The 144,179-nt window shown below is 38.2% G+C and overlaps 1 protein-coding gene across 3 annotated transcripts; it reads left to right on the forward strand.

Moving 5' to 3' along the window:
• The first annotated feature begins 2,996 nt into the window (after positions 1 to 2,996).
• Positions 2,997 to 121,142, forward strand: ELMOD1 (ELMO domain containing 1). Of its 3 annotated transcripts, none has more exons than XM_036258662.1 (11): positions 2,997 to 3,160; positions 42,800 to 42,901; positions 61,245 to 61,390; positions 61,528 to 61,556; positions 62,417 to 62,514; positions 66,183 to 66,312; positions 78,823 to 78,956; positions 88,510 to 88,578; positions 92,802 to 92,852; positions 94,561 to 94,694; positions 119,750 to 121,142. In XM_036258662.1, the coding sequence occupies exons 2-11, from the start codon at positions 42,885 to 42,887 to the stop codon at positions 119,920 to 119,922; spliced, it is 981 nt and encodes a 326-aa protein (XP_036114555.1). In that variant the 5' UTR covers positions 2,997 to 3,160; positions 42,800 to 42,884; the 3' UTR covers positions 119,923 to 121,142. The 3 variants fall into 3 exon arrangements, with proteins under 3 accessions (XP_036114555.1, XP_036114556.1, XP_036114557.1); XM_036258663.1 differs by lacking the exon at positions 2,997 to 3,160 and adding an exon at positions 3,675 to 3,727; XM_036258664.1 differs by lacking the exons at positions 2,997 to 3,160; positions 42,800 to 42,901 and adding an exon at positions 56,168 to 56,189.
• The last annotated feature ends 23,037 nt before the right edge of the window (positions 121,143 to 144,179 follow it).

Here is a 144,179-nt window from a genome sequence, read left to right on the forward strand (position 1 = left end):
GCCAGATGTTCATTGTTAAAAGCATGGTGGGTGGGAAAGAAGAGTAGAAATGAAGATCATGGCTGGAGATTGGAGGAAGCAATAGTGACACTGACATAGATGACACATTGTGGCTTCAGCCAAAACAAATTTGTGATGAATGCTTGCTAAGATTTTCTTCCACAATGCTCTGTGGGTCCTGACGTGTAGAAATCTGTGGATTTGTGACTGGAGGGAAATTAGTAGACTAGGAAAGGACAAATCCTAGGGTTAGTAGGAAGACCAATTAGAAAATAACTATGGTCTGAGAAAGCAGAAAGGCTTGAGAAACTGCATTCATTCATTCATTTCACAATCTTTTATTGAGAATTTATTGCTTACTGGTTGTCTGCTAGGTTCTATAATACAAGGATAAGTGAGACTCTGCCCTGGAGTTATACATTAAACAGTGGCCAGGTTGTCACTAATTGTTAGGGAATGCTTGTATACAAATATGCCTTGGAAAAGTAGGTTCCAAGTGGTACCAGTTCTGTCTCATAATCAGGCAATAAGAGAAACAGAGAAAAACACTTAAGCTATTCAGACAGTAGGTAGATCCAAACAATCAAATGATGTACAACAGAGAATAATTATTGACAAAAACAGAGACCAAAGGTAGTAAGTGGGTGAGGGAGTAGTACATGATTCTGGAAGAGATGTTTGGGATGCAGGAGATCTGGGAGTCCAGGTTGAATTTGGCCATTGGAGAAATGCCAACCCTTGAGGTAAAAGAAAAGTTATAATTTGATATGGGGATTAAATTCTAGGGCCTTCACCCATCAGCTTCCATTCTTCATATGGATTGCAGGTACCTACCTAGAAGAGTTAACTGAGGGAGTGTGATGAAAGGATTAAAAATCCTTGGTTCAGCAACAAACTGACAGAGACCCAAGTTCATACAGTTTGGTTGGTCTAGGACCAATATTAATATTTTTATTGATGTATTTGGAAGGATAAATCAAGATAGGATAAATTAACTTGGTGAATAACACAAAGACCAAAAAGAAACAACTGACTTATGTTCTTGGTGATTATTTATTGTTTAGGTGTTTATTGCCTATCTTCTTCAAACTAGATTTTAAATTCCATGAGGGCAAGGACCTTGTCTGTCTTGTTCCTTGTTGTTTTCCCATCTCTTGGAACAGTACCTGCACATAATAGCTGCTGAGTAAATTGCTTATATTGTGTAAACAATGGCAATAGATTGTAACAAAGACTGACAGCAGTATGAGCCAGTGCTACAGCAGCAAAGCATTAACTCTGCATTGGGGTTTGGGGAGGCCTTCAGAAAGAAGGTGACATTTTAGTTTGGAGAGTGGGTACGATTTTGTGAGGTGGAATGGAAAGAGAAGAGTGTTCCAGAAATGATATAACACCATAAATAAAGGCAATGTATTATGAAGAGCATGGTATATTTGGCAGATAGTGAAAAGTTTATTTTTTGAACATTGATACTTTTAAAATGTGGACAGTATTAGTGGAAAGCAAGTTTCCTTCCATACAAGCATACTTTACTTTATGTTACAGTTGTGAAACAAGGACCATGGGGGAATGCAATAAATTCAATTGCTTTTAAAAGACATATGGAGTGAAATTCTTTTGTCGTGAGGATAAAATTGCCCATAGAGAATCTTTCCTGAAAAGCTTTTTCCTCCAAAGAGGACTGGTATATGGCTTTGGTCTAGCTTTTTCTAAGAGATTTATTTAAAGAAGTATGAAGAAACTGGTGAGTTGAAAGAAAAAGTAATGGTGGCCAATGCTTTTAACAATGATAAAAAATTAGATCAAGTGTTTAAGTTTATTTAATGTGAGGAGAGAACACAATCAATGTTCATCATTTAAGAATTATCACTAACCCAACCTTTCATTAAAACAGAATAGTAGAGGTGGAACCAGCAGAGACTTTTATTTGGTGAACATGTTCTGTGTAACAGGTACTTTGCAGACTTTGCCTCACTTAATTCTTACCATCTCCCAGAGAGACTGATGACCACCTCCATTTTACAGAAGAGGAAACAGAGGTACAGAATGGCTAGGTAACCTACATGGGTGGTAAATGACACTGACATCATGGTTGACTTCTAAGTTCATCCTCTTTCCCTGACCCTATGCTGCAAACGTTCTTCATTGAACATAATATACAATACCAAAGAAAGGAAGGCACAATTCACAGTGTGTGTGTGTGTGTGTGTGTGTGTGTGTGTGTGTTCTGGGCCAGGCAATATTTCCCAAATAGCTTCAGCCACGCTGTCTATAATTCATCCATTACAATTAACCCCTGGGTTAAGGTATTGTTTCTGAAGCCCTGGTTGAAATGCAGATATGTGACCTGGGAGGACTGACATGATCTCTCAATTACACCTAATTAAAGTGCTGGCTCTTTGAGAACTTGACCTGACTGGTCCAGGAATCGGGCAAGGCCCTGCGGGAACAGGAAAACAGATGACAGGTGGGTGTCGGTTGGGGGAATCACTCTGTGAGTCTGCAAAGGCTGGGGCTACACTAAAAACAAACTTTGACTTTCGTATAATTCTCTGGGGAGGGAGCGAAGAAGACACCTTGTCCTCTCATTCCAGGACTCTTCTGGAATCCCACTGACAAGTCTCTTGAGGTTCACTATATTCAGTCCCCCTCGTCGGGGGTGGGGCGGTCAACCCAAGAGCAAATAAACTGGACTGCTGCGAACTCTCCTCTCTATGCCCACAGTGACCGGTCCGCAGATTTAACCCTTTATACCCAGACTCCGGTGCAGGGACTGCGATCCCTTCCGCACCGGGCCCGCCACCCCGACTCAGGGACTGGGCATGCTCAGTCGCCACCCGCGTTGTGCTCCCAGGGAAACCTCTGCAAACCCTCCCCCGGCTTTCGGCTTCGGTAGTCGCCACTCACCCGGCAGTCTTCCCGGGTGTATCACAGCTTGCTCCCCTCCACGCGACCCAGATTCCAGCCCCGCCCCCGCCCCTCCCGCGCCCGCAGCCAGTGCGGCAGCCGCGGCCAGCCCTGGCCGTCCTCCGCACTGGGGACTGACCGTGTCGACCGCCGTTGCGGAGCGCGCAGACCGAGCGCCTGGGGAAGGCGGAGATGGAGACGTGACTGCCATGAACCAGGACCTGCTGAGTTTTCTGCTGCCTTCGGAATCCAGGTAGCAGAGCCTGGGACCGACCCTGGAGTAGCTGAGGGTCGAGGGGAAAATGTCCTTGGGGTGGAGAGAGGAGAGGACGCGAGGCACCGTGCTAGCTGCGCTGCGTTTGGGGCGCAGCAGAAATGTATGGTTGCGGACAGAGAGGGGATTTGAATGAAAGTGCACACTCTCTCAGAGCAGGGGCTTCGGGGTCACCTAGGACTGTAATTCCTCCCACCCAGTCTCTAAATTTAACACCCGCGGAGCTGCAGGTTGGCGCCAGAAGATGTTTGTATCTTGCCCCCCCCCCACCCCCCCGCAGGTCACCTAGCAACTGAACGCCCAGGGCTCTGAAGGAGGCATTCCCGGAACAGGCCAAAATGGGAGGAAGGGAGGCCTGGTCCGGGCCCTAGAGTTCCCCTGCCCCGCGGCCCTTGGGGCAGTGCGGGGCTGAGGGTTGGCGAGCCGCAGGGCTAGGGGTCATCCGCGCTGCCAACACGGAGGTGCTGCCTGGGAGCCAGAGCGCGGTTCCTCCACTAACTGCTGGGAAATTCCTCACTAATTCGAGCATCTCTCTTTCCTGGGCAGGTAGTATTGAACAGGCTGACGGGGAAGCGACTGCTGTTAAGAGCTGATAAAAGCAGAGTAGTGGAGTGTGGTGGTGGGATGTGGTGTTGTGAGCGCCTTTTTGTCCAAGTGTGGATGGGGGCTGCTCCTACTCACTGTGTTTCTCTGTTCAACCTCTAAGTGGCGAGTCCGGTAACACGCCTTATGAATATTTCAGGAAAGATCTCGCAGGCTCGCTAGCTTCAGATCAAGTTTAATGAATATGTTTGTCAGCCTTTCTCTTTTACAGACAGGTGGAAGCCGCGTGCTTTGAGCTTTCCAAATTTCATCCCTTTCCCATACCAACTAGGCAAAGGCGCTACTAACCCTCTGTGAGCTTTAAGTTGGAAACGTAAATTGAGTCTGTCATTTGGAGAGACCAATTTTGGGCAGGCATCCAGACATTGTTCTGCATCTCTGCAGTGTGTGCGGTAGCCTGACAACCGTCCTTAACTGGAGCTGCCAATATGGTGGAAAGCAAGTAGTGTGCTTGTGTTGGGATAAACCTCTTAATTCATTATCAATTTAGGGCACCAGGTAGTTACAACGGACTTAGTTATTGTCTCCCTAGAAGTCAGCTCTGAAACTAGTCTAGTTGAAATTTGAGGAAGGCACACTCTTGTATCCCTCTGCTTTGGGAGGCATTTCTTTCTCAATTCTTTCATGGGAATGAGAAATAGTGTGTTTTCAGTAATCACTGTCAAGAACACTGAAAGAAGAACGCATTAATATAGGGAACTTTCGGGATTGGGACAAGCTGTAGGGCATGTGTCCTTTCACTTTGGGTATAATTTCCATTGTACCATCACCATTAATCAGTAAACCAATACGCACAGCAGTTTTTGCTCTAAAATGATACTCCTTTGCAGAAGAAACTTGCTTTTTTCTCCGTTGGTGAGACAGGTGTGTCTCTGAACAACCTATGAGGTATTCCTCTGTTGACCAAGATTTCAAGCCTCCAAAATTTACAAGATTCTAAAAGAGGCAACCTTTTCCTCTTGCTAGCCAGTACACAGTCAAGCTGAAGCACTTGGATGGACAGATGTTTCACATTTAGGGGTGGCTTTTCCAACAAAGAGGGGTTGCAGTTACATCACAGGCTCCACTTCTGCTTCCTAGGCTGCTTCTCCCCAGCCTGTTAGTGAGAACTGTATGTCTCCCTGTGGTTGATTAATGAAGAAAGGAAATTCCAAAATGAAAGACTTGTCTATTTTCCTTATTGTGCTTTTCTGGTTTAATTAAAAATATAAATTTTTCAAAAATGGTTAATCACTAATTATTAATTCATGTAGCCAGGGCTTAACTCAGGCATAGTAATAACTCTATGACTATCAGCTTTCCAAGAGATATTGAACAGCATTGCAGTATTCTTTTTGCTAAAATTATTGATAGTGAATGGAATTCTATGAAATAGCAAAATAAGTGAAAATTTCACATAATGAATAACTTGTTCTGAAAGATGTGACTGAGATGCTCAGAGAGATACCTAGCTGTATTCACAGACATAAAATCTGGCCAACTGAGAAGTTTGCAGAGCTTGGGTGCAAACTGCCAGAAGCTCTAAAACAGTGTTCCTTGAGTCCTCTGAGAGTTTTTAGAGTTACTGGTAGAGTTGTGATATTTAGCAAACAAAAATACAGGTTGCCAGTTAACTTTGAATTTCAGATAAGCAATACATAATTGATTTTTGTATAAGTATGTCATGCACTATTTGGACTTGCTTATGCTAAAAAATCATTTATTGTTTATCTAAAATTCAATTTGGAATGGGTAGCCTGTATTTTACCTGGTAACTATAGACAGTGGAAATTTCTCATTTCTCTTTTTTGGGTCACGTAAGGGTTGAAGTATAAAGTGGAGCAGAAATAATATGCTGTTTTGCAATCTGGGACAAGCTTGGTTCCAGTTCAAACTATTGAAAATTGCTCATGCTTAGAAGTAAGTAATTTCAGTTCAACATATCTTTCTTGAGTACCAAGTACCTCTGCTTGCTAGGCTTCATGAGAGGTGCCAAAGATACAAAGATGAGTAGGAAAAGGGAGGGGGTCTACATCATGTCTGTGGGGTCCATGGGAGCCTGCGAGGGACACTGAATTCAGCTGGGCAGCTTTTGACAGGTCTGACCTTGAATAAGAAAGTGAGGTCTTATCCAGGGAGGAAAAGAGGGGGGAAAATTAATTCATATTTCATGGTGCAGAGCTGGATTTTACCTGATGGCCTCAGTTAGATGGCAGAGTGGCCTGCTGAGAATGAGGGAAGTAGGAGGGGATGCTAAAAGAAAGATTGAATAGTTGAACAGGGAAATGAAAAGAGACAAGTGTGGGGATTGGTAAATGGTACTTGAACGAATGCATCTCATTGCAGTTTAAAAAAAGTTCTAACCTTTGACTAGTACCCAAAGTTTTCCTTTAGGATTCTGCTGCCATCCTGGTTTTCTCGGGTAAAAGGTCAAACAATACTGGAATATAGTATTTTAAAGTTTGACTACTTTTATATAAAAGTAGATAATTAAATGTAATATTTGAGATGCTGACCAATATTCAGTTGCTTATGGCATATATTTCTGAAATAAAATAAGCAGATGTTTTGGTTTTAGCAAACCCATTGCTTCAAATAGAAAAAGATATGAAATTGCAATCACCTTCTGATTTGGTCCAGCTATCCTTAAGGAAGCAGATTCTGATGATGGAAAGAATGCAGATTTTACAGATATAGCACTACATGAAAATGACCATATGCTTATAGTACTAGAGAGAACCTACTCAGAATGCTGCAAATGCAATTAATTCCAAAAAAATTGTTCACCATTTACATTTATGTCTTTGTAGACCCAGCAGATCCTTTCACTTCTGATTAGCATAGGAAGTTTCCAGGCAAGTTGAAGTTCAAACTAGTGCAGTCCATGTAGAGAATAGTTCCTCATTTCTTGAAGATTCCAGTTTGCCAATAGCAAGCAAATAAAAATAAAATACCATTCTAGATTACACTCTGTCAACAGATCTATTTGTCTTAGGGACCATCTTCAGAAGAATCTCATATAGTTGAGTGTCCATATGTAAATTTTCACTTCATATTGTACAATAAGTTCTTGAAATCATGAGAATTACTCTGTGCTAAAAAGTATAATGAAGTAGTTAATTAGAATCTCTCTTATCAAATGATTATCCTTTAAATCAGAGTAGAAAACAATTCTATTTCAGGTATTAGTACTGATCCTCTTTATAGTCTGCCAAACATTCTGCCTTATAATTCTGGTAATACTGGTAATATTCTGGTAGTACATGAGAAAAATATTATTCTGGTAGTATATGAGATAAAAAATTTTAGCAACATATTGATGTTAAAATTTCAAGGCAATTACACCATAGGTTTTATTTTCAATGAGATTTCACCTGGATATGGCTTATTAAAGAAAGGCTTACTTGAGTGATCTTTAACGACAGCTTATGGACTATCACCCAGAGAGAGCTTTAACTGAAATTGTGTGCTCAATTTACATTCTAAGTCCTCAGTAAATAAGCTGAATTTAAAGATTCTGAAGATAGTATGTTCTCACATCCCAGGAACTTCTAACACTTTAGCTCACTTACACTAACCAAGAGCAAGTTTTATTATAGATCGGTTTCTGTGCTGTTAAAATGAAAGATATGCACATTTTAAAAAAGAATAGTTTGCCCACTCCAATCCTCTATGTCTATAAAATAAACACTAATTGTTACCACTTTATTCTTAATGAAATTAGACAATTTGCATGTTGTCTATGTACTCTCTATGATGTTTCAGATGCCGCAGAAATAATTAACAATTTTCTATATAGGATTTTTTTTTTTTTTTGCTTTTTTAATACCAAGCAAGATGATTGTAAATGCCTCAGGAGAGCTCATTAAGCTCTTTTAAAAATCAGTCTAAAGCAAGTGAATACCTGAAGATTCAAAGTCTTTACATAGCTTTTAAATGTAGTTTCCATTTTAATTATTGAGATTAGTACTTGGTTAATTAGAATGTTTGGTATAAGAGTTTATTTCATCGGCTGTAACTCCCCTTCCTATTTCCCTTGTACAAGTACATGGTTAAAAGCTGCTGTATGTTTTGAAGTTCTCATTCATGATTAAACTAATAATTTATTTATCCCACAGCTGCTTTGTGGTTTAGCAAATATCATCAATGACATCATAAACTCTGTTCCCTAATTTTTCTTGTATCTCCAGTTGGCATTATGAATATTTTAAGTGTGAGTCAATCTTTGGAATGAATTTATTGTGCGAATACATTTCTTCCTTTTCCCTTTAGAAATAGAATAAGAATGTTCTACCCTTCAGAATTTGGAAGCCAGATTATCTGAAGACTATATTCCAGGAGAACATTTACATTTTATTTGGTCTTAGAATCCATTTAAATTAGAAAGAAACTTAAAACAATTATTTTTCTTAAAAACTCATCTTTATTGTTGAATGTATTACAGATGTTTGTCCCTTTTTTCCCCATTAAGCCCTTCCTCCCCAATCCTGCCCCCTCCTGCCTTCCCCACACTATTGTCGATATCCATCGGTTATGCATGTATGCATAGAAGTTCTTTGGTTTATTTCATCCCACCCTCCCTCACCCTTCCCTTTGAAGTTCATCAGTCCAACAACCAATTTGTACTTCTTAATTCCTTCATCTTTTTCACCCATCCCCCCAGCCCTGACCCATCTGGCAAACAATAAAAAGTTCTCTATCTATGAGTCTGTTTCTGTTCTGCTTGCTCATTTTGTTTGTATATTAAATTGTTGATAGATATGTATTAATTGCCATTTTATTGTTCATGTTTTTGTTCTTCTTCACCTTTAAGAAGACCCTTCAACATTTCATATAATACTGGTTTGGTGGTGATGAATTCCTTTAACTTTTTCTTGTCTGGGAAACTCTTGATATGTACATAGATTCTAAATGACAGCTTTGCAGGATAGAGTAATCTTGGTTGTAGGTCATTGCTTTTTATCACCTTGAATATCTCTTGCCACTTCTTTCTGGCCTGCAAAGTTTCTTTTGAGAAATCAGCTGACAGTCTTATGGGAACTCCTTTGTAGGTAATGGACTGCTTTTCTCTTGCTGCTTTTAAGATTCTCTCTTTGTATTTAACCTTTGGCATTTTGATGATGATGTGTCTTGGTGTGTACCTCTTTGGATTCATCTTGTTTGGAACGCTCTGTGCTTCCTGGACTTGTATGTCTGTAAAACAATTATTTTTAATCAAGAAGTTTAATCATACATTTTCTTAAAATGGTAAACATTTATCAAAGCTGTTTTAATTAAAATGTATATTATGCACATCATTAGTAATAGTTTTAAAAGCCTATATTAAAATGCCTAGCATAGAATTTTTGTTTTTATGTTCTGTCTCATTTATATTGTAACCCAATATGTGAACCCAGTACATGAAAGTCAAGAGTTACAAAACAGAAGAGTTGGGTTATGGTATTTGCTTTACTAACAAGTTCTATGTTGCAGCAAAAATTTCTCCTACTATTCCTTTAAATTGTAGATAATCTAGAGTATCTAAAATAGAGCCAGGATCATAAAATTTTTACATCTACACAATCCTTCTGGGGACACATCTATCAATTAGGCTCCTAAGTAAAATGTATAAATGAGGTCTGGGATATGCTCTAATAGCTGAGTTGGTCAACTGTACCCAAAGAATGTTCTTAGGTATGGGATCCAACATAGAAGGTGGTTTCTGTTGGCCTGCTTCATAGCTCTTCCTTTGACTCTAACATTTCTACAATTTTATTAACCACTCAGATACACTTAGATCATATATATATCAGGTTTGCTGATAATGCAAAGCTCAAAGTACTAGTGAATTTGGGTGACAATCAGGATTAAACTTGATATCCCTTAGCCCAAAGCAAGGGCTAAAACTAAGATTATAATTTTAAAAGAATATATATTGGCTTCATTTAGATTCTAAAATCAGTTGCCCAATGACAGGGAGTGGAAGTCCTACCTTGACAACAGTTTGGATTGTTAAAAAATAATAATTTTAGTTTGCTTGAGCATTAACCAACAGTACATAAGAAATTAATGCGATCTTTGATTGGATTCATACAAGAACAGAGTCCATATAAAAAAGATCAGAAACAAACAATATAATACACTGTACTAAAGGTGATGCATTTTGGGCCATCTGTCAGGAATATAATAGGAATTAATGCTTTTATTGGGTAGTAAGTTGGCTCATATAACCTTAAAAATACCTCCTAAATCTGATTATGCCATTTAAATTGAGCTCCCAGGCACTTATACATGCATCTGCCAATATCTAATTCACCTTAGTAACATTTATGTAACATATAACTATTTAAATCCTTTCCTTAATTTATAATAAATATCCTTATTCTTTTCTATTTAATGCTTATTCCCTAGATAATTAATTAATCATCAATTAAAAGAAATGCATCTACTCTGTGACCACTACTGGGTTAATTAAATAGGCTGTTTCCAGGTGTTCTTCAACTATCTAAGATCTTGAAGTTCTTAGTTCAAAACTATAAGTAATTTGAATTGCCATAAAATAGGCATGTGTCCAGGTTCTAAAATAAGACTGCATAGTACACCTAATCAAATTAGACAAAGATGAAAAGTAAACGTGTTCACTCTGAGTATTCTGTGTGTACCAATTACTCTGCATTTTGTTTTGGCTTTCAATTATATTTGTTTATAGTATTAAGTGGACACTTGTCATTGCTTTGGAACACTGCCATCTCAACCCCTTGACCCTGTTGAGGGCTCTCCTACATATTGAGGCAGAGTCTACTCCCCACTATAGAATATAAAATTGCCAGATGCTTTCTTTCCCAGACATCCTAGCATCCTAAGCATGGGTCCGTGGCCCAGACTGCACTACAGATGTTCCAGTCAGCCACACCCCTTGACCAGTGCTGGTCCAGCTTGAGTCTGGACCTGGTGACAGCAGGAAAGGTGTCTATACTGAACTTGCTCTGTGCCATTCCAAGAGTTATTTTTTTTCTTTTTTCTTTTTTTTATCCTCACCCGAGGACATTCTTCCATTCTTTGTTCAGGTAGAGTGGGAGGGAGAGAGAGGAACAGAGAGAGAGGAGAGAAACATCGATGTGAAGGGACACATCGAGTGGCTGCCACCCACACGACCAACCAGGGCCGGGGACAAACTGCAACCGAGGTACGTGCCCTTAGCGGGAACCGAACCCGGGTCTCTCCGGACCGCAGGCTGACGCTCTAACCGCTGAGCCAAACCGGCCAGGGCCCAAGAGTTATTTTTGACTATGTAACCTCTAAACCCAGTTCTCTAGGCCTCCTGGAAGTGCTGTGGGTTACCTTTAGAACAAAGTTTGTTTCTGCTTATATGTTTTGTGATAATAAACCTTGACTGGTACAGGGTGCAAGTCCATGCTTATGTTGGCATGTTAGTCACTAGGAACTATTGAGTACAAAAGGAAATGTTTATTCATTCTCTGAGTATTTCTGGAACAAGTCACTCTGCTTGGCATTGGATAGAAGGAGAGGCACACAAAGCTGGTATTTTCAAATTAGTGCTGTGGAGACAAGGAGGAAGAGGTAGGAATACCACTGGCAAACTAAGGTGTAGGCAGATATCCTTATGTGGATCTCCTGATTTGAAAGACTGATTTAGTGTAAGGATAAGAAAGGATACTTTGGAGGGGAAACACTTTTTCATTAATTTCAAGAGTCAAAATTTTTCATCTTAACATTTATGAAATTAGAACACATTATTAGAGTGTGTCATGTTTTAATTGACATTTTTTCTTCTCATCCCAGCTACTGTATTTCACCAAATCTAAGATGTCAGTGACATACACCATTACATTTCATTTCTTATTTTGCCAATAAGAAAAAAAAACTGGCAATTAATTACTAAAAAAAAATGACAATGCCTAACATCATACTTGGGTCTCTAGAGTAGAACATTTAAAAAGACCCTAAAGTGCCCACATTCATCCAAATCCAGTAGAGGGAGCCACAACCAGCAGAACACCAGCAACCACAGGGAAAATTGGAAATGCTCCAAAACCCACTGAGACAGCCAAAATGGTGAAACAAAGAAACAAATCCCAAATGAAAAAACAAGATAATTCAACAGAAGACGAAATAAATGAAAGAGAATGGAGCAAAGTATCAAATATAGAGTTCAGAGTAATAATCATGAGGACGCTCAACAGCATGAGTAAAGATATAGAAGCATTGAAAACCAACTAATTGGAAATGAAGAATGATATAGCAGAAATAAATAACACATTGGAAGGAGGCCAAGGCTAGGATCAGTTAGAAGACAGGGTAAACAAAATCACCCAATCAGACAACCAAAAGGAAAAATCAATTAAAAAACAGGAAGACAGCCTAAGAGAACTGTGGGACAGCTGGAAACACAACAATATCTGCACCATAAGAATTCCAAAAAGAGAAGTAAATGAGCAAGGGTTAGAGAATATAGTTGAAGAAACAGTGACAGAAAACTTCCCTAACTTGGTGAAGGAAAAAGGCATACAAGTATAAGAAGTACAAAGAGCCCCAAACAAACCCACACCAAGACACATAATAATTAAAATGTCAAACATTAAAGACAAAGAGAGAATCCTAATGGCAGCAACAGGTTACCTACAAAGGAACTCCCATAAAGCTATCAGCTGACTTCTCAACAGAAACACTAGCCCTGGCCAGTTTTGCTCGGTGGTTAGAGTGTCAGCCCATGGTTAGAGTTCTGGGTTTGGTTCCCACTAAGGGCACGTACCTCAGTTGCAGTTTGTCCCTGGCCCTTCTTGGGGTCGTGTGAATGGCAACCACTTGATTTGTTTCACATCAATATTTCTCTCTCTCTCCCTTCTTCTCTTTCTTCCCCTCTATCTGAAGGTAAATGCAAAAAATGTCCTTGGGTGGGTATAAAAACAAACAAACAAACAAACAAAAAAACAAACAAAAAAACACTACAGGCCAGAAGGGAATGGCATGAAGGAATCAAGGTAATGAAAAACAGGGATCTGAATCCAAGACTACTGTATCCAGCAAGGCTATCATTCAAACTAGAAGGCCAAATAAAGAGCTTCCCAGTCAAAACAAAAAAAAAGGCTCAGGAAATATGTTAGCATCTATCCAGCACTGCAAGAAATGTTAAAAGGACTGCTGTAACTAGTAGAAGTAGGAAGAAAAATATAACTACAATTAACCAAAATGACAATAAATAAGTACATATCAATAATAAGCTTAAATGTAAATGGATTGAACTCTCCAATCAAAAGACACAGAGTAGCTAATTGGACAAGAAAGTATGACTCATATATATGTTGTTTACAAGAGACCCACCTCACAACAAAAGACTTACATAGGTTGAAAGTAAAAGGATAAAAAAAAAAATCTTCCCAGAAAACTGAAAGGAAAAAAGACCTGGAGTAGCAATAGTCATATCCAATAAAATAAACTTCAAAATGAAGGCCATAACTAGAGACAAAGAAGGCCACACTACATAATATTGAAAGGATCTATCTATCCAACAAAAAGATATAACCTTGGTAAACATATATGCACCAAAAGATATTTAAAACCTTCTGGAGGACTACAAGGGAGAAGTTGACAGCAATACAATCATAGAAGGGGATTTCAACACCCCACTGACATCACTGGATAGATCTCCTAGACAAAAAATTAAGGATACAGAGACTCTAAATGACGCACCAGATCAAGAGGATTTAATACACATCTACAGAGAATTACACCCCAAAACGGCAGAATTCACATTCTTCTCAAGTGCAAATGGGACATTCTCAAAGATAGACCACATGTTAGGACACAAACTAAGTCTCTAGAAGTTCAAGAAAATGAAAATCGTATCAAGCATCTTCTCAGATCGTAATGGCATGAAAGTAGAAATAAATTACAACAAAAACATTTAAACACATGGAGGCTAAATAGCATGTTATTAAACAATGAATGGATTACAAAAGAGATCAAGGAAGAAATTAAAAACTTCCTGGAAATCAATGAAAGTTACCACACAACAACACAAAATCTATGGGATGAAGCAAAAGCAGTCCTGAGAGGGAAGTTCATAGCACTACAGGCCTACCTCAGGAAACAAGAAAAATTTCTAACTGACTATCTAACATCACAACTTAAAGGATTAGAAAGCAAGCAAAAAGAAAACCCCAGAGCAAGTAGAAGAAAAAATATAGTAAAGATCAGAGCACAAATAAACAACATAGAGACTGAAAAAAAACATTCAAAAGATTAATAAAACAAAGAGCTGGTTCTTTGAAAAAATAAACTAGATTGATGGACCTTTAGCTAGACACACCAAGAAACAAAAAAAGAGGACAGAAATAAACAAAATCAGAAATGAAAGAGTAGAGGTAACAACTAACACCACAGAAATACAAAGGATTATTAACAAATACTATGAACAATTATACACCAAAAATTGGACAATCTAGGCAAAATGGACAAATTTCTAGAAACACATAGTCTCCCAAAACTGATGCAGGAAGAGATAGAAAACTTGAATAGACTGATAACAACTAAGAAAACTAAAGATGTAATCAAGACTCTCCCAGAAAACAAAAGCTCAGGCCCAGACACCTTCACAGGGCAGCTCTACAAAATATTCAAAGAAAAACAAACACCCATTCTTCTCAAACTATTCCAAAAAATTCAAGAAGAAGGAAGACTTCTAAACTCAGAATAATTCTAATTCCAAAACCAGATAAAGACACTACAAAGAAAGAAAACTACAGGCCAGTATCCCTGATGAACATAGATGTCAAAATCCTTAACAAAATATTAGCAAATTGAATCCAACAATACATCAAAAAAATTATTCACCATGACCAAGTGGGATTTATTCCAGGGATGCAAGTCTGGTACAATATTAACAAATCAATAAACGCGAAATACCACATTAACAAAAAAAAAGGATAAAAACCATATCATCATATCAATAGATGCTGAAAAAGCATTAGACAAAATCCAGCACCCTTTTCTTTTCTTTTCTTTTCTTTTCTTTTCTTTTCTTTTCTTTTCTTTTCTTTTCTTTTCTTTTCTTTTCTTTTCTTTTCTTTTCTTTTCTTTCTTTTCTTTCTTTCTTTCTTTTTTTTTTTTTTGGTACATGCCCCTAGCGGGAACCACACCCAGGACTCTCTGGTCCACAGGCCAATGCTTAAACCACTGAGCCAAACTGGCCAGGGGGAGCACCCATTTCTGATAAAAACTGTTCAGCAATGTAGGGATAGAAGAATTATATCTTGACAAAATAAAGGCCATATATGAAAAACCTACAGCCAACATCATACTCAATGGGCAAAAACTAAAAGCATTTCCCTTAAGAACAGGAACAAGACAGGGGTGCCTACTTTTGCCACTCTTATTTAACATAGTACTGGAAGTCTTAGCCACAGCAATTAGACATGAAGAAAAAATAAAAGGGATCCAAATTGGAAAGGAAGAAGTGCAACTGTCATTATTTGCAGATGACATGATATTGTACATAGAAAACCCTAAACACTCCATCAAAAATTTATTAGATTTAATAAATGAATTTGGCAAAGCAGCAGGATACAAAATTAACATCAAGGAATCAATGGCATTCTTATACACCAATAATGAACTCACAGAAAGAGAAACTAAAATACAATCCCATTTATCATTGTGGCAAAAGAATTAAGATGGAAGCCTATACCTTGTTCATGGATTGGAAGAACTGACATCATTAAAATGTCCATACTACCCGAAGCAATCAATAGATTCAATGTAATCCCCATTAAAATACCAACAATAGCCCTGGTCAGTTTGGCTCAGCAGTTGGAGTATCGACCTGTGGACCAAAGAGTCCCAGGATTGGTTCTCGCTAGGGGCATATAAAAAAAATTAAAAATGCCAACAATATATTTCACAGAACTAGAACAAAAACTTCAAAAGTTTATATGGAATCTAAAAAGACTCTGAATAGCCCTGGCCAGTTTGGCTCAGCGGGTAGAACGTCGGCCTGTGGTCTAGAGAGACCTGGGTTCGGTTCCCGCTAAGGGCACGTATCTCGGTTGCAGTTTGTCCCCGGTGTGGGTGGCAGCAACTCAATGTGTACCTTTCATGTTGATGTTTCTCTCTCTCTCTCTTCCTCTCCCTCCCATTCTATGTGAACAAAAAATGAAAAAATATCCTCAGGTGAGGATAAAAAAAAAAAAAGAAAGACCCTGAATAGCCACAGCAATCTTGAAAAAGAAGAACAAAGTTGGAGAGATCACATTACCAGATTTCAGGTTATACTACAAAGCCACTGTAATCAAAACAGCCTGGTACTGGCACAAGAACAGGCATAGAGATCAATGGAACAGAGCAGAGAACCCAGAAATTGACCCAAGATATTATGCTCAATTTATATTTGACAAAGATGGCAAGAGCATACAATGGAGTAAAGACAGCCTCTTTAATAAATGGTGTTGGGCCCTGGCCAGTTTAGCTTAGCAGTTAGAGTGTCAGCCTGCGGTCCAGAGAGTTTTGCATTCAGTTCCTGCTAAGGGCATGTACCTCGGTTGCAGTTTGTCCCCTGCCCTGGTTGGGTTGTGTGGGAGGCAGCCACTCAATGTGTGTGTCCCTTTACGTCGATATTTCTCTCTCTCTCTCTCTCTCTCTCTCTCTCTCTCTCTCTCTCTCTCTCTCTCTTCCTTCCTCTCTCTCCTTCCCATTCTGTCTGAACAAAAAAATGTCCTCCAGTGAGGATAAAAAAATAAATAAAATAAAATAAATGGTGTTGGGAATATTGGACAGCTACGTGCAAAAAAATAAAACTAGACCAACTTACACCATACACAAGAATAAACTCAAAATGGATAAAAGATTTAAATGTGACTTGTGAATCCATAAAAATCATAAAAGAAAATGTAGGCAACAAAATTTTAGACATCACACGCAGCAGAATTTTAACTGATACAACACCCAAGGCAAGAGAAACAAAGGAAAATATTAATACATGGGACTACATCAAACTAAAATGCTTCTGCACAGTAAAAGAAAAAACCATCATAATGGAAAGGGAACCCACTATATGGGAGAGCATAATTGCCAACAATACATACGATAAGGGGCTAATTTCCAAAATATGTAGAGTACCCATACAACTCAAGAAAAGGAAGACCCAATTGCCCAATTAAAAAATGGGCAGAGGACCTAAAAAGATACCTTTCCAAACAGGACATGCAAATGGTTAAGAGACATATGAAAAAATGCTCAACAGCACTAATCATCAGAGAGATGCAAATTAAAACAACAATGAGGTATCACCTCATGCCTGCCAGAATAGCTGCCATCAACAAATTATCAAACAAGAAGTGCTGGTAAGGGTATGGAGAAAAAGGGAACTCTAGTACATTGCTTGTAGGAATGCAGGCTGGTGCAGCCACTATGGAAAACAATATGGTGTTACCTCAAAAAATTAAAAATTGACCTTCCATTTGACCTAGTGATCCACTTCTAGGAATATATCCTAAGAAGCCTTAAACACCAATCAGAAAGACTATGTGTACCCCTATGTTCATAGCAGCACTATTTACAATTGCTAAGACATGGAAAAAGCCCAATGTCCATCAGTAGATGAGTCAATAAAAAAGCGGTGGTACATATACACAATGGAACATTATGCAGCTGTAAGAATGAAATATCTCGTATCCTTTGAGATGACGTGGAGAGACCTGAAGAGTATCATGCAAAGCAAAATAAGCCAGTCAGAGGAAGACAAATACCACATGATCTCACTTGTTTGTGGAATATAATGAACAAAAAAGCTGATGAACAAAACAGACCCAGAGACATAGAAGGGAGTACGGTTCAGACTGACAAACTTCAGGGGAGGGGCACAGAGGGAGGGATGAGATAAATCAAATAACTTACATGCATGTATGTGTAACCAATGGACATAGACAAGAATGCTTGAAGGGGAGGCTATGGTGGAGGGTGTCTGGAGGGGAATAAAATAAAATAAATAAAAAGTCCCTAAGATGCTGGCTGGTGAGGCTCCGTAGTTGAGCATCTACCGATACACCAAGAGGTCACCAGTTCAATTCCCGGTCAGGGCACATGCCCAGGTTGTGGGCCCAATCTCCTGTGGGAGACATGCAGGAGGTGGCCAGTCGATGTTCTCTCTCACTGATGTTTCTCTTTCTCTCTCTCTCTCCTCCCTTTCTCTCTCTCTAAAATAAATAAAAGGAAAAAATAAAAATAAAAAGACCCTATGAGAACTAAGTCAGTCATGGAAATAGTGTGTATTAAATATCAAATACTGGTTTATTATTGTGGTTAAACAACAAAGTTGTTAAACAATAATAGATTTATGTCTAATTTCTATTACAAACAAATTCTGATGCTAATCATTATGGCTTTGCCTGGCTATAAAAATGCCTAGTATGCTTATAGTGATTATCAAATTTGTGGATGGCATCTTTTTTTGGTAATTTTTTTAAAATTTCAAATATATGCAAAAGTAGACAGAAGAGTATAATGGACCCCAATATTCAATAATCATCAACTCATGACCAGCTCTTTGATTTCTAATTCTACTTTCTATCCATCCCATTTTATTTTAGACCAAATCCTACCATTTGTAAATATTTAAGTATGTATCTCTAAAATACAGTGACTTTTCAAAGACACATAATCAAATATCATTATTATATTCTTGAAAAAATCTATAATTTGTGGCAATTTTTGGATTCATTTTAATTAGGTCTTTGGAGGTTTTTCAAAAGAAAACCAATTTATGTCCACTTTGGTGTCCACTGATTTTTTTAAAGGACATTTAAATTATACTGCAGGCCATATCATAGCTCTGTAACACCTACCTTGATTTTCCATTCTACAATTTCTTTAGAATATGTTCTCTAGTTGAGGATTTGCATAAAGAATATATTGCTGTCTTGCTATCTCCAAAGCAATCTTTAGAAAAGTCATATCTATTCCTTTGTTATTTTTGTTCTCAAAAGAAGGATTCATAATTATTGTATCAAATGATTTGGACATTGTTAGATAATGAGCACACATCATTTTGAACCATGTCAACATTTGTTAACTCAAACTGTTCCATTTTCCTATTAAAAATATTTCCAGTGCATCTTCATCTACATCAGATTCAAACACAACCTGCAATGTAATGTGGGCTTTTTGAATCCATCCACTTGTTTCAGGCACAACTTTCTGGTACCTTGAGCCTTAGTTCTTTTCTTTTCTTTTTTTTTTTTTAAGTGGGTTCACAGTGTTTAATGCACTGGGCCCCAGGAGGCTGGAAGTACCACTCTGTCTGTGTCAACTTTTTAAAATTTAAGTTTTGGTTTGAGCAAAGCAATACTTACACATCATTTAGGACAGTATAAAAACATTATAATGAAAAATAGCAGTCTTCTTGCCCTAATTCACCTCCATTCCAGATTTGTTTCTGAGAAACACCCACTTTATTTTTTGTACCTGCTTCTTCTGGGGTGTTCCACCTTTCTTCTAAATAATCTGCTTATACTGCTATTTCTCAATATTTTTAAGTATCGGATCCATTGATTTTTCTTCTATAGAAGTGAAATTTTAACTTTCATACCTGATCTTTCTTCCTTATACCCATATACTTCTCTTTCCTTAATTCTCCCAATATCACTATTTTTGATTAAATATTTAATGTTTAATTTGATAATATAAATTTTATTTACAGTTGATTATATTTTCTCTTTGTACAGTTTTTGTCTTCCAAATAATTAGTAATTGACCTGTTTTTATTTGCCTATTTTTCTATTATGTATATCACAAAATTATCCCCAAACCAATATAACTTATAAATATTTTTTCTATACGCTCATACATGATAAATAATGTCAGTGCCATTTTTTCATGGAGACATTTTTTTCTTAAGCCTCATTCATCATCATTCTGGGAATTCCATTCACTTTTCTTCAATATGGAAACTTCTAATTCCTGGGTCCAATTTCTTTCTCATTTTCCACCTTCATTTTGGTAGAATGTTTCATTCAGAAGTTCCTGAAAAGGTGTGCAGAAAGCTTTGTATGTTGACATTTTCTTCATTCTCCCCTTATACTTAATATTTTGGCTGGTTATAGAAATCTAACTTGGGAAAAAAAATTTTTTTTCTCATAGTTTTTATTCTTGCTTTCATGTTCCTACTGACAAATTGGATGCTTCTGATTCCTAACCCTTTGTATATAACCTGTTTGTTTTCTTTTCCCCTCTGGAAACTTTATGTTGTGAAATTTCATCATGACATACTTTGGTGAGGATCTCTTGTCATTTAAGGAACTTGGTATCTGTGGGCCTTTTAGACCTGGAGAATCATGTTCTTTAGTTCTTGGAGTATTTCTTGTATAACAATCATATGACCTTCTTAGCAAAATATTTCACCTAACACATACTACTATAAATAATATGTACCCTCCCACCTGTAAAAAAGAGAGTTTCATGCAATCAATGATCAAAATTTTGTTGCACATCTGTGAAGAGTCTATAAAACTACAACATGTTGGCTAGGAACCCTTGCCTTAGACTATAGTCTTGTTCAGTATGACAGTCTTGTTCATTTGAGACAGCTCAAACCTTCTCCACTAGCTTCAGAATGGCATTAGATTCCATGTATTAGATCTGTAAGACTCCCACTCCTTGAGAGCCAAGATTATATCTTATTGTGTGCTTCCAATGCCTAGAAAGTACTGAACATAAATTCACAATAAATGTTCATTGACTACAATTAAGAGCTGAAGTCTTTTCCTACCAACTGGCTACCTAGCCTTGGACAAGTCATTTGTTAGAAAAGGTTGAGCAAGAGAAGCCCAAGAGAGAAGTTCACATAGGAGAGGTATAGAGGAAGAAAGAGTTGAGAATGGAACACTGGAAAACAACTACACTTAAAAGGCTGGTGTGGTTCAGTGGATTGAGTGTCATTCCATGGACTGAAAGTTCTTGGTTCGATTCCCAGTCAGGGCACATGCCCAGGAGGTTGCAGGCTCAGTACCCAGTGTGGGTTGTGCAGGAGGCAGCCAATCAAGGTTTCTCTCTCACACCAATACTTCTCTCTTTCTCTTTCTTCCTCTCTCTTTAAGAATGTAATAAAAATATTAATAATAAAAAAAAAGAAAGAAAGCAGAGGAAGAATGGAAGATAGATGGAACACCAGGGAACATGGGACCATGAAAGCCAAATGTGGGTCTTTCCAGAAGCAGCATCACATGAAATCACATCAAATAGGATAAGGACAGGAAAGTACAGCTTGGACTAGACAATGCTCTGCTTTCAACCAAGCATTTACATACTCTTTGTGTGGATAAGGAGTACTTACCACTCCTGAGATGTTATGGTCAGAACTGTCTTTGTAGTATAAGGAAGTTGTCTTGAGCCCTGTGTATGTGTGAGACTGTGTATGTATGTGAATTGTGTATGTTGTGTGTGTGTAGTGGAGACATTGCAATAGGGGAAGGGAACCAGAGTCCAGAGACTATGCAGTAAGCAATTGGGAAGATCTCCAGTGAGGCTAAGAAGGACATGAGTTGCTCATGTGGAATCAATCTATAACATATCATGGAATTACTTAATTAACCTGGTTTAACCTGAATGTTGAATTATGGAAAAAGAATCTTCTAGTGTGATTTGCTTCAGGCCTTCAATGTTCTTTGTCATCAGCCACTGGATTCTTATGCAGAAATAGCATAGCCTGGAATTTGAAAATAAGTAGGTTTCAGCCTTACTATATTACAATTCAAAGATGCTTTATTTATTTATTTATTTATTTTTTACATCACTGAAACAGGATGTAGCATAATTTAATTAGCAACATTTTATTTTTTACTTTTTTTTTTTTTTTATCCTCACCCGAGGACATTTTTCCATTTTTTGTTCAGGTAGAGTAGGAGAGGGAGAGAGGAACAGAGAGAGAGAGAAACATCGACGTGAAGGGACACATCGAGTGGCTGCCACCCGCACGACTGAGCAGAGCTGGGGACAAACTGCAACCGAGGTACATGCCCTTAGCGGGAACCGAACCCGGGTCTCTCGGGACCGCAGGCAGACGCTCTAACCGCTGAGCCAAACCGGCCAGGGCTTTATTTTTTACTTTAAGGACGCATGACATAATGGTGCATTTTACCACTGATGGCACTGCTGCAATACCAAGGGAAAAAATAAAATAATATTCACTCAGTTTACAACTATTTTTTTATGTTTTATAGTATAAGTTGTGCAGAATCCCAACCAAAATGGTCTACTTCTTTTTTTTTAATTAATGAATTAATTTATTTTTGTTACAGATGTTTCTCCATTTTCCCCCACTGATACCTATCTCCCCCTTCCTCCTCGCCCTGTCCCCAGCTTTGTTGTCCATGTCCATTATTCATGCATACATGCATATAAGGTCTGTAGTTTATCCCCCCACATTCCCCTTCTGGGAATTGTCAGTTTGTACCCCACTTCCACATCTCTGGGACTACCCCTTTCCTCAGACTGTTATGTTCATTATATTCCAGAAATAAGTGAGATCATGTGATATTTGTCTTTCTCTGCTTGGCTTGTTTTGCTTAGGATAATACTCTCCAGGTCCCTCCATGTTGTCACAAAAAATAAGAGATCTTTCTTTCTTACAGCTGCATAGTACTTCATTGTGTATATGTACCACAGTGTTTTATCCATTTGTCTACTGATTGACATTTGAGCTGTTTCCAGATCTTAGCTACTGTAAATAGTGCTGCTATGAACATGGGGGTACAAATATTCTTTCTGATTGGTGTCTCAGGCTTCTTAGGGTATATTCCTAGAAGTGGGATCACTGGGTCAAATGGAAGTTCAATTTTTAATTTTTTGAGGTAAGACCATATTGTTTTCCATAGTGGCTGCACCAGTCTGCATTTCCACCAGCAGTGTACTAGTGTACCCTTTTCTCCACACCCTCACCAACACTTGTTGTTTGATGATTTGTTGATGGCAGCCATTCTGACAGGTGTGAGGTGATACCTCATTGTTGTTTTAATTTGCATCTCTCTGATGATTAGTGATGTTGAAAATTTCTTTATATGTCTCTTAGCCATATGTATGTCCTGTTTGGAGAGGGGTCTATTTAGTTCCTCTGCCCATTTTTTAATTGGGTTCTTTGTCTTCCTTTTGTTGAACTGTATGAGCACTTTATATATTGCAAATTAACTTCTTATCTGATGTATCATTGGCAATTACGCTCTCCCATAGAGTGGGTTGCCTTTCTATTTTGGTGGTTGTGTCTCTTGCTGTGCAGAAGATTTTGAGTTTGATGTAGTCCCATGTGTTCATTTACCCTTTATTTCTGTTGTCTTAGGCAATGTATCAGTGAAAATTCTGCTGCGTATGATGTCTGAAATTTTGTTGCCTACATTTTCTTCTAGGATTTATATGGATTCACGGGTCACATTTAAGTCTTTTATTCATTTTGAGTTTATTCCTGTGTATGGTGTAAGTTGATGGTCCACTTTCTTTCTTTCTTTCTTTTTTCCATGTAGCTGTCCAGTTTTCCCAACACCATTTATTAAAGAAGTTGTCTTTACTCCACTCTATGCTGTTGCCACCTTTGTCAAATATTAATTGAGCATATTGCCTTGGGTCCATTTCTGGGTTTTCAGTTCTGTTCCACTGGTGTATATGCCTGTTCTTGTGCCAGTACCAGGCTGTTTTGATTACAGTCTCTTTGTAGTATAACCTGATATCTGGTATTGTGATCCCTCCAACTTTGTTGTTCTTTTTTCAAGATTGCTGTGGCTATTCGAAGTCTTTTTGGTTCCATATGAACTTCTGAAGTATTTGTTCTAGTTTTGTGAAGTATGTCATTGGTATTTTGATGGGGATTGCATTGAATCTACAAATTGCTGTCAGTAGTATGGACATTTTAATGATGTTAATTCTTCTAATCTACTAACAAGGTATTCGCTTTCACTTTTTTATATCTTCCTCTATTTCTTTTTTTCAATGACCCATAGTTTTCTCTGAAAAGGTCCTGAATTTTTTTGGTTAAGTTTATTTCTAGGTATCTTAATGTTTTTGCTGCGATGGTAAATGGAATTTATTTTTAGTTTCTTTTTCTGTGAGTTCATCATTGGTGTATAAAAATGCCATTGATTTTTTAAATTAATTAATTTATTTTTGTTACAGATGTTTCCTTTTTCCACCATTGATTCCCCCCTTCCCAACCCTCCCCGCCCTGTCTCCACCTTTGTTGCCCATGTCCATTGTTCATGCATACATGCATATAAGTTCTGTGGTTTATCTCTCCCTCCCCCCACCCCCTCTTCTGGGAATTTTCAGTCTGTACCCCACTTCCACATCTCTGGGACTACCCCATTCCTCAGACTGTTAAGTTCATTATATTCCACAAATAAGTGAGATCAGCCATTGGTTTCTTGACGTTTATTTTGTATCCTGCTACTTTGCCAAATTCATTTATTAAATCTAGTAAATTTTGGATGGAATCTTTGGGTTTTCTACATATACTATCATGTCATCTGCAAATAATGACAGTTTCACTTCCTCCTTTCCAATTTAGATTCCTTTTATTTTTTCTTCCTGTCTGACTGCTGTGTCTAAGATTTCCAGTACAATGTTAAATAAGAGTGGCAAAAGTAGGCATCCCTGTCTTGTTCCTGTTCTTAAGAAAAATGCTTTTAGTTTTTGCCCATTGAGTATGATGTTGGCTGTAGGTCTTTCATATATGGCCTTTATTATGTCAATATATGATCACTCTATTTCAAAATTGCTGAGCTTTTTATAAAAAATGGGTGCTGGATTTTGTCGAATACATTTTCATCGTCAATTGATATGATCATATAATTTTTATCTTTCATCTTGTTTATGTGGTGTATCACATTAATCGATTTGCGAATATTGTATCAGCCTTGCATCCCTGGGATGAATCTCAGTTGGTCATGGTGAATAATTTTTTTGATGTATTACTGTATTCGATTTGCTAGTATTTTGTTCAGGATTTTGGCATCGGTGTTTATCAGGGATATTTGCCTATAGTTTTCTTTTTTTGTAGTGTCTTTTTCTGGTTTTGGAATTAGAATTATGCTGGCCTCATCAAACGAGTTTGGAAGTCTTCCTTCTTCTAGAATTTTTTGAAATAGTTTGAGGAGAATGGATATTAGTTCTTCTTTGAATGTGCGGTAAAATTTCCCTGTGAAGCCATCCGGGCCTGGACTTTTGTTTGCTGGGAGAGTGTTGATTACATCTTCCATTCCTTTTGTTGTTATTAGTCTATTCAAATTTTCTATCTTTTCCCAGTTCAGTTTGCAAGACTATTTGTTTCTAGAAATTTGTCCATTTCGCTTAGGTTGTCAAATTTATTGCCGTATAATTGTTCATAATATTTGTTAACAAACCTTTGTATTTCTGTGTGTCAGTTATTATTTATCCTCTTTCCTTTCTTATTTTGTGTATTTGGGTTCTCTCTCTTTGTTTCTTGGTGAGTCTAGCTAAGGGTCCATCAATCTTGTTTATCTTTTCAAAGAACCAGCTCTTTGTTTTAATAATCTTTTGAATGGTTTTTCTCAGTCTCTGTGTTTTTTATTTCTGCTCTAATCTTTACTATATCTTTTCTTCTACTTGCTCTGGGGTTTTCTTTTCTTTCTTTTTTTTTTTTTTTTTTTTGGTTTCTAATTCTTTAAGTTGTGAGGTTAGTCTATTCAAAATTTTGCTTGTTTCTTGAGGTATGCCTGTAGTGCTATGAACTTCCCTCTCAGAACTGCTTTCGCTGCATCCCATAGAATTTGTGTCGTTGTGTGTTCATTTTCATTGGTTTCCAGGAATTTTTAAATTTTTCCTTGATCTCCATGGTAACCCATTCATTGTTCAATAACATGCTATTTAGCCTCCATATTTTCAATTGCCTTTGCATGTTCTTATTGCAATTGATTTCTAGTTGCATGCCTTTGTGATATGAGAAGATGCTTGATGTGATTTCCTTCTTCTTGAACTTGTAGGGACTTAGTTTGTGCCTTAACATGTGGTCTATCTTTGAGAATATTCCATGAGCTCTTGAGAAGAATGTGAGTTCTGCCATTTTGGGATGTAATTCTCTGTAGATATCTATTAAATCCACTTGATCTAGCACTTCATTTAGAGTCTGTGTTTTCTTGTTAATTTTTTGTCTAGATGATCTATCCAGTGATATGAGTGTATTGTATTGTATTGTATTGCTGGTGATTACTCCTTTTACATCCTCCAGAAGATTTTAATATATGTTGGTGCTCCTATGTTGGGTACATATATGTCTACCAAGGTTATATATTCCTGTTGCATGGATCCTTTCAATATTATGTAGTGGCTTTCATTTTGAAGTCTACTTTATCAGATATGAGTATTGCTACCCCAGCTTTTTATTCCTTTCTGTTTGTTTGATTTTTTTCAATCCCTTCACTTTCAACCTATGTGAGTCTTTTGTTGCGAGGTGGGTCTCTTAGAAACAACACATATGTGAGTCATGCTTTCTTATTCAGTCAGCTACTCTGTGTTTTTTAATCAGAGCATTCAAACCATTCACATTTAAGGTGATGATTGATATGTACTTATTTATTGTCATTTTTGTTTAGTGTGGTTCTATTTTTCTTCCTATTTCTTCTACTAATTACAGCAGTCCTTTCAGCATATCTTGCAATGCTGGTTGGTGTTAATATAATCCCTTGGCCTGTATTTTTGTTTTTTGTTTTTGTCTGGGAAGCTCTTTATTTGACCTTCTATTTTGAATGACAGCGTTGCTGGGTAGAGTAGTCTTGGATTCATATCCTTGCTTTTCATGACCTTGATTACTTCATGCCGTTCCCTTCTGGCCTGTAGTGTTTCTGTTGAGAAGTCATCTGAGAGCCTTATGGGGTTTCATTTGTAGGTAAACTGTTGCTTATCTCTTTCTGCCTTTAGGATTCTCTCTTTGTCTTTAATTTTTGGCATTTTAATGACTATGTATCTTGGTGTAGGCCTGTTTGGGTTCTTGGCAGAGACCTGGGGCTCTCTGTGCTTCTTGAACTTGAATTCTTTCTTCCTTCATAAAATTAGGAAAGTTATCTGTCACTATTTCTTTAGTATATTCTTTAACCCTTGCCCATTTTCTTCCTCTTCAGGGACTCCAATGATGCGAATATTATTACTTTTCCAGTTGTCCCACTGTTCTCTTAAGCCTTCTTCTCTTTTTTAAGTCTTTTTGCCTTTTGGTTTTTTGATTGGTTGATTTTTTGTACCCTGTCTTCTAATTCACTGATCTTGTCCTCAGCGTCCTCTACTCTGCTGGTTAGTCCTTCCAATGTGTTCTTTATTTCTGCTATGTTCTTCTTTATTTCCACTAGGTTGATTTTCAGTGTTTCTATATCTTTACTCATGGTGCTGATGTCCTTACTCATCCTGTTGAGCTTCTTCAAGTTCATGGCTCTGAACTCTACCTCTGATAATTTGCTTAACTGCATTTCATTTATCTCATCTTTGATAGAGTTCTCTTGTTCTTTCATTTGAGATTTGTTTCTTTGTTTCACCATTTTGGCTATCTCAGTGTGTTTTGGAGCCTGCCAAATTTTCCCTGTGGGTGTTGGTGTTCTGCTGTTTGTGGCTCCCTCTGCTCAGTTTGGATGATTCTGGGTGGGCCTATGTTAAACACCACTGTCAAGTCTTACTTTCCTGGTTAGATTGCAAGCTCAGGAAAGGTTCAGTCATCCTGTAGCTTTTTCCTGGAGGCTAGTAGTCCTCAGTTACTCAGCCCCTTGGAATGTAGCCCTGGTGTTCTGCATAAGAGGATTTCCAGAGGGTGGGATAGATACTGTTTGATAATGAGCCTCAATTTACATTACTTTGCCTCACCTGAGAAAGGCTGAATCTTTGAGGGGGGAACTGGTGCTTTTCTCCACAGCTATGGGATGAAGCACACTGGCCACCATCCTTTGTGGTCGCAACTCAGCAAAAACTCTGAGTGCCCTCCAAATCCATGTTGTTCCCACAGAGTTCCAGCCCAGTGTGCTCTCCCTCTGCTGTAGCTCCCAGGTGAGTGGCTGTGGCTATTTTAGCTCTCTGTCCCAGCTCTCTGTGCTGTGGAGCTGGCTTGGTCTTTAGTCCCCAACGGTGCTGTTCATAGCTAAGACTGCTGCTGTGTTGGGCTCCCAGCCCGCTACCCTGTTGTGCCTCTGCAGATTTTACCAGTGTTCCTGGTTATATGGTCCTCTCCTGCTGCTTTTCTGTTGCTTTTTTCTGAGGATTTGTCTTTATTTTAGTTGTAATTCCTATTTGGTCCTGGGAGATTATCTCTGTAGCTTCCATTCACTCCACTTCCATTTTCACATCCTCCTAAATGGTCTACTTCTTATATGTGAATGCTATGATCTCATCTGTAAGGTCAGGGTCAGCAGTTACCTTTTTGATCCATTCACACTGGACAGCTATGGTTGTGTTGGCTGTTGTCACTTTTTTATTTGAAAGTCTTAGGGAAAAGAGGTTAGTTCCCCTGACTAAATATCCACATATTGTATGTTTTACACATTCCTGCAGCACACCAGCTGAAAATCGCTGCTGTATAAAATCAAAAGTTACATTTTATACATGTTTTAAATGCTCATAAAGAGCCTTAAGAAAATTTCTTTCCCCTCTCTTCCTTCCCCTCCCATTCCTTCCTAGTCACTTATCATGTCATGTGGTAAGTCTGCTTGTATTATGTCATTTGAAGACAGAGTCCCTCATCTGTTTAGGTTTCCCTTGCACTGTGGTCCTTAGGACTTGACAAAATATGAAGCATATGCACAGTTAATCATTATCTGAATTTGCTAATTCAGATTTATTTACTTACCTATTTTGAATCTGATACTTGGCCTACCTGATTCGAAAAGACTGACCTCATTGTGTTTTTTTTGTGGGCCAACTCAGCCAGAGCCCAGCCCCTCACATGACAGATGGTTTACTAGCTAGCTACTCCTTATCCATAAGCCATCTGTGCCCTTGCCTGGTGTCCCCACAGAGACATTCTTTCTGATGAGAGGTCAGGCTTGTTTATAGAACTTTCTCTAATTTCTTGAAAACCATCCAGAGGCATGCATATGTGCAGAACATAACAGAGAATTAATGGGAGCTGTAAGCTGAATTAATCACATCTTAAATCAGCTGGGCTCCAGTTATCTGGAATTTTTGGCCTTTATCAGAATAGTTGCCCTTTTCCTCTATTTTACATTCTTCATCTAGATGTGGCCATGGCTGAAAAAAGAGAAATGTGTATCTGTTTCTTCAATAGTCCCAAATCTCTACCTGACTGAGAGATGTCACCACTACAATTTCATTAGACACTAGCAAGGCACAAGTGCATACCATGAGACCATTCAAAAGGAAAACTGAAATTTCCACATAGGTTAAGATAATTTACTTGGAGCTTATTATTGTCATCAGAAAATTTTCTCTAGAAAATATTTAAAGTGACATAGTATAATAAAGACACAGGATAAATGGAATTGAACTAAATTAGTGTTTCTTCTGACACCCAATGCAACTTTGGGTCAGTCTGATTTTTAGGGGAGAAATGTATAAAAATTATTATTTGTGGATCTTATGGTTCCACATATCATTGATTTCTTTCTTCTTTTGCTTGAAATGAGAATAACCTGACTGAGGAAATTAAATCAATGGCAAATAATTTTGATAATGCTGATCTTGAATTTATCATCTACAGAGTAAAGCTCCTCCATTGCTAAATTAAACTTTTTTTCACTGCTAAATATGTTGCCAAACTTTTACTTTTAAATCTAGAAAGGACAGAAGAAAATGTTTTCATCTTCTGATTATCATTAATTACACTATCATTTGATTGATTTTTTTTTTCTCCTTGTGGTATTGAAACATGAAAAGAAAACAATAACAACAAGAATCAATTAGGGAAATCTAAGGGAAAGTGGAACTTATTTTCTTTTTAAAAATTTTTAATTTATTAATTTGTTTTTGTTACAGATGTTTTTCATTTTCCCCCCATTGACACCCCCCCCTCGACCCCGGCCCCATCCCCAGCTTTGTTGTCTATGTCCATTGGTCATGCATACATGCATGTAAGTTCTGTGGTTTATCTCTTCTCCCCCAAACCCCCCTCCTCTGAGGCTTGTCAGTCTGTACCCCACCTCTATGTCTCTAGGTTAATTTTGTTCAGCAGTTTGTTTAGTTCATTATATTCCACAAATAAGTGAGATCATGTGATATTTGTCTTTCTCTGCTTGGCTTGTTGTGCTTAGCATAATACTCTCCAGGTCCTTTCATGCCATCTCAAAGGATAAGAGATCTTTCTTTCTTATACCTGCATGGTACTACATTGTGTACATGTACTACAGCTTTTTAATCCACTCATCTACTGATGGACACTTGAGTTATTTCCAGTTCTTAGCTATTTTCACTTATTTCAGTGAATTCAAGAAAACACATTGTTGTCTTCTAGGTAGATTTAGAATATGTTGTCAACTATTAGATGTATTTTATGTTTGGTAAAATGAGAAAATTACGATATTTTGAAAACATGTATTATGAAAACTTAAACATGAAGGTAAAATGAAAGAAAAACGTGGGAAAAGGCTGATTTGAAGACCCTGTCACACTGACCAATGGCTGAGTGATTTGGGGAGAATGAGATCACCACAGAAATAGCAGAGTGGACTAAGAACTTGAGTTTCATTAGATTTTCTAAACCCAAGGGAGCACTAGATTTACATGGGCTGGATGTGTGTGTGTGTGTGATAATTTTACTATTAATTATTTCAAAATTACACTGCCAAAGATTTTTATCTCCTTGGAAATGTGGCCTCAGTAAGAATATTTAAAACTTATACTTTTAGGCTCTGTTATATAACTTCTTCCCATAAAATTTTCTTGTTTAGGAAACTTCAGACCTCTAGTACATTTGCTTCAGGAAAGGAAAGAGGTTAATTTTCAGTGACATAATAACTCTTGTTACTAAGAAGAACATGCCTATGTTTTGAGGCCTTGATTTTTCTCTGGCTCTGTAGTTTAGTTTGAATTGAATATACTATTTATTCTCTTCATTGTTAAGTTAATTAATAATTTTACTTCCATGGTTTTCAGAGGCAGCAGAGGAGTGTAAATAACAATACTGCCTCAGGAGCCGGCTTCTAGGGTTTGAAGCCCAGCTCTTCCAGGTACTAGCTGTGTGACCTTGGAAGCTTGCTCAGTTTTCCCAGCTGTAAAATGGAGGTAATTTTTATTTATTTGTAAGGTGGCTATTAAGTGAGTTATAAATAAAAGCCATAGATTACTGCCTGGCACATAGTAAGCACTTTGTAAATATTAGCTATTATTCATAAAGCCTTAAACTGAGAATAGATTTTTAAATTAAATGTTATTTTTAAATATGCTCTCTTAAACATTTCTTTAAAACTTGGATAATCCCGAAGTAGGCAAATTTTAAGAGTGGAACAGAATTTCCTTCATGAGTTGACTTTTATTAACATTATGAGTCCATAACCATTTTGCTTATTACAGGCGATGGAGTCCGTCAGAATTTGAAAGGCTACATAGAAAATAGCTTTTCTCATCCCATGTAGGGATTAAGATTTTAAAGAAAGACATTCTGTCCCCTCTAGTTGAGTCTCTAATTCATTCCTGGGATGCTCAAGTAGTTCAGCTTCCAAGACATAGGGTCACCCTGTGGTACTTTACAAAAGAGCTGCAGCGAGCTTTTCTTCAAAGGAGACAGAACAAGCTCCTTGATGCCAGGCAGAGGGTATTTTCAGAAGTAGAGACCACTCCCTGCTGCCCTTTTCCTTCCAGCTGGAAAAAAAAATTACAAGGGGCTCATAACCCCACACACAACACTGAAGTGTCCATTGATCTCTGGAGGTGTTTGATCCTGAAGCACAGTCATTCGATCCTACCCTTGGGAATAGGTCAGGGTAGTGTCCTGGGGAGAAATTAGCGCAGATAGGCTGAAAGTGTCAGGAATCCCAGGGTTATAATCATATTCTTTATTTGTTTTTTGTTTTTTCTTCCAGTGGGGCGATTTTTAATTGTCTTTTTATTAGTGCCATTAAAGAAGTGCATTTCTCTAAAGAAAGTGCAGAGTTCATTTCAGCAAATCTCAGTTGAGCACTCTGTGCCAGGCATTGTGTGAGGCCCTGGGGCTTCCCTGATACCCACGGAGCATGTAGTGCAGAGGGGAAAGAAACATGAAACAGGTCATTTCAGAACAGTAGGAGAGATTTAAAACAGAGCAGGTAGCTCTGATGTCTGCACTGTTACAGGGCAGGGGCAGCACAGTTTTCCTCTTCTCTTCGCATGCTGTGAAAAGGTGGCATCGAAGGTAATGTCCAACCAAAAAAAACAAAAAAACTAAACTTCATGTAAATAATACCTTAATAAATCTGAATTAAACCCAAAGTTAATAACTACATTTTTCAATTAGTGAGACACATATAAAAAAGGCAAAGAAGTTATATTTAATCCAGTTAATGTCCGCAGGCTGTTTGTAGAATACTTGAGCAGTTTGTCAGGGCCACGGTTTTGTTAGAGCATTATGCAGACAAGAAGCAAACTCAAATTTTCCTTAGGCAACTTGAAAAATGCTGCTTTGGCTCCTCAGCAGGCTGACCATAAAGAGATTACCCTAGCGTACCTGGTGGCAAAACATCTCAAAGGGGAACCGAAAAATGGCGGCGGAGTGAACGGAGCTACACAGACCATCTCCCAGAACCAAACTGGAATTACAACTATAACACAGACAAATCGACGGGAAAAAAACAACAGAAAAGCAGCTTGCGAGGACCATACAATGAGGGACACTGACTCCATCCCAGTAGGCTTGCGAAGGCGCCAGACGGGGGCTGGGAGCCCACGGTCCATAGCTCGGCAGCGGCCTCAGCTGGGAGCAGCGCCCTCCGGTTACACTCCCAGGCGGCTCCACAGCGCAGAGCCGGGACAGAGGCTGAAACAGCCACAGCCACTCACCTGGGGCTCCGGCAGAGGGAGGGCGGACTGGACTGGAACTGTGTCGGGACACTCGGGGTTTGGAGGGCAATCAGAGCTTTTGCTGAGTGCAGCTACTCAGGACGGTGGCCACATTGCTCCTTCCCAGGGCTCTGAGGAGAGGCAGCAGCCCCTCCTTCGGAGATCCAACCCCACCCTGTGGGCCATTGAAGTGCTAATTGAGGCTCACTAACAACCAGCATCTGCCCCACCCTCGTGAAAGCCCCTTGGCTGAGCACCAGAGGGAGTTTTTCAATCAACTGACAACCCAAAACTCATCAAATAACCTCGACTGCTAGCCTCCAGGCAAAAAGCTAGAGGATAACAGTACCTTTCCGGGGCTGGAAACTTTAACCAGGAAAGTAAGAATTGACAGTGGTGTTCAACGTGGGTCCTCCCTCGCTCATCTAAACCCAGGAGAGGGAGCCACAAACAGCAGAACACCAACACCCACAGGGAGAACTTGACAGGCTCCAAAGCCCACAGTGATAGCCAAAATGGTGAAACACAGAAACAGAAGCCAAATGAAAGAGCAAGAGACCTCCACCGAAGATGAGATCAATGTGGAGCAATTAGGCATGTTAACAGAGCTAGAATTCAGAGCCATGATCTTGAGGAAGCTGAACAGCATGAGTAAAGACATAGAGACACTGAAAATAAGCCAATTGGAAATTAAAAACCAACAAGAAGAGATAAAAAATGACATATCAGAAATGAAAAACACATTGGAAGGTTTAAAAAGCAGAGTAGAGGAAGCTGAGGACCAGATCAGTGATTTAGAAGACAGGGTAGAAAAAATCAACCAATCAGAAAAACAAAAGGAAAAAACTATTAAAAAACAGGAAGACAGCTTAAGAGAACTATGGGACAACTGGAAACGTAATAATATTCGCATCATAGGAGTCCCCGAAGAAGAAGAAAATGAGCAAGGGATAGAGAATATATTCAAAAAAATAGTGACAGAAAACTTCCCTAATTTGGTGAAGGAAGAAGGCATTCAAGTTCAAGAAGCACAGAGAGTCCCAAGTAAGAAGAACCCAAACAGGCCCACACCAAGACACACAGTAATTAAAATGCCACAAATTAAAGACAAAGAGAGAATCCTAAAAGCAGCAAGAGATAAGCAACAGGTTACCTACAAAGGGAACCACATAAGTCTCTCAGCTGACTTCTCACAAGAAACACTACAGGCCAGAAGAGAATGGCATGAAGTAATCAAAGTCATGAAAAACAAGGATCTGAATCCAAGACTACTCTACCCAGCAAGGCTATCATTCAAAATAGAAGATCAAATAAAGAGCTTCCCAGACAAAAAAAAGGCTAAGGGAATACTTTAGCACCAAGCCAGCACTGCAAGAAATGTTAAAAGGACTGCTGTAATTAGCAGTAGAAATGGGAAGAAAAATAGAACCACACTAAACAAAAATGGCAATAAATAAGTACATATCAATAATCACCTTAAACGTAAATGGATTGAATGCTCCCATAAAGAGACACAGAGTAGCTGATTGGATAAGAAAGCATGACTCATCTATATGTTGTTTACAAGAGACCCACCTCTCAACAAAAGACTCACATAGGTTGAAAGTGAAGGGATGGGAAAAAATTTACCAAGCAAATGGAAAGCAAAAAAAAGCTGGGGTAGCAATTCTCATATCTGATAAAATAGATTTCGAAATGAAGACCATAACTAGAGACAAAGAAGGCCACTATATAATATTGAAAGGATCTATCCAAAAGGAAGATATAACCTTGATAAACATATATGTACCCAATATAGGAGCACCAAAATATATTAAAAATCTTCTGGAAGACTTCCAAGGAGAAATCGACAACAATACAATCATAGCAGGGGACTTCAACACCCCATTGACAGCACTGGATAGATCCTCTAGGCAAAAAATTAGCAAGGAAACAGAGACTCTAAATGAAGCACTAGACCAAATGGATTTAATAGATATCTACAGAGAATTACACCCCAAAACTACAGAATACACATTCTTCTCAAGTGCACATGGGACATTCTCAAAGATAGACCACATGATAGGACACAAACTAAATCTCTACAAGTTCAAGAAGATTGAAATCATATCAAGCATCTTCTCAGATCACAATGGCATGAAACTATAAATCAATTGCAATAAGAACATGCAAAGACATTTCAACACATGGAGGCTAAATAGCATGTTATTAAACAATGAATGGGTCACCGAGGAGATCAAGGAAGAAATTAAAAACTTCCTGGAAACCAATGAAAATGAACACACAACAACACAAAATCTATGGGATGCAGCAAAAGCAGTTCTGAGAGGGAAGTTTATAGCACTACAGGCCTACCTCAAAAAACAAGAAAAATTTCTATTTGACTGTCTAACCTCACAACTTAAAGAATTAGAAAGCAAACAAAAAGAAAACCCCAGAACAAGTAGAAGGAAGGAAATAGTAAAGATCAGAGCAGAAATAAATGACATAGAGACCAAAAAAACAACTCAAAGGATCCATGAAACAAAGAGCTGGTTTTTGGAAAAGATAAACAAGATTGATGGACCCTTAGCTAGACTCACCAAGAAACAAAGAGAGAGAACCCAAATACACAAATCAGAAATGAAAGAGGAGAAGTAACAACCAACACCACGGAAATACAAAAGATCATTAACAACTACTACGAACAACTATATGGCAACAAATTCGACAATCTAAGCGAAATGGACAAATTTCTAGAAACACACAATCTCCCAAAACTATTCCCGGAAGAGATAGAAAACTTGAACAGACCAATAACAACTAAGGAAATTGAAGAGGTAATCAAGACTCTCCCAGCAAACAAAAGCCCAGGCCCAGATGGCTTCACGGGGGAGTTTTACCGAACATTCAAAAAAGAACTAACACCCATTCTCCTCAAACTATTTCAAAAAATTCAAGAAGAAGGAAGACTTCCAAACACGTTCTATGAGGTCAGCATAATTCTAATTCGAAAACCAGAAAAAGACACTACGAAGAAAGAAAACTACAGGCCAATATCCCTGATGAACATAGACGTCAAAATCCTGAACAAAATATTCGCAAATGGGTTCCAGAAATACATCAAAAAATTTATTCACCATGACCAAGTGGGATTCATTCCAGGGATGCAAGGCTGGTACAATATTCGCAAATCAATAAACGTGATACACCACATAAACAAAATGAAGAATAAAAACCACATGATCATATCAATAGATGCTGAAAAAGCATTCAACAAAACCCAGCATCCATTCCTGATAAAAACGCTCAGCAATGTGGGAATAGAGGGATCATATCTCGACATAATAAAGGCCATATATGAAAGACCTACAGCCAACATCATACTCAATGGACAGAAACTAAAAACATTTCCATTAAGAACAGGAATAAGACAGGGATGTCCACTTTCGCCACTCTTATTTAACATTGTACTGGAAGTCTTAGCCACAGCAATCAGACATGAAGAAAAAATAAAAGGGATCCAAATTGGAAAGGAGGAAGTGAAACTGTCATTATTTGCAGATGACATGATATTGTACATAGAAAACCCAAAAGAGTCCATCAAAAATCTATTAGACTTAATAAATGAATTTGGCAAAGTAGCAGGATACAATATTAACCTCAAGAAATCGACGGCATTCTTGTACATCAATGATGAACTCACAGAAAGAGAAACTGAAAAAACAATCCCATTTACCATCGCGCCAATAAAATTACGATACCTAGGAATAAACTTAACCAAAGAAGTAAAGGACCTATTTGCAGAAAACTATAGGTCATTGAAAAAAGAAATAGAGGAAGATATAAATAGTGGAAGCACATACCCTGTTCATGGATTGGAAGAATTAACATCATTAAAATGTCCATACTACCCAAAGCAATCTAGAGATTCAATGCAATCCCCATCAAAATACCAATGACATAGTTCATAGAACTAGAACAAATACTTCAAAAGTTCATATGGAACCAAAAAAGACCCCGAATAGCCACAGCAATCTTGAAAAAGAAGAACAAAGTAGGTGGGATCACAATACCAGATATCAGGTTATACTACAAAGCGACTGTAACCAAAACAGCCTGGTACTGGCACAAGAACAGGCATATAGACCAGTGGAACAGAACTGAAAACCCAGAAATGGACCCAAGGCAATACGCTCAATTAATATTTGACAAAGGTGGCAAGAGCATACAGTGGAGTAAAGACAGCCTCTTTAATAAATGGTGTTGGGAAAATTTGACAGCTACAGGCAAAAAATTGAAACTAGACCATCAACTTACACCATATACAAAAATAAACTCAAAATGGATAAAAGACTTAAATGTGACCCGTGAATCCATAAAAATTCTAGAAGAAAATGTAGGCAACAAAATTTCGGACATCATACGGAGCAGAATTTTCACTGATACAGCACCTAAGGCAACAGAAATAAAGGAGAAAATGAACACATGGGACTACATCAAACTAAAAAGCTTCTGCACAGCAAAAGAAACAATCATCAAAATGGAAAGGCAACCCACTGTATGGGAGAACATCATTGCCAATGATGTATCAGATCAGGGGTTAATTTCCAATATATATAGAGTGCTCATACAACTCTACAAAAGAAAGACAAAGAACCCAATTAAAAAATGGGCAGAGGAGCTGAATAGACACCTCTCCAAACAGGACATACAAATGGCCAAGAGACATATGAAGAAATGCTCAACATCACTAATCATCAGAGAGATGCAAATTAAAACAACCATGAGGTATCACCTCACACCTGTCAGAATGGCCGCCATCAACAAATCATCAAACAAGTGTTGGCGAGGGTGTGGAGAAAAGGGGACTCTAGTACACTGCTGGTGGGAATGCAGACTGGTGCAGCCACTATGGAAAACAATAGGGTGCTACCTCAAAAAATTAAAAATTGAACTTCCATTTGACCCAGTGATCCCACTGCTGGGAATATACCCTAAGAAGCCTGAAACACCAATCAGGAAGAATATATGTACCCCCATGTTCATAGCAGCACTATTTACAATAGCTAAGATCTGGAAACAGCCCAAGTGTCCACCAGTAGACGAATGGATAAAAAAGCTGTGGTACATATACACAATGGAGTATTATGCAGCGGTAAGAAAGAAAGATCTCTTATCCTTTGAGACGACATGGAGGGATCTGGAAAGTATTATCCTAAGTGAAAGAAGTCAAGCAGAAAAGACAAATACCACATGATCTCACTTATATACGGAATATAACAAACATAACAGTCTGAGGAATACAGTAGACCCAGACACATGGAAGTAGGGCACAGACTGACATCCCTCAGAAGAGGGGATGGGGGGTGCGGGGGTGGGAAGAGATAAACCACAGAACTTATATGCATGTATGCATGACCAATGGACATGGACAACTAAGCCGGGGACGGGGCGGAGGTGGGGTGGGGTGGGGGGTGCCAATGGGGTAAAAAGTTAAAATATCTGTAACAAAAAAATAAATAAAAATTCATAAATTAAAAAAATAAATAAATAAATTTAAAAAAAAAAAAAATCTCAAAGGACATTTCTTATCAACAGTGAGTGGCTCAGAGTGTCATACATCACACACCAACAATGATTTGTTGTGTGTTCCTGTCTTTTACACCAATTATCAAGTTAGCATCAAATAGGACATTAAGAGGTGTCCTCTTTTAAAGCTTAGCTAGATTTTAAAACTAAAGTGAGCAGTAATTCTTTTTGTTTTTCTATAGAAAACATTTAGAGACGTTTATACACAGTGAACAGTGAGTTAAATAGTATTTGCACAGGCTTTCTTCTACCACCCAAAACCGTTTTTGGTGTGTACTCTTTTGGGGACAATTAGAATTGTTTTCTTTGTTTCCCATTTGGGGGACCAATAATTGGAACTAATTGTTATTCTTTCCCTTCACTTTTTCCATCCAATCATTAAGTCCAAGTGATTCTACTTTCCAAATATTTTCCACCTCCGTTCACTGCTCTCTGTACCACTATTACTGTCACAGTGTAAGTCACAACTTGCCAGAACTTATTTTAAGTCTCTGAGGTGATTCTTCACCTAACCAAACAATCTTTTACTTTAGAGGAAGATGTAATAAGAATGACAAACTAATAATACTGATAATGAGCACCACTCATGGAGTGCATATTGCATACCTGTAATTCTTAGAACAACCCTACAAGGTGGTAATAATAACAGTGCTCCCCATTTAACAGGGAGAAAACGGAGCCCTAGAGAGGTTAAGCAGCTTGTCTAAAGCCACTTGACTAGTGGCAGATCCCAGATATGAACCTCTGTCTCCAAAGCTTGTGCTCTTAACCACTATGCATGCTCTCTGCCATCTTTGCCCAGTTTTCCCTTAAACTGTAAGGCTCCCCTGCAGTATTAAACAATGTTGCATTACCCAGCACAATGCTGGGCACATAAGCATTCAAGAAGTTTTGTGTTTTGTTTTTTTAATGGAACCTCTATGTAGAGGGCAGGAAGCTGAAATGTTTTATTACTTTTTCCCACATCATTATGAAATGAAAATTTTCAAGTAAACCAGTTTTCTATTTAACTGATATTAAACCATTTAGAGATTTTTTAAAAATATTGGTAGAATCTTTCTGAAATGCATCCCATTCTTTATTGCCTTATTAGTACAACAATTCTAATTTAATATTATCCTAATGACAAAGAATGTTATGAGCAACAAATTTTATATATATTACTTCTTTAGTATTTCCTTCTGGGCTATGGTTTTAATTACCATCTGTATGCCAATGAAGCCCAAATCTTTGTCTCCAATGGGAATTTCTCTCCTGACCTTCAAATCCATGTATACTACCACGTGATAGAGTCATACTACCATGTGACTCTGCAAACTGAAAAAGGCCCCCAAATACACCCAGATCCCTAAATCTGCTCCTCCAGAATTCTGTGTTTTAGTGAGTCTACTTTTACTGTCTCTCCCATCTACACCAGCCATAAACATAGACATAATATTTGACTCCTCCTTTTCCTTCACCAACCCATTCCCCAATCAATCCATTAACAAAAGCCCTATTGATTTTACTTTTTAAATATCTCTCAAATCCATCACACTTCTGTAGCTGTCATTTGCCTTATCCTGCCATTGTTATCTCTGCCTGGACTATTATAACAATTTCTAAATGGTGTCCCTTCCAGTAATTTCACCACAATCTAATTTATTCTCCATACTACAGTCAGAGTGCATTTTTAAAATTAGAAATTATCACTGGCTGGTTTGGCTCAGCGGTAAGAGTGTCAGTGTGAGGACCAAAGAGTTGCGGGTTTGATTCCATTCAAGGGCATGTACCTCACTTGTGGTTCAGTCCTCGGCCCTAGTCAGGGTCATATGGAAGACATGATGTTTCTCTTTCTCTCTCTCCCTCTCCCTCTCTCTCCCCCCCCCCTTCCCACTCTATCTGAAAATCAATGGAAAAATATCCTCAGTTGAGAATTTATTAAAAAAAAACAACAACAAAAAACTAGAAATTAGATCATCTCACATCTTAGTTTGGAAACTTTCAATAGTTCCTCATTGTTCAGATTTCTTCAATATTGCTTACAAAGTCTTCGATAATCTATTTCTTGCTTTTCCATATCTTGCCATCTCTGTTTTTACCTATCCCTCTTACCAAGCACCAGGTCGCTAGGTCATATTGAACATTTCCCCCTCTACACATTGTGTATACTCTTGCTTCTAGAACTTTGCATGTACTAAGGAACCGCCTGATCCCTACATCTAAGATAAGCATCTGTCATACTATCACAGCACTCATTTCTACTTATAAAATTGTGTTTAGGTACCTATTTGTTTCTCTGTATCATATTCTCTACAATCTTCTCTCAAGACTTTTGGGTCTGCAGGATGGAACCCATGCCTCTCTTATTCACCCTGTATCCCTAATGCCTAATTTTGTGTCTAGAATTTAGTAGGCATCACCATATTGGAATACATCTTAAATTTTGTAATAGTTTTAGATTTACAGAAAAGCTATATAGTACAGAGTGTTCCTTCATTGGCATCCAATTTCTTATGTAAATATGATACATTTGTCACAACTAATGGACCAATATTGATACCCAATTAACTAAAATCCATGCTTATTCAGATTTCCTTAGTTTTTTTTTTGTTTTGTTTTGTTTTTTTTTTTACCTAATGTTCTTTTTCTGTTCCATGATCCAACCCCATCCAGGATACTATATTACATTTAGTCATCATGTCTCCTTAAGCACCTCTTGGCTGTGATTGTTTTTGAAACTTTTACTGTTTTTGTTGATCTTGAAAATTTTGAGGAGCTCTGGTTAGGTGTTTTGTGGAATATCCCTCAATAGGAGTTTGTCTGATGTTTTTATCATGAGAATGGGGTAATATGTTTGGAGTAGGAAGACCATGGATATAAAGTGTTATTTTCATCACAACATATCTAGAATATATTCTATCACCATGACTTATCACTGTAATGTTAACCTTGATCACCTGAGATAGCATTAGTCAGGTTTCTCTACTGTAAAGTTGTTCATTCCCCTCCTTCCATACTGTTCTCAGAAAGTCATTATGTCCAGACTCCATTTAAGGGATTAGGAATTATGTTCTACCTCTTTGAGGGCAGAGTATCTACATAAATTTTTTAGAAGTCTTTTGTATAGAAGATTTATATATTATTTTCCACATTTATTTATTCTGTCATTTACTTATATCAGTATAGAATCAAGATACTTATTTTATACTTTATATTACAATCCAATACTACATCTATTTTGTCATCTAATTTGTCCCAGTTTTGGCCATTAGGAGCTCTTTCAGCTGACTCCTATGTTTATTGGACATATCCTTCACTGTTGTCTTTTGAGCACATTCTTACTTTCTGGCACAACAATATGCTTCAGCCTCACCTTGTATGTTCCCTGCCCTGTCCCTACAATCAGCCACTGAGCTTTGGGTGAACACTAATGCTTTTTAGTTAAAATTTGGATTCATTTTTAAAAGCCACAAAAGAATAATATATAGTCCCACCACCAAAAATGAACAAATGTTTTTCCCTTTATTTTGCTTAAGATATATTTTAAGAAATAAAACGCTTATCAAGTTGAAGTTCAGTTTTACCTTCCCCAGTCCTAAACCTCTCTCTGTCCCCCAAGAAGCAACCACAATCTTAAATTGATGTGTACACTTATTTTTTCAAGCATGCAAGGAACATTTACAGAAGCATGTATGTGTTAAAGAGAAGACCGGCTGTTGGGTTGAGTTGCCCACTTTCTGGGCTGTTCCAGTTGGTGATCTGTGAACACATTCACTTCCTCATGTTGCCATTAGAGCTGCATTCTGTTTATCACTCCTCTCCTGCAGTACCATTCCTCCACTATTGTTTCCAGCCTCTCTCTTCTCTAGGCTATTTCTTCCCAGCTTCATAGGCAGCTTCTAGTGTCCTCCTTATCAGAAGGAAGAAGACCAATAACCTGGTATTATAGACTTTGAAAGAAAATTGTAAACTAAAATGTGCTAGACAAATATAAAACATCACTGTTCTATTCACAGTGCAAAAACAAAACATTAAATGGGGCAAGGGGCATATTGTTCAATTGTTTGATATAGTTAGCTCGTTAACGGCTATGTTTTAGCTTAAAGGCATTACCAGCTGCTTCTGGTTATTTTGGAGTTGTGGTTCTGAAAGATTGAGGCTGCCAGATTGGATATCTGGACATTTAATTTTATATCAGGGTAATTTTATGGTTCTTCATTTTTAAAAAATAGATACTGTTCTACCAAGTGTAGGAATACCCAAAATATAGAAAAAGCTTACTATTGAAATGATTGCTCATGAAACTAATAATTTCTCCAGCAAGTGACTTAAAATGAAAGGCAGATTGTTAACTATAAAGTGAAAGGCTTTAACTATTATCTACATCCATAGAATTGAGTAGCTTTGTGGGCAGTTTGGTTGATAATGTTCTGGGTGCCACATAACACTGTCTGCTTACTAAAGTAAGCAGAACTTTGGGGGTTGGGATTTCCAGTCCCCTTAATAGTAAATATATCTACTTTCTTCCCACAGCTTATACTTATTTTGACAAAGGCAAGCTTGAAAGCAGTTACTTGAGGACAGTTTGGATAACATCTAGGTAATCAAAACAGGCACAATGAAGCACTTCCTGAGGTAAGCGTTTCTAGTTCCCTGGGTGAGCCCTCTTAAACGAGAAACTTCCCTACCAATTAGGATAATCTTTCTTTTCACCTTTGTGACCAGGTGACCAGGTCTCATATTGTATTTCAGCTAAGAATAATTTGGTCATGAGGTTCCTATGTGCACATTGATGCTAAAAGAGAACATTTGCAAGTGATAGATTACAAGCAATTACAAGAGAGCATGAACGCAAAAGTACGAGGCAGGAAGTCCTTTGGACAACCCTGACATGTGTTTCTCTAAGGAATGATATACTGCTGGCTTTAAAGTTGAGATCTGAGGATTGGTAGTCAAAGAATCAACATAATTTGTGCAGAATCGTTTTCCTGAAATAAGTAATTTAAAATATTTCTTAATTAGATTTTGGTTGGCTAGCCAATTCACACAGGTATTTTCAAATGTTCCTGTTTGGTAAAAATATATATTCCAAGCTTCTGCTCTTCTTGCCTCAGTAATGTTCCTGAAATCTGCATTGGTTATTGATTCCCTGAAGACTTTGGTAGAGAGTACCACGTGTATTGGTATGTTTTGGGGTGATCTTGTTTTGTTTTGAAAGCCATTAGCCTTGACCTATAATTATAATTATTTTCAAGAGTATTGACTGCCATTCACAATATATTAATGAAATTCTCTAAGAAAGTTTACATCATATTACAACATAACAAGAATAAAATTAGTCTGGCCCTGAAAATTAGAAAATAAAACACTTTTCAGAATGTTGAGTTTCTTTCTCTCAAGATGGTGGCCTACCTCTACTATACATTCATGTCCCTGGCTCTGGCTTATTTCCTCTGCAAATAATTAATGGGTTTGCTTCTTTTAGGAAATCACTTAATTCTTTCAGTGGCTGCCATTTAAGATCTCCCCCACTACCTCCCCTACTGGTTTTGTTTGCACCATTATTTCTGGAGCACCTAGGTCAATTTGTGTGGGATTCACAATGTTTTGGTGCAGCTACTGATGTTTACTGGATCTTACAATTGTGAAAACCTCCCCGAGGTCACTGTTAAGCTATTTACAGGTATTAGCATTTATAGGTATACTCCTCAACCTGTTTATCTCAGCTGAGTAAAGGGATAGTATTTGAAAAATCACTAGAACTTGGGGGGAAAGATGGCAGTGGGCAGGACCAGAGGGAGGGTGAGTGTGTGAGAGAAGGAGCCAATGCATGAGAGAGTGTGAGTGGATGTGAAGGTGGACAACAAAAGCCTTGCAGTGCAGAGACGCTGAGCAGAAGGTTCCTGTGCTGTGGACAGGAGCAGCCGGCTACTGCGGTAAGCGGCCCTTCAAGGTGCTTCTCCTTGCGCCCCAAGGAAGTCCCACCATTTTGGAAGAATCCAGGTCTTCCCTGGGAGGAGGCAGTGGGAGTGGCTGGGGCCCAGCAACCTGAGCCACCAGCGCACCTGGCACCATTGGACCAGTGGACACTCTGTGTCAACACAGACCAGGGCACAGTAGTAGAGCTGCCAAGGTGCTAATCGCAGAAGCCGCAGACAGTCGGGAGCACAGCACCATTCCCCACAGTAGCAGCTTGATCAGAGTCAAGATATACCCCCAGCAGCAGAGGCTGGGGAGCAGACATCCATCCCCAGGCAACAGAATCACAGAAAAGCAGCTGAGACCCATCCCCAAAAACTACAGCAAAAGCTGAGGAAGAGTTGAACCCCATGGAACAGCAGCACTCCCCAGCCACCAGCAGCGGGACCTGGGGCTCCACAGAGGCCTGTGTGGTCCAGTAGCTCACAAGAGCAGTGGAAAGCCAGAGCCCAAGAGAGACTGGTGTGATCCAGCTGCCCGCCCCTGGGAACTGCAGGGTGTGGGGGCACCAGAGAGGCCTGTGCGAACCCAGAGAGACCCTGCGATCTAGTTACCCCCAGGACCTGCGGGGTGCTGAACACCAGATAGGCCTATGCGACCCAGCCAGGACTGTGTGATCTAGTTATCCATGGGACTGTGGGGTGCTAAAGCACCAGAGAGGCCCGCACAACCCAGCAGGGACTGTGAAATCCAGTTACTTGCGGGACCTCGGGAGTGCTGAAGCACTGGTGCGACCCAGCAGCCCATAACATAGGCTTAGAGCAAGGTTCCCAAAGTGACTGTGCGATCCAGTTACCCTAAGGACCTATAGGGTGCTGGGGTACCAGAAGGCCTGTGCGACCCAGCTGCATACAAGATAGGCATAGAGAATGTGAAAAACGGAGGGGAAATGAATAGAAGCTACGCAGACAATCGCCCAGGACCAAACGGGAATTACAACTAAAATAAAGACAAATCCTCAAAAAAAAAAAAAAAAAGCAACAGAAAAGCAGCAGGACAGAACCATATAATCGGGAACACTGGTAGGATATGCAGAGGCATGAGAGGGAGCTTGGCTGGGAGCCCACAGATAGCAGCATTCTTAGCTGTGAGGAGCACCTTTGGGGAATAAAGACCAAGACCGCTCCACACTGTAGAAAGCCAGGACAGAGAGCTAAAATAGCCACAGCCACTCATCTGGGGGCTACAGCAGAAGGAGGGCAGACTGGACTAGAACTCTGTGGGGAAACCCAGGATTTGGAGGGCACTCAGAGTTTTTGCTGAGTTGCAGCCACAAAGGACAGTGGCCAGTGTGCTCCTTCCCAGAGCTGTGAGAAAAAGCAGCAGCCCCACCCCCCAACCCTTGGAGATTCAACTTTTCCCAAGTGAGGCAAAAAAATGCAAATTGAGACTCATTAATAATCAGTATCTATCCCACCTTCTGGAAATCCTCTTATGCAGAACACCAGGGCTACATTCCAAGGCACTGAGTAACTGAGACCACTAGCGTCCAGGAAAAAGCTAGAGGATGACTGAACCATTCCCAGGCTTGCAAATTTACCCAGGAAAGTAAGACTTAAAAGTGTTGTTTAACCTGGGCCCACCCAGGCTTATCCAAACCCAGTAGAGGGAGCCACAAAGAGCAGAACACCAACACCCAGTGGAAAAATTTGGCAGGCTCCAAAACCCACTGAGATAGCCAAAATGGTAAAACAAAGAAACAAATCCCAAATGAAAGAACAAGAGAACTCTATCGAAGATGAGATCAATGAAATGCAGCTAAGGAGATCAATGAAATGCAGCTAAGAAAATTATCAGAGGTAGAGTTCAGAGCCATGATCTTGAGGAAGCTCAACAGGATGAGTAAGGACATCAGCACCATGAGTAAAGATATAGAAACATTGAAAACCACCCAAGTGGAAATGAAGAATGACATAGCAGAAATTCAGAACACATTGAAAGGACTAACCAGCACAGTAGAGGTAGCTGAGGACTGGATCAGTGAATTAAAAGACAGGGTAGAAAAAAATCAATCAATCAGAAAACCAAAAGACAAAAACACTTAAAAAAAAGAGGAAGAAGGCTTAAGAGAACTGTGGGAAAACCGGAAATGTAATAACATTCACATCAAAGGAGTCACCAAAGAAGAAGAAAATGGGCAAGGGCTAGAGAATATATTTGAAGAAACAGTGACAGAAAAATTTTCTATCTTGGTGAAGAAAGAAGGCATTCAAGTTCAAGAAGCACAGAGACCCCAAGTAAGAAAAACCCAAACAGGCCCATACCAAGACACATAGTAATTAAAATGCCAAAAATTAAAGACAAAGAGTGAATCCTATAGGCAGCAAGAGATAAGCAGCAGGTTACCTAAAAAGAAAATCCCATAGGCTGTCAGCCGGCTTCTCAACAGAAACACTACAGGCCAGAAGGGAGTGGCATGAAGTAATCAAGGTCATAAAAAGAAAGGATCTGAATCCAAGACTACTCTACCCAGCAAGGCTATCATTCAAAATAGAAGGTTAAAGAGCTACCCAGACCAAAAAAAAAAAAAAAAGGCTAAGGGATTATATTAACATCAAACCAGCATGGCAAGATATGCTGAAAGGACTGCTGTAATTAGTAGAAGAAATAGGAAGAAAAATAGAATCACACTAAACAGAAATGGCAATAAATAAGTATATATCAATTATTACCTTAAATGTGAATGGTTTGAATACTCTGATAAAAAAAAAAAAACACAGAGTAGCTGACTGAATAAGAAAGCATGACTCACATATATGTTGTTTACAAGAGACCCACTTCACAACAAAAGACTCACATAGGTTGAAAGTGAACGAATGGAAAAAATCTTCCAAGAAAACAGAAAGGAAAAAAAAAAGCTGGTATCTGATAAAGTAGACTTCAAAATGAAGGCCATAACTAGAGACAAAGAAAGCTACTACATAATATCGAAAAGATCTATCCAACAGGAAGATATAACCTTAGTAAACATATATGCACCCAATTTAGGATCACCAATATATATTAAAAATCTTCTGGAGGACTTCAAAGGAGAAATCAACAGCAATACAGTCATAGCAGGAAACTTCAGTACCCCACTCATATCACTGGATAGATCTTCTAGACAAAAAATTAACAAGGAAACAGAGACTCAAAATGAAGCACTACATCAAATAGGTTTAATAGATATCTACAGAAAATTGCACCCCAAAACTGAAGAAGTCACATTCTTCTCAAGTGCACATGGGATGTTCTCAAAGATAGACCAAATGTTTGGGCACAAACTAAATCTATACAAGTTCAAGAAGATTGACATTATATCAAGCATCTTCTCAGATCACAATGGCATGCAACTAGAAATCAATTACAACAAGAACATGCAAAGACATTTGAACACATGGAGGCAAAAATAGCATGTTATTGAACAATGAATGGGTTACCATGGAGATCAAGGAAAAAATTAAAAACTTCCTTGAAACCAGTGAAAATGAACACACAACACAAATTCTATGGGATGCAGCGAAAGCAGTTCTGAGAGAGAAGTTCATAACACTATAGGCCTACCTCAAGAAGTAAGAAAAATTTCTAATAGACTATTTAACCTCACAACATAAACAATTAGAAAGCAAACCGAAAGAAAACCCCAGAGCAAGTAGAAGGAAGGAAATAGTAAAGATCAGAACAGAAATAAATGACATGGAGACCAAAAAAACAATTCAAAGGATCAATGTAACAAACAGCTGGCTCTTTGAAAAGATAAACAAGCTTGATGGACCCTTAGCTAGACTCACCAAGAAACAAGGAGAGAGAACTCAAATACACAAAATAAGAAAGGAAAGAGGAGAAATAATATCTGACACACAGAAATGCAAAGGCTTGTTAACAGATATTATGAACAATTATACGGCAACAAATTTGCCAATCTAACTGAAATGGACAAACTTTTAGAAACACATAGTCTCCCAAAACTGAACTGGGAAGAGATAGAAAACTTGAACAGACCAATAACAACAAAAGAAATGGAAGATATAATCAAGACTCTCTCAGCAAAGAAAAGCCCAGACCCGGACGGCTTCATGGGGGAATTTTACCAAACATTCAAAGAAGAACTAATAATACCCATTCTCCTCAAACTATTTCAAAAAATTCAAGAAGAAGGAAGACTTCAAAGTTTTATGAGGCCAGCATAATTCTAATTCCAAAACCAGAAAAAGACACTACAAAGAAAGAAAACTACAGGCCAATATTCCTGATGAACATGGATGTAAAAATCCTGAACAAAACACTAGCAAATCTAATACAGCAGTACATCAAAAAAATTATTCACCATGACCAAGTGGAATTCATCCCAGGGATGCAAGGCTGGTACAATATTTGCAAATCAATTATTGTGATACACCACATAAACAAAATGAAGAATAAAAACCACATGATCACATCAATAGATGCCAAAAACGCCTTCCACAAAATCCAGCATCCATTTCTGATAAAAATGCTCAGCAATGTGGGAATAGAGGGATCATATCTCGACATAATAAAGGCCATATATGAAAGACCTACAGCCAACAGCATACTCAATGAGCAGAAATTAAAAGCATTTCCCTTAAGAACAGGAACAAGATAAGGATGCCCACTTTCGCCACTCTTATTTAACATACTACTGGAAGTCTTAGCCACAGCAATCAGACATGAAGTAAAAATAAAAGGGATCCAAATTGGAAAGGAGAAAGTGAAACTGTCATTATTCACAGATGACATGATACTATATGTAGAAAATTCCAAATACTCCATCCAAAATTTACTAGCTTTAACAAATGAATTTGGCAAAGTAGCAGGATACAAAATTAACATCAAGAAATTAATAGCATTCTTATACCTCAATGATGAACTGACAGAAAGAGAAACTAAAAAAGCAATCCCATTTACCAAGGTGGCAAAAAAAATTTGATACTTAGGAATAAACTTAACCAAAGAAATAAAGGACCTATTCACAGAAAGCTACAGGACATTGAAAAAAGAAATAGAGGAAGATACAAAAAAGTGAAAGCACATACCTTGTTCATGGATTGGAAGAATTAACATCATTAAAATGTCCATATTACCCAAAGCAATCTATAGATTCATTTCAATCTCCATCAAAATACCAACGACATACTTTACAGAACTAGAACAAATGTTTCAAAAGTTCCTATGATACCAAAAAAGACCTCAAATAGACACAGCAATCTTGAAAGGGAAGAACAAAGTTGAAGGGATCACATTACCAGATTTCAGGTTATACTACAAAGCCACTGTAATCAAAACAGTCTGGTACTGGCACAAGATCAGGCATATAGACCAGTGGAGCAGAACAGAGAACCCAGAAATGGATGCAAGGCAATATGCTCAATTAATATTTGACAAGGGTGGCAAGAGCATACAGTGGAGTAAATATAGCCTCTTTAATAAATGGTGTTGGAAATATTGGACAGCTACATGCAAAAAAAATGAAACTAGACCATCAACTTACACCATACACAAAAATAAAATCAAAATGGATAAAATACTTGAATGTGACTCGTGAATCCATAAAAATCCTAGAAGAAAATGTAGGCAACAAAAGTTCAGACATCATACGCAGCAGAATTTTGATCACCTAAGGCAACAGAAACAAAAGAAAAAATAAACACATGGGACTATATCAAACTCAAAAGCTTCTGCACAGCAAAAGATACAGTCATCACAATGGAAAGGCAACCCACTGTATGGGAGAGCATAATTCCAATGATATATCAGATAAGGGGTTAATTTCCAATATATAGAGAATGCTCATACAACTCCACAAAAGGAAGACAAAGAACCCAATTAAAAAATGGGCAGAGGAGCTGAATAGACACCTCTCGGAACAGGACATACAAATGGCCAAGAGACATATGAAGAAATGCTCAACATCACTAATCATCAGAGAGATGCAAATTAAAACAATAATGAGGTATCACCTCACATCTTTCAGAATGGCCGCCATGAACAAATCATTAAACAGCAAGTGTTGACGAGGGTGTGGAGAAAAGGGGACTCTAGTACACTGCTGGTGGGAATGCAGACTGGTGCAGCCACTATGGAAACAATATAGTGTTACCCAAAAATTTAAAAATTGAACTTCCATTAGACCTAGTGATCCCACTTCTAGGAATATACCCCAAGAAGCCTGAAACACCAATCAGAAAGAATATATGTACCCCCATGTTCGTAGCAGCACTATTTACAATAGCTAAGACCTGGAAACAATCCAAATGTCTATCAGTAGACGAATTGATAAAGCTGTGGTACATATACACAATGGAGTACTATGCAGCTGTAAGCAAGAAATATCTCTTGTTTTTTGTGTCGACATTGAGGGTCCTGGAACGTATTATCCTAAGCAAAACAAGCCAAACAGAGAAAGACAAGTACCTTATGATCTCACTTATTTGTGGAGTATAATGAACATAACAGTCTGAGGAAGGGGGTAGTCCCAGAGATGTGGAAGTGGGGTACAGACTGACAATCCCCAGAAGAGAGGGTGATGGGGAGAGATAAACCACAGAACGTATATGCATGTATGCATGAACAGTGGACATGGACAAGAAAGCTGGGGACAGGGCGGGGAGGGGTGGGAATCAGTGGAGGAGAAAGAGAAACATCTGTAACAAAAATAAACAAATTAATTAATTGAAAAAAGAAAGAAAGAAAAATCATTAGGAGATTTGCCTGCCAAGTTTTTCATTTGATATGTTTTTGGTTGCCGTGGTAACAAACCCATGCTTACACATATGAAAAATTTATATTTATGAATCCCTCCTATATGTCAACATGGTATCTTTTAGTTGTAGAATCATATTAACAGAAAGCTTTAGTGGGGTTGAATCTTAGACTTCAGGATCTGTTTTGGTGGAAAGGGACTGTAGTGGTCAGGTTTGTGCCAAGACTGGTGCTACTGGATTTCTTCTTCAATGTCTTAATGCTTTTAGAAAAACTTGAGCAGCCTCAAAACCAGCCCTTTTAGGTAGAAACAGGAGCATTTATTTCTGTTAGTATTTTGTTCAGTAGAATAGCTGTAACACTGCGTTTGGTGCAGATTTTCACATTTTAAAATGAAGTTGTATTTGATGATTCAGAATTGGCATGAGGAAAATCTACCACTGTAATTTCATACGGACTAGCAATGAGAATAATGCAACCAGCACATCCCTAATGCAAAATTTTTTTCTTTTAACTTGGGACATGTGTTTTATAAATATTATATGACATTGGTTATGTGAAACTGAGGCTAGGATTATAGATTACATATCAAAAAGGAAACAAGGATTTTCATTGACCATTGGTTTTGATAATAAAAAGAAACTCGATCATTGCCCCTCCTTAGATGATTATTGCTTTTGGCTTTAGTGTTTGTTTTTAATGCTTTTTATTAAGGGATAATGTGTTTGTATTTATTATAGGTTACTGTTTATGGAATTTGGAAGGTTAAGAGGGCAACGAGTAGTAATCTTGCATTACAAGCTCTATTACATCATTTAAATTGCCTTTTGTTCCCTGTAGTCTGTTCCCACAGATGTTGGACAATTTGGCAACCTTTTTATTTGAATCAGAGAGAAGGTTATGTAAACATACCCTGAATAAATCAGGTGTTAATTTCTGAGCTCAGCAAATATATTATATAGAATAAGAAGTTGACTTTCATTGAGAAAAAGTCAGCATTACTTACAAGCCCATAGAGTGAGTGATTTGTCAGCTTCTGAATTGCTCTAGAATTAAATGCTTCAAGTACAACCACAGAAGAAATGCAGTTAACCATAAAGAATTCAGGTTGTGGGAAAGAGTAGATTTTCACCCCACATTCAAGATACTTGGGACTCACACTTTGTTCTCTCCAGCTCAGTATTACCATCAACTCTATTAATGGTGTAATGACTCAGAGTATAAAGGAGCACGAAAATAATTGATTTTTTTTAAATTACATGAAATGTTAGAAATAATTTCTATAAATTAGTACACTTGGTTAAAGAATATATTTTAAATTGAGAGTAGATATGGGATACTATATAAGTTCGCCATAGTCACCCAATGTGACTTTAGCCAGGGTCTGCATTAAAAGAAAACCAGGGTTTAAATGGAGCAGAAAGTGTGTCTCTGTGTTATCAGAGAAAGAGGGGGCAGTTTTTGAGCCCCAGATAGAACTGAGGCTTAGGGTTTAGGTTGCATAATATATTTATTAATTTATATGATAAGAAAGGCCTGAGACTTGTACTGCATATCTTTTCCCTTGCTCGGATTTACTTGTTGAGATTATATTTTTGAAGTCATCAGACATGATTAATTTAGAAATTTCTAATACAGGGAATCTTCTAAGTCACCCCATGTAAATAACTGCTTCCAGCTATCCCAGTCTCAGGATCTCAGTGTGTTGGCCATGGACTTCACTGCACACTTTTCTTCCTGAGACAGGAGAGAGGACAGGAAAACATTTGCCAAACTCAGAGCTCCATGGGAGCCACTTGGAGCAACACAGCAGACTTGTACCCAAGTTCTGGCTGTGAAGCAACTAAGAGGAAAAGAGTATTTTACTACTATAATTAGGTAAGTGAAGGCTTCCAATGAGCAAAAATATATGTAAATTGGGTTCTATAAGTCATTCACACTTGATTACCATCTTGGTCCAGTGACTCATTTAATAAATACTTCCTGCTAACAATTGTACTATGCTACATTTTAAATTATTTCTCCTATCAATAACAATTGTGATTAAGTAGTAATTAATATCTCATTTTACAGTTCAGGGCATGAAGGCTTAGCAAAGTTAAGTCACTCACCCAAGGGCACACTGATAGTTGAATGCAGGCCTGTCTGACTTCAAAGCGGTTTCTCATACTTTCTACATTGTGTTACTCCTTTGGTGTGTCTACTGTGAGCTGTTGAGGGTGATACAAAAGTGAATATAAGGTGGTCTCCACTCCAAAACACCTGGTGAGGAGATGAGGCACACTGCGAAACTAAGCTACAGAAAAGAATGTGACCAGTGACATGGCACAGGCATTTTGTGACAGGAATATTCAGGGAGGCTTCACTGAGGTGATATTGAGGGAAAAGGAGGATGAGGGTGCTCATATTTTTAAATAAGGATAGAGGGTGTGGGAGGTGAAGATGTTGTGAACAATGCCTAGGAGAGTGGGACCAGCTGCCACTGTAGATGCTGCTTAGGGTTAGCAGAAGATAAGCTGCCAACATGTAGCCAGGGGCAGTTCTTGGACACCTTTGCATGCACAGCATAAGCAGCCCAGAAGCACAGTAACATTTTCACCCAAACCTAAAATACACCTCAAAGAGATGGGAGAGTCAGAAGAAAAATCTTTTTCCCTTAAGACACATATCTAGCCTTCCCTTAAAACTACAAATTTAGTCCATTCCCTTCACCTTACAGATGGGAAGGCAGAGGCCCAGAGGGCCAAAGTAGTTTGTCCAGAGTCATAGTGGCAAATGGGCACCAAACTTGAGGTCAGACTTCCTGACCCGTCATTGTTTAGTGAGGCAGTATTTCCATTCAGCACCCACCAATTCCCACTGCTGTGGAGGAACAGAAGGTGCAGAGTCACACTGTTTTTCCAGAATTTGATTAGCATCACTTGAGGCATTGACTGAGTTTGTCAGATGTAGAAGCTAAATCTTGAAAAGGGATTTATGGCCTCAACACCCAAATACCACTCTCACTGTAGACTGGTGTGTTAAGCCATAGTTTTTTCTTTTTTAATACACACACACACACACACATACCATGTATGTATAAACATACATAAATATACATGCATGTGCACTCTATATACACACACAAATACACATATATCTACACATACATATATTTTCACTTATTTTGTCCCCTATATTTAAACAAAAACTTTCCAACTCTTGTTGAACTATGTTAACCTGAATAGTTTTCTAAGCAATATTCTGTAGGTGCCTTCACCTGAGCCTGCCCATTGCCATCAAGCTGCCATGAGAAACTTATTCAGGGCTTGATCATCGGCACCCTAGCTCTTCTGCCCCCTGGGTTTCCCTCAGCTTTTCAGTGGTAACCCTCACTGTTCATTCAGCCTATAGAGCATGGGATAAATGAAAGCCCTGGACACTCAATAAGTGTTGGTTTCAATTTTATTCATTTAACTATTGTATTTTTCACTTTTGCTCTGAAATGAGTAAGGCATGCTGATTTTCCTGTTGTTCTTGCCTCCTGATCAGGATAATTAAGAGTTGGCTTTACTGTCCAATATCAGAGCAAGGTACTTTCTCTCTGCTCCTCAGGCACCATAAGCCATTTCTTTTATGGAATTATCACACTACTTTTTTACTTGCTGTTTTTATTGTCATTTCCCTCCCTAGACTCTAAGTTCCTGGTGGACAGGGATGGCACGTGCTTGCAGTGTGACTCATTTTGGCTTTTTCCCTTGCCATAATCCCCACACTTCTTCCTCCTGGACTACAGAGCCAGTCTTCTTGTTTTGTATTTGTTCACTATAGAGAAGAAATAGGTAAAGTGCCTTTCAATGATCACTTGTATTTTTTCCACAATGCATTTAAAAGCTCTCTCCTTCAACTACTCCAGTTCTTTAACTCAACAGAAATTAATTTTTTATGAATAATACTGAGAATATCCTTTAACCTGGTCCTGATGGTATATATGTGTGTGTGTGTGTGTGTGTGTGTGTGTGTGTATATCTTATTATTCCACACATATATATATGGTTTTTTAAAAATTATATTATGTAATATATCTATAATACTAATTTGGGGAGCTTTTTATAGAAGATTTGGGGGCTTATTATGGATGACTCTTTTATTTATAGTTTTTCTAATATTTTGGTTCTTTTAAGGATATTTTTATTTACAATAAATGTTTATATTTTATATTACACTTAAATAGTTTTTAAATGTCAAACTGTAATGTGTTCACTGCTTTCTTTATAAATAAGTCAGTAAAAATATTATCCAAATACCAACAAATATCTAATTTAAAAAATAAATCTTGTAAAATGTATTTAAGCATCAAATTTTAATTGAATTGTGATGTCATTAATAAATTAAGATAAACCTTTGCCTCCTTTTATTTGAAAGAAAAAAGATAAGCCATTAATTAGATTTTTAGTTAGCCCGCAACCAGCTGGTGCTCTCAAATTTCTCAGACAGAATTTTCCTAGAATGTAATAACAGTGCCCTTTGCTATAGCAATAGAATTTGGAATGGTATTGATCCATGATGGATTTATACCCACCACTTTTCAAAGGCAATGTGATCTCTTCTGATAAAGAATAATGGAAAAGACTATAGGGCCCCACACTGCCTGGGCACTGCCTTGTAGCAGAAAATATACTCTGGTCTTTGTATATTTCACAAATGTTTCTTTGTATGATTTCACATTTTGAGTTCATACATCAAGTCCTCTGCAGCCTCTTTTTCTAGTAGGAAGCTCATTATAGAGAGGGCCCCATTTACTAGGCCAATTGGCAAATTAATTTCCAATTAATGGCCAGTTCCCCTGATTAGAAACTTGAGTAGAACAACTGAAATTTTTTAAAGTAAAATATTGATATCTTTGATGACAAAACCAAATTAGGCTCTCATCAAAAGCAACTGAACTTTTTTTTAAATGTTATTTTAGAAAGTACATGAAATGCTAGAAGCGTTGAGCAATTCTCTGTTGTTCTTTATGGCCATTTAGATGAAAAGTGTTTCTTTTAGGCAACTGTGGTTTGAACAAAGAACTGTGATTAGTTTTTACATTTCCTTACTCACCAATAGTGTACTTCTTATTTATTACAGGCTTTCTTCAAGCAAGAATTAACTTTCATTAGCAAAATCATTGAAACTGTTCAAAATAAACCACTTTTCTCTTATTATTCCAAAAGAAGACATCAGAGTCACAAATTTAAGATGATGGAGTAGTATTGCATTACAGGTACCCACACCCCCTCACCTCACAGGCAGGAGGCCACATGGTTCTAGGTGTATCTCCTGTTTCAGAGGCCCCAGCCCTGCTGAATAGATTCTTCTAACAAGGCACAAGACAGGGATTTGCTTTTATTTGGTCTCATAGATATGATCCATTTTGAATAATTTTCATTGGTTGGCTATTCTGGTTCAAGCTAGAGAGTGAATGTTTCAATATTAAAGTAATCATAATTGTCTTTAAGAAGCATACTGCTGCCTGGCCAGTGTGGCTCAGTGGATTGAGGGTCATCTCATGGACTGAGAGGTTCCAGTTCGATTCCCAGTCAGGGCATATGCCTGGGTTGCAGGCTCAATCCCCAGTGGGATATGCAGGAGGCAGCCAATCCATATTTCTCTCTCACATCAATGTTTCCATCTCTTTCTCCCTTCCTCTTCTAAAAAAATCAATAAAAACATATTAAAGACAAAAGAAGTCTGCTGCTGTGAGCTCAGCTATAAACCTCACTCTGCAGCACACTAATAAATGGCAGTCCAAGAAAATATTGGAAATAATAAATGTGTAAATAGCTCTTGGTATTAAATCTCCCAGTGCTTAAGCAAGTCATTCAATTTATTGTCATTTTCCTCACTAGATTATAACTTACTCCTGCAGTAGCTCATTTTGGAACATCATCCAAAAAGTTGTGATTATAAAAACAGAAACAAATATTAAAAATGCTGTCTGTGCATATAGGTATTAAAAATAGGAGATGTGATCAGTATTTTTTCCACATTTTCTTGAAAATTTAATTGTTATGCCTATAAAATGTAGCACATCTTTTCAGTGGTGAGTTGAGACTCTCCATCAGAAGTAAGAAAACTAAGTCTAGTGTTATGAAGAAAAAAAGCAAAATATTCACCTAATTAAAATTGAACTTATTAGTTTGATGATTCAGGGATAGACATTAAAAACAAGCAGAGCTACATATACTTGAACATAGGTCTCAGATGGTAGAGAGGGCATGTTCTTATTCTAAGAGTAGGAACAGAAAGATGACATTAAAGAAAACAAATGGGACCTGCCTCATAGGTACACTGAGGTGCCTCTACTCAAGGCATGCTTAAATAGGAGATGAAGGAAATTAAAAGGAGGAAAGGTACTATGAATTCAAAACTCCTTAAACTCAGAAGAGAAGCAAACCCTTCCTTCCTTTCTTCCTTCCTCCTTCCCTTCCTTCCTTTCTTCCTTTTTCCCTTCCTTCCTTCCTCCCTTCCTTTCTTATTTTTTCCAAACCAACCACTGATGAGCTTAAGAGCATTTAAAGATCCATTTCTTTAGTTTCTTCCTTTTGAGGGTAGACATGCCAAACCAATTTAACATTCTCACAATATATTTAATTATGTTGACTGTTCTCTGGGCCTTCAACAGTTTTTCCATAAACTTTACAATGTAAAGACTTAAACAAGTGAACTCCTGGCGTACTTGATGGTGAAGAACAGCCATTCTGAGTATGGAGTTTGTGCTGCCCTGGTACTTTCTTGAGAAAGCAAGCTGGGTACTGTTTCTGTCATCAAAATAAGTCTTCCTAAGGAAGGGGCAGCGCTGGTATTTTCCTCTCTGATTATGCCTTAGGTTTATGACCTAAATGCAAAATAAATTATATCTGTCAAAACATTGTTTGGTCTGATGATCTGGCTTGGAAAAATAGAGTTCCTAGCACAGCAGGAAAATATAGTGCCTGGCATAGCAAGTTGACCTTTTAGTGAAATATTTGTGAGTATGTTGGCCCATTAGAAAAACAAAGAAAAATAAATAAAAATATATCTTTGATAATAAATAGCATAATCAGGACTACTGGCCCAGAAATTTCGAAAGGGTAAAGAAGCAGTATGTAGATGTCACTTCACAATTGAAATAGGCATTTCTCTTTCATGATTTGTGGTATTGTTTATGTAGTTACGTCAGAGGGATGTGATATGCCTCACAGAGTAGTGAATCCTAACAAGTTATGGAGTGTCTCTGACCCTTCACTGCAGGTTTCCACTGGGCATCCCTGTCTTTGACAGTTTCAACATCTTCAGAGGAATTGGGGGAGGGGGGAAGCAAATAGAACACGATGTTTTTTCTCTCATTTTATGTAAGGCTGTCCTGTTGCAACCCAGTTCCCCAGGCACATTCTTTTCATATACAAGGAGGCCAATGGGAGGAATGACAGGTTAGGTTATAAGTCACTCTATATCAGGATACTTCCTGCCACCTGAGAGGACACTTGGAGGTCTCAAGCCACAACTCTGTATAGATCTGATGGAGAAGTTGTATGGGGAAAGCTTTCTGTAGTTTAACATAAGCTAAATGAGGTCTGGTGGCCCTAAGTAGGGTAAATACAAGGATTCACCTTTAAACAGTGATCAGCACTGTCTTCTCAAGGAAGACTTAGGACCACAAAAACCTGATTGTCATGGAGTCCTGTCATGGACTTAAAAGAAGCTTCCTTTGAAGAACTGGTCCCTATGCCAGGCTAACTTCACTAGAAACTGTACCCAACACCGTAAGAATAGATATCATGGAAAGCTTTTTATCCTTGACCTAATAATAGGAACAATGCTAAAAAGAAATTAATCATTGGATGTAGATCAGTTCACACAGATAGTGCTCAATCTTTTTCTCGGGCATAGCTATCCAATAGTTGGAAAAATGGAAAACTTTTTGGAAAAATGGAAAACTTTTTCCAAGAGAGCAAGTTGAGGTTTAATAAAATTTCTCACTCAACTAATTAAAATGTTCCACTAAATTTATTTTTAGAGTTACCTTTTTTGGGGGGGAAGTTGATAACCTAAATCCTAGTAGATCTTGGAACATATTTGACTAACACAGTTGAATTTCAGACTTTACAACATAGTAAATTCATTTTTTGTCTTTTAGCAGAATCTGACTTTCCATTAAAATTTTATATACACTTTCATAATGGCTTTGGTGATCATTTTATACACTTTAATTGTTTTTGTAACTTTCTTTTAAAAAAACTAAAATAACAGCCTGGCTTGTTTTGCTCAATGGTTAGAGCGTCGGCTCAAGGACCAAAGAGTCTTAAATTCGGTCTGGTCAAGGGCATGTACCTCGGTTGCAATTCAGTCCCCAGCCCTGGTTGAAGTTGTGTGAAAGGCAACCAATTGATGTGTCTCTCTCACATTGATGTTTCTCTCTTTCTCCCTCCCTTCCACTATCTGAAAATCAATGAAAAAATATTCTCAGGAGAGGATTACAAAAATAAATATATAAATAAATAAATAAATAAATAAATAAATAAATAAATAAATAAATAAATAAAATATATTTATTATAGAAAAAAAAGAAAATGTGCTTAACCAAAAAAGAAAATTTTAATTACTCATAATTTTATTACCCAGAAATTCCACTATTAACATTTCTGCTTTGTAGCCTGCCATTCTTTTTCTTATTTATATATCACCATTAAAATTTTTTTGTTTAATTTTTAATTTAAAAAGTAGATTATCTTATACCAATTATTTTCTAACTTATTTTTATTTGATAAGCATATTATGGATGTTTTCTCATGTTATTAGATATTCTGGAATATAATTGTATTGCCTGCAAAGATTCCATTGCATTATCTTGGTGTAGCAGTTTGGTTATTTTTACTGTGTCCTCCATCCCCTTTGCATTTATATGATATAGATCCTATGCTTTTGTTCAAGTTAGCCTTGGGAATTTTTATTTTTAACACAGGTTCTTCAAGATATTGGAGCCAGAGCAGTTTGAACAAAGTTCATATTCAGGGATGAGTCACATCACTGAGGCTATTGGTTAACTACCCTAATTCATCTGAAGACCCTGGATCACCTTATGTTAGACTTAGAGGGAATTAGTGAATATTAAAGAAGAAACATATTTTAGAAATGACACAAATAGGAAATAATATAACTAATTCTACCTATTAGGAATGCAGAGTATTATAATATGAGTTGAATATAAGTTTCTGGCTGTTAATTCTTTATTTCTATAGCTGGAGTTATTCTGAGACTCTGAGAAGTACCACAAAGTAGTAGGCATTGACATATTAAAAATAAAAGTCAGCATAAAACACAAAATCACATGCCAGAGACATTGTAAAAAAGTGCTTGATTGGTGATGATATACATCATAGTCTGTTAAGGTATTATTGGAGTGAGATAAGGTGTGCAATTAAGAAAACTTTGTTTACCAGGAGCCAAAAGCAAACTTGTCAAAAGGTGAAGTTTGGAGAAGGTTTAAATCAGAGGATGTTGGAGAACCAAAGGTCAGCATGCTTGTTCAGTGAACTGATGAGCAGCCTTCTGGCAAGACCGAGAAGTGTTGGGATTGGTCAACAAAGACAGATAGCCACACAACCAAGTCCTTAAGGAGTACCTAAAGGAAAGCAGAGAGAAGGAGAAAAGAATGGAAACAGGGAAATAATAAAATAGGGGCCAAAAAAAGGGCATTAAGGATGGGACGAGTTGAGAGGCTGTCTACAGAGGCAGGAGAGGAGAGTTGCCAGGGCATATTCGTTCCCAATGTCTAAGGGAGAGGCAACTTCTAGCTACTGTTTTTTTTGTTTTTTTTTAATTTTTTAATTTTTTAAATTAATTTATTTTTGTTACAGATGTTTCTCCTTTTCCCCCCATTGACACCTTCCTCCCAGTCCCCCAACCCCAGCATTGTTGTCTATGTCCATGATTACGCATACAGTTACGATAAGTTCTGTGATTTATCTCTTCCCTCCACCCCCCACCCCCTCTTCTGAGGTTTATACTGGTTTATTTAAAAATGTTTTTAAGTGCCTTGCACTCCATTGGAATATCAAACTTACCAGAATAGGACATTCTGGATTTACTTGCAGTCAAAGTGTTCCCCCACAGACTTGGGCTTTCCCCCTAGTGACAGGTTTGTAGCTACCACAAATAAAATAACATGGGATTAGAAAAATAAAACAAGTTTGTAAACACAGAAGTCTAATGGCTGATTTTCTTCAGGGCTTCTTTTTTTGCTGGTCGTGGCTGCTTCCTATTCTAGTGGAAGGATGCTGTCTTTTGTCTTTGACAGAATGTTGATCCAGGTGTGCCTGTATTTTTACTGTAAGTTTTTATGGCGCTGCCTGAAGTTTGTAATGAGGAAGCTGACCGGAAGATGTGAACTGCAACGGATCTGTTACAATACCAAGCCTGGAGCTTCTAGAACCATGAAGATCGGTAAGCATGAAACAAAGAAGTAAGCAAAATGTAGACTTGATAGGACTGAGGATACAGTGTTATATTTTAGTATAGTAATTTTAAACCACTTGTAATGGATAATTTATGAATGATTTTTTAAAATTATCTCTTTATAGAAACATCATTGAGGGGTTCAAAAAGTAAGGTAAGTAAAAGTGTTTCTATATTTTTCAGCAACTTTTCACTTGGAAGCTTACCTCCATCTTCAAAAGTAAAAATGTGAAGAAACAAAATATACCATTAACTATAAAACCTAATGAAAACTGAGAAGAAATAGTTGCCTTTACTTTTAACATGAAAGTAGCCACTGCATGTGAAATTTTAGGCAGATGTAAGGGCATTTATTATTTACTTCACTGTTGAATTCATCTTTTTTTATAACTCTTGCCAAATCATAAAATAAAAATTTCTTGAACATAAGAGTAGCATTAACTCTCTGGTTTTTTCTCAATATCCAAATTATTTAACTTTATGCTCAAGACTCCAAGAAAATCAAAGACACTCTTCAGGTTTTTATACCACACAGTTAAGCATCCACATAAGAGAGAAAAATGTTTATTTTTTTTTAAGATTCTTGAATATTATTATTTAATTTTGGTATCCTTAAGACTATAACCCTCATGTAAGTCACTCAGTCATAGACATAATGCCCATAAACAATGGAAACCAGGTATATTGAGGGAGAAAAAGAAACTATAATATTTTAATAGGTAGTTTAAAACAGATAATATTGGTTTTTAAAAAAAACTTTCTATTTCTGTTTTATGTTATTATCTTAATCAGGAAAAGGACACTACCCCCATCGTAAAAATGTCAAATTGACTAGAATTCAAATACTAAATCAGTTCTTGCGTTTATTTTATTTTATTTTTTAGTTTAGTTTAGTATCTTCATAGAGAAGCTTTAAACAAATACTTGAAGCCCCTATCTAAATAGACCATAAATAGATCCCACTTAAGCTGCTGATGTTTGTGACAGGGGAAATGATCGAAACATGTTTTCTAGCTGTTGCAGACTTCAGTGACTGTTCACCTTGATGCTATTGAAAAAACTATAGAAGACATCATGGAACTGAAAAAAATCAACCCCGACATAAATCCACAGTAAGAATTATGTTTGTTATTTTGTAAATACAGACATAAGTCATGGCTACATATTTATTATTTCTATAACATGCTTGCTCTCTCAGTCTCTCTCTCTCTCTCTCTCTCTCTCTCTCTCTCTCTCTCTCTCTCTCTCTCAATCTATTCACCTTCCCAATCCCCAACCATCCATCTGCAATGTTTTGACTTTCAGATGAAGAATAAAGAAAAAAGATGCCTTTTTTATATTTTTAAATAGTATCTTTGTACTTTGTTGTGACCTATGCTAATTTTTTGAGATGCAACAAATGTAAGAAATATGATGGATGCCTCCGATATCAGCTGAAATAAAGGGAGCCCATTCATCAGCAGTCACCCCAGGCAACGCCTGTGTTTTACAGTACAGTAAAAGTTCACGTTGTAAATGTGTCCAAGCTGATTCTGCTCCATCATTTCATGACAGGTTGAAATTCCTGGAGATAGTTTCTACCCGCTTGTCAAGAGGACAGGCATGAACACCTTCCTTTTAGCCCAGGGAACCTATATCAGACTTTAGACCTTACAGTTCTGACATAGCTGCAAAATAATAAATTTGTGTTGTTTTAAACCAAAAAGGAAAGAAAGAAAGAAGGAAAGAAAGAAAGAAAATAGAAATAAAGAAAAAAGAAGATTGGCATGTGTGGGAGGGAGACCTGGTTTTTATATGAAGCCTTTAGAACTTTCATCTCATTTGGAAGTATTAAAATGCATTTAGCAATGTACATGACATTTAAAATTAGCTTTATTTTTTCCATTTGGAACAGGAATTTTTCAGTAAAAAATTGGGCTAAGAATATTGGGTAGACAAGTGTCCATCAGTAGATGAGTGGATTAAAAGCTGTGGTACATGTACACAATGGAATACTATGCAGCTGTAAGAAAGAAAGATCCCTTATCCTTTGAGATGGCATGGAAGGACCTACAGAGTATTATGCTAAGCACAACAAGCCAAGCAAAGAAAGACAAATATTCACATGATCTCACTTATTTGTGAAATATAATGAACTAAACAAACTGCTGAACAAAATTAACCCAGAGACATGGAGGTGGGGTACAGACTGACAAGCCTCAGAGGAGGAGTGAGTTTGTGGGGGAGGAGATAAACCATAGAACTTACATGCATGTATGCATGACCAATGAACATAGACAACAAAGCTGGAGATGGGGTGGGGGGTAAGGGGAGGAGGGTGTCAATGAAGGGAAAATGAGAAACATCTGTAACAAACACAAATAAATAAATAAAATTTTTTTTAAAAAAGAATGTTGGGTAGAATAATTTCTGCATGCAGATATATTTAGAGACAGTTTAGGCAGGTAATAATTAAGCTGTCTTTTAGATATGCAAGAGAACTTCAGATGTCACTAAGAAAGGCTTTTGTTGCCAAAGACAGGGAGCTTTAGTCAAGGGGATTTCAAAGTTTACTTTGCAATGTCTGTCTCTTGGAGGGAATCTAGGTACTAGCTAATTGGGGCTCATCACAAAACTCCATTTCCACAGCATTCTTGTGCAGATACCAGCTAATTAGCTGCCTTTTTCTTATTCAGCTGTTGAAGGTAGTTCAATAATGTAGTAAATGTCTTTTTGAAACCTTTTGACATATATTTCTCTGAGGTGACAATAAGGTACTTTATTTTAAATTAAGTTGAATAAAAAATTCAACACTACTATTATGCATGAGGTATATATTATGCATGAGATCTATAATCATATTTAGAGATTGGATTAGATTTAATAACAAATCTTTTCTGTCTCTTCTATGAAAGATATATATTTCATTGAAGAGCATTTCCTTGCCATCTATTCTTTTGATTTCCTTTAGGAAAAAAATCCTTATAGGTATTAGATTGCATTTTTACATCTCTATATTAATTTTGATACTTTTCCCCCCAGATTGACATGGACAAAAGTGATTTTTTTTTTATTATTTCAATAATTTTCTGGGTGGGAGGGAGAGAAGAAATAGAGAAGGCTAGGGGAAATATTTTATAATTTATCAAGCCACTACTACTATTAACCTCACTTTGCTTTAATTACATTTTTTTCAAGTGTTGCTTATGCATTAAGAATTACTACAGTAAAAACTGAACTGGCTTCTCTTGCTCCCTGTTCTTTCATTTCTCTCACTCTCTTCTTTCCCTCAAAATTAACTCTTTTCAGTACTGCAGTGGTTTCCTGGGTGACCAGTTGCACTGTTCACTTTTCTTATGTTAAAATATCTGATTTGGTTTTTCAGTTCTGTAGTAACAAGGGCATTTAATTGATCATTCAATTTTATTTATGTTTGGTATTCTGGGTTTTCTGATACTACCCTCTATGTTTGGAGTAAGTATACAATCCTAAATCATAATTCTCTATTGCCCTCAACTTTAGTCTTAAAACGTTCTATACATCTTATTTCTCTGACCTCCTGACCCCATAAAAAGATGATGATGCCACTGTCATCATGATTTTAATGACCACCACAACAAGAAAAATATTCAAATTTAGTGAGTGAATTAGTAGTACAAATATACCGGAGAGTAACTCGGGTTAAATCGTATGAAATTGCCAATGTTCAACTATTTTGAACCCCAAAAGCTAATAACCGTAAAGAATTTAACAGGAATACATCAATGTGAAATACTACCTTTAGATTTTAAATTGCCATAAAAAAATGTAGGAGAATAATTATGTGACAGAAGTTTATATGAAAAAAGAATCTTGGTGGTTAGTTAGCCATCTGTTTAATAAAATTGTAATATTATGTTACTGCTTAAAGAGACCCTATTTTACCTTCCAGGTTTAGGAGAGAAAAACAGCATTCAGATCACAGGAAGTAATGATTCTCTGTGTGTCCTGCTTGCCTATTTTTTGTTCCACTGATATGTTGTAATGGGGTTGTTAAACAGTGTACATTCAGAGATGACCCAGCAAGAGAGTAAAGCAACTGAAAACCATGTTGCATAAGAAGGAATTAAAGGAACAGGAGATTTTTTTTAAACCCTGGAGATGAGACTGGAACAAAGAATCACTATCTTAAAATAAATAGGCACGTTAGGGGTAAGGTGGAAATACATTTGCTCAGAGAACAGAATTTTAACCACTTGGTGATAAGGAAAGTAGATTTTGTTTTAGCCTTAAGAAAAGTGTTCAGACAACTAGAGAAGTTGGAAGGGAATAGGAAATCTTATAAAGTAGTGAATTCTTTCTCTTGGCATTGGCTATATGTCAGAAATGCTCCCAAGCAGAGCTGTTGTCATTTTGAAACTTTTTTACTCCTAAGCTCCTAAGGACTATTTCTCCCTCTGTCTCTGTCTCTAAATACACACACACACACCACCTTCTGAAGTGTTCTAATATACCCACTAGTGGGGGCTAAATGATCCCTAAGAACCCATTATGACCTATATTTTCTACATCTCACAAGTCACCTGCATAAAGAGCTTTGTTGTTTTTTAAGCCACATTGTTGCAACATGGCTTATGGCCAGAATGAGAGGTAAGTTTTAGCCAAGTTCTACAACTGTCCATGCAGCTTCAGTTAGAAACTGTGCTTCTGTTAGATAGGTCCTATTTGGGCAATTTTCATAGGAAAACTCTTTTGTGCTTACATCAAGTGAACAAAGTATGTTTTGCTTTCCTTCATGTGTGTTTATTTTTGAACACCATAGGTTGGGAATCTCTCTTCAGGCTTGCCTTCTGCAGATCGTTGGGTACAGAAATCTTATTGCAGATGTGGAGAAACTGCGCAGAGAACCCTATGATTCTGATAACTCCCAACACGAGGAAATGCTTCTGAAGGTCAGTCCTCCAACACATTTCAGGCCCTCACTTAGGTTAGTTAATGTTTGCCAAGCGCCTCTTGTGTGATAGGCACAATATCCTGAAAAGCATCCATTTTCTGAAGTGAATTTAGAAAACATCTCAGATGAATAGTTCTAAAGGTTGATTTAAAATTTGTCTTCATTTCCAAACTCAAAATTCAGTGCTTTGAGGTAACATCTTCCATAATCCACCATCAGATCATATAAGATTGCTAAGGTTTTAGTTTGACAGCCAGAAGTATTTATAATTGCATATTAGTCTTCCAGCAATTTTAATACACCAGATATAAACCTTCACTTCCTCTTCTAATAGTCTTCAAGTTACATGAATAAATAATCATCATTAAGGTCTTGGGTAATTTCCCAAGAGAGCTATTGCTGAAGCAGGAACCAACCTCATATTCTTTAATGTCTATTAGAAGTCATAAAAGGAAATCCCAGGTCACTCTTTAAGGAATGCTATTTCTCCTGTTGGCTCTCAGCACAGTTAAACAATCTCAACTTGAGCTCAGTGTGAAAGCCCACAGAAACCACCTCTGATGCTTTCTCAAATTACAGAAGAAAATTGGCTTTTTACCTAAATGCTCACATGAATTTTCCAATGAAATATTTACCTCCAACATCTGAACCATCAAGAAAAGTAGCTTTACCAACAAGTTCAGTGCCCATGTCTTAGTCACCTTTGTGTTCCCCATATCCAGAGCAGTGCCTAAAATTCTAAAAGGCAGTAACAAAATTGGAAGTAAACATTTTGTTTAGCTACCTTAACTTTATTTTATTGGAAAATGTCAATAGAAAATGTAATTTTATAAATGTATCCTGTTGTGTTCTTTTGTGAAGAAGTGTGTGTGTTTTTGTGTAAGTACTTAAGCGAATGACTCATTTGTCTGTATTAATTAGTGCTAGATCTGTTGTAAATCATTAAAAATTAAAGAAACCTCATTCTTAGCAATAGATTTTCTCCTTCTCTTTCTCTCTGCTTAATTTTAGTAAGGCCACTGACTGAGCTTCACCTCTTTTTATTGCCTTATTTTTTCCATTTCTAATAAAGGTAGTTGAGTTCAATAAAAAAGCTCAAAGTGGGAGATAAGAGGTAAATGAAAGAAAAATGAGGTGGTATAATTAACAAACTGCATAATTCATTAGCATGGCTGAGATGCCCACTGAATCAACATTTGGGGTCTTGCTTTATACCTTCTTAGCTGATCTGTTGTAAGTGTTGGCACATAAGTTTTTTTTAGTAAGTATGGGTGAATACATGAATTACTGTAGTTCATCCAATGCATGTCAAGAACTTTTCTGATATGACTTATCTGTGGTCATGATTTGAGTATGTATGTGTCATCATTGTTTATTGTCACCGCTATAAGATGTGAGGAAAGTGATGGTTGTTACCTTTACTTTAGAGGTGAGTAAACTACAAGCATTTTAGTCCAGGCTCTGATTCACATAGCAAGCAAATTATAAAGCCAAGACTGTCCAGTACTGTGTTAGGCACTTTAAGGAAAGACATCTTTTCTACCCTTATGTGGCTTGCAATCGAATCGGAGGGGTACTATGCATTTACAAAACTTACTAATTCTTACTATAGAGCTCCTCACAAATACTTCTCAAATATTTTCTATGCCCCCTGCCTTATTCTCGCCATTATCTCCAACTTGGGCCACTAACTCATCTTCCCTCCCATCTCCTGAAACACCCCTAGAGGGATTATCTAGTCACATTATTCTCTAGGCTAAAAACTTCAGGTTTCCTATGTCTAACAGTAGGAAGAAAGCCCATGCATCTTAGCATGCACTTTGAACCCTCCAATTTATTTCTTTAAGCTATCTTTGCTGTATCCCCATCATCTACAGCATATTTCCACTATGCCCTGCCATTCATCCTGACCCAGATAGGCTGTGCCATCCCCTGTGCCCAGGCATTTGCTCATGCTGTTCCCTCTGTTGCCCATTATTTTCACAGCAAAAGCTGCTTGGTTTTTTAAAGTCCTTATTTATTGCATTTAGACATCTTTTCTTGCCTCCTCAAGCAAACTTAGGAGTGGGGTGTATTCAAATTGTACATCTTCAGTTTATTCAAATCGCAAGTATGATAATAAAAGCACTAATAATAAAACATTCATTGAGTGTTTAGTATGTGTCAAACATATCAGTAAGTGTTATAATAATCTTATGATTAGATATTGGTATTATCCCCATTTTTCAAGTAAGGAAACTGAGGCTGGGCAGTTAGTGACCACCCAAGCTCACATAGTCAGAACAAGCTCTACACTACTGTACTGCACCACCTCTTGAGGGGGACACCATGCCTTGTTCCCATTTGTATTTCCAGAGGACCATGGTGTGCATTTAACTGACTGAGCTCAGGGTTCTTCATCTTTAAAGTGAGTATCCTTGATACCTACTTTATAAAATTGTTTAAAGCTGGGGACAGCAAATCTGGCCAGCCACTCATTTTTGTAAATAAAGTTTGTTGGAACACATCCATTCATTTGTTCATGTATCATCTGTGGCTGCTTTTGTACTACACTGGCAAAATGAAGTCGTTGTAGCAATGACCATATGGCCACCAAAGCCTGAAGTATTCACTGTCTGGCCCTTTATAGACACTTTGCCAACTCCTGGTTTAGAAGCTTTATTATAATTGCTGTATTGTATAAGTGCTTTGATTTGAGCACTTATTTGAACATAGGAGACCATTATCAGTGTTTCTACTTGTAGGATAAAAATTAAAATCTGAATTTTATGATAATTTAGACATAGGCTGGAATGAAACTGTATAATATCACTTTATATTCACATAGCACAGTTCATATGAATTGTTCAAATAGACATTTCTATTAAACATTTTAACCAGATTAATAATAAAGATGAAGTTCTAGGGGGATTCATGACTTAATAGAAAAAATATAAACCCAGAATTAAAAGATGCTCTCCTAATGGGAAGAGATAGTCTCAAGGTAGCCTCAGTGAAAAGCCGCTTTGGGATGAATGGATGGATGCCTTGCCCATTCTGTTCTGCAGCAGACCTGAGACAAGGCAGAGTGTTCAAATAAGCTTGCAGTAAAGGCTCAGTGCAAAGAGAATAGAATTAAACAGAACATGGGCCTTGATAATATTCTGATTCAGCAGCTTTCACATTGTAGCTTGTCATCTGCCACAGGAATCACCCTTTAGCTCTGGTCTCCTGTACTTGACAGGTACCTTTGAATAACTCTACTCCTAGTAGCACAGTCTTAGACAGCTGGACTCCTCAGAGGCCCCGACGAGATGCTCATCACCTTAGCGCAGATTTCTAGTCGGCTTCAAATGTGCAAGAAATGACCTGGTCCGCTCAGAGGTACCCGCCTCTTACCCTAAATTTTTTCAAGGATGAGACTCTCAGAAGAGAATCAGTAATTTAAGTATTTTTACAGAAAACGTACACGTTAGCACTTCATATAAGTATTTTAGCCTAATAAACTTTCATTTACCAATAAAGCAACCCTTATTAAAGCAGATAAGATTAAGAACTTAATTAAGAACACTTTTGAGACATTCTTCAGAAGATGGAGGCAGGCAGGACTGGAGGGAGGGTGAGTGTGTGAGAGAGTGTGAGTGGATATGAAGGTGGACGACCAAACTCATGCAGTGCAGAGATGCGGAGCAGAAGGTTCCTGTGCTGTGGATGGGAGCAGCCAGCTACCTTGGTAAGTGGCTCTACAGGGCGCTTCTCCCTGTGCAGGGGGGAGGTCCCACCATTTTGGAAGATCCTGGGTCTTCCCTAGGAGGCGGCAGTGGGAGCAGCCAGGGCCCAGCAACCTGAACCCATCAGCACACCTGGTACCATGAGACTAGTGGACACCCTGTGTCAACACAGTCTATTGCACAGTAGCAGAGCTGCCAAGGTGCTAGTTGCAGAAGCCGCATACAGCTGGGAGCACAGCACTATCCCCCACAGTAGCAGCTTGATCAGAGTCAAGATATACCCCCAGCAACAGAGGCTGGGGAGGAGACATCCATCCCCAGGCAACAGAAGCACAGACCAGCAGCCGAGACCCATCCCCAAAAAGTACAGCAAAAGCTGAGCAGGAGTTGAGCCCCATGGGGCAGGAGCACTCCCCAGCTGCCAGCAGCAGGACCTGGGGCTCCACAGAGGCCTGTGCAGTCCAGCAGCTTACAAGAGCAGTGGGAAGCCGGAGCCCCAGAGAGACTGGTGCAAACCAGCTGCCTACCCACAGGACCTGTGGGGTGTGGGGGCACCAGAGCGGCCTGTGCAACTCAGCAGCCCACAAAAGCAGTGGGAAGCCAGAGACCAAGAGGAACTGGTGTGAACCAGCTGCCTACCCGCAGGACCTGTGGGGTGTGGGGGCACCAGAGAGGCCTGTGCAACACAGCAGCGACTGTGTGATCTAGTTACCAATGGGACCTGCAGGGTTCTGAAGCACCAGAGAGGCCTTTGCGACCCAGCAGGGACAGTGCGATCCAGTTTCCCATGAGATCTGCGGGGTGCTGAAGCACCATAGAAGCCGGTGCAACCCAGCAACCCATAGATAGCCATAGAGCCAGGTCCCCAAAGGGACTGTGCAATCCAGATACCTGCAGGACCTGCAGAGTGTGGGGGCATCAAAGAGGCTTGTTGGACCTAGCTGCACACAAGATAGGCATAGAGGATGTGAAAATGGAGGCGGAGGGAATGGAAGCTACACAGATGATCTCCCAGATCCAAATGGGAATTACCACTTAAATAAACACAAATCCTCAAAAAAAGGAACAGAAAAGCAGCAGGACAGGACCATATAACCAGGGACACTGGTAGGATCTGTGGAGGCATGAGAGGGTGGAGGGCTGGGAGCCCACAGACATCAGCAGTCGTAGCAGTGAGCAGCGACCTTGGGGAATAATGACCAATCCCACTCCACAGCGAAGAGAGCCCGGTCAGAGTGCTAAAATAGCCACAGACACTCACCTGGGGGCTAAGGCAGAGGGAGGGCAGACTGGGCAGGAACTCTGTGGGGACACCTGGGATTTGGAGGGCACTCAGAGTTTTTGCTGAGTTGTGGCCACAAAGGACAGTGGCCAGTGTGCTCGTTCCCAGAGCTGTGGGGAAAAGCAGCAGCTCCCCCGTCAGAGATTCAGCCTTTCCCAGGGGAGGCAAAGAAATGCAAATTGAGGCTCATTAACAACCAGCATCTATCTCACCCTCTAGAAAACTTCTTACACAGAACACCAGGGATACATTCCAAGGTACTGAGGAACTGAGACGAGTAGCGTCCAGGAAAAAGCTGGAGGATGACTGAACCTTTTCTGGGCTTGCAAATAGACCCAGGAAAGTAAAACTTAACAGTGGTGTTTAACCTGGGCCCGTCCAGGGCCATCCAAACCCAGTAAAGGGAGCCATAAACAGCAAAACATCAACACACACAGGAAAAATTTGGCAGGCTCCAAAACCCACTGAGATAGCCAAAATGGTGAGACAAAGAAACAAATCCCAAATGAAACAACAAGAGAACTCTATCGAAGATGAGATCAATGAAATACAGCTAAGCAAATTACTAGAGGTAGAGTTCAGAGCCATGATCTTGAGAAAGCTCAACAGCATGAGTAAGGACATCAGCACCATGAGTAAAGATATAGAAACATTGAAAACCACCCAAGTGGAAATGAAGAATGACATAGCAGAAATTCAGAACACATTGGAAGGACTAACCAGCAGAGTAGAGGAAGCTTAGGACCGGATCAGTGAATTAGAAGACAGGGTAGAAAAAACTCAACCAATCAGAAAACCAAAAGGAAAAATCAATTAAAAAAACAGGGAGATGGCTTAAGAGAACTATAGGACAACTGAAAATGTAATAACATTCACATAATAGGAGTTCCTGAAGAAGAAGAAAATGGGCAAGGGTTAGAGAGTATATTTGAAGAAACAGTGACTTTCTTAACTTGGTAAAGGAAGAAGGCATTCAAGTTCAAGAAGCACAGAGAGCCCCAAGTAAGAAGAACCCAAACAGGCCTACACCAAGACACATAGTAATCAAAATGCCAAAAATTAAAGACAAAGAGAGAATCCTAAAGGCAGCAAGAGATGAACAACAGGTTAGCTACAAAGGAAACCCCATAAGGCTCTCAGCTGACTTCTCACAAGAAACACTACAGGCCAGAAGAGAGTGGCATGAAGTAATCAAGGTCATGAAAAACAAGGATCTGAATCTAAGACTACTGTATCCAGCAAGGTTAACATTCAAAATAGAAGTTCAAATAAAGAGCTTTCCAGACATAAAGGGGCTAAGGGAATATTTTAACACCAAACCAGCACTGTAAAATATGCTAAAAGGACTGCTGTAATTAGTAGAAGGAATAGGAAGAAAAATAGAACCACATTAAACAAAAATGGCAATAAATAAGTACATATCAATTATCACCTTACATATAAATTGTTTGAATCCTCTGACAAAAAGACAGAGTAGCTGACTGGATAAGAAAGCATGACTCACATATATGTTGTTTACAAGAGACCCACCTCACAACAAAAGACTCACATAGGTTGAAAGTAAAGGGATCGGAAAAAATCTTTCAAGTAAACAAAAAGCAAAAACAAAAACAAAACAAAAACTGGGGTAGAAATACTCATATCTGATAAAGTAGATTTCAAAATGAAGGCCATAACTAGAGACAAAGAAGGCTACTACATAATATTGAAAGAATCTATCCAAAAGGAAAATATAACCTTGATAAACATATATGCACCCAACATAGAAGCACCAACATATATTAAACTTCTGGAGGACTTCAAAGGAGAAATCAACAGCAATACAATCATAGCAGGGGACTTCAACACCCCACTGATATCACTGGATAGATCATCTAGACAAAACATTAACAAGGAAACAGAGACTCTAAATGAAGCACTAGATCAAATGGATTTAATAGTTATCTACAGAGAATTACACCCCAAAACAAGGGAATTCACATTTTTCTCAAGTGCAGATATGACATTCTCAAAGATAGACCACATATTAGGGCACAAACTAAATCTCTACAAATTCAAGAAGATTGAAATCATACCAAGCATCTTCTCAGATCACAATGGCAAAAACATAGAAATCAATTGCAACAAGAACATGCAAAGACATTTGACACATGGAGGCTAAATAGGATGTTATTGAACAATGAATGGGTGACCATGGAGATCAAGGAAGAAATTTAAAAATTCCTGTAAACCAATGAAAATGAACACACCACAACACAAAATCAATGGGATGCAGCAAAAGCAGTTCTGAGAGAGAATTTCATAGCACTACAGGCCTACCTCAAGAAGCAAGAAAAATATCTAATAGATTATCTAACCTCACAACCTAAATTATTGGAACGCAAAGAGAAAGAAGCCAGTAGAAGGAAGAGCTAGTAGAAGGAAGGAAATAGTAAAGATTAGAGCAGAAATAAATGACGTGGAGACCAAAAAATCAATTCAAAGGATCAAGGAAACAAAGAGCTGATTCTTTGCAATGATAAACAAGATTGGTGGACTGTTAGCTAGACTCACCAAGAAACAAAGAGAGAGAAGCCAAAGCCACAAAATCAGATATGAAAGATGAGAAATAATAACTGACACCACAGAAATACAAAGGACTGTTAACAAATATTATGAACAATTATACGGCAACAAATTTGACAATCTAAGGGAAATGGACAAATTTCTAGAAACACATAGTCTCCCAAAACTGAATCGGGAAGAAAGAGAAAACTTGTACAGCCTAATAACAACAAAAGAAATAGAAGATGTAATCAAGACTCTCCCAGCAACCAAAGCCCAGGCCCAAACAGCTTCACGAGGGGATTTTACCAAAAATTCAAATAATAACTAATACCCATTCCCCTTGAACTTTTTCAAAATATTCAAGAAGAAGGAAGACTTCCAAACTAGTTTTATTAGGCCAACATAATCCTAATTCCAAAATCAGAAAAAGACACTACAAAGAAGAAAACTACAGGTCAATATTCCTGATGAATATAGATGCCAAAATCCTGAACAAAATACTAGCAAATCGAATCCAGCAATACATCAAAAAAATTATTTACCATGATAAAGTAGGATTCATCCCAGGGATGCAAGGCTAGTACAATATTTGCAAGTCAATAAGTGTGATACACCACATAAACAAAATGTAAGATAAAAATCATATGATCATATCTATAGATGCTGAAAAAGCATTCAACAAAATCCAGCACCCATTTTTGATAAAAACGCTCAGTAATCTGGGAATACAGGGATCATATCTCGACATAATAAAGGCCATACATAAAAGACTTACAGCCAACATTATACTCAATGGGCAGAAACTGAAAGCATTCCCCTTAAGAACAGGAACTAGACAAGGATGCCCACTTTTGTCACTCTTATTTAACATAGTACTGGAAGTCCTAGCCACAGCAATCAGACATGAAGAAAAAATGAAAGGGATCTAAATTGGAAAGGAGAAAGTGAAACTGTCATTATTCGCAGATGAAATGATACTATATGGAGAAAATCCCAAAGACTCCATCAGAAATTTAGTAGACTTAATAAATGAATTTGGCAAAGAAGCAGGATACAAAATTAACATCAAGAAATAGATGGCATTCTTATACACCAATGATGAACTCACAGAAAGAGAAACTAAAAAAAAAAAAAAAAACAATCCCATTTACCATCATGGCAAAAGAATTAAGATACCTAGGAATAAACTTAACCAAAGAAATAACCTATTCGCAGAAAACTAGAGGTCAATTGAAAAAAGAAATAGAGGAAGATATAAAAAAGTGGAAGCACATACCTTGTTCATGGATCGGAAGAATTAACATCATATAAAATGTCCATATTACCCAAAGCAATTAATAGATTCAATGAAATCCCCATCAAAATACCAACGACATACTTCATAGAACTAGAACAAATACTTCAAAAGGTCATATGGAACCAAAAAAAACCTCGAATAACCACAACAATCTTGAAAAAGAAGAACAAAGTTGGAGGGATCACATTACCAGATTTCAGGTTATAGTATAAAGCCACTGTAATCAAAACAGCCTGGTACTGGCACAAGAACAGGCAGATAGATCAATGGAAAAGAATAGAGAACCCAGAAATAGACCCCAGACAATATACTCAATTAATATTTGTCAAAGGTAGCAAGAGCATACAGTGGAGTAAAGATAGCTTCTTTAATAAATGGTGTTGGGAAAATTAGAGACAGCTCATGCAAAAAAATGAAACTAGACCATCAATTTATATCATACACAAGAATAAACTCAAAATGGATAAAAGACTTAAATATGACTCATGAATCCATAAAAATCTTAGAAGAAAATGTAGGCAACAAAATTTCATGCAGCAGAATTTTCACTGATACATCACCTAAGACAACAGAAACAAAGGAGAAAATGAACGCATGGGACTACATCGAACTCAGAAGTTTCTGCACAGAAAAGAAACAACCACCAATGTGGATAGGCCACCCACTCTATGGGAGAGCATCATTGCCAATGATACATCAGATGAGGGGTTAATTTCCAATATATAGAGAGTGCTCATACAACTCAACAAAAGGAAGACAAAGAACCCAATTTAAAAATGGGCAGAGGGACACCTCTCCAAACAGGACATACAAATGGCTAAGAGACATATGAAGAAATGCTCAATATCACGAATCATCAGAAAGATGCAAATTAAAACAACACTGAGGTATCACCTCACTCACACCTGTCAGAATGGCCGTCATCAAAAAATCATCAAACAACAAGTGTTGTTGAGAGTGTGGAGAAAATGGGACTCTAGTACACTGCTGGTAGAAAAGCCGACTGGTGCAACCACTATGGAAAACAATATAGTGTTACCTCAAAAAATTAAAAATTGAACTTCCATTTGACCCAGTGATCCCACTTCTATGATTTTACCCTAAGAATCCTGAAACACCAATCAGAAAGAATATATGTACCCCCATCTTTGTAGCAGCACTATTTACAATAGTTAAGATCTGGAAACAGCCCTAATGTCTGTCAGTAGACGAATGGATAAAAAAGCTATGGTACATAGACACAGTGGAGTACTATGCAGCTGTAAGAAAGAAATATCTCTAATCCTTTGAGATGATATGGAGGGACCTGGAAAATATTATCCTAAGCAAAACAAACCAAACAGAGAAAGACAAGTATCATATGATCTCACTTATTTGTGGAATATAATGAACATAACAGTCTGAGGAATTGGGTAGTCCTAGAGACGTGGAAGTGGGGTACAAACTGACAATCTCCAGAAGAGGGGGAGGGAGAGATAAACCACAGAACTTATATGCATGTATGCATGAACAATGGACATCGACAAAAAAGCTGGGGACAGGGCGGATAGGCAAGGGTAAATGGGAATCAGTGGCGGAATGGGAGAAACATCTGTAACAAAAATAAATAAATATTTTTAAAAAGAACACTTTTTTTTTTTTGCCGTGGTCTGTCTTCTCAGTGCTTAGAGCCCCGGCCCATGCACCGAAGGGTGCTGTGTTCAATTTCCAGTCAAAGGCATCACCTGGGTTGCAGGTTCCATTCCTAGAAGAGGCAACTAATTGATGTGTCTCTCACATCAATGTTTCTCCCTCTCTCTGTCTCTCACCCTCCTCACCTCCAGTCCACTCTCTCTAAAAATCAATGGAAAAAATATTCTTAGGTGAGGATTAACAACAACAACAACAACAACAAAAATAACACTTTTTAGCCATTAATCTAGTCTGTTTTTTTTTTTAATCTTTATTGTTGAAAGTATTACAGATGTCATCCCTTTTTACCCCCATTGACACCCTCTTCCCTAGTCTTTCTTAATACATGAAATTATTAAAATTAAATCTTTTTAAACCATAACTCACCTGTAGAAATAAAATGCCTGCTTTTGCTGTTCTATTTCACACACTTGATGAAACCAGATGTATTTAAACTGTGTGGGGCCCTGAGATTAGTTCAAATTACTGTCCACAAGACTGTGATGAGCTTTATAATATTTCCTTTTGTTTTTATTTATTTTTACATTGTGGCAGTAACTAAATCTGTTCCTAAAGCAATTTTTAAAAGAGACCATTTCTCTCATTTTTTAGTACTCTTCTGATGAACTAAGAAACACTTTCTGTTTTGATGAATGCAGAGCATTGGCAAATTCTTATATGGATTCTGATACCCATGTTTCATGTTTTGCTTTCAAGTTTGATATATTTACTTTCTTTCCTCTGAAAAGTTTCTTCACCTCTTTAGATTGAATTTAACGGTTGTGCCACTAAGATACAATATTGTATGATTTGATAACACATCATTTTGGATAAGTGCCTAAAATAATTTTGATGAATTACAACTCTTTTTTGTTAGTATTTCCTGTGGTTGAACATTGTTTTATACTGTGTCAGATATGTGACAGTTCACTATAAAGCAAGGCGTTTGTGTATTCCTGTTGTACTTAAACTTTAAAATCTATATAACAAAGAATAAGCAAGTTAGAATTTTCACTATGTCGAAATAGTAATGAGGAAATTTTACATTTGTATTTGTCTCTATAATAAAAATATAAAATGTTATTAATATTGTTACAAGGAAATTTGTTTACATGCCCATCTCTATTTCTTAGAAAGAACTAATAGAGCATTACATACTTCTATAGCTGTGAGTGTCTCACATTCTCTCTCAAGTAATGATGAGTTAAACTTACATTTCTAGAGAACTTAGAAAAATAGAACCAGTTTTTTAAGCGGTGAAGAACATGGTGCTTAGAATTTATATTTGTTCATTAATAAAAAATTGATTATAATTGAAACATTTTTAGGTAACATTTAAACATAATGTATTTTGAGGTTTATTCATGAACATTACTGACCTTCCTTTATTTAGCTATGTTTACTCTCACCTCATTATAGGTGAGCCCTAAGAAATAAAACCAAGTCTGTCTATTTTTCTTTTTGTTAATAATGCTATTAAAAGTTTTGCTATAAAGTATGATAAGCATTTTCTGAGGATATGAATAATGCATGGCCTCAAAGATTCCTTGTTCTCGCCTTCCCTTTATTCTCTTATATATGTTTGGAGGACACCAAACAGCTTTTCTGGGAGATATATATCTGATTAGAAATTAAAAACAGAAAATATTTTAAAACATTAAAATATGAAAGTACCCATTCCATTGCTTTCAGATGGGTGACATCATCACAGGTCATGAGAAAATGAGAATGAAAAAGCAAATAACCTATTAGTTTTATTATGAATTAGTTTTTACCTCCTTAGACCTTCTGAAAATGTCACAGAGTTCCTCCAGGAGTGTTCAGACAATACTTTTAGAACTGCCATCATAGATCATTGAAAAATGGTCAAATCTTTCATTGTAATATATTTGCATGTATTCAGCTTTTGCCATGTTCCTCTTGATGTGAGTTAAAAACTCTGAACCAGCAGGAAAGAATATATGTGTATGTTCACGGGTTCATTTTCTTTCTTGTCTCCAGTTATGGAAATTTTTGAAGCCTAACACTCCGCTGGCATCTCGGATTTCTAAGCAATGGTGTGAAATTGGTTTCCAAGGTGATGATCCTAAAACAGATTTTCGAGGAATGGGACTCCTGGGACTGTACAATTTGCAGTAAGTAAATGAAGAATGGGTATTTAAGGGATGTTCTGATTTCCTCATACTGAATGGACAAAATTGAGTTATTAGTTCCAAAAGCCACTTCCAAGGAGGCTCCAAGAAAACTCCAGATCTCGGCAAAGTAATTCAGGTTCACGACATTTGAAAAGCTGCTACCATCACACTTTCATGTGACAAACTTCATGGATTCTTTTAAGCAAATCTCAAATTTATTTATTTTAAATTTGTATTATAAAAAATGTTTAGTATATACAAAAACAGAGAGAAGATTGGCAAGAACTCCCTTTATACTAATCACCCAGATTCAATAATTATCAAGTTTTGAAATACTTGTCATGTTTGCTTTTGAGGACAAATGCGTGTTAATAAAAATCTTATACTGTTCTTCATTTCACCCTTAAGCTCTAAAAAATATCAATATTACCTTACTTGGGTACTTATCATACCCAAATGCCATTATCACACCTAACAAAATTAACAGTTTCCTTGGTGTCTTCTATGTTCAGTCCATATTCAAATTTCTGAGTTCTATCAAAAATTTGTGTGTGTGGCAGGGGGAGGTTAAATTGCACTTTATTTTCCAACTGGCTGAATTACATCTTTAAAGAATGTTTCTCTTTTTTTTTTATTCAAAATATTTTTCATGTTGACATTATTGCAGGAATCCCCCTTTCCCTGCCTTTGCCCACTGCCATCTTCCCCCACCTCCCTCTCACTTGGCCTTTACCAAATTGTTATTCATGTCCTTGGGGTACACATATATATATATATATTTTAATTAATTTATTTATTTTTGTTACAGATGTTTCTCCTTTCCCCCCCACTGATTCGTGCCTCCCCCTCCTTCCCAGCCCTATCCCCAGCTTTGTTGTCCATGTCCACTGTTCATGCATACATGCATATATATAAGTTCTGTGGTTTATCTCCCCCCACCGACCCCCTCTTCTGGGATTGTCAGTCTGTACCCCACTTCCACGTCTCTAGGACTACCCAGTTCCTCAGACTGTTATGTTCATTATATTCCACAAATAAGTGACATCATATGATACTTGTCTTTCTCTGTTTGGCTTGTTTCACTTAGGATAATACTTTCCAGGTCCCTCCATGTCGTCTCTAAGGATAAGAGATATTTCTTTCTTACAGCTGCATAGTACTCCACTGTGTCTATGTACCACAGCTTATTTATTCATTCGTCTACTGATGGACATTTGGGCTGTTTCCAGATCTTAGCTATTGTAAATAGTGCTGCTATGAACATGGGGGTACATATATTCTTTCTGAATGGTGTTTCAGACTTCTCAGGGTATATTCGTAGAAGTGGGATCACTGGTGACCTGTCCCGCAGGTCGAGCAACGAGAACTCTAGAGGGGGAGTGAGGATGAGGAGGGACAAGAGACACAAGAAATGGAGACAAGACAGGGTTCTGATCAAGTCTCGTTTATTCTGGGGAAATCCACACTATATATAGGGCAAGAAGCAGAAAAACAAGAACATTTGTTGCCAAGCGAGTAAATGGTTACTTAAAGGAATGCAGAAACATTGTATACAGAGATATCCTGCCTTGGGGCAGGAGATGGCAGAGCAGATTTTAACAAAATGGATGCCATGCAAAAAGTCTCCCACACACTGGGTCAAATGGAAGTTCAATTTTTAATTTTTTGAGGTAACACCATATTGTTTTCCATAGTGGCTGCACCAGTCTGCATTCCCACCAGCAGTATACTAGAGCCCCTTTCAACACACCCTCGCCAAAACTTGTTGTTTGATGAATTATTGATGGTGGCCATTATGATAGGTGTGAGGTGATACCTCATTGTTTTTTTAATTTGCACCTCTCTAATGATTAGAGATGTTGACCATTTCTTCATATGTCTCTTAGCCACTTGTATGTTCCATTTGGAGAGGTATCTATTTAGTTCTTCGGTCCATTTTTTAATTGGGTTCTAGTCTTCTGTGAAGTATGTCATTGGTATTTTGATGGGGGTTACATTGAATCTATTGATTGCTTTGGGTAATATAGACATTTTAATGATGTTAATACTTCCAATCCATGAACAAGTTACGTGCGTCCACTTTTTTATATCTTCCTCTATTTCTTTTTTAAATGACCTGTAGTTTTCTGTGAATACGTCCTTTATTTTTTTGGTTAATTTTATTCCTAGGTATCTTAATTTGTTTGCCATGATGGTAAATGGGATTGTTTTTTTAGTTTCTCTTTTTGTGAGTTCATCATTTGTGTATAAGAATGCCGCCAATTTCTTGACATTAATTTTGTATCATGCTACTTTGCCAACTTCATTTATTAAGTCTAGTAAATTTTTGATGGAGAATTTGGGGTTTTCTACGTATAGTATCATGACATCTGCAAATAATGACAGTTTCACTTCCTCCTTTTCCATTCGGATCCCTTTTATTTTTTCTTCCTGTCTGATTGCTGTGGCTAAGACTTCCAGTATTATGTTAAATAAGATATCGAAAGTAGGCATCCTTGTCTTGTTCCTGTTCTTAAGAGAAATACTTTTAGTTCTTGCCTATTGAATATGATGTTGGCTGTAGGTCTTTTATATATGGCCTTTATTATGTCAATATATGATCCCTCTATTCTCAGATTGCTGAACATTTTTTTATCAGAAATGGGTGCTGGATTATGTTGAATGCTTTTTCAGCATCGATTGATATGATCATATGATTTTTATTTTTCATTTTGTTTATGAGGTTTATCACATTTATTGAATTGGGAATATTGTACCAGCCTTGCATCCCTGGGATGAATCCCACTTGGTCATAGTGAATAATATTTTTGATGTATTGCTGAATTCGATTTGCTAGAATTTTGTTCAGGATTTTGGCATCTATGTTCATCAGGGATATTGGCCTGTAGTTTTCTTCTTTGTAGTGTCTTTTTCTGGTTTTGCAATTCGAATTATGCTGGCCTCATAAAAAGAGTTTGGAAGTCTTCCTTCTTGAATTTTTTGAAATAGTTCAAGGAGAATGAGTATAGTTCTTTGAATATTCGGTAAAATTTCCCCCGTGAAGCAGTCCAGGCCTGGGCTTTTGTTTGCTGGGAGAGACTTGATTACATCTTCTATTTCTTTTGTTGTTATTGGGCTGTTCAAGTTTTCTATCTCTTTCTGGTTCAGTTTTGGGAGACTATATGTTTCCTGAAATTTGTCCATTTCGCTTAGCTTGTCAAATTTGTTGCCGTATAATTTTTCATAATATTTGTTAATCCTTTGTATTTCTGTGGTGTCAGTTATTATTTCTCCTCTTTCATTTCTGATTTTGTGTATTTGGTTTCCCTCTCTTTGTTTCTTGGTGAATCTAGCTAACGGTCCACCAATCTTGTTTATCGTGTCAAAGAACCAGCTCTTTGTTACATTGATCCTTTGAATTGTTTTTGGACTCTATGTGATTTATTTCTGCTCTGATCTTTACTATTTCCTTCCTTCTACTTGCTCTGGAGTTTTCTTTCTGTTTGCTTTCTAGTTCTTTAAGTTGTGAGGTTAGATATTCTATTAGATATTTTTCTTGCTTCTTGAGGTAGGCTTGTAGTGCTATGAACTTCTCTCTCAGAACTGCTTTCACTGCATCCCATTGATTTTGTGGTGTTATGTGTTCATTTTCATTGGTTTCCAGGAATTTTTAAATTTCTTCTTTGACCTCCATGGTCACCCATTCATTGTTCAACAACATGCTATTAGCCTCCATGTTCTCAAATGTCTTTGCATGTTTTTGTTGCAATTGATTTTTAGTTGCATGCCATTGTGATCTGAGAAGATGCCTGATATGATTTCAATCTTCTTGAACTTGTAGAGACTTAGTTTGTGTCCTAACATGTGGTCTATCTTTGAGAATGTCCCATGTGCACTTTAGAAGAATGTCAATGCTGTAGTTTTTGGGTGTAATTATCTGTAGATATCTATGAAATCCATTTGATCTAGTGCTTCATTTAGAGTCTCTGTTTCCTTGTTAATTTTTTGTCTAGAAGATCTATCCAGTGATGTGAGTGGGGTATTGAAGTCCCCTGCTATGATTGTATTGCTGTTGATTTGTCCTTTGACCTCCTCCAGAAGATTTTTAATATATGTTGGTGCTCCTAAATTGGGTGCATATATGTTTACCAAAGTTATATTTTCCTGTTGGATAGATTCTTTTAAATATTATGTAGTGGCCTTCTTTGTCTGTAGTTATGGCCTTCATTTTGAAATCTACTTTATCAGATATGAGTATTGCTACCTCACCTTTTTTTTTTTTTTTTTTTTTTTTGCTTTTTGTTTGCTTGAAAGATTTTTTCCCATTCCTTCACTTTCTTTTTTTTTTTTTATCCTCACCTGAGGACATTTTTCCATTTTTTGTTCAGATAGAGTGGGAGGGAGAGAGAGGGAGAGCGAGAGAGAGAAACATCGATGTGAAAGGACACATCGAGTGGCTGCCACCCACACGACCAACCAGGGCCGGGGACAATCTGCAACCGAGGAATGTGCCCTTAGCGGGAGCCGAACCCGGGTCTCTCTGTGCCGCAGGCCGACGCTCCAACCGCTGAGCCAAACTGGCCAGGGCCCATTCCTTCACTTTCAACCAATGTGAGTCTTTTGTTGTAAGGTGGGTCTCTTGTAAACAACATATATGTGAGTCATGCTTTCTTATCCAGTCAGCTACTCTGCGTCTTTTTGTCAGAGCATTCAAACCATTCACGTTTAAGGTGATAATTGATATGTACTTATTTATTGCCATTTGTGTTTAGTGTGGTTATATTTTTCTTCCTATTTCTTCTACTAATTACAGTAGTCTTTTTAGTATATCTTGCAGTGCTCGTTTTGTGTTAATATATTCCCTTAGCCTTTTTTTTTTTTGTCTGTGATGTTCTTTATTTGACCTTTTATTTTGAGTGATAGCCTTGCTGGATAGAGTAGTCTTGGATTCAGATTCTTGTTTTTCCTGACCTTGATTACTTCATGCTATTCCCTTCTTTACTGTAGTGTTTCTGTTGAGAAGTCAGCTGAGAGCCTTATGGGGTTTTCTGTGTAGGTAACCTGTTGCTTATCTCTTGCTGCCTCTACGATTCCCTTTGTTTTTAATTTTTGGCATTTTAATTACTATGTGTCTTGGTGTGGGCCTGTTTGGGTTCTTCTTACTTGGGGCTCTCTGTCCTTTTTGAACTTGAATGCCTCTTCCTTCACCAAGTTAGGAAAGTTTCCTGTCACTGTTTCTTCAAATATATTCTCTAACCCTTGCCTATCTTCTTCCTCTTTGTGGACTACTATGATGCGAATGTTATTACATTTCCAATTGTCCCATAGTTCTCTTAAGCTATCTTTTTATTTTTTCCTTTTAGTTTTCTGATTGGTTGATTTTTTTTTACCCTGTCTTCTAATTCACTGATCCTGTCCTCAGCTTTCTCTTCTCTGCTGGTTAGTCCTTCCAATGTATTCTGAATTTCTGCTGTGTCATTCTTCATTTCCACTTCATTGGTTTTTAGTGTTTCTATATCTTTACTCATGGTGCTGATGTCCTTACTCATGCTGTTGAGCTTTCTCAAGATCATGGCTCTGAACTCTACCTCTGATAATTTGCTTAGCTGCATTTCATTGATCTCATCTTCGATAGAGTTCTCTTGTTGTTTCATTTGGGATTTCTTTCTTTGTTTCACCATTTTGGCTATCTCAGTGTGTTTTGGGGCTTGCCAAATTTTTTTTCTGTGGGTTTTGGTGTTTTTCTGTTTGTGGCTCCCTCTACTAGGTTTGAATGAGCCTGGGTGGGCCCACGTTACACACCACTGTCAAGTCTTACTTTTCTCGGTAGATTTGCAAACCCAGGAAAGGTTCAGTTATCCTTTAGCTTTTTCCTGGTGGCCAATAGTCTCAGTTACTCAGTGCCTTGGAATGTAGCCCTGGTGTTCTGCATAAGAGGATTTCCAGAAGGTTGGATAGATGCTGGTTGTTAATGAGACTCAATTTGCATTTCCTTGCCTCATCTGGGAAAGGCTGAATCTCCTATGGTTGGCTGCTGCTTTTTCCCACAGCTCAGGGATGGAGCACACTGGCCACCATCCTTTGTGGCCACACTCAGCAAAAACTCTGAGTTCCCTTCAAATCCCGGGTGTTCTCACAGAGTTTCAGTCCAGTCTGCCCTTCCTCTGTCGTAACCCCCATATTAGTGGCTGTGGCTATTTTAGTGCTCTGTCTAGGCTCTCTGTGCTGTGGAGTGGGATTGGTCTTTATTCCTCAAGGGCACTGCTCACAGCTAAGACTGCTGATGTCCGTGGGTTTTCAGCCTGCCACCTTTCTTTGCTTCCACAGATCCTACCAGTGTTCCTGGCTATATGGTCCTATATGCTGCTTTTCTGTTGCTTTTTAATGAGGATTTGTCTTTATTTTAGTTGTATTTCTCGTTTGGTACTGGGAGATCTGCATAGCTTCTATTCACTTTGCGTCCATTTTTCACATCCTCCGAAGCCTATCTAGTGCGCAGCTGGGTAGCAGAGGCCTTTCTGGTGCCCCCACACCCTGCAGGTCCACGCGTAACTGGATTGCACAGTCCCCCTGGGGACCAGACTTTATGCCTATGTTATGGGCTTCTGGGTCTCACAGGCCTCTCTGATGCTTCAGCACCCTGTAGGTCCCGCAGGTAACTGAATGGCACAGTCCCTGCTGGGCTGCACAGGCCTCTCTGGTGCTTCAGCATTCTGCAGGTCCTGGTGGTAACTAGATTGCACAGTACCTTCTGGGTGCTTCAGTCCCATGGGTAACTAGATCTCACAGTCCCTGCTGGGTCGCACAGGCCTCTCTGGTGCCCCCACGTCCACACACGGGCAGGCAGCTGGATGGCACCAGTCTCTCTAGGGCTCTGGCTTTCCAGTGCACTTGTGGGCTACTGGACCGCACAGGCCTCTATGGAGCTCCAGGTCCTACCGCTGGTGACTGTGTAGTGCTGCTGCCCCGTGGGGCTCAACTTCTGCTCAGCTTTTGCTATCGTTTTTGGGGATGGGTCTCAGCAGCTGGTCTGTGCTTCTGTTGCCTGGGGATAGATGTCTGCTCCCCAGCCTCTGTTGCTGGTGGTATATCTGGACTCTGATTGGGCTGCTAATCTACATATATGTTCTTTAACTATTTCCTTCACCTTCTTTATCTGGTCACCCACTCCCCGCTCCCCTTGGGCAATGGCCAGTCTGTAAAAATCTCTTTTTATAGCTGGTTTGTTCTAATCCGATTTTATACAAAATCTCCACACTGCACTTACTTATTACGTCTTCGGATCTTTTTTAATTTGAGCAATTTCTTTCCCTCTGCCCTTGACCTTTGCCCCCTCTGCCTTGCTGTTAACAGACTTGTCCTGTAAAATATCCTCAGGTCTAGATGTGTCTGTTTGCATTTATACCCATCCCTTGAATGTCCTGAAACTCACAGGTATTCAGAAAGGCTTGAAGGGGTTCAGGTTGACATGGAGGTGGGAGGCCTGTGGTTGCACCCACCCACTTTCCTTTCTAGGCTGAGCTGGATCAGAGGGATCACAGTCTGGTGGCCGCATTGAAAAGCCCCAGCAGCTCTTTTCTAACCATTTTCTCCTTCAGTGGTCTTCACTAAACCAATTAATTAATGATGCAAAAACTGTTTTTCCAACTCTATTATTCCCACAGTTATTGGCTGGAATTCTGTGGAGATTCAGTTTCCTTTATCCACTGTGGTTCTTGGGTTTCTCTCGAATATAGGCAGGATAGATGCTCACTAAATAAGTTGCCAATTTTTAGCATGAGGACTTGGTGTCCTAGTTTTTCTGTTATTGATCAAAAAAAATTTTTTGGCTTTATCTCTCTATGTTTTAAATATTAATCCTGGTTTTTATATGTTTATTGTGATATTTTATAATAATTTCACTCATTGTTTTATGCTTAAATTGAGTCACTTGTGGTCATTATTTTTCAAGCCAAAGGAAGTCCTTTGAGAATAGTAATTTTTTTTTAACCTTCATCTCAATCGGTTGCCTCCCATATGCTCCCCAACCAGAGATCCTGCTACCTGGGTATATGCCCTGACCAGAGATCGAATCCTCAACCTTTTGGTGTACAGGACGATGCTCCAATCAACTGAGCCATCTGTCCAGGGCAATAGTGATGTATTTTTTAAAAGAAGTTAAGCCCTGCCCTGGCCAGTTTGGCTCAGCAGTTAGAGCGTTGGCTTGCAGATCAGAGTCTTGGTTTCGATTCTGGCCAAGGGCATGTACCTTGGTTGCAGTTTGTCCCCGGCCCCGGTTGGGGTTGTGTGGGTGGCAACCAATCAATGTGTCTCTCTCACATCAATGTTTCTCTCTCTCCCTCCCTCCCACTCTGTCTAAAGATAAATGTAAAAATATCCTCAGGTGAGGATTTAAAAAAAATTATAAAAGAAGTTAAGCCTTACTCAGTAATTTTTTATGGTATCCCATGTTCCCCCTAGATCTTTGCCTTCATTTTAAATTTAGGTTTTATAATTATTCATCCTTTTAAGAAATATTTTAAATGTTACATTATTATGTAATGTAAGTAAATAAAAAGTAAATTTTGATGACAAAGGTGGTGTTACAAATTAGTAGGTAAAAGATCAGCTTTTGAATAAATAGAACTGGGACATTTGGCCTTCCATTTAGAAAAATAAAATAAAATCTCTACTTTAACTCAATGGCATAAACTATAAAAGGAAAATCAATAAATTTCACATATTAAAATTGAAAACTTCCATAAGATAGCTATCATAAATAAAGTGAAAAGACAAGCCAAGACTGATGTTCACATAAATGATAAAGGATTCATATACAGAATTGTATTTTTCTCTACTGGGTTATTTGAAGCCATATTTAGCTAAACTGGACCAAGAAATATAAAGACAAGGCATAAAAGAGGAAATCTAGATGAAAAGAGATTCAATTCTATTAATAATCATGGTTATGTGTATTAAATTTGCTGACTTTGGTTTGAAATTTTCTGAGAAAAAAATTAAGAGCTTGTTGTATTCTTTAGATATATGCAGGAAATATATTCACATCAGATTAAATAACATGCTATAGTTCTATTTTCTAGGAAACTTGACTTCTCTCTTTTCCCCAGAACAAAATTTTATTTTTAACATCTCTAAGCTCTATATTTTTTATTCATTCAGAATTCAAATACCTCTGAATATTCCCAAAGAAAAATGCATTTGAAATGCATCCTGTATCCTTTAGTCTCCTACTTTCTGTGCCCTTTGGCTATCACAGTCCCTCACCATGTCCCTTCATCCAGGGTTTTCTGCCTTCTGAGTGGCATCTTTCTGCACCCTCATCAATAACGCTTCTTAATAAGGATATCTTGGTCTCTCTGGAGAGTGGCAAAGTTCATAATTACATTTTCAAACCTACTATAATCTTTCCTAAATCTATATGTCTTACAACTACCCTGTTATACTGTCATTACATTTAGAAAATTCTACTAGGGAAAGTTGTTCTCGGAAACAAGTGAGAATCTCATGCTAGTGTCCATCTCTGGATTCAGAAGGCCTCAAATTGGGTTAAAGTTTTTCCTTTCCTCCCAAACAGGTATTTTGCAGAAAGAGATGCTACAGCAGCTCAGCAGGTCCTCTCTGACTCTCTTCATCCAAAATGCAGGTAATTATTGAAAACAAAAGGTGAATTAGGCTTTATGGATGAGGTAAAGTTAATTCCATCTCCTACATGGATCTGTTGATGAGATCCTCAGGAGTCAACCCACCAGAAGTAAGGTTTAATGCTCTTTCAAACAAGCCCTTCTGACAAATTCTGAATAGGATAGTTAAAACTACAGGTACTTATTTGCATTCACTCTCCGTGCAAAGGATTATTAAATTAGCTGGTGTGAGGTAGATTCCTTAATTGCTATAAAGTTCTGCCTTGCAAATACTATGAAATGACTTGCAGTTTAAAATATATTTGCACACTTACATATTATGCTGTATGGCTGCCTTAGGGTTTTCTGTACAGATTGTTTTTGTTGATAGTAAATAGAAATCATAGGCCTGAAAAATGCTGTTCTTTGTGAAATAAATTGATTAACTTACAAAAAAAATCTTCAGGTATATATGTAAAATGGAACCATTAGATTGAGATATATATTTAAAGGGACTGATAACATCACTGGTGTCCAGGAAGACTGAGGAGGTGGGCATAGAAGAAGGAGAAGGTAGAGTCTGGAACAAAAAGTCCATGATGAGGAAATAGAGGGGAGGATAAAAGTCATGAAGTCAGGGTCCAACTGAAAAGTCTGAAGTTGCTGAGCTTTTTGAAAAAATAAAATTCTAGATTCTAAATTATTTGCATTTACCTTTCTAAACTTCTTTTCTTTAACTGATTACATGAAGGGATATCACTAAAGAGGATATAAGGTATTTTTTCTTTGCTTTCATGTTTTGTTGCTTTTCTTTTCTTTTAGAGTAAGTAGGGGCAATAATTTTTAAAGAAATATAAATTCATGAAAGTTTTTCAAAAAGCAAGCATTTTCTATCTTTTAATTTAATATAGTTTATTATGTTTAGGCTCTGTTTTAGGGAGAGAAAAACTAGGTTAGACCAACCTGATAGAAAATGTCAAAAAACCCTTTCTACGACCACAGGTATACCTGGTTGGAGAAACATTTTGAACACTTTACCTAAAGGCTGACCATATCTCCACACATGCTCTGACCCAGTCTACTTTCCAGAGAGGGACATTTTATTTGAGAATTCTGTTGCACAGAGCAAATTTGCTCTTCTATTAATTTATTTCTAATTTCATTGTTATATGTAGTAGTTATATATGCTTTCATCATTCTTATTATAAGGAGTTCTGCTATTTTGAAATTCTGGTTTTGTATCACTTTTTTCTCCTCAGCACGGCAAGTTCCTTGTCAGTGTTCGTGTTTTCTAAATAAGCCCTAAGTTTCATCATACCATTCTCAAAATTCAGAAGCAGATTGACTTTGGGGTTCCCCTCCCACCTTACTATTATACTTATTTTAGCTTCTGTTGGCTAAAGTTTATTTAATTATACTATACTTCTCAAATTTATATTTATAATCTTTCATAAGATTAAATTATTATTATTTTCTTTACTTTGGGAAAACACTGAAATCACTTAGCTCTTTCTTGATATATTATTATAGGGTTAAAATCGAGCTATGTTATTTATTTATTTTTTTATCCTCACCAGAAGACATTTTTGCATTTATCTTCAGATAGAGCTGGAGGGAGAGAGGGAGGAAGAGAGAGAATGAGAGAGAAACATCAACGTGAGAGAGACATATCAAGTGGTTGCCACCCACATGACCCCACCCGGGGCCAGGGACAAACTGCAACCAAGGTACTTGCCCTTAATGGGAACTGAACTCAGACTCTCTGGTCCATGGGCCAATGCTCTAACTGCTGAGCCAAATTAGCCAGGGCGAGCTATGTTAATTTTTAACTACATTTTCTGAATTGCATATTTCTGTAATGCAGAGACTCTGAACCCCTTCTTATTAAAATTGACTGCAGAGTCTGTGCAGTGTCAGGTGGCATTTCTCGGAGGAATATTGTCCAGAAGACATGAATCCTCCATGGTCCTTGGGAAGAAACAATAAGCTTAAAATACTTTTTGATTACTCATTGAAGAGGGATTAATTTTGTCTATCAGACATTCTCACAGAAAGGCTTTATAGTTTTATCTCCTGCGTCAGCCTCAAAGAGGAAGTATTTGAGGGTTTGTGTGATTACTTTTATTTAAGAAAACACTAGCATTTGTGTGTGTGTTTGTGTGCGTGCATGCACATGCAGGCCATGTAGATAAAACTACCATGCATTGCCCTGGCTGGTTTGGCTCAACGGTTAGGGCATGTACCTTGGTTGCAGTTTGTCCCCGGCCCTGGTTGGGTCATGCGGGTGGCAGCCACTCGATGTGTACCTTTCACGTCGATGTTTCTCTCTCTCTCTCTCTCTCTCTCTCTCTCTCTCCTTCCTACTCTACCTGAACAAAAAATGCAAAAATGTCCTCGGGTGAGGATAAAAAAGTAATAATAATAATAATAATAAAATTTTAAAAATAATAAAAAAAAGCTACCATGCATTGTCCCTCAAGCTACAATAAAATTGACTAGATGGAATGCAAATATGGATCACTTCAAATTGATGGTAAATGTCACTGATTATAAATCAGAATGTTTTGAAAACGTTACTGTCCTTCACTGATGTCTGAAAAAATATATATTTACTGATTGTGATATCAACATAGGTTCTGTCAGTCCCTAAACGTTTCATGTGTTCAGCAAGGAGAAGCCTATATACACTAAGTAAAATTTTCCTGTTTGTCTATCCTTCAGCAAGCATTATTCATTATTGCTCATGGGACCATCTAGCCATTGAATCCTGAAGTAACTTGAGGGATAAATGATTCAAGTTTAAAGGAGGATTTTGACTGTTAGGTTTTGTTTGTTTGTTTGTTTGTTTGTTTGTTTGTTTGTTTGTTTGTGTGAGGTGGGTGGGTGGGATGGGTATGTGTGAGTGTTCCTGAAGAGAAGGATTCATTCTTTTGGGGCCAGGATATACTATAGGTAATCAAATGAGTGGAGGTTGTTTTGGCATTTTCTTTTATTTTCATTGCAGATAAAGATTTAACAAATATAGAGAGGCTATGCATTTACAAAGATTTATTGAAGAGAAAATAGATGCTTATAAATTCATTTATATAAAATTTCTTAAATTTCACACACACTCATTTTTATTTGAATATGAGTCTTTTAAGATAAAAATGTCCTGGTGCCTCTTTGGCTGGTTGGTCGGTTAGTTTGTTGGTTGGCAGTTACACTTTAAAAAGAGGTGGCATATTTTAACATGAATTAAAGACAGTTACTTGGTATTAAGATAGTCATTTACAGAGTATAAAATACATGTTAAATATAAGCCTTGCATTGTGTTTTTATGGCCTTGTGCTTATGTTACATGTGTGTCTTTTAATGTAGTATTTGCATTGTACTATAGAAAATACTCTTCTACTTGGAAGCTAAATGTTCATAATAACTCTAGTTTAAATTTTTTATTTAGTTCAAATGCTAACCACATATTTTAGTGTAAAACACTGTATTTGGCCACGACAAAGAGTGCAGCATGGTTATCGATGCAGAGGGTGTAAGGATGGGAGAGATGTGCAAGTACTCACAGTAATAGAATGCAAGGCAGTATTTTCAGAATGCTTCTGTGATAGAAACCTTTCTTCAAGAAGTCTTATTCAGAAGCTCAAATTATAAGATAGATTAAAAGCGGAACAGCTATAGTTTAACTGTCTAAGCTTAACAAGAGGAAATGTCATAGAACTTATTGAAACGAATTTTTTAAAACTTTCCCTTCCTTCTTTCCTTCCTTCTTCCTAACTTCCTTCTCCTTTCCCTTCACTAACTCATTTATTTATCAATAAATATTTATTTGATATCTAATCTGTGCCAGACATCACAAACAAAGCTGAATAGGATAAATGCCATGAAATAAAACCAAACCAGGGGAATCATGAGAGAGTGAGGTGACACCTAGTGAAAGGAGAGGTTTCATGGAAGAAACGTTGTTTGATAATTAATAATAAAAAAGAGTATCTTAATGTCTGGGTTTTAGGGCTATCTCCCACGGCTGAACTGAAGTGAACAGGAAATAAGTAGCATTGCTTCAAATAATTCCATTTCTGGGCTTCATATAAAGCTATATTGTGACTTTTTAATTGATGACATTTTCATTGGTTTGTGTTTGATAATGAAGTTATAGACATTTCTGCATCTAGTCAACAGTTTTAACATGAACATTAAAAGGGAACAAGTACCAATTAGAGTTTAAATCTTATTGATTTATTCATTCATTCAGCAAATTCAGCAAAACAGAATGGGAGCAGAAAAGGATGGACAAAGCTATTGGGTGAGTGTTGGATTTCACAATAAAGGTCATTGGTCTGAACCAGAACAAAAATGTCCAAGCATTTGAGATGATAAGGATGAAAATCTACTTGTCCTGTAGGAAATATATAATCTAATTTAAAAGGACCATTTATGCTTTGAATATATTTTTATTTGTATGATTATATAATACTACTTTGCCTGTCACCAACTGCAAGGTTTAGAAAGTTATAACTATATGGAAATCATTTTCAGAAACCATCATTTAGAATTGTATTTGGTAGTTTTCTTTTAAAAATTTTTATCAAGTATCAGGTTAGTAGATAAAAATGTACTTTAGTCTTTTTTTTTAGAGTGCCTATTTCATCTAAAAATATTTTGAACAGAAAAACGCTTTTTTAAAAATATACTAGATATATATTGCCAGACAGGATTTAAGAACTGTTTCATTTTTTGATAGACATGTAAAAAAGACTAAAAAATATACCCTGAGCATTAAAATTATATTTTTCTCATTTTAAAAGTAATGCCCAGCCCTGGCCAGTTTGGCTCAGCAGTGAGAATGCCGGCCTGCAGTCCAGAGAGACCCGGGTTTGGTTCCTGCTAAGGGCACGTACCTCGGTTGCAGTTTGTCCCCAGCCCTGGTTGGGTCATGTGGGTGGCAACCACTCGATGTGTCCCTTTCACGTCGATGTTTCTCTCCTCTCTCTCCCTCCCACTCTATCTGAGCAAAATATCAAAAAAATGTCCTCGGGTGAGGATAAAAAAAACAATTTTGTTAATAAATAAATAAATAAAAGTAATGCCCGGCCAGTGTGGCTTAGTGGTTGAGCATCAACCCATGCACCAGCAAGTCCCAGTTCAATTCCCGGTCAGGGTACATGCCCAGGTTGTGGGCCTGATCCCCAGTGGTGGGCATGCAGGAGGCAGCCAATCAATGTTCTCTCTCATTGATGCCTCTATTTCTCTTCTTCTCCCTTCCTCTCTCTCTCCAATATCAATACAAAAAAAAAATTTTAAGTAATATATGCTTTATTATAAATAATTTTGAAAATATAGGACAGTAAACAAAAAAAATCATCCCAATCTTATATACTCTAACATACCCATATTAATATTTTGTGGTATTTCATTCTAGCCTGCTTTCAGTGCACATTTGTGTGTGTATAATAAAGCTTAGCTTGTTCAATATATAATGTTTTATATTCTGCTTAGTCTTTAGCAATGTAGTTTTTATTGGCTGAATATATTATATGAGATTACCATAATTCATTTCACCAATCACCTTTTATAGGATATTTCAATAGTTTCTATGTCTTTGCCATTATAAATAGTGTTGTAATAACTATCCTTGCCTATGAAGCTTTGTCAATTGTTTTTTCTTTCATATACTTGGAAATGGAATTACCACGTCAAAGCATGAATTCTTAATTCTCTTGATATACATTATTGAATTTTTTTTAGTAAATTACAAAATTCAGGGTTTTGATAAGGTGAGAGGGAAGGGAAAACTGCCACTCTAATTTTTTTTTTTTTTTTTTGTGGTACGTGCCCCTGGGAGGAACCAGACCCGGGATTCTCTGCTCCACAGGCCGATGCTCAACTGCTTAGCCAAACTGGCCACGGCCCACTCTAATAATTTAATAACAATTTAAAAATCAAATTATCATATTTTTAAATCTGTTTCCCACATGTGACATACAGTTGGTCTTGCGGTTTGCACTTTGCAGGTACTCCTTTGCAATCGTGGGCATCAACATCACTGACCTGGCGTATAATCTACTGGTGAGCGGAGCTCTAAAAACTCACTTTTATAACGTTGCGCCGGAAGCACCAACTTTGTCGCACTTCCAGCAAACATTCTGTAAGTGTCCCGTTCCTTCATTATCAATGTAGGTTTCTAAAGAACACTCTAGACAAGGGTTGAAGCTGAGATATCTTTGTGATTTAACTGCTTTGGGGACTTTGAATTTTTTCTCTTGGTTTTGATTGTTTGTTTGTTTTTCTCATTTGAAAATCTACACTTATATTTTCAGGCATTGAGGATTTATCCTCTTTTCCAGCCCTTGCACACTATCCAATGTATCTGTTCTGGTCTTACTTAAAGGCATCGTGAGTGTCTCTCTCCCTTTGATCTAGCATGGCATAGCACTTGAGGGTGCAGGCTCTGAAGACAACCTGAGTTGACCCCAAGATCAATGTTTTCTCGCCACTTTAAGCCTCAGTTATCTCATCTGCAAAATGAATCATTTCCTTACAGAACTGCTATGAAGGTAAAATGAGATGATAGAGAAAAAGTTTTTATTAGCTATCTCCATAGTTAGTGCTCAGTGAACATTAGAAAGAGGAATTGTTGGTTTCGTGGTTGATACTGATCTAAGTCTCCCCAGTGAAATAGCCCAGCCATATCATTCTACAGTCGTGCTCATTGTCACCAAACCCTACCTATGTGCTCAAAGCTTCCAACAAGCTTTTAGTCCAACTGGCTATTTATTCCGTCAAAAATATTCACAGACAGCCAAGCATTATCAAATGTCTGAATGTGGTGGTTAAGCATATATCCTCAAATTCTTTGACACTAAGAAGTAGGTTATTTGTCCCTCTCACCCCTTGAATCTTGGCTGACTGGTTAGTTGACCAATAGAGTATAGCAGAATTAACACTAGGCAACTACCGAGACTAGATCAGAAAAGGCTTTTGCCTGGTTCTCTGGGATTAAGCTGCCTTTGGAGGCATGACCTACTATGTAAGGAATCCAATTCCTCCTGTTGTGAGGAAGTCCAGGAATCATAGAGCAGCTATATTTAGGTGATCTGACTGACATTTCCAGATGAGGTCCCAGCTGATATCCAGCGTCTACCATCAGACATGTCTGAAAATGGTTCCTGCCACCAGGAGTTAAGTCACCCCAACTTTCAGGTCTTCCCAGTTGAGACTCTGAGCATTGTGGAGCCATACTTCCAATACCTTTCTGAATTCCTAGCCTACTGATTCATGAGTACATTAAAATGGTTGTTTTAAGCCACTAGATATTGAAATAATTTCTTTAGCAACACTTGATAACAAAAACAGTAGGGAAAGCCTCAAGCATAAAAGAGAGTGCAAAACAAGCACAAATAAAGCCACTAGAAGCGGATAGAAACTACATAGGGAGAAGAAAACATCAAAAATCTGTATCCTTAGTATCCCCAAAGAGGAAAGAGAAGAAATTGCAACTATAAAACAGCAATGAGATGGTACAGAAAGAACATTCTGAGAATAAAAGAATGCTCTTAGAAATTAAAAATCATGTAGCAGAAATGAAATCACCAGGAAGGCTTAGAAAATAAAGCTGAAAGGAACAGAGGGATTATATCTTGACATAATAAAGACCATATAGGAAAAACCTAAAGCCAACATCATACTCAATGGGAAAACACTAAAAGCATTTGCCTTAAGAACAGGAACAAGGCAGATCACTTTCACCACTCTTCTTTAACATAGTACTGGAAGTCTTAACCATAGCAATTAGATGTGAAGAAAACATAAAAGGAATCCAAATTGGAAAGGAGAAAATGAAACTGTCATTATTTACAGATAACAAGACATGATACTGTACATAGAAAACCCTAAAGACCCCATCCAAAGTCTAATAGATTTAATAAATGAATTTGGCAAAGTAGCAGGATACAAAATTAACGTCAAGAAATTGAGGGTATTCTTATACACGAACAATGACTCCATGAAAGAGAAACTAAAAAAAGAAAACAATCCCATTTACCATCGTGGCAAAAAAATTAAGATACCTTAAGTTTGGAATAAACTTAACCAAAGAAATAAAGGACCTGTTCGCAGAAAACTACAGGTAACTGAAAAAGAAATAGAGGAAGATATAAAAAAGTGGAAGCACAAACCTTGTTCATGGATTGGAAGAATTAACATCATTAAAATGTCCATACTACCCAAAGCATCTGTAGATTCAATGTAATCCCCATCAAAACATCAACAACATATTTCACAGAACTAGAACAAATACTTCAAAAGTTCATATGAAACCAAAGAAGACCCCAAACAGCTACAGCAATTTTGAAAAAGAAGAACAAAGTAGGAGGGATCACAATAATGGATAACTACAAAGCCATAGTAATCAAAACAGCCTGGTACTGGCACAAGAACAGGCACATAGATCCATGGAACAGAACAGAGAACCCAGAAACTGACCCAAATCATTATGCTCAATTAATATTTGACAAACGTGGCAAGAGCATACAGTGAAGTAAAGATAGCCTCTTCAATAAATGGTATTGGGAATATTGGACAGCTACATGCAAAAAAATGAAGCTAGACCACCAACTTACACCACAAACAAAAATAAACTAAAGATAGATAAAAGACTTAAATGTGACTCGTGAATCCATAGAAATCCTAAAAGAAAATGCAGGCAACAAAATTTCAGACATCACACACAGCAGAATTTTCACTGATACAACACCTAAAGCAACAGAAACAAAGGAAAAAATGAACACATGGGACTACATCAAACTAAAAAGTTTCTGCACAGCAAAAGAAACAACCATCAAAATGAAAAGGAGCCCTGGCCGCTTTTGCTCAGTGGTTAGAGCGTCGGCCTGTCGTCCGGAGAGACTGGGGTTTGGTTCCCACTAAGGGCAGATATCTCGATTGCAGTTTGTCCCCAGCCCTGGGGTTGTGTGGGTCGCAACCACTTGATGTGTCCCTTTCACGTCGATGTTTCTCTCTCTCTCTCTCTCCCTCCCACTCTATCTGAACAAAATATTGAAAAATGTCCTCTGGTGAGGATAAAAAAAAAAATGAAAAGGGAACTCACTATAATTGCCAACGGTACATCAAATAAGGGGCTAATTTCCAAAATGTATGGAGTACTCATACAACTCAACAAAAGGGAGACAAAGAACCTAATTTAAAAAGTGAACAGAGGATCTAAATAGACACCTCTCCCAATAGGACATGCAAATGGCCAAGAGACATGAAAAAATGCTCAAAGTCACTAAGATGCAAATTAAAACAACTACCAGAATGGCCGCCATCAACACATCATCAAACAACAAGTGTTGGCGAGGGTGTGGAGAAAAGGGGACTCTAGTACACTGCTGGTGGGAATGCAGACTGGTGCAGCCACTATGGAAAACAATATGGTGTTACCTCAAAATATTAAAAATTGAACTTCTATTTGACCCAGTGATCCCACTTGTAGGAATATACCCTAAGAAGCCTGAAACACCAATCAGAAAGAAGATATGTACCCCCATGTTTGTAGCAGCACTATTTACAATAGTTAAGATCTGGAAACAGCCTAAGTGACCATCAGCAGACGAATGGATAAAAAAGCAGTGGTACATATACACAATGGAGTACTATGCAGCTGTAAGAAAGAAAGATCTCTTATCCTTTGAGACTACATGGAGGGACCTGGAAAGTATCATCCTAAGTGAAACAAGCCAAACAGAGAAAGACAAGTATCATATGGTCTCACTTATTTGTGGAATATAATGAACATACAGTCTGAGGAATGGGGTAGTCCCAGAGATGTGGACGTGGAGTACAGACTGACAATCCCCAGAAGTGGGGGTGGTGGGGAACAGATAAACCTCAGAACTTATATGCATGTATGTATGAACAATGGACATGGACAACAAAGCTGGGGACAGGGCAGGGAGGGAGGGAGAGGGGGGAATCAGTGGGGGGAAAAGGAGAAACATCTGTAACAAAAATAAATTAATTAATTAATTAAAAAATAAATAAATAAATAAATAAATAAATAAATAAATAAAATTTTACAAAAAGAAAGAAAGAAAGAGCTCTTATCCTTTGAGATGACATGCAAGGACCTGGAGAGTATTATCCTAAGTGAAACAAGCCAATCAAAGAAAGACAAATATCACATGATCTAACTTATTTGTGTAATATAATGAACAAAACAAATTGAGGAACAAAATAGACCCAGAGACATGGAAGTGGGGTACAGACTGGCAAACCTCAGAAGAGGTGAATGTGGGGGGAGGGAAGAGATAAACCACAGAACTTCTGTGCATGTATGTGTAAACAGGGATATAAACAATAATGCTGGGGGTAAGGGGTGGGGGAGTGGGAGGAGGGTGTCAATGGAGGAAAAATAGAGAAACATCTGTAACAAAACTAAACAAATTTTTTAAAAAAGAATATAAAGCTGAAAACTGTTTCAGGAAGAACAGTATAGATGAAAATATAAATAAATATAGGTTGAGAAATTAGAGGATCAGTCTAAGAAGTCTTATAACTGAATAAAAGGAGTGCCAGCAATAGAAGAGTTAAACTAAAGGGAAGGAATCAAAGAAATAAATCAAGAAAAATTTTCAGAAGTAAAGGATGAGTTTTCATATTTAAAACAATAAGCACTAGCATAATAGATTAAAATATATTCACACCAAGATCCACATTATTATGAAATTTCATGACACTGGAAAGAGATGATTCTAAAAATCACCAAATGATTAAGTGAATAATTGGGGATCAAGATACAGTTGGACTTCTCAATAGCAATATTGTATTCTAGAAGAGAGTGAAATAAATATTGTCTTCAAAAATTTCAGAAACTATTTTTTAAAACCTAAGGGAATATGATTTTTCAATTTAGAATTCTATACCTGGTCTAGCTAACCAGTTAAGTATGGGAGTATAATAAAGACATATTTTTAATATAAGGTCTTAAACATTTTACCTCTTGTAACTTTATCAGGAAGCTCCTAAAAATATGTTTCCACAAAATAAAAGTGTAATCCTAAAGGAAATTAATTAGGTCCATAATGCATGAAATATATCATAGAAGAGAAGTGAAGAGAATCTTCAGGATGAAGGTGAAGGGAAAGCCTAAGATGATATCTATGCAGTAGTCTGAGAATGATAAATCCAGATCTTAGCAGGTCAGAAGTCTCTGGAAGAGACTCTTTGAAAAATATGAAATTGATGGAATATCTACCAAGTTTTAACACGTTGAAAGGACACCGGCATACTTAGGGGATAGTTTAGGGTTAAATTAAGTAAATAGAAACTAAGCAAATAAAGAAAGAGGGCAGTTATTAATACTAGGTTAGAAAATTGTTAGAAAATGTGATAATGTGGTTGGAATGGGTTTAAAGGAGTTAAGTCTTCATCTTCTATAAAGGGAAGTAAAAAAAATCAAGCAACAGGAAGTATGTTATCTAGAGCTACAGAGGTAAAAAAAAAAAAATAAGAATCAGCTAAAAGAGTTGAAACCTTGCTTTAGGGAAGAAGGAATTAGGGCGTGAGGTGCTGCAGGTTATTTGTTTTTTTGTAACAAGACTTGTTAGAGTATGTGCATGTGTAACTTAGATAAAAAAAAATACAGAACACATTTTTAAATATATAGACTTTATGGCATTTTAATGGGAAATTGAAGTCCCTTACATATGTTGATTAGAACTCCTATTCTGATAACTAGATGGTTATACTTACTCCTATAACAACTCTGACCTTTTCCAACAAATATTACTGAGGTTTTACTACAGGTTAGGTTCCGACTGAGGAAGATGGACATCTAAACAAATAAAGCATAATAGGAAGAATTTTGTGATTGAGGAAGTAAAGACATTGTTTTAAAAAATGTAAAAGGCTGGCTAACATAGCTCACTCAATCTGGGAGTCAGGGCAGCTTCCCAAAGCAAATGCCACTTTCCATGACCTGAAGGATGAGTGGCAGGAGACAAAGCAGTGGTGGCTGAGTGGTCCAGCCAGAGGGAGTGGTGTGAGCAATGGCTACGAGGCAAGAAAGTATTGTAGACTCAAGGAATAGGGCATAGCATTTTGGGGGGCGGTGACCAGAGATGACACTAGTAAGAGCAAGGATGGGGGTGGAGGGCACGTATCTTTTTTTAATTTTTAAAAATGTATCTTTATTGTTGAAAGTATTAAAGATGCCTTCCCTTTTCCCCCATTGACCTCCTCCCAGCTCCTGTCTCCCTCCTGCCTTCCACACAATATTGTCTGTGTCCATTAGTTATGCATATATGCATATAAGTTCCTTGATTTAGCTCTTCTGCCCCCCCCCCTTCCCTTCCAGGTTCGTCAGTCTAACAACCAATTTGTACTTTTTTATTATCCTCACCCAAGGATATTTTTCCATTTTTGTTCGGATAGAGTGGGAGGGAGAGAGAGAGAGAGAGAAACATCGATGTGAAAGGGACACATCGAGTAGCTGCCACCTGCACGACCCAACCAGGGCCGGGGACAAACTGCAACTGACTACATGCCCTTAGCAAGAACCGAACCCGGGTCTTTCTGGACCACAGGCTGACACTCTAACCACTAAGCCAAGCCAGCCAGGGCCCAATTTGTACTTCTTAATCCCTTCACCTTTCTTGAAGAGTTTTTAAGCCATTTAAAAAATCATAAACACATACATAAGTAATTATCCCTTGCTAAGTTTCCTTACCTCTTGTACGTACCTTATTCTGTGTTTGCCGTGCTCTTTAGGGAAAGCAGCCTTCAGAGGACATGGAAAGAGTTTGGTTGTAGACACACCAGAGATGAGTTATTTTGGGAAATCCACATGGAGCTGTATAGTGGGTGTTCTAGTGTAAAGCTCTGGAGCTCAGAAGACTTATAAGGGCAGGTTTGAGATTCATCAGCACCAAGAAAAATATCAGAGCCACACAGTAGGGGAACTCTTACAGGAAAGAATCAGAGTTACAATCAGAGCAATTGACATTTAAGGGCAGGAATGTTTGTTTTGTTCACTTCTGTTTCCGCAGCACAAAGCCTGCCACGGGTTAGGTTCAGTAAAATGTGTTGGATGAATGGATGGACGGACGGACGGATGGACTGATGAATGATGGATGGACAGGAGGCTAAAATGTTGAATAATGTCCTTTGTGGGAAAAATGGAGTCTAATTTCTCTGGAAAAATTTAGCCTTGGCCTGAATTGAGAACCCAGCCCAGGTGAGCAAGCGTGTACTAGGTTACTTTGCCTAAGGCCATCACCAGATTTTAGAAAGAGCAGCAATCCCCCTGTAGATTGGGGTGTAGGCAGAGAGACTCAGGACTTTCTAGAGGAAAAAAGCAGTGCTTTGAATTCATTGTTCCTCCATCGGACATGATCAGTTCTGCTTGTTTCCTCTGTACAACTCTTGCAATGACCTGTGCCCTGGTGTATGTCTCTGCTGTCTACTAACTGAATGCAGTGAGGCAAAACCAAGACACATTCAAGCAACAACAGATATGCTGCAGGCTTGGACTGGAATGCCAAATTAGTATTCAAAACAGGTATTTCATCTCAGTGAAAGAATGTAAGAATATAACAGCTCTGTGCGTCTGCCTTTAAATATTATTCAGTGAGCACTCCACTGCCAAGGCGGCATTCTGCCAACACTACATTCAGTCTAAAGCCCTACTGAGCATACTGCTCCACTGGGATACAGTACAGTTAGTGCAGTGAGCAGAAGGAAAGCATAAAGGCCACACAAGGGGAAAAAATTATCTTTTCTTTGACCTTCAAATGAAGGAACTGTTCAGTAGGAATAAGAACCAGAGGAAGAGAACACACAGGAAAAAGGCAGCTGATACAGCAGCGGAAAGTCAACTGATTTCAGGTCCTGGCTTTAAGATACATTAGCATGACCTACCCCCCAAAACTGTTGGAAGAATTAAATGAGAGACCATAAACAATAGCCTGGCCTGTTTCCTCTCTCTGCTTTCCACACTGTTTTGTTAGCTTCCTTAGCTAATGAATAATCATCTAAAATTGTCTACCTGGGTCCCTCTCTCTAAAAGACTGAGAATTGGGGAGCATAAGAATTCTGCCTTGTTCTTGTATCTTTACAAATTTGTTCATTGGAAGATAGGCCAATGACCAGCTGACCAAACAGATTAGTGAACACTTTGTTATGTTATATAAATGAGTGGAGTTTTAAGATTATAATATGTACCCTGGAAGCCATGCCACCATTCTGCATTTTAATTAAAATCATGTTATACAGTCTCTAATTATTTTCCTGATGGGGTAGAGTCCCAGGAAATCAATCTATAAGCTTTCTAGCTTTATTTTTTGTAGCCTTAAGAGGAAGGATACTGAGAATGGTGTCAGCTTATTAACCACCCTCACCGCTACTCTTATCCTAACCTGTCTTTTAAACTTTTCAAAATGTTTTTCCGCACATATGTTTTTGCATGTAAAGTAGAAAAATGGGGAAACCAAATGGATCTGCATTCTTATAAAACTCTGTGCTACACTATCACCTTTGGAGTTAGTTGCCAATTTACCTGTACATTGTAGCGGAGTGAACGTTTTTATGTACATTATAGAAAAGTGAATCCTTCATTAATAGATAACTTTTCACAGTGCTTATTTACTATTGTCAGTTGGATTAGAGAACTCATGAGATACTGATGAAATGCCTTTAATTCATCATGGATTTTAACTTATATTGTTGTAAATTTGACTATACAAAACAGCTCAGGTATCTTTATTTGAGCTCAGAGGCCAAGTCAGGAAAATCGTGTGTTTTATTATTTTTTTTCTTTATTGATTTTAGAGAGAGACTAGGGAGAGGGAGAGAGAGCTAGAAACATCAATGAGAGAGAACATTGATTGGCCGCTTCCTACATGCCCCCAACTGGGGATTGGGCCCACAACCTGGGCATGTGCCCTGACCGGGAATCCAACCGGCGACCTCTTGGTGCATGGGTTGATGCTCAACCACTGAGCCACACCGGCTAGGCATGTGTGTGTTTTATATAGTAAAGAAAGAAGAAATTATAAATTATCATAGATTTTATTTATTTATTTATTTATTTATTTATTTATTTATTTTTAACCCTCACCTAAGGATATTTTTACATTAATCTTCAGATAGAGCTGGAGGGAGAAAAGGAGGAAGAAGAGAGAGAGAGAGAGAGAAACATCATTGTGAGAGAGACACATTGATTGGTTGTCACCCACACAAGCCCAACCAGGGCCGGGGACAATCTGCAACTGAGGGTACGTGCCCTTGGCTGGAATCAAACCCAGGACTCTTTGGTCCGCAGGTGATGCTCTTACCGCTGAGTCATACTAACCAGGGCTGATCATAGATTTCATTTAGAACCATAAAAATTAAAATATTTAGAAATAAGCCAAGGAAACTTAAAAGGGGGGTGTTTTCTAGACCAGTGGTTCTCAAACTTTAGTGGCATGAATGAGATTCATCTTACTAAACTGTGATGTCTGGTTGAATCCAGGAGGGTCTGCATTTTTAACAGGAATCCCTCATAGCATTCTTGGGATATTTTAGGAGTTTGTCCTGTCCCTGAGATAGACAAATGATTGAAGTGTTTTGGTTAAACAAGATACTGAGATTAGAGGAAGCAAGTTTCTGTTGGTGTAGCACTGAAATAAACAGCATGATAAACAGACTCCAAGTCATGGCATGTGAGGAATGGTGAGAAGTAGGGATGCTTCACCTGGAAAAAAGAGAAGCTCAGGGCATGAAGGGCACTTCAGATACTTGAGTTGGAGAAGCATTGAATTTGTTCCAGGAAATACAGGACAATACAGTTTTGCTTGGTGAGAGGAAGAACCTCTTAAAAATCAAGTTCTCAGAATACTGCTTGGCCATTAAAAAAGAAAAGAAAAGAAGGAAATCTTACCCTCTGTGACAGAATGGACGGTCCTGGAGAGCATTATGTTAAGTGAAATAAGCCAGTCAGAGAAAGACAAGTACCATCTGATTTTATTCATATGTGGAATCTAATGAACAAAACAAAAACTAACAAACAAAATAGAAATAGACTCATAGATACAGAGAACAGGCTGACAGCTATCAGAGGGGGGCTGAGGGGCTGGGTGGAAAAGGTGAAGGGATTAAGCAAAAAAAATAATAACTCATAGTCACAGACAACAGCACGGTGATTACCAGACAGAAAGGGGGATTGGAGAAGGTTAAAGAGGGGAAAAGGGGGAATAAATGGTGATGGAAGAAAACTTGACTTGGAGTCATGAACACACAAAGGTCAAGGCTGGGTGATGCCTTGGAGAATCCAGAGATGGATGGGACAGCTCCTGGGATCACTGATAACTCTAATCTAGGGCTTCTTATTTGGATGTGTCTCCATAAAAGAGTTTATGTTAACTTGTGTTAACAGAAATTAACATAACATATTAATGTGTTCAGAGGGCCCAAAGACAGTCCAGTCTTAAAAGAAATGGAGCAATCAACTCCCGAAAGAAAAGCAATATAAATTCTCTCTCTCTTTGGTACCCTTCCTCCAATAGTTGTAGAGAGACCATCTACTTAAAGACATGCAAGTATACCTAATAATGTAATGAAGGAGTAATCAGGTGAGTTTATAGACAGGGACCACCATCTGGCAGTGTGCATTGGGGGTGAGTGGAAGCAAAGGTCACTTCTAACTCTGTATTATACTGAGAAATGAACAAAAATTTTTTAAATTCTGTTTATAAACTATGTTAAAAGTACCTAGTTACCAGAAAAACAAAAGATATTGATTTCTTTTTTACAACTAGAATTGAGTATGTTTGTTTCAAAATTCTTTTCCCATGCCCCCTATCACCTCTACTGCTCACTTCTTTCCCATGGAGGTGAAGAGCTAGGATTCAAACCAGGTTTCTGCTCCAGAATACTTGCTCCTCTTTATTGCCTTCTAATGAAAACACAAAGGAAAGCTTGTGTAATGATTGGTTTTCTTTTTTCAGATGGAATTCTTTCATCAAACTTTGTTTTTTCTAGTATATAGAGACATTTAAGCTTGCAATAGGTTTACTACATACAAATATCTGTTATTATCTTTTTTAAAAAGCTGTTCATATGCCCATTCTCTATGTGGTGGAGAGAGAGTACATGGGGGTGGGGAAAACAAAACACAATGAATAGATTCTCATATTAAACACTTAACATTATTCCAAAAATTTCCCCAATCCAGAATATTCATAGATAACATTTGTAAGATATAGAAGTATTAGAATATGAAATTATGCTTCAGAACAAGGATGTTTTATTAACAATTTTATGTAGTTTAATGACCAGTCTGTGTTGTTTAGAGTTGATGTACAATTTGTATTGTCTCATAATAGATTGTCAGAATGCATTTATTAGATTTGCCAGAGTAATTTAAAACTTTACTCGAATCAAATATCAAATGAAAAAAAAAAAGGGCTAAGTGGAGTAAATTTGGAAAATTAAACCAATATGCTAATTTAATCACTGTCAGCCTTCAGAATGTTCCAGATGTGATTTATGCTCAAGCAATGGCAGAATTAATTTTTATTTCTGCTTGAGAGGAGTGAGAATAACTTCAAGACTAATTGCAAAAATCTTGCAGATTAGTAGCATCTAGTGCAATGGGTTTAAAGAATAATTTTTTTTCTTTTTTAGGGAAAAGAGAAATTTTTTTCCAATTTTCATTAATTTATTTTTGTTACAGATGTTACTCCTTTTCCCGCCTAGATAGCCTCCTCCCCACCCTGTCCCCCAACCCCTCTAACATTATTGTCTATGTGCATTGGTTATGCATACATATACATAAGTTCTTTGGTTCATCTTATCCATCCTCCACGCCTCCCTACTCTGAGGTTTGTCAGTCAGAACCATACTCCTTTCTATGTCTCTGGGCCTATTTTGTTCAGCAGCCCACCTTGTTCATTATATTCCACAAATAAGTGAGATCACCTGGTATTTGTCTTTCTCTGATTGGCTCATTTCACTTAGCATGATACTCCGGGTCCCTCCATAACCCTCCCCAACACTTGTTGTTTGATGATTTGTTGATGGCGGCCATTCTGACAGGTTGGAGGTGATAACCTCAGTGTTGTTTTAATTTGTATCTATCTGATGATTACTGATGTTGAGCACTTCTTCATATGTCTCGTGGCCATATGTATGTCCTGTTTGGAGAGGTGTCTATTCAGCTCCTCTGCCCATTTTTTAATTGGGTTCTTTGTCTTCTCTTTGTTGAGTTGTATGAGTACTCTATATATTTTGGAAATTAACCCCTTATCTGATGTACCATTGGAAACGATGTTCTCCCATACAGTGGGTTGCCTTTCCATTTTGATGGTTGTTTCTTTTACTGTGCAGAAGCTTTTGAGTTTGATTAGTCCCATGTGTTCATTTTTTCCTTTGTTTCTGTTGCCTTAGGTGATGTATCAGTGAAAGCTCTGTTCCATATGATGTCTGAAATTTTGTTGCCTACAGTTTCTTCTAGGATTTTTATGGATTCACGGTCACATTTAAGTCTTTCATCCATTTTGAGTTTATTTTTATGTATGGTGTAAGTTGATGGTCTAGTTTCATTTTTTTGCATGTAGCTGTCCAATTTTCCCAACACCATTTATTAAAGAGGCTGTCTTTACTCCATTGTATGCTCTTGCCTCCTTTGTAAAATATTAATTGAGTGTAGTGTCTTGGGTCCACTTCTGGTTTCTCTGTTCTGTTCCACTGGTCTATCTGCCTGTTATGCCAGTACCAGGCTGCTTTGATTACAGTCGCTTTGTAGTATAACCTGATATCTGGTATTGTGATCCCACCTACTTTGTCCTTCTTTTTCAAGATTGCTGTGGCTACTCGGAGTCTCTTTTGGTTCCATATGAACTTTTGAAGTATTTGTTCTAGTTCTGTGAAATATGTTGTTGGTATTTTGATGGGGATTGCATTGAATCTATAGATTGCTTTGGGTAATAAGGACATTTTAATGATGTTAATTCTTCCAATCCATGAACAAGGTATGTGCTTTCACTTTTTAATGTCTTCCAATATTTATGTTTTTTCAATGTCCTGTAGTTTTCTGCAATTAGGTCATTTACTTCTTTGGTTAAGTTTATTCTTAGGTATCTTAATTTTTTTTGCCACGATGGTAAATGGGATTGTTTTTTCAGTTTCTCTTTCTGTAAGTTCATCATTAGTGTATAAGAATAGTCTCAATTTCTTGATGTTAATTTTGTATCCTGCTACATTGCCAAATTCATTTATTAGGTCTAGTAGATTTTTGATGGAGTCTTTAGGGTTTTCTATGTATAATATCATGTCATCTGCAAATAATGACAGCTTCACTTCCTCCTTTCCAATTTGGATCCATCTTATTTTTTCTTCATGTCTGATTGCTGTGGCTAAGACTTCCAGTACTATGTTAAATAAGAGTGGCGAAAGTGTGCATCCTTCTCTAGTTCCTGTTCTTAAGGTAAATGCTTTTATTTTCTGCCCATTGAGTATGATGTTTGCTGTACGTTTTTCATATATGGCCTTTATTATGTCAAGATATGATTGCTCTATCCCCACATTGCTGAGTGTTTTCATCCAAAATGGATGCTGAATTTAGTCTAATGCTATTTTCAGCATCTAATGATATGATCATGTGGTTTCTATTCTTCATTTTGTTTTTGTGGTGTATCACATTTATTGATTTGCGAATATTGTACCAGCCTTGCATCCCTGGGATGAATCCCACTTCGTCATGGTGAATAATTTTTTGATGTATTGCTGGATTTCATTTACTAGTATTTTGTTCAGGATTTTGGCATCTATGTTCATCAGGAATGTTGGCCTGTAGTTTGCTTTTTTTTGTAGTGTCTTTTTCTGGTTTTGGAATTAGAATTATGCTAGCCTCATTAAATGAGTTTGGAAGTCTTCTTTCTTCTTGAATTTTTTGAAATAGTTTGAGGAGAATGGGTGATAGTTCTTTTTTGAATGTTCAGTAACACTCCCTGTGAAGCCATCCGGGCCTGGGCTTTTGTTTGCTGGGAGAGTCTTCATTACCTCTTCTATTTCCTTACTTGGTATTGGTCTGTTCAAGTTTTCTATCTATTCCCGGTCCAGTTTTGGGAGACTGTGTGTTTCTAGACATGTGTCCATTTTGCTTAGATTGTCGAATTTGTTGCCATATAATTGTTCATAGTAGCTGTTAATGATCTTTTGTATTTCTGTGGTGTCAGTTGTTACTTCTCCTCTTTCATTTCTGATTTTGTGTTTGGGTTCTCTCTCTGTTTCTTGGTGAGTTTAGCTAAGGGTCCATCAATCTTGTTTATCTTTTAGAAAAACCAGCTTTTTGTTTCATCAATCTTTTGAATTGTTTTTTTGGTTTTTTTTTTCTCCTTATGTTGTTTATTTCTCCTCTGATCTTTACTGTTTCCTTCCTTCTACTTGCGCTGGGGTTTTCTTCTTGTTTGCTTTCTAGTTATTTAAGTTGTGAGGTTAGACAGTCAATTAGAAACTTTTCTTATTTCTTGAGGTAGGCTTGTAGTGCTATAAACATCCCTCTCAGAACTGCTTTCACTGCATCCCATAGATTATGTGTTGTTGTGTGTTTATTTTTATTGGTTTCCAGGAAATGTTTGATTTCTTCCGTGATCTCCTAGGTAACCCATTCACTGTTTAATAACATTCTATTTATCCTCCATGTGTTCAAATGTCTTTGCATGTTTTTGTTGCAATTGATTTCTAGTTTCATGCCATTGTAATCTGAGAAGATGATTGATATGATTTCAATCTTCTTGAACCTGTAGAGATTTAGTTTGTGTCCTATCATGGGGTCTATCTTTGAGAATGTCCCATGTGCATTTGAGAGGAATGTGAATTCTGTAGTTTTGGGGTGTAGTTCTCTGTAGATATATATTAAATGCATTTGGTTTAGTGCTTCATTTAGAGTCTCTGTTTACTTGCTAAGTTTTTGTCTAGAGGATATATCCAGTGGTATCAGTGGGTTGTTGAAGTCCCCTGCTATGATTGTATTGCTGTTGATTTCTCTTTGAAGTCCTGCAGACAATTTTTAATATATGTCATTTCTCCTATATTGGGTGCATATATGTTTATCAAGGTTATATCTTCCTTTTGGATAGATCTTTTCAATATTATGTAGTGGCCTTGTTTGTCTCTAGTTATAGCCTTCATTTTTAAATCTATTTTATCAGATGTGAGTATTGCTACGCCAGCTTTTTTTTTTTCCTTTCCATTTGCTTGGAAGATTTTTCCCATTCCTTCACTTTCAACCTATGTGAGTCTTTTGTTGTGAGGTGGGTCTCTTGTAAACAACATATATGTGAGTCATGCTTTCTTATTCAATCAGCTACTCTGTGTCTTTTTTCAGAGCATTCAGTCCATTTACATTTAAGGTAATTATTGATATGTACTTATTTATTGCCATTTTTGTTTAGCGTGGTTCTATTTTTCTTCCTATTTCTTCTACTAATTACAGCAGTCTTTTTAACATTTTGTGCAGTGTTGGTGCTAATGTATTCCCTTAGCCTTTTTTTGGTCTGGGAAGCTCATTATTTGACCTTCTATTTTGAATGACAGCCTTGTTAAATAGTGTAGTCTTGGATTCAAATCCTTGTTTTTCATGACCTTGATTACTTCATGCCATTCCCTTCTGGCCTGTAGTGTTTCTTGTGAGAAGTCAGCTGAGAGCCTTATGGGGTTTCCTTTGTAGGTAACCTGTTGCTTATCTCTTGCTGCTTTGAGGATTCTCTCTTTTCTTTAATTTTTGGCATTTTGATTACTATGTGTCTTGTTGTTGGCCTGTTTTGGTTCTTCTTACTTGGGGTTCTCTGTGCTTCTTGAACTTGAATGTCTTCTTCATTCACCAAATTAGGGAAGTTTTCTGTCACTATTTCTTTGAATATATTCTCTAACATGTGCTCATTTTCTTCTTCTTTGGGGACTCTATTATGCAAATATTATTACGTTTCCAGTTGCCCCACAGTTCTTTTAAGCTGTCTTCCTGTTTTCTAATCATTTTATCCTTTTGGTTTTCTGACTGGTTGATTTTTTCACCCTGTCTTCTAATTCACTGATCCAGTCCTTAGCTTCCTCTACTCTGCTGTTTAGAACTTCCAATGTGTTCTTTATATCTGATATGTCATTCTTGATTACTTTTGGTGGTTTTTCATTTCCAAATGGTTGATTTTCAACATCTCTATGTCCTTATTCATGCTGTTGAGCTTCCTCTAGATCATGGCTCTGAATTCTAGCTCTGTTAACTTGCTTCTTCTGCTCCACATTTATCTCATCTTCGGTAGAGGTCTCTTGTTGTTTCATTTGATTTTTGTTTCTGTGTTTCACCATTTTGGCTATCACAGTGGGCTTTGGAGCCTGCCAAATTTTCTCTGTGAGTGTTTGTGTTCTGCTGTTTGTGGCTCCCTCTCCTGGGTTTGGATGAGCAAGGGAGGACCCACATTAAACACCACTGTCATGTCTTACTTTCCTGGTTAGTGTTGTTAGCCCACGAATGGTACAGTTATCCTCTAGCTTTTTGCATGGAGGCTATCAGTAGTGGTTACTTGAAGAGCCTTCAGTTCTCAGTTGAATGAAAAACTCCCTCGGGTGCTCAACTTAGGGGATTTCCTGAGGGTGGGGGCATCTGCTGGTTGTTAAGAAGCCTCAATTGGCATTTCAATGGCCCAACTGGGTGTGATTGAATCTCTGAGGGAGGGGCAGCAGCCTCTCCCCAGAGTCCTGGGAAGGAGTAAGATGGCCACGGTCCTGTGTGGCCAAAACTCAGCAAAAGCTCTGAGCCCCCTCCAAATCCCGAGTGTCCCCACACAGTTCAGTCCAGCCCTCCCTCCCTCCGCCGGAGCCCAAGGTGAGTGGCTATGGCTATTTTAGCATCTGTCCTGGCTCTGACATGTGGAGCTGCTTGGGAGTTTAACCTGAGGGCACTGCTTACAGCTAAGGCCGCTGCTATCTGTGGGCTCCCAGACTCCTGTTGCTCCTCTGCAATTTTAGCAAGATCCAATCAGTGTTCCTGGTTTTATGGTCATTCCAAGCTGCTTTTCTGTTGCTTTTTTCTGTCGTTTTGTTTTAATTTTAGCTGTAATTCCAGTTTGGTCCTGGGAGACGGTCTGTGTAGCTTTCATTCATTCCACCGTTTTGTTTGTTTGTTTGTTTGTTTGTTTTTTGTACCACAGCTTTTTTATCCACTCATCTGTTGATAGAAATTTGGGCTGTTTCCCAATATCACTGATTGTAAATAGTGCTGCTATGAACATAGGGTACATATATTCTTTCTGATTGGTGTTTCAGGCTTCTTAGAATATAGTCCTAGAAGTGGGATCACTGGGTCAAATAGAAGTACAATTTTTAATTTTTTGAGGTAACACCATAGTGTTTTTCATAGTGGCTGCACCAGTCTGCACTCCCGCCAGCAATGTACGAGAGCCCCCTTTTCTCCGCACCCTCGCCAATACTTGTTTGATGATTTGTTGATGGTGGCCATTCTGACAGGTGTGAGGTGATAAGTCATAGTTGTTTTTATTTGCATCTCTCTGATGATCTGTGACATTGAGCATTTCTTCATGTGTCTCTTAACCATTTGTATGTCCTGTTTGGAGAGGTGTCTATTTAGGTTCTCTGTCCATTTATCAATTGGGTTCTTTGTCTTCCTTTTGTTGAGCTGTATGAGCACTTTATATATTTTGGAAATCAACCCCTTATCTGATGCATCATTGGCATTTATGGTCTTTCACATACTGGGATCCCTTTTTGTTTTGATGGTTGTTTTGCTTCGCAGAACCTTTTTAGTTTGATGTAGTCCCATGTGTTCATTTTCACCTTTGTTTCCCTTGCCTTAGGTGTTGTATCAGTGAAAATTCTGTTGCATATGATGTCTGAAATTTTGTTGCCTGCATTTTCTTCTAGTATTTTTATGTATACAAGAGTTACATTTAAGTCTTTTACCCATTTTGAGTTTATTCTCATGTATGGTGTAAGTTGGTGGTCTAGCTTCACTTTTTTTGCACGTAGCTCCAATTTTTCCAACAACATTTATAGAAGAGACTGTCTTGACTCCACTGTCTGTTCTTGCCACCTTTGTCAAATATTAATTGAGCATATTGTCATGGGTCAATTTCTGGGTTTTCTCTTCTGTTCCATTGATCTATCTGCCTGTTCTTTTGCCAGTACCAGGCTGTTTTGATTACAGCGGCTTTGTAGTATAACCTGAAATCTGGTATTGTGATCCCTCCTACTTTGTTATTCTTTTTCAAGATTGCTGTGGCTAGTCGGGGTCTTTTTGGTTCCATATGAACTTTTGAAGTATTTGTTCTAGTTCTGTGAAGTATGTCATTGGTTTTTTGATGGGGATTGCACTGTCTCTGTAGATTGCTTTGGGTAGTATGGACATTTTAATGATGTTAATTCTTCCAATCCATGAACAAGGTATATGCTTCCACATTCTTATATCTTCCATTTTCTTTTTTCAATGTCCTGTAGTTTTCTGCAAATAGGTCCTTTACTTCTTTGGTTAAGTTTATTCCTAGGTATCTTAATTTTTTTTTGCCACGATGGTAAATGGGATTGTTTTTTCAGTTTCTCTTTCTGTGATTTCATCATTGGTGTATATGAATGTCATCAATTTCTTGACATTAATTTTATATCCTGCTACCTTGCCAAGTTTATTTATTAAGTCTAGTAGATTTTTCATGGAGTCTTTAGGGTTTTCTGTATACAATATCTTGTCACCTGCAAATAATGACAGTTTAACTTCTTCCTTTCCAATTTGGATTCCTTTTATTTTTCTTTATGTCTAATTGCTGTGGCTAAGACTTCCAGTACTATGTTAAATAAGAGTGGCGAAAGTAGGCATCCTTGTGTTGTTCCCATTCTTATGGGGAATTACTTTAGTTTTTGCCCATTGAGTATGATGTTTGTTGTAGGTTTTTCATATATGACCTTTATTATGCTGAGATATGATCTCTCTATTTCCACATTGCTGAGCGTTTTTATCAGAAATGGGTGCATGATTTTGTCGAATGCTTTTCCTGCATCTATTGATATGATGATATGGTTTTTATCTTTCCTTTTGTTTATGTGGTGTATCACATTTATTAATTTGTGAATATTGTACCATCCTTGCATCCCTGGGATGAATCCTACTTGGTCATAGTGAATAATTTTTTTTGATGTATTGTTGGATCCGATTTGCTAATACTTTGTTAAGGATTTTGGCATGGGTGTTTATCATGGATATTGGCCTTTAGTTTTCTTTTTTTGTAGTGTCTTTATCTGTTTCTGGAATTAGGATTATGCTGGCCTCATAAAACAAGTTTTGAAGTGTTCCTTCTTCTTGAAGTTTTTGGAATAGTTTTAGGAGAATTGGTATTATTTCTTCTTTGAATGTTCAGTAACCCCCCCCCCCCCCCCCATGAAGCCATCTGGGCCGGGGCTTTTGTTTACTGGGAGTTTCATAATTACATCTTCAATCTCCTTTGTTGTTATTGGTCTGTTTGAGTTTTCTATCTGTTCCTGGTTCAGTTTTGAGAGGCTGTGTGTTTCTAGAAATTTGTCCATTTCTCCTAGATTGTCCAATTTGTTGGCGTATAATTGTTCATAGTGTGTTTTGATGATCCTTTGTATTTGTGGTGTCGGTTGTTACTTCTTCTCTTTATTTCTGATTTTGTTTATTTGGTTTCTCTCTTTTTGTTTCTTGGTGAGTTTGGCTAAAGGTCCATCAATGTTATTTATCTTTTCAAAGAACCAGCTTTTTGTTTCATTGATCTTTTGAATTTTTAGTCTCTGTGTCATTTATTTCTGCTTTGACCTTTATTATTTTCTTTCTTCTACTGGCTCTGGGTTTTTTTTTATTGTTTACTTTCTAGTTCTTTAAATTATAGGATTAGAAAGTCCATTAGGAATTTTTGTTGTTTCTTGAGGTAGTGCTATGAACTTCCCTCTCAGGACTGCTTTCGCTGTGTCCCATAGATTTTGTGTTGTTGTGGGTTTGTTTTCAGTGGTTTTCAGGAAATTTTTAATTTCTTCCTTGATCTCATTAGTAACCCATTTGTTGTTTAATAACATGCTATTTACTCTCCAAGTATTTGAATGTTTTTGTGTGTTTTTATTGTAATTGTGTTCTAGTTTCATACCACTGTGATCTGAGAAAATGCTTAATATTATTTCAATTTTCTTGAATTTGTAGAGACTTGCTTTGTGTCCTAACATGTGGTCATTCTTTGAGAATGACCCATGTGCACTTGAGAAGAATGTATGTTCTGCAGCTTAGGGGGTAAAATGTTCTGTAAATATCAATAAAGTCCAACTGTTCTAGTTTGTCTTGTAAGGACTCTATTTCCTTGTTAATTTGTTTTCTAGAAGATCTGTCCAGTGGTGTCAGTGGCATATTAAAGTCACCCACTATGATCATGTTTCTATTGATCTTTCTTTTGAAGTCCTCCAGAAGTTTTTAGATATATTTCGGTGCTCTCATATTTGGTGCATATATATTTACCAGGGTTATATCCTCTTGTTGGATTGATCCTTTTAATGTTATGTAGTGACCTTCTCTGTCTCATTATGGCCCTTGTTTTGAAGTCTATCTTGTCAGATATGAGTATTTCTACACCAGTTTTTTTCCATTTCCAATTGCTTGGAAAAATTTTTTCTATCCCTTCGCTTTCATCCTGTGTGAGTCTTTTGTTGTAAGGTGGGTCTCTTGTAGACAGCATATATATGGGTATTATTTTCTTATCCAATCAGCTACCCCATGTCTTTTGATTAGAGCATTTACATTTAAGGTAATTATTGATAGATAGATATTAGTTGACATTTTAATTTTATGCCTGTGTTCCCCTCCCCCCCTCTCTCTTTTTCTCCATTTCTTCTTCTTCCTGCAATAGTCCCGTCAGCATTTCTTGCAGTGCTGGTTTGGTGGTGGCAAATTCCTTTAACTTTTTTTTTTTTTATCCATAAAGCTCCTTATTTCTCCTTCAATTTTGAATGGTAGCCTTGCTGGATATAGTAGTTGTATTCAGACCCTTACCTTGCATTACTCTGTACACTTCATGCCACTCCTGTCTGGCCTGCATTGTTTCTATTGAGAAATCAGCTGACAGTCTAATGGGAGCTCCCTTGTAGGTAACTTTTTGTCTATCTCTTGCTTCCTTTAGGATTCTTTCTTTGTCTTTAATGTTTGCCATTTTTATTACAATGTGTCTAGCTATGTCTTCTGCAGTTCATCTTGCTTGAGACTCTCTGTGTTTCCTGGACTTGTGTGACTTTATCATTCACCCATTTGGGAAGTTTTCTGCTATTATTTATTTAAACAGGTTCTCTATTCCTTTCTCTAATTCTTCTCCTTTTAGTATCCCTATAATATGAATGTTGTTATATTTTGCATTGTCCCACAGCTCCCTTAAAGGAGCTTTTTAATTTTTTTTCCCATTTGCTGCTGTATTTGGGTGTTTTTATTTACCTTGTCTTCTAAGTCACTGATTCAGTCTTCAGCTTCTTCTAATCTATTATTGAACCCTTCTAAGGTATTTTTCATAACAGCTATGTAATTCTTTATTTCCTCTTGATTTTTATGCATAGCTTCTACCTCTTTTTATAAGCTAAAGTAGTTCCCAGTGAGCTCTTCATAATTCTTATTAAGTTGCTTGTAGTTCTCATCAAATTGTTTGAGCACCCTTAAAATCATTGCTTTGAATTCTTTATCTGACAAGTTGCTTTCTTCCATTTCCTATAGTTCCTTCTCTCGTGATTCCTCTTTTTCTTTCCTTTGGGTGTTGTTCCTTTGTCTCCCCATTTTAGCCATCTGGTAGCTCTAGACCCAGTGAGGGATGTTTGAATGTGTAGGCAGCTCACTGTATATCTAATTAGGCTACTGTGCCTTTTAGACTTATTTTCTTGCCTGCTGTGGATCCTGGATAGTTGACTACTGGGGGCTGGTATTGGTGTGCCCTGGTAGGTTCTGTTGCTGGATCATGTGGGCCCCTCTGAAGCTGTGTTCTCAGCTGGTTGCTAGTGCCACCTGTAGCTGTATAGCTCAGGCCCTGTTGGAGCCGCGCTCTCTGCCCATACCATGAGCAGCTGTGTTGCACAGGCCTCACTGGAACCCTGGCTCCCCACCAATCTTGTGAGCAGCTGGGTTATACAGGCCCCATTGGAGCCCCCACTTCCTGCTGAGCCCATGGAAAGCTGTATTCCACAGTCTCTTCTGGAGACCTGGCTCCACGCCTATCTTGTGGGCAGCTGGGTCCCACAGAACTCTCTGGTGCCCTAGCTCCCCCCAGGTCCCGTGGGCAACTGGATCGCTCAGTCCCTTTGGAGACCCAACTCCAAGCTATTTTGTGGGTAGCTGAATTGCACAAGCCTCTCTGGTGTCCCAGCACCCTGTAGGTCCTGCAGGCAGCTAAATTGCACAGTCCCTTTGGAGACCCAGCTCAACACTTATCTTGTGGGCAGTTGGTCCCGCAGGTCATATGGGCAGCTGGATCTCACCAGACCCTCTTGAGCCCCAGCTTCCCACCGCTCCACTGGGTCACACAGGCCTCTGTGGAGTCCCAAGTCCTGCCACTGGCAGCTGGGAAGTGCTGCTGCCCAGTGGGGCTTAGGTCCTGCTCAGTTTTTGCTGTAGTTTTTGGGGATGGGTTTCGGCTGCTAGTCTGTTCTTGTGTTGCTTGGGGATGGATGTCTACTCCCCAACCTCTGTTGCTGGGCATATATCTCGACTCTGATCTGGCTGCTACTGTGGGGGATGGTACTGGGCTCCCAACTGTTTGTGGCTTCCACAACTGGCCCCTTGGCAGCTTCACTACTGTGCACTGGTCTGTGTTGACACAGGGTGTCCATTGGTCTGATGGTGCCAGGTACACAGGTGGGCTTAGGTTGCTGGGCCCTAGCGGCTCCCACTGCCTCCTCCCAGGGAAGACCCGGGATCTTCCAAAATGGTGGGACCTTCCCAGGGCATAGAGAGAAGTGCCCTGAAGAGCCGCTTACCATGGTGGCTGCTCCCCATCCACAGCACAGAAACCTTCTGCTTCACGTCTCTGCACTGCAGGAGTTTGGTTGTCCACCTTCATGTCCACTCACACTCTCTCACACACTAATTCACTTCTCACACACTCACCCTCCCTCCGGTCCTGCCTGCCACCATCTTTCCAAATTCATTTATTAAATCTAGCAGAGTTTTGATGGAGTCTTTAGGATTTCCTATGTATAATATCATGTCATCTGCAAATAATGACAGTTTTACTTCTTCCTTTCCAATTTGAATCCCTTTTATTTTATCTTCCTGTCTGACTGCTGTGGCTAAGACTTTCAGTACTATGTTAAATAAGAGTGGTGAAAGTGGGCATCCCTGTCCTGTTCCTGTTCTTAAGGAAAATGCTTTTAGTTTCTGCCCATTGAGTATGATGTTGGCTGTAGGTATTTCATATATGGCCTTCATTATGTCAAGATATGATTCCTCTATTACACGTTGCTGAGCATATTTATCAGAAATGGGTGCTGGATTTAGTCAAATGCTTTTTCCATGTCTATTGATATGATCATTTGGTTTTTATCTTTCATTTTGTTTATGTGGTGTATCACATTTATTTATTTGCAAATATTGTACCAACCTAGCATCCCTGGGATGAATCCCACTTGGTCATGGTGAATAATTTTTTTGATGTATTGCTGGAGCCGATTTGCTAATATTTTGTTCAGGATTTTGGCATCTATGTTCATTAGGGATATTGGCCTGTACTTTTCTTTCTTTGTAGTGTCTTTATCCGATTTTGGAATTAGAAATATGCTGGCTTCATAAGATGAGTTTGGAAGTCTTCCTTCTTCTTGAATTTTTTGAAATAGTTTGAGGAGAATGGGTGTTAGGTCTTCTTTGAACGTTGGGTAAAACTTCCCCATGAAGCCGTCCAGGCCTGGGCTTTTGTTTGCTGGGAGAGGCTTGATTACATTTTAAATTTCCTTTGTTGTTATTGATCTGTTCAAGTTTTCTCTCTTTTCTTGGTTCAGTTTTGGGATACTATGTGTTTCTAGAAATTTGTGCATTTTGCTTAGATTGTCCAATTTGTTGCCATATTGTTGTTCATAGTATTTGTTAATGATCCTTGTATTTCTGTGGTGTCAGTTGTTACTTCTCCTCTTTCATTTCTGATTTTGTGTATTTGGGTTCTCTCTCTTTGTTTCTTGGTGAGTCTAGCTAAGGGTCCATCAATTTTGTTCATCTTTTCAGAGAACCAGCTGTTTGTTTCATTGATCTTTTGAATTGCTTTTTTTGGTCTTTATGCTGTTTATTTCTGCTCTGATCTTTATTATTTCTTTCCTTCTACATGCTGTTGGGTTTTATTTTTGTTTGCTTTCTAGTTATTTAAGTTGTGAGGTTAGATAGAATTTTTTTTTGTTTCTTGAGGTAGGCCTGTAGTGCTATGAACTTCCCTCTCAGAACTGCTTCGCTGCATTCTATAGCTTTTGTGTTGCTGTGTGTTCATTTTCATTGGTTTCCAGAAAGTTTTTAATTTCTTCCTTGGTCTCCTTGGTGACTCATTCATTGTTTAATAACATGCTATTTAGCGCCCATGTATTCAAATGTCTTTGCATGTTCTTGTTGTAATTGTTTTCTAGTTTCATGCCATTGAGATCTGAGAATATGCTTGATATGATTTCAATCTTCTTGAACTTGCAGAGACTTAGTTTGTGTCCTAACATGTGGTCTGTCTTTGAGAATGTCATATGTGCACTTGAGAAGAATGTGAATTCTGCAGTTTTGGGGTGTAATTTTCTGTAGTTATCTATTAAATCCATTTGATCTAGTACATCATTTAGAGTTTCTCTTTCCTTCTTAATTTTTTGTCTAGAGGATCTATTCAGTGACGTCAATAGGGTGTTGAAGTCCCCTGCTATGTTGTATTGCTGTCGATTTCACCTTTGAAGTCCTCCAGAATTTTTTAAATATATTTTGGTGCTCCTACATTGAGTCCATATATGTTTACCAAGGTTATATCTTCCTGTAGGATAGATCCTCTAAAGAATAATTGTTAACAGTGGTATTTGCTGTGAAATACTTTTATTTAAATATTCATCTCTCCTGTGAGCTCCACATTGCTGGGATATAGTCTGACATCACTTTGAGCCATGCAAGGTAATTTTGAATGTGATTAGGATTTTTTTCCTCCTGCATTCATATCACTGTCTTATCTCTAACAGGCTATTTGATGCACGAGTTTCATAAGTTTTGGATTGAAGAAGACCCCATGGACATAATGGAATTTAATCGTGTGAGGGAGAAATTCCGCAAGAGGATCGTAAAACAGCTGCAGAACCCAGAGATGGCACTGTGCCCACACTTTGCTGCCTCAGAAGGTTTAATCAACATATAGTTGCCCACGCTGATTTTAATGGATACCCCAGAACACTGCCTCATTTTTGTGTTAGATCTCTGCTTTGGCCCAGCTCACACACCGAATGCACATGGTGATTGTATGCATGCCTTTTGGTACAGTGTTTTCATCTCCTGGTCATAATTACCAGATCCTCAGATCTGTCACCCAGTGACTGCTCACATTGTGGCATTATGCGGTGTTACATCCTGCCTTAACACCAGGTATGGAGAGAGTTTTCTATTTTTTTTTTTTTTTAGGTTGTTTTCCTCCCTCTCCTAATTCTGCATTGAAGAACTGTATTTCTCTAGCTGTATTTTGTATGTAAGAGAGTTAGTTGAATCTTGTTCTGTGGAAGTCTTTTAACTTATTGATATGTTTCATGACTACTGCTGCTAGCTTTTCAAGCCAGACTCATGCTTGGGGCTCATTCCAATAAAGTATAAGACTTTAAAATAGTACAGACAGACACATGATAAGCCAAACCATTCCTGCAAACATAGTTGTGCTTCACAAAAATGTAACAAGGCTTATAAGAAGCAAATTTAGATAGGTGTTGTTTTTGTTTGAAGTACTGCACAATTATATTGTAACTTACCCCCAAGTCTGTTATAGTTATTTGGATATCCAATTATTTTATTTCCATAATTTCACTGGATTAGATGCCTAAATATGTTTATGATGCTTAGAGCCTCAGAAAAGGAGTATATATACATACATCACAAGCTGCAAAAGGGTTTTCACTGCCCGCCTCTTGCTGAACTCAGAGTTATACCCTGGCACTGTTCTGATCCAAACATCTTTGCTTGGGGAACTGAATATGCTGACTGGTTCGCTTTCTCTGTCAAGAGGCAATATTAAAAAACAATTTACAGAAAAATGCGTTGCAAAAGAGGAACCTCAGCTATGTCATTCTGCAATAGTTCTTGAAAATAATGGCCTTGTCTTGTGTCAGTAGAAGTAAATTGCATGGAGGGGGGAAAAGATCTAATCATTCCAAAACTGCTAAAAATCATTTTAAAAGCCATGACTTAGTTTGGAATTATGATTGTAGTCTGTTGAATAATATTTACCGTGGCATTTCATACCCATGGTATTTTATACCTTCTACCAGTTTTAGTATTATTAGACATTTGTGTAATCACTTGCTTATTTAAATGAATTTTGAGTACTGCCTGTCAGTTATATGAATAAATGACATGTCACTGTATTGTAACATATAGTGGATTCCATTTTAATATCTTTGTGTTCATACAGCTTCTGAATATGTAAATATGTCAGTGGGTAGAAAGACAGACAACCTGGGGCTGAATATAAATCATGCCATCATTCAGAATAACCAGGAATAAATTAGAGTGTGTCATATCTGAGAAACTTCTTTTATTTAACTGACCTGGAGGCCCGGTGATGCTTTAAGAAAAGAAGAGATCCACCTTTTTCTTTGTAGTTTCCTATTGAGCCTAGTCTGCCTGCTGTTAGATAGGTAATAAAGAAAACATTAAGCTGCCCATTGTTTCCTAGTCCATTCTAGTTCCTCTGGGATTTTGCTATCCTTTCCCTCTCTGCTGTGTACCAGGTGGCAGCATTTGGCATGTGTTTACAACAGCCCTGTGCCCTTTCTTAGAATGGGGAAGGGAAGGAGTTGGTTAATGAGTGGTGTGCACCATGAGTAATGACAAGAATATATATATATATTCCTCCCTAGAGTAAGTGAGAACTTGTGAACCAGGTCATGGGCCTGTCTTGGGAGCCCTGGATTTCTGCTGCTAAAGATGAAAGCATTATTCCATATGCAGTCCAACTTTTGTCAGCTATGGGTCCACTGCACTCCTTTGTCACCAAAGTGGCTTAAACTCCGCTAGTTCCTCTTAGTTCAGACTATTATTAGATTCCTTATTCACACCTCTTTGTGGAAGATGCATTCTATCCAGTAACATGAACTAGATGAGAAAAAGAAAAGCAGAAAGCTTAAAAAACATTAGAAATGTGTGATGTGTTTTCCTAAAGCATTGTTACCTTGCTTTTGCTCATTCCATTGAACATTGACCACTTAAAATATAAATGATATAGCAAGCCTCTTGCATGTCTTCCAAAACACTAATTGCTAAGATAAAAACAAATTCCAGCTCACACTACAGAAAAAAATCTCTTTGAAGCACCATTTCTGAAAATTACAACTTCAATCTGACTTTCCGTCTCACAATTCTTGTTATTGTACTGAAAAAAATACCCTTTGCCTGGTAACCCATCATCTTTTCTATTTGAAAAAAAACTTAAATAGGGGGTGATCAGGAATAAGTTTACAATTTTAATACAAATAATGCTATAATTAATAAATAATAAAATGAATAAACTCTATGTTTCGTGTACTCACACCTGTACACCTACTTTTGCCCACCCTGTATATGACAATCCCAAATAATAGGATGACCTTACAATGTATCCTCCAAACCAGGACACTTTTGAGAGAGGAAAAAGATGCTATTAAAATTCCTTTAGGACAACAGGGCACTCTAGGACAGTGTGAGGAAACTGAAGTATTAGGTGATTAAGAGAGACCAAGAGATAGACATAAGTAGCATCATCTACCCACAACTCAATTAGATAAGCAAGACCCAATTTATTCACTCTCTAACCTCTGCAGAAGTACAGCATGTGGATATAGACATCGTGATATCCAGGATACTACCCCAAATCAGAGGGTGGGAGTGTTCTGAGCTAGAAGGTCAGCTGAATCAGCTGGGCTTATAGCCAGTTGGCAGTGGGGAAATAAAACCTGGCCATCAAACTTCATGGCTACAGATTATCTTGATCTGTAAACATATGGGGCCATATCTGAACTCATTGGGAATGAGAAGGGGCCCAGAGTTGGTGGAGTCTGGGGACAGGGGATGGGAGACAGAAAGAAGAAAAGGGCACAGAGAAAAGGAAAGTATCAACTAGGCCAGGAAACTGAGCCATGTGCCCTTTCAAAGCAGTGCTTGTAACTCTTCAGAGAGCTTAACAGAAGTAACTGTTTTAATCTAGAAGTGAAATGACAGAAAAGCAGAGCAGGTATAACATCAAGTCCTAGAAGATGAAAGAGGTTGTGGTATGGGTTGCGTTTCAAAAGCTAACTTTTAGTGAATTTTGACGCTATGTGCCAGGGTTGTGCTAGTTCTTCTTTATTTCATCTCCTCAACAACATGCAAAGTGAGATTGCTTGCTTGCTTGTTGTTCTAGACAAACAGGATTAGAGAGGTTAAATACCTTACTAAAGCTGTCAAGAGAAAGAAAATCACAAACCACAATGAGACACCACCTTATACCTGTTAGAATGGCTACTACCAAAAAGACAAGAGATAACAGTGCTGGCGAGGGTGTGGAGGAAAAGCCATTCCTACCTTGTGCACTCTTGGTAGAAATGTGAGTTGGTGCACAGTATGGAGGTTCCTCAGACAATTAAAAATAGAACTACTATATGATCCAACAATTCCACTTCTGGGTATTTAGTAAAAGAAAAATGAAAACTAACTCAAATATATATCTGCACCCCCACATTCATTGCAAATAGCCAAGACATGGAAGCAACCTAAGTGCCCATCATAGGATGAATGCATAGAGATAAGGTGATACATAAAATGGAATATTATTCAGCCATAAAAAGAAGGAAATCCTGCCATTTGCAACAATACCGATGGACCTTGAGGACATTAAGCTGAGTGAAATAAATTAGACAGAGGAAGACAAATACCATATGATCTCACTTAAATGTGGAATCTAAAAACAAAAACAACTTAATTTGTAAATAGAGAGAACAGATTGGTGCTTGCCAGAGGTGGGGCAGGAAGGGTTTAAGAAAGTCACAAGGTAACCCCTAAAAAAATAAATGGCATAGCTAGACCTTGAATCCAGGACCTTAAGATCAGACTTTTAATCATTATGTAGCCCTACCCAATTGGAATTATTTTCTACTATCCAGGGAAATTGGTGGATTATAAACACACATTCACACCAAACCCCCAAATGAGAACATATATGTAAATTAACATTTCTTGCTCAGATTTCCATAGGGTGAATTTATACCTGCAGATTAAAAATTTATACCATGTGGTCCCTCAGGGACTCCCCATGTTTTTGGTCACATTTCTTCTTTGGGACACAAAGAATGATTCCAACAGAATTGTGAGCTCTTCCTCCTGGCCCTTGGCTCCCTGACCCAGAGCACTGGAGGCCTGCACTTCTCCTTCCTGCTGGCTGTGGAAAACCTCACAGAGGTGGGCTTACAGGCCACTCTGAGCTGTGCTCAGGCCAGAAGCTTTAGGGCATTTCGGTGGAAAGAGAAACATGTGGGACTTTGGACATGTGAACTCTTCATAAATAAAACATTCCTTTCACTGTTGAGGTTCTTGTCCCCCATTGACCTGACTTGGCCTCCAGAGTGCTCCCACTAACTCACTAGACACACTCACTGGTATAATGTCATCACTATCAACCCTGAATGCTCCGTGGGAACCCCAGATAGACCATCAGGAGAGGGGTCAGGACAGGGTTACAAAAATTAAAATACCAACTCGGTACATTTCTATGACTTTATCTCTTACGTACTTTATCTCTTATGTGGTCTGCATTAGGAAAGAGGCCACAGCAGACAAGTTTGTGGCAACTAGGACAGTGGGGTAAAGGGAAGAGAAAGCTGAAATTACGCTTGTTAAACCACAGTTAAATCCTCTGTCATACAAGGTGCGTTAAGGCAGATTCCTTCAGAATTGCCATCTGCTTACCATGCATGAGCCTGGATGAATTCCACAGCATCTCAAGGAATGGCTTTTGGAATAGACTTTATTAGGGAAATTTCTAAAGCAAGGATCAACAAGGGAAGAGAAGGTGCAAATGCTAGACATACAGTAAGTCTGAGTTCAGGGGGAGAGCCCCAGTCCACTATTCTCTCTTCTTTTAGAATAAACCTGAAAGAAAACTTAACAGAGGGGTGATGATCTGATAGGACCACTCTGTAGCCAGGCAGTCTGGAGCTGGCTGCCTGCTGGGTGGGAGGTATGTGGGAGCACCCACTACCCTGTCTCTGCAGACCTCGGTATCTGAGAGATGGTGCCCTGAGGGAGGAAATCTCTAGCCTTAAGGGAAGCTGAGCTTGGATGTGACCCCTTCTGCTGAAAGAGAAACAAACCTTTAGGCGCAGCTGGTTTGTTCCAGCATCCCAGAGAAAGCTTGTAAGTTAATTTTTTGTTGTTGTTCATCCTCACCCAAGAATATTTTTTCCATTCATTCTTAGAGAGAGTGAAAGGGAGGGAGGAGAAAGAGAGAGAGAGAGACATCAATGTAAGAGAGAGATATCACCTGGTTGCCTTCCGCAGGTGCCTGACCAAGGCAAGAGATCAAACCTACAACCTAGGCACATGCCCTTGACCGGGAATCAAACCTGAGACCCTTCAGTGCACAGGCTGATGCTCTAACTTCTGAGTCACACTAGCCAGAGCAAAAGCTTGTGAGTTATTTTTTACAAATCTCATTGCACACCCGCACACTTACATTTTAGATGTATCAGTTGTTCTGTGACAAGTATGTAGCAGTTATAGAGGAAGAGGGACATCAACAGCCTCAAGCTATATGGTACTGAGAGTCATATAATCTACTTTTGGTCAAGTTATTACGTTTTTTTAGAGTACAGGGAAATCTAGTGGCCAGAAGACATGCCCCAGTGCACATGCGGCTAGTCTTCCCTGGGTCAACGCCTTACATTTTCCTACTTGGCTCTCACCATCCGTTACGGAAAAAAATAATGACAGCTCCTTTTCAGAGGATCACTGTCAGAGTGAAAATCAAATAAGCAGTCATTAATTAAAGCACCAGGAAACTCCAGAGTACTAGATAAACACGTTTGATTATGATTGTTGTTTATCCATTTGGTGTTTGGCTATGAACTTACTCTAACAGAAAATTCAGCTACAAAGTGTATCATTGTAGCCAGTATCTCCCATCAATTAAATTCAGCAAGTATTTATTGGGAACTTATTTTAGTGCCAGCCATCAAGCCAAGTCCGGGGATAAAATGGGGAAGAAGACAGTGTCCTTTGTCATGGACCTCATAGTCTAAATCTGGTTTACTTCTCCAAGCGTGGTCTTTGGATCACTGACATTGTTAGAAGTCAACCCTTGCAGCCCCACTCCTAGACCTCCTGAAAGAGAATCTCCATTCTAACCCTCTCTCTAGAAGATGCGTGCACACGGTCAAGTTTGAGAAACAGTAATCTAGAGGGTATTGGTCTGGTCACTCTCTACCGAAACTTGACAAGGTTTAGTGTCAGCTGTTAATGGTTTAGAAATAAATCAAACATTCCCTTTGTTTTCCCTCAATGTACTTTGCTGGTATAACTTGACCCTGTAACCATTTCTAGCCTGTTCTGTTGTCATCACCTAGAGGTGCAAACAGGAGTGCAAGGGCTGCTATGGATTGGATGTTTGTGTGCCCCCCAACATTCATACATTGAAATCCTAACCCCCAATCTGATGGGAATTAGGAGGTGGGCCTTCTAGGTGATGAGGTCTTGAGGGCAGAACCCTCATAAATGGAATTAGCACCCTTGTAAGAAAAGACACAAGAGATGGTCCAGGTCTCTATTCACAACCCCATGCTATATCCCTCCACTTCAGTACTTACAGTCTTTATTTTTCAGAAAAAAAACTGAAAGAAAATATACCAAAATGGTTACTGTTGGGTAGCAAAATTATGTTATTTTTATTTTATACATACCTATGTTTTCTAGATTTTCTCCCATGAGTATGCATGGTAGGTATAATCTGAAGAAAATCATGTTTTTATCTAAATAATAAAGTAACACCCTATGAGAAAGAAAGAATGGCCTTGGGAATCAGAAAATATGCATGTTCTTTGGCAAGAAAGAGGAGACTGTCTTAAATAATCAGGCCCAGGTTGCCACGAGGAGTGAGAACCAACCCTCATGGTATTCCTAGAAAAGGACTTGTCAGATAGCAGCATTCTGGGCTGCTGTTGGCCATGAGCCTCCTTTTACTTGGCCATTACCTTGAAAGTTCCCCACCATCTCACTGGCTCTTAGAGACCACCAGCTTTTTTGTTTTTCTCTGTTAAAATATATTATCAGTAATAATTTCAGGCACTGAAGCAAAAGTCCAGACTGTACATCCTCTGCCGATGCTCCATAACTCTGAATAATGGCACAGTGAATATATATGCCTTTTTGTCACTGCTGTGAGGGATGACAATTTTAGTATAAGTAACCATATTCATTTCCTTCTCACTGCTCAACCTGAACATGCTGTTTTCCTTTCCTCCCACTCAGCAACTCCCTTACACCCTTTCAGACTTGCTTATGGTCCTGTTATACAGGTAGAATACCTCTCAAAAAATGTTCACTTCCCTTTCCTGTGCAATCAGAGGGCTAGAGAACCATGTATTCATTCACTTATCAGCAAATATTCACCGACAACCTGCTGTATATATACTTGTGCTAGGTGCCAGGATACAAAGAATAAGACATGTTCCTTACCTTCAAGTCTCATCAGAAGGTAGACACATTCACAGTCTACCTCCAGACAGTGAAGTGAGTCCAATGGTTGGCACTGCGTCTTAGGTGCTATGGAAAATACCACCAACAGAAAGTGAACAAAGGTGAAAAGAGCACAGTCTGGGCAGAGCATCACCACAGTTCAGTGTTGTCAGAGAGGAGGGGTGAGGGATAGAATGGCCTTCAAGGCTTATTAAAGAGCTGGGACTTGAGGGTGAACTTGAGGGGTCAAAAGTAGGACATTGGTAGTGCAGTCCAGGTAACACATTTTGGGGAACCAAACTGGCATTGTGGGGGGGGGGCATATAGAAAGGAAAACAGAATCAGAAACTTTTTCAATGGTTAAATTAGAAGGAATTGGTCCCTGATTATAGGAGGAAGAGAACATGCATTTGGAAAGGTTGGGTAGGTGTATCAGAGTATGAGAGTGGGAGAAAGAAAGAACCAATAAGTAGAGAAATTCATAGACTATTTTGTGGACATTTCATCTATTTAAAATATGAAATCTTCCTATCCAGGTTCCTGTTGTCTCTTTTTAAATATTCAAATCTTCTTCTGGTCCCTCAATAGCATTTTGTCATTTCCTTCATATAGGTCCCACTTATTTCTTTATATATATATATATATATATATATATATATATATATATATATATATGTTTTCCATTTCCCTGTTGCTATTGTAAATGGGGTCTTTTTTTTTTATGTGACATTTTCTCATTGGTTGCATCAGTTAAGATTTATTTAGTTGCAAATAAGAGAAAATCCAACTTAAATTGTCAGAAGCAAATAATAGTAGCACATGTTGAGTGCATATTATAACTAGATGTTGATTGAAGCACTTTATATTAATTAATCTTTTAATTCATTTAAAAGAAGATTTATTGGCACATGTAAATGGAAAAATGAGTCATATATCTGCTCCGGCTACAGATGGATCCAGCAGCTGGATTGAGCTCATCGGCACCTCCTGGCTACACAGTGGCCATGGCTGAAACAGCTCCCATGCTGTGTACCTTTAGATGACCTAACGAGAAGTTAGATGACCTCCAAGAAGGACCTAATGAGAAGTTTAGTGGGGAGCTTGCTTCAAATAAAGACCTGATGATAATAGTTTATCTACTTATTAGCAGTGCAAGGGACTATTAATAATTAATTTCTAGTTTTGTGAATTACCTGGATCTTTTGCTTATATTTCATGGTTGGACACTGAATTTTAGTGTCTGTAGTGTTTGATAAGTATAAATTGAAGAATAAGAATGTTTTATAGTTGTAGATTTGCTACATGAAAATTGCTACTAGGTTGAGTATATTTCTGTATAGTTTGAGATTCACATAATTTTTATTCTCAGATGTGTGTGTGCATGTATTTTGTGCTATCTTAATTTAATTGGAAATTTTCTAAACATACACAAAAGAAAGAATTTGTCTATTCTTTAACAATCCTTGGATAATCTTGTTTTATTTATATCTGCATCCACCCTTCCCTCCCCCTCATTATTTTGAAGTAAATTCTTGATATATTTAAAATATATATAAATAAAGACCTGATATTGAGTCTCTAACTTGCCCAACTTGAGACATGTACCCATCACTGTTTGTAGGGGAAGTGGTGTATGATTAACTAAACATGGTCATGTGTTAGTCTCCCAAAACTGCATATTCACTCCAAAAGATATTGGGTATTAGGAGAAATGGACATGGAAGGAAGGTAGCAAAAAAATGAGTGTCCACTTCATTGGTTACCATTCCATTGGTTACTATTATTACTTTGGATTAAAACTATACACAAATACACACACATACACCACCTATATATTTGTATACATGTAAATATATATGTATAACAACCAACCAGCATGCGAAGTTTTAAAGTTATTTTAACTTGGATGTTGTCCTAGATTGGTTGTAATAGGAGCCCAAATATTCATATTTCCCTGAATCTGATCTCTCTGCCTTCCCCATTGACGCTGCCTTGGCCTTGTGCTTTGCTTTTGCCAATGAAACAATATCAAACTTAACACAAGCAGAGGCTTGAAAAAGAACCTTTGAGTTTCCTCCTCCTCCTCTCTTTCAACTTGGCCACCACCATGACAAGCTTGAGCTAGCCTGCTGGAGAACCAAAGACCATGTGGAAGAAAGTCAAGATGTCCTAGCTAAAGCTATCCTAGACCTACCAGACCCAGCGGATCAGCCAGTTGACAGCAGACACATGAGCAAGCCCAAACAAGATTAGCCAAATCAGTGAAACGATCCAGCCATGGATTCATGAGAAATAATAAATGCTGGTTGTTTTAAGCCACTAAATTTTGTGGTGGTTTATAATGTAGCAACAGGTATCAGAAACAGTCTAAATTAGGGTTCCTGGACCCAATTCAAATGTTGGTGGGTGGGTTCCTCCAACACCAACAAACAATTCTTGAACATTCAAAATTCTGACACTATCTACCTAGAGATAGAATCAGATTTCACAGGGCAGGACTTCAGTCCTACAAGACTGTCCCTTGAACACACACACACACACACACACACTTCAAATGCCAGCCACAAGCTCTGGCTACCAGTGCTTCTGACCAAGTGGCTATAAATCAGAGGTTCCCATAGTCCCTCCTTGGGTTTGATTGATTTGTTACAAAGGCTCACAGAATCTAAGAAACATGTTACTTACTAGATCACTAGTTTATTGTTAAAAAAATATAACTCAAGAACAGGCAGATGGAAGAGGAGCACAGGTCAAGGCATGGGGAAAAAGGCACAGAGCTTCCATGACCTGTCCAAGTGCACCACTCTGCCCACCTCTTCACCAATCTGGAAGCTCTCCAAACCCCATCCTCTTGAGTTTATAGAGGTTTCATTACATAGTCATGATTAATTGAATTAATAGCACTGGCAATTGATCACATCTCCAGACCCTCTTTCCTCCAGAAGTCAGAGGTGGAAGGAACTAAAAGTACCAACCTTTTAATCACTTGGTTGGTTCCTCTGGCAACCAGCTCCCATCCTTAGGTGTTTTCCCAAACTAATCTTGTTAACATAACAAAAGACACCTTTGTTATTCTCAACACTTAGGAAATTTCAAGAGTTTTCAGAGGTGTGAGCCAGAAATTATGAAGGAAGACCAAATATATCTGAGAAGTATTATTTGATCACACATTTCTTCTAAATCACAATATCACACATTCTCCATTTATGTCTAATAAAAAGTTAACAAAGGCAACAAGATACTAATGGTCTAATTTGGGTAGTTTGGAAGCTAACAGAAAAGAGATAGACACATGGCTGTGGCCTGAGTAGGTTGTGACAGTGGGCATGCTGGCAGCCTAAGGCCTTGAAGAGCAGGGCAAGAAGTACTGAAAGGCAGAAGTAAGTCATTAAAAATGGTGGTTGGAAAATCAAACAAATCAACCTACAAGTTTTCTTTCATGCGTTTATTGAAATACTGTTAGGTGGTGCAATGATCTGGGCCCTGGGACAAAGATAAAGGAGCTGAGGGGAGGAGACTCACACTTATGAAATGAGCAGAGCGTAATGATCCCTGTGATATGATCAAGTGTACACTGGTGAGATGTAGGAACTCAGCATGGTAGGAACTGGGGAATGGGGACAGCACTGAGGTGCAGGAAAATTGAAGGAGAGAAACCAAGCCATGTTTTCCATGAAATGGGAAAAATATAATCCCAGGAAATTTAGAAGCTCAAATTTATAGTGCAAAATTGCAGTTACATTGCAAACCATTTAAACAAATCTGGAAAAATTTTTTAATTGGCTATGTGCCAGAAGAAAAAAGCAGAGAGTTGAGATCAGGAGACATGAGTTTTGCTTCTGCTTGACCTTGGGCTGGCAGGTCATCTTTTATAAAATGAAGACATTGGGTAACCTCTAACATTTTCTTCTCTTCTAAAATTCTTCAACTCTATTTGAAAAAAGAATTCAACTATAAAACAGAAAATATGATTTCTGGGATATTTCATCCACCTTAATTTTGGACCAAGAATCAAGTCTTCACCAGGAAGCTAGAAGAGAAGAGAAAAAGCCAGCAAACCATCATTTGAAAGCTGAGCGTGAGGGAGAAATACATGTTAGGCTTCAAACACAAGATGAAAAAGAATAATATTTTGGCTATTACCTTTTTCCAGAAATGTTTCAAATCCCCAGAGTGTAATGAGACTTCTGTCTACCTTTTGGTGTGAAATAATCAAATGGCTTTCTCTCCTTGAAACACAAAGCCTCGGTGTTCAAATAAATATCTCAGTGTTTGATGGTGTAAGGAATGCTACCTCAATATCAACCATCATTGCTCTCTTCATACATGGAGTGGACCACATTGTTTAGCTTTCAACACTCATCCCCAACCAAACAGCACCCAAAATTGTTTATGGGGAAATAACTCTCCCCACATGTAGTCTTGAAAAGAAGAAAATTCCTGGAAACCATTTCTCATAATAGAAAATGAAGGACACAGGTCTTCTTTCCCCTGCCTGGGAGTGGGGGCAGGGATGGTGCACATTACTAAGCTTGGCCAATAAAACACTCTCTGAGTTCTCTGAATTTGAGTCATCTGGGTGGGGACTTGGGTGTTATTCTTTCCAGGTATTGTTCACCTACCTATTCCTTCCCCATGTGCCTATTGAGGTTTTCATAGATTCTACATATTTCCAAGCTAGTTCTTCAGCATCCCATCTATTGTGTGAACCCCACTGACATTCTACCAATAAATTCCCTTTAGTTTAAGCTATTCTGAGTCATTTCTATTGTCAGTAATTGAGAATCCTAACATACAATAATATTCCACAAGAACCAGTCTTATCTGACATCCCTCAGAAGAGGGGGTGGGGGTTGGGGGGGTGGGAAGAGATAAACCACAGAACTTATATGCATGTATGCATGACCAATGGACATGGACAACTAAGCCAATAGACATGGACATGGACGGGGCGGAGGTGGGGTGGGGTGGGGGGTGCCAATGGGGTAAAAAGGTAAAACATCTGTAACAAAAAAATAAAGATATATTTATCTGTAAAACCATAAAAAAAATAAAAAATAAATAAAAAAAAAAGAACCAGTCTTATGTATAAGTCAAAGTGTTGTGTTATCTCTTACTTCCTGTCCTTTTACATACTGTTTCCTCTGTATCATGTGCTTTTTATCCTTTAATAATAGTTGACTATGTTTTCACTTTTATGGAGACTCTATAAGGTAGCAGTTTAAGCATAGATTAAAATTTCAATCTACCCAATTATGAAGCATGTGACAAGCTAGTTGTTAACACTTTTGACTTCAGTTTCTTCATTTGCAAAATGAATATAACAGAAGCAGCCACATCCGTAGGGTTGTTATGAGTGATATTGCCTGAGAAATTCAATAATATACTGAATAAGAATAATGTCTGGTAAGGGCTATATAACTGATTGCTATTATCATTATATACCAAGTACTTTACAAACAATTCTCTATGCTTTTCATAAAAGTTTATCAAGTAGACACAATTATTCCTATTTTATACATAAGAAACTGAGGCTCAGAGAAGTTAAGTTTGCCTTGGGTGTACATGCAGTAACAATAGCAGGGTTCAATTTCATGTCTGTATCTAAGCAACTCTACTGCCTGCCTCAGCTCAAGTTTATCTCCTTCAGAAATCCTTGAAACCCCACACCTGGTGCTCCCACAGTTCAATTCAGGTTCTGTCCTGCCCTCACAGTTTTATTACATTGTAATTGTGCCTCTGAATTTTAAGTTCCTTCAAGGCAGGACCTGAGCGTTCTTGCCCAGTCAGTACCCCACACAGTGGCTACTATACAAGTTCTCTGCAAAACAGTTAGATGAATGAAGGGAAGAGTGTGAAGAGAGTATAGGAAGGACATTACATAAATGTCCTCTTCATTTCTGCTTTGTCTGGAGTCAGGCCAGAGGCTGTGACGTCACACAGAGCAGTGCAAAGTTTTGTGGGCTTATCTATGTGGCAGCCAACCCCCAAAATCCAATCAGAAAGTCACTAAGCCCAAAAAACATCTGTAACTTTGAACCATTTAATTCACCTTCTAAGACTCTGTCCCTACAATATAATCTGAAAAAAACAAAATCTTCATATAAAGAGATGTCCACTTAGTGTTACTTTAAAATGAAAGAAATGGAAGTGGGATAGCTGCTGTATTGTGGGGGAGTGATTCAGAAAGGGACTCCTATTGCCCTCCCAGTTCTCCACAAAGTTCCAGTCCAGCCCACCCTCCTTCTGCCAGAGCCCAAGGATTGATAAAGAAAATGAGAGTAAGGCAGTAGCTGACCTTGCCCCAGAGCCAGCACACCCAGTGGACAGCTTCAGACCATGTCGAAGCACCACCCCCAATCACCTCCACAAGTGACACACTCAAGGAATGGACTCGGGGGTACCAGAGCCCTGCTGAAGCTCTGTGTGGTAGGCCCCTGCACAGCTCATCACCCAAAGTAGTCAGAGGTCAGTGGTTAGTGGGCACAGCCAGTCCTTGCAGCTGATCAGCTTGAGTAAAACCCTCCAATTGATGTGCCAACAGCAATCAAGACTCAATTACAACAGAAGGGTATAAAGTCCACATGAGGGGTATACCTTGAGGGCCCAGCTGGGTGACCAGGAGCCAATGTACCCTACAGGACACCTAACAGGCCACCCTATCAAGCCCAGGAGACATAACAACTCTACCTAATACATAGAAACAAACACAAGGAGGCAGCCAAAATGAGAAGACCAAAAATATGTCCCAAATGAAAACTAGAACAAAACTCTAAGAAAATAATTAAATGAAATGGAGATAAACAATCTAGCAGATGCAGAGTTCAAAACACTGGTTATAAAGATGCTCAATGAATGTAGTGAGAATTTCAAAGAACTTTATGAGGACCTCAAGAGCATAATAAAGGACCAGTCAGAAATGAAGGCTACACTAACTGAAATAAAGAATAATTTACAGAGCACTCCCCAGCCACCAGCGGTGGGACCTGGGGCTCCATAGAGGCCAGTGCAGTCCAGCAGCTCACAAGAGCATTGGGAAGCAGGACCTGAGAGGGATTCATGCAATCCAGCTGCCCACCCTTGGGAAATGCAGGGTGCGGGGGCAACAGAAAGGCCTGTGTGACACAGCAGGGACTGTGCAATCCAGTTACCCACAAGACCTGTGGGGTGCTGAAGCACCAGAGAGGCCTGTGTGACCCAGCAGGGACTGTTCCATCCAGTTACCCACAGCACCTGCGGGGTGCTGAAGCACCAGAGAGGCCTATGTGACCCAGCAGCCCATAAAATACACATACAAATAGACTATGCAATCCAGTTACCCGCAGGACCTATAGGGTGTGGGGGCACCAGAGAAGCCTGTGCAACGCAGCTGCGCTCAAGATAGGCATAGAGGGTGTGAAAATGGAGGTGGAGAGAATGGAAGCTAGACAGACGATCTCCCAGGACCAAATGAGAATTATAACTTAAATCAAGACAAATCCTCAAAAAAAGCAACAGAAAAGCAGCAGGACAGGACCATATAACCAGGGACACTGGTAGGATCTGCAGAGATGTGGCGGGCTGAGAGCACATGGGCAGCAGCAGTCTTAGCTGTGAGCAGCACCCTTAGGGAATAAAAGCAAAGCCTGCTACACAGTGCAGAGAGCTGAGACTAAACACAAAAATAGCCACAGCCACTCACCTGGGGACGACGACAGAGGAAGGGCAGAGTGGGCTGGAACTCTGTGAGGACACCCAGGATTTGGAGGGCACTCAGAGTTTTTGCTGAGTTGCGGCCACAGAGGACAGTGGCCAGTGTGCTCCTTTCCTGAGCTGTGGGGGAAAGCAGTAGCCCCCCCTTCCCCAGAGATTTAGCCTTTCCCAGGTGAGGCAAAGAAATACAAATTGAGTCTCATTACAACCAGCATCTATCCCACCCTCTGGAAATCCTCTTAGGCAGAACACCAAGGCTACAGTTCAAGGCACTGAGTAACTGAGACTACTAGCCTCCAGGAAAAAGCTAGAGGATAACTAAACTTTGCCTGGGATTGCAAATCTACCCAGGAAAGTAAGACTTGACAGTGGTTTTTAACGTGGGCCCACCCAGGCTCATCCAAACCCAGTAGAGGGAGCCACAAACAGCAAAACATCAATACCCACAAAGAAAATTTGGCAGGCTCCAAAACCCACTGAGATAGCCAAAATGATGAAACAAAGAAACAAATCCCAAATGAAAGAACAAGAGAACTCTATCGAAGATGTGATAAATAAAATGCAGCTAATAAAATTATCAGAGGTAGAGTTCAGAGCCATGATCTTCAGAAAGCTCGACAGCATGAGTAAGGACATCAGCACCTGATGAGTAAAGATATAAAAACATTAAAAACCAACCAAGTGGAAATAAAGAAAGACATAGCAGAAATAAAGAACACATTGGAAGGACCAACCAGCAGAGTAGAGGAAGCTGAGGATTGGATCAGTGAATTAGAAGATACGGTAGAAAAAATTAACCAAACAGAAAACCAAAAAGAAAAAACAATTATAAAACAGGAAGAGGAGATTCCAAAATGGCAGCAGTGAATGGAAGCTACACAGACTATCTCCCAGGACCAAACTGAAATTACAACAAAAATAAAAACAAATTGTGAGGAAAAAGCAACAGAAAAACAGCTTGGAGGACCAGGGATACTGACTCAATCCTGGTAGACTTGTGGAGACATAAGAGGGGGCTGGGAGCCAATGGTTAGCAGTGGCCTTAGCTGGGAGCAGCGGCGTTAGCTGGGAGCAGCGCCCTCAGTTTACACTCCCAAGTGGCTCCATAGCGCAGAGCCAGGAAAGAGGCTAAAATAGCCACAGCCACACCTTGGGCTCGGGCACAGGGAGGGCAGACAGGACTGGAACTGTGAGAGGACACTCAGGATTTGGAGGGAACTCAGAGCTTTTGCTGAGTTGTGGCCACACAGGATGGTGGTCATCTTACTGCTTCCCAGGGCACCAGGGAGAGGCAGAGGGCCCTCCCTCAGAGATTCAACCCCACCTGGTGGCCACTGAAATGCAAATTGAGGCCCATTAACAACCAGCATTTTCCCAACCCTCGGGAAATCCTCTTACTCTGAGCACTGAGGGAGTTTTTCATTCAACTGAGAAGCCAAGGCTCCTCAGGTAACCACAACTCATAACCTCCAGGTAAAAAGCTAGAGGATAACTGTACCATTCCTGGGCTAGCAACTATAACCAGAAAAGAAACACTTGACAGTGGTGTTTAATGTGGGTCCTCTCTGGCTCATCCAAACCCAGGAGAGGGAGCCACAAACAGCAGAACACCAACAGCCACAGGGAATATTTGGCAGGCTCTAAAGCCCACTGTGATAGCCAAAATGGTGAAACACAGAAACATAAGCCAAATGAAAGAACAAGAGACCTATACCAAAGATGAGATAAATGAGGTGCAGTTAAGCAAGTTAACAGAACTAGAATTCAGAGGCACAATATTGAGGAAGCTCAACAACATGTGTAAGAACATGAACACCATGAGTAAAGACATAGAAATGTTGAAAATCAACCAGATGGAAATTAAAAACCAACAAGAAGAAATGAAGAATGACATATCAGAAGTAAAGAACACATTGGAAGGTCTAAACAGCAGAGTAGAGGAAGCTGAGGACCAGATCAGAGAATTAGAAGAAAGGGTAGAAAAAATCAACCAATCAGAAAACCAAAAGGAAAAAAAACAATTAAAAAACAGGAAGACAGCTTAATAGAACTGTGGGACAACTGAAAATGTAATAACATTTGCATCATAGGAGTCTCCAATGAAGAAGAAAATGAGCAAGGGTTAGAGAATATATTTTAAGAAATAGTGACAGAAGATCTCTTATCCTTTGAGATGACATGGAGGGACCTGGAAAGTATTATCCTAAGCGAAACAAGCCAAACAAAGAAGGACAAGTATCATATGATTTCATTTATTTGTGGAATATAATGAACATAACAGTCTGAGGAATGGGATAGTCCCAGAGACGTGGAAGTGGGGTACTGAAAATCCCCAGAAGAGGGGGTGGTGGGGAAGAGATAAAACACAGTACTTATATGCATGTATGCATGAAGAATAGTCATGGACAACAAAGCTGACGACAGGGCTGGGAGGGCGAGAGACGGGGAATCAGAGAGGGAAAAAGGAGAACAACTGTAACAAAAATAAATTAATTAATTTAAAATAAAAATAAATAGTGACAGAAAACTTCCCTCATTTGGTGAAGGAAGAAGGCATTCAAGTTCATAAGCACAGAGAGACCCAGATAAGAAGAACCCAAACAGGCCAACAACAAGAAACATAGTAATCAAAATGCCAAAAATTAAAGACAGAGAGAATCCCCAAAGCAGCAAGAGATAAGCAACAGGTTTGCTACAAAGGAAACCCCATAAGGCTCTCAGGTAAGTTCTCAACAGAAACACTACAGACTAGAAGGGAATGGCATGAAGTAATCAAGGTCATGAAAAACAAGGATCTGAATCCAAGACTTCTCTAACCAGCAAGGCTATCATGCAAAATAGGTCAAATAAAGAGCTTCCCAGACAAAAAAAAAGGGGGGGGCGCTGAGGGAATACACCAGCACCAAACCAATGCTGCAAGAAATGTTAAAAGGACTGCTGTAATTAGCAGGAGAAATAGGAAGAAAAATATGACCACACCAAACAACATGGCAATAAATAAATACATATCAATTATCACCTTATATGTAAATGAATTGAATGCTTCCATAAAAAGTCACAAAGTAACTGATTGGATAAAAAGCAACACTAATCTATATGTTGTTTACAAGAGACCCACCTCACAACAAAAGACTCACATAGCTTGAAAGAGAAGGAATGGAAAAAAAAATTCCCAAGCAAACAAAGAGGAAAAAGTACCTGGGATAACACTACTCATATCTGATAAAATAGATTTCAAAATGAAGGCCATAACGAGAGACAAAGAAGGCCACTACATAATATTGAAAGGATCTATTCAACAGGAAGATATAACCTTGATAAACATATATGCACCCAATATAGGAGCACCAAAATATATTAAAAATCTTCTGGAAGACTTCAAAGGAGAAATCCATAGCAATATATCATACCAGGGGACTTTGACACCCCGCTGACATCACTGAATAGATCCTCTAGACAAAAAATTAGCAAAGAAACAGAGACTCTAAATGAAGCACTAGATCAAATGGATATAATAAATATCTACAGAGAATTACACCCCACAACTACAAAATTCACATTCTTCTCAAGTGCACATGGGACATTCTCAAAAATAGACCACATGTTATGATGCAAACTAAGTCTCTAGAAGTTCAATAAGATTGAAATCATATCAAGCATCTTCTCAGATCTCAATGGCATGAAACTAAAAATTCATTACAACAAAAACATGCAAAGACATTTGAAGACATGCAAGCTAAATAGCATGTTATTAAACAATGAATGGGTCACCGAGGAGATCAAGGAAGAAATTAAAAACTTCCTGGAAACCAATAAAAATGAACACACAACACAAAATCTATGGGACGCAGCGAAAGCAGTTCTGAGAGAGAAGATCATAGCACTACAGGCCTACCTCAAAAAACAAATAAAATCTCTAACAGACTATGTAACCTCACAACGTAAAGAACTAGAGAACGAACAAAAAGAAAACCCCAGAGCAAGTAGAAGGAAGGAAATAGTAAAGATCAGAGGAGAAATATATGACATAGAGACCAAAAAAACAATTTAAAAGATCAATAAAACAAAGAGCTGGTTTTTCAAAAAGATAAACAAGATTCATGGACCCTTAGCTAGACTCACTAAGAAACGAAGAGAGAGAACCCAAATACACAAAATCAGAAATGAAAGAGGAGAAGTAACAACTGACACAAAAGAAAACAAAAGATTGTTAACAACTAGTATGAACAATTACATGGCAACAAATTTGACAATCTAAGAGAAATGGACAAATTTCAAGAAACACATAGTCTCCCAACACTGGACCAAGAAGAGATACAGAACTTGAACAGATCAATAACAACAAAGGAAATTGAAGATGTAATCAAGACTCTCTCAGCAAACAAAAGCCCAGGCTGATGGCTTCATGGGAGAGTTTTACCCAACATTCAAAAAAGAACTAACACTCATTCTCCTCAAACTATTTCAAAAAATTCAAGAAGAAGGAAGACTTCCAAACTCGTTTCATGAGGCCAGCATATTTCTAATTCCAAAATTGGATAAAAACACTACAAAGAAAGAAAACTATAGGCCAATATCCCTGATTAACATAGATATCAAAATCCTGAACAAAATACTAGCAAATCAAATCCAGCAATACGAAAAAAAATTATTCACCATGACCAAGTGGGATTCATCCCAGGGATGCAATCCTGGTACAATGTTTGCAAATCAATTAATGTGATACACCACATAAACAAGATAAAAGATAAAAATCATATGATCGAGAGAAAAATGGCGGCGCAGTGAATGGAGACCGTCTCCCAGGACCAAACTGGAATTACAACTATAACAAAGACAAATCGGAGGGAAAAGCAGCTTGTGAGGACCATATAACGAGGGACACTGACTTGATCCTGGTAGGCTTGGGAAGGCACGAGACGGGGACTGGGAGCCCACGGTCGGCAGCTCGGCAGCGGCCTTAGCTGTAAGCAGAGCCCTTGGGTTACACTACCAAGTGGCTCCACAGCACAGAGCCGGGACAGAGGCTAAAACAGCCACAGCCATTCACCTTGGGCTCCGGCAGAGGGAGCGCAGACTGGACTGGAACTGTGTGGGGACACTCGGGATTTGGAGTGCGCTCAGATCTTTTGCTGAGTGCAGCCACGCAGGATGGTGGCCATATTGCTCTTTCCCAGGGCTCTGAGGAGAGGCAGCAGCACATGGTTTGGAGATCCAACCCCACCCTGTGGGCCACTGAAGTGCTAATTGAGGATCATTAACAACCAGCATCTGCCACACCCTCCTGAATCCCCTTGTGCTGAGCCCCTGAGGTAGTTTTTCAATCAAGTGACAACCCAAAACTCATCAAGTAACCTAGACTGCTAGCCTCCAGGCAAAAAGCTAGAGGATAACAGTACCTTTCCTGAGCTGGCAATTTTAACCAGGAAAGTAAGACTTGACAGTGGTGTTTAAAGTGGGTCCTCCCTCGCTCATCTAAACCCAGGAGAGGGAGCCACAAACAGCAGAACACCAACATCCAAAGAAAAAATTGACAGGCTCCAAAGCCCACTGTGATAGCCAAAATGGTGAAACACAGAAACAGAAGTCAAATGAAAGAGCAAGAGACCGCCACCGAAGATGAGATCAATGTGGAGCAAATAGGCATGTTAACAGAGCTAGAATTCAGAGCCATGATCTTGAGGAAGCTGAACAGTATGAGTAAGGACATGGAGACACTGAAAATAAGCCAATTGGAAATTAAAAACCATCAAGAAGAGATAAAAAATGACATATCAGAAATAAAAAACACATTGGAAGGTTTAAAAAGTAGAAGAGAGGAAGCTGAGGACCGGATCAGTGAATTAGAAGACAGGGTAGAAAAAATCAAACAATCAGAAAAATAAAAGGAAAAAAAGATTAAAAAACAGGAAGACAGCTTAAGAGAACTGTGGGAAAACTGGAAATGTAATAATATTCGCAGCATAGGAGGCCCCGAAGAAGAAGAAAATGAGCAAGGGATAGAGAATATATTTTAAAAAATAGTGACAGAAAACTTTCCTAATTTGGTGAAGGAAGAAGGCATTCAAGTTCATGAAGCACAGAGAGTCCCACGTAAGAAGAACCCAAACAGGCCCACACCAAGATACATAGTAATTAAAATGCCACAAATTAAAAACAAAGAGAGAATCCTAAAAGCAGAAAGAGACAAGCAACAGGTTACCTACAAAGTAAACCCCATAAGGCTCTCAGCTGAAGTCTCACAAGAAAGACTACAGGCCAGAAGGAAATGGCATGAAGTAATCAAAGTCATGAAAAACAAGGATCTGAATCCAAGACTACTCTACCCAGCAAGGCTATCATAAAAAATGGAAGGTCAAATAAAGAGCTTCCCAGACAAAAAAAGGCTAAGGGAATACATTAGCACCAAACCAGCACTGCAAGAAATGTTAAAAGGACTGCTGTAATTAGCAGGAGAAATGGGAAGAAAAATAGAACCACGCTAAACAAAAATGGCAATAAATAAGTACATATTAATAATCACCTTAAATGTAAATGGATTGAATGCTCCCATAAAAAGACACAGAGTAGCTGATTGGATAAGAAAGCATGACTCATCTATATGTTGTTTACAAGAGACCCACCTCTCAACAAAAGACTCACATAGGTTGAAAGTGAAGGGATGGAAAAAAATTTTCCAAGTAAATGGAAAGCAAAAAAAAGCTGGGGTAGCAATTCTCATATCTGATAAAATAGATTTCAAAATGAAGGCCATAACGAGAGACAAAGAAGGCCACTACATAATATTGAAAGGATCTATTCAACAGGAAGATATAACCTTGATAAACATATATGCACCCAATATAGGAGCACCAAAATATATTAAAAATCTTCTGGAAGACTTCCCAGGAGAAAGCAACAACAATACAATCATAGCAGGGACTTCAACACCCCGTTGACAGCACTAGATAGATCATCTAGGCAAAAATTAGCAAGGAAAAGAGACTCTAAATGAAGCACTAGATCAAATGGATTTATAGACATCTACAGAGAATTACACCCCAAAACTACAGAATACACATTCTTCTCAAGTGCACTTGGGACATTCTCAAAGACAGACCACATGATAGGACACAAACTAAATCTCTACAAGTTCAAGAAGACTGAAATCATATCAAGCATCTTCTCAGATCACAATGGCATGAAAATAGAAATCAATTGCAACAAGAACATGCAAAGACATTTCAACACATGGAGGCTAAATAGCATGTTATTAAACAATGAATGGGTCACCGACGAGATCAAGGAAGAAATTAAAAACTTCCTGGAAACCAATAAAAATGAACACACAATAACACAAAATCTATGGGATGCAGCGAAAGCAGTTCTGAGAGGGAAGTTCATAGCACTACAGGCCTACCTCAAAAAACAAGAAAAATTTCTAATTGACTCTCTAATCTCACAACTTAAAGAATTAGAAAGCAAACAAAAAGAAAACCCCAGAGCAAGTAGAAGGAAGGAAATAGTAAAGATCAAAGCAGAAATGAATGACATAGAGACCAAAAAAAACAATTCAAAGGATCAATGAAACAAAGAACTGGTTTTTGGAAAAGATAAAGAAGATTGATGAACCCTTACCTAGACTCACCAAGAAACAAAGAGAGAGAACCCAAATACACAAAATCAGAAATGAAAGAGGAGAAGTAACAACCAACACCATGGAAATACAAAAGATCGTTAACAACTACTCTGAACAACTATATGGCTACAAATTCGACAATCTAAGCGAAATGGACAAATTTCTAGAAACACACAGTCTCCCAAAACTATTCCCAGAAGAGATAGAAAACTTGAACAGACCAATAACAACTAAGGAAATTGAAGAGGTAATCAAGACTCTCCCAGCAAACAAAAGCCCAAGCCCAGATGGCTTCACGGGGGAGTTTTACCGAACATTCAAAAAAGAACTAACACCCATTCTCCTCAAATTATTTCAAAAAATTCAAGAAGAAGGAAGACTTCCAAACTCGTTCTATGAAGCCAGCATAATCCTAATTCCAAAAACAGAAAAAGACACTACAAAGAAAGAAAACTACAGGCCAATATCCCTGATGAACAAGGACGCCAAAATCCTGAACAAAATATAAGCAAATCGGATCCAGAAATACATCAAAAAAATTATTCACCATGACCAAGTGGGATTTATTCCAGGGATGCAAGGCTGGTACAATATTTGCAAATCAATAAACGTGATACACCACATAAACAAAATGAAGAATAAAAACCACATGATCATATCAATACATGCTGAAAAAGCCTTCGACAAAATCCAGCATCCATTTCTGATAAAAACACTCAGCAATGTAGGAATAGCGGGATCATATCTCGACATAATAAAGGCCATATATGAAAGACCTACAGCCAACATCATACTCAATGGACAGAAACTAAAAACATTTCCATTAAGAACAGGAACAAGACAGGGATGTCCACTTTCACCACTCTTATTTAACATTGTACTGGAAGTCTTAGCCACAGCAATCAGACATGAAGAAAAAATAAAAGGGATCCAAATTGGAAAGGAGGAAGTGAAACTGTCATTATTTGCAGATGACATGATATTATACATAGAAAACCCTAAAGACTCCATCAAAAATCTAGTAGACTTAATAAATGAATTTGGCAAATACAAAATTAACGTCAAGAAATCCACGGCACTCTTGTACACCAATGATGAACTCACAGAAAGAGAAACTGAAAAAACAATCCCACTTACCATCGCGCCAAAAAAATTAAGATACCCTAGGCATAAACTTAACCAAATAAGTAAAGGACCTGTTTGCAGAAAACTACAGGTCATGGAAAAAAGAAATAGAGGAAGATATAAAAAAGTGGAAGCACATACCCTGTTCATGGATTGGAAGAATTAACATCATTAAAATGTCCATACTACCCAAAGCAATCTAGAGATTCAATGCAATCCCCATCAAAATACCAACGACATATTTCATAGAACTAGAACAAATACTTCAAAAGTTCATATGGAACCAAAAAAGACCC

This window comes from Molossus molossus, unplaced genomic scaffold (assembly GCF_014108415.1).
Source record: "Molossus molossus isolate mMolMol1 unplaced genomic scaffold, mMolMol1.p scaffold_m16_p_13, whole genome shotgun sequence".
Classification (NCBI taxonomy): Eukaryota; Metazoa; Chordata; class Mammalia; order Chiroptera; family Molossidae; genus Molossus; species Molossus molossus.

Bases quoted from the DNA above. Each gene is read 5' to 3' on its own strand.
- ELMOD1 (XM_036258662.1), top strand. The intron at 88,579-92,801 runs GTAATTATTGAA...TCATTCATTCAG, and splicing joins TCTCTTCATCCAAAATGCAG to CAAATTCAGCAAAACAGAAT. The intron at 92,853-94,560 runs GTGAGTGTTGGA...TGCACTTTGCAG, and splicing joins AGGATGGACAAAGCTATTGG to GTACTCCTTTGCAATCGTGG.